Genomic DNA, 144,179 nt, shown 5'->3' on the forward strand with positions numbered 1-144,179 from the left:
GTGCCACAATTTAGTGGCAGCATATATTAACACCAGATATGCACTCTGTCAAGCAGGCACACAGCCAACCAGTCATCCATCCATCCATCGAGTCATTCATTCACCCAGGCAAACAATCAAAGCTTCAGCAAAATCATATCGCAGAGGCAGTCAGCCAGCTAGTCATCCATAGAGGCTGGCAGGATGGCAGGCAGTCGGTGTTTGGCAGTCACTCATCATCTAGCTAAGCAACAAACTGAGACATTGTCTTGATGCGGCATTGATGCCATATGCCGCCATAGGCCTTGTGCCTAGATCTCCATAATTTCTGCTGGTGGTGGTGGTGGTTGCGGGTGACTCTCTGCTGCTTTTCTAAATCAATGTGTCCCACTGCCAGCACGACTGCACTTCTGGGATGCAAAGTTTTATGTCTTTTATGGCAATAATTTTAATGCGCCATTGAAAAAGAAACTTGAAGATCACCAAAGAAGTGATACCACCAGATGAGATTTTTTGTGAAGGGGTGGGAAGGGGAACTATTAAAAACTAGTGCAACAATATGTTCACATCGAATAATTTGTGTTAATTTTGTATTTTTATTATTTGTTGTTGAACTGTGATTTACGATTTTCAATGGTAATCTCGCTGTCAATTGGTATTCTAAGTGTTCGTGGGGCAAATTGAGTTTGACAGCAATAAAAATCGAAAAAAAAACAGAGACATAAAAGGAAAAACAATTAAGGCAAATTAAAATACATTTTCAATGTTTTCTAAGTTGATTTAATGACCTTAATTGTATAACTGAACAAATTGGAATTACCAAATTTGGATATTAGAAAGGGGAGGGAAAGAATTCACCAAAGGCGTGGACTTTTTATAAAAAAAAATTATCATCCACCATAGGCCTTGATTTAAAAGGAAAATTCAAAAGTCGGACGGGCCGACTATATGATAACCTTCACCACTTTGGGTACATACAAGAGATGTTAATATCTACAATATCCTGTAGATAGAACAGACATAGAATCTTTGGAAGACTATTGAGATGGAATCGGGCGAAATTAAATGTGCTACCTAGATAGATTGAGAACCAATTAAAAAAAAATCCGAAACTATATATGTGAGCTATATCTAAAACTATACCGATTTTAATGAAACTTCGCAGACATCAGTCTGGACCTAATTCAGTCCTCCGTGCAAAATTTCGTCCCAATCGGACAAATATTGAGGTTTTGGTGTATCATTCACAAAAAATCGGACGAAATTATATATGGGAGCTATATTTAAATCTGAACCGATTTTAACAATGCTTGGCATATATCAATCTAGACCTAATTCAGTACTCTGTGCAAAATTTTGTCTCAATCGGACAAATATTGGCAGTACGGTGCTCCAGTTTCCATAAAATCGGACGAAACTGTATATGGGAGCTATATCTAAATCTAAACCGATTTCAACAAAATTTCGCATACATAAGTATGGACCCGATTCAATGCGCTGTACAAAATGTTGTCCCAATCGGAAAAATATTGGGAGTTTGGTCTGTAATTTTCACAAATAGGGCGAAACCATATATGTGAGCTATATCTAAATCTTAATCGATTTTAACAAAACTTCGCAGATATCAGTCTGGACCTAATTAAGTACTCTGTGCAAAATTTTGTCCCAATCGGACAAATATTGGATGATTGGTGTATCATTCACAAACAATCGAACGAATAGATATATGGAAGCTATATCTAAATCTGCACCGATTCAAACAAAACTTCGCATACATCGATCTTGACGCGCCAATATGGTCCATTTACATAAAATCGGACGAAATTATATATGGGAGCTATATCTAAATCTGCACCTATTTTCTCCAATTTCAATATGGTTCGTCCTTGGACCAACAAGGCGTCAATATTTTTTTATACCGTACACAACTATGTTTTTTAGGGTATTATAGCTTTGTGCAGCCCCAAGAGTTTGTAACGCCGCGAAATATTGGTCCTAAACCCACCTTTAAGTATACCGATCGTCATATCTCGACTAGCTGAATCGATCTAGACATGTGTGTCCGTCCGTCCGTCAGTCCATTATAAATTGTAAACACGATACAGGCAACAGTTATGGACCAATCTTCACGAAATGTTGCATGTAGGATGGGTTCTGGCCAATAACGACCCCTAATATTTTGGGGATGAAATGGACCAAATACTTAATTTTTGTCGGTTTTTCTGTTCGCTCCAGAGGTCGCACTTATGGCCCAAACATCGTGAATTTTTGCATGGAGAAGGGGATCGGGCCAAAGAATAAGCATGCCTGTATTGATAAAGATCGGTCAATATTTAGCGGGTCAAATGGACCTTGACTTTTGTGTGAGAAATTACAAAATTTTTATTCTATAGCGAATATATTTACTCCTGAGGGACATATACCCGAGAAGTTGATAGAGGAGTAGTTGACCTTTAAAATGATACGAATTCTATTGTCAGATGTGCTCATAATAAGGTAAATGAGACTATGTGCATAGTATTACTATTACTCCATTAGAGGACGGAAATGTCGCGCTGATCGCTTTGAAATTGTAAAAGAAAGTTCCGATTATGGTTAAGGACGACGCCTATAGTTTTCGGTGAAGTTGAGATTTCATTCAGGGGGTGCAATGAATTTTGTCATCCATTAGAGGACGGAAATGTCGCGCTGATCGCTTTGAAATTGTAAAAGAAAGTTCCGATTATGGTTAAGGACGACGCCTATAGTTTTCGGTGAAGTTGAGATTTCATTCAGGGGGTGCAATGAATTTTGTCAGATTTTCTAGTCGCTCTAGAGGCAATTATTATATGCAGATCATCGCATGTTTTACAAGGTGAAGGAGCGGCTGTTTAGATGATGATCGGTCAATAATCCGAGGTTCAAATCAACCAAGGCATAAAGTGACAAGTTTTTTTTATTTTATGGCGTAAAAATTCACTTCAAGAAAAATAATGGAAAATATGCCGGGGTTAGAAAGTTGAGCTGTTGACCTATAATCGATCAAGAGGGTGTAAATATCACGAAATATTATCCAGTTTCGGAATATAGAACCGCAGAAAGTTAGAGTTTCGTGGTAGTTATGTAGGATATCATGTGGTCGGCCCCGTCCGACTATACTGCTCCGCTCACTGGTTTAATATATTTTTTTTCAAGTATTCACAAGGAGTCGAATTTTTTAAAATATATTTTTTCAAGTATTCACAAGGCGTGGATTTTTTTTTTTGTTATTTTTTTTACTTTCAAAATAAATATAAAATTGCACATTTTGCATTTGCCATGATAAAAATTGCCAACCCATCAATCAACCATGAATGCAAAAAATATCCCACATTTTTCAGATGCCATAAACAACATCCGCATGCCTTTTGAAAAAAAACAACAACAACAGCAAAGAAAATATTTGTACTTAGAAAAATTGAGAAATGCGAAATTTATTTTCGTTCTGCATATGAGCTATATATTGTGTTCTGGCCCACATTTGAGAAACAACAAAAAAAATCATTGGAAATTGCTTACAAATAAATATTTAATTTTTTAAAAATAATACAAATATTTATTTTATGGTATTTTGCGAACAAAATTGATGAAATTTTGTAAAAACAAAAAATACAATTTTTTTTGAATTTTTTGAAAAAAATATTGATCCCATAATATTATTTTAAATGGCCTTTTATTAATATTTTACGAATCTCCTTCAAAAAAATGGAAAAATAAAATAATTGTCCCATTAACACATGTTTTTGTGTTTGTTGCCAAAAAACCGCTGCATACTTTTAGGCGTTGCCACACATTCATTTATCATTTGCTTCCCTATTGGAATTGTTTTGTATTTTATTATGACAATGTAATCACTTTATCAATTAATTAATAATATTTTTTCCTATTTCTAATATCTTGCACTGGTCGCCGTCGTCATCACCTCAGTGGGAGTGTATCGACACACGGAAGTGAACATTTAATAAATGAATAATTCCAACTGACAATATTCGATGACAAAGTATTTGCCACGACGTCGTCTTGTGCATTTCAAATATGACGCGCGGTATTCGATTACAACGAGATGTCGCCTTGATATCAAATTGCAAAGAAAAAATAAAAATGGGGCGTGTACACACACATTTCAGCATTCATTTCATATCGTGATAGACATCAATTTTTATTTTCATACAACAGAAATAAAAATATTTCTCATGATTTTCAGACATTTAGTAATGTGTATTTTTTCAATATCTTACAATCGTATTGAATTTTTATAAGAAAAAAAACTATTATCTTAAATTCTGAATTACAAAATGCAAACTCAAATTGTTTTCCAACATTTCGTGTCTCGCATTCGAATATATTTGCCTCTATATACCCTGCTAGCCATTGATTTAATTGCGCTACATTGTAATAAAAATAAATTGTATTGCCAGTTTTCCAATCAAAATTCAATAAATCGATTAATTAACAACAATTTACGGTTTATAGCTGTGTTATAGTTTCCCTAGCTCTAGCACAGAGAGAGAGAGAGAGAGAGAAAGGGAGGGAAGACAGGGAAATACTGAATTTTTAATTTGGTACAACAAAATTATTTTAATGAAAATTGGTGTCAATGTGTTCGATTAAAAAACATGTATTTGGTGTTTAATGAAAATTTATTAAAAAGCCAGAAATTTATTTTTTTATGGTCCACAATTGGCGTGGAGTTTTTAAAAAAAATATTTCTGGTGATTTACAAAAGGCGTGGATTTTAAAAAAAAATATTTTTTTGTTGTCCTCAATAGGCGTGGATTGTTATACCCTTCACCACATTGTAGTACAGGGAGGGTATTATGTCTTTGTGTCTTTTGTCTTTTGTTACAAACATATGTAACAGGCAAAAGGAAACGAGATAGACACATGGTCCCTTTTGAGAATATGCATTGAATCACTTTCTGTGTCGATTTATGTATGTCTGTCCGTCCATTCGTCTGTAGATGTTAAATTGTAAAAAAAAGTAGATATCGCATTTATGATACGATTTGAATGAAATTTGGCATAGGTTACTTACTTGGCCCAAGGACAAACCCCATTGAAATTCAAGAAAATCGGTTCAGATTTAGATATAGGTCCCAAATATATTTTCGTCCGATTTAATGTAAATGGTGTACCAAAGTCCCTGTATATCTTTCGATTTACACTAAATTTGGCACAGCGTACGGAATTAAGTCTACAGTGATGTGTGCTAAGTTTCGTGAAAATCGGTTCAGATTTCGATATAGCTCTTATATATATTTTCGTCCGATTTAAGGTAAATGGGTCACCAAAGTCCCTAAATATCTTTCGATGTGCACGAAATTTGGTACAGCGTAATGAATTAGGTCTAGATGATGTGTGTCAAGTTTCCTGAAAATCGGTTCAGATTTAGATATAGCTCCCATAAGGTAAATGGGGCACCAAAGTACCTACATATATTTCGATTTGCACGAAATTTGGCACAGCGTACGGAATTAAGTCTAGAGTGATGTGTGTTAACTTTTGTAAACATCGGTTCTGATTTAGATAAAGCTCCCATATATATTTTTGTCCGATTTAAGTTAAATGGTGCACCAAAGTCCCTATATATCTTTCGATTTGAACGAAATTAGCACAGCATACTGAATTAGGTCTAGAACGATGTTTGTTAAATTTCATGAAAATCGGTTCAGATTTAGATATAGCTCCCACATATATTTTCGTCCGATTTAAGGTAAATGGTGAACCAAAGTACCTATATATCATTAGATTTGCACGAAATTTGGCATAGAGTACTGAATAAAGTCTAGAATGATGTGTGTTAAATATGATGAAAATCGGTTCAGATTTCGAAATAGCTTGCATATATAGTTTCGTCCGATTTAAGGTAAATGGTGCATCAAAGTGCCTATATATCATTCGATTTGCACGAAATTTAGCATTGAGTACGGAATTAGATCCAGAATGATGTGTGCTATGTTTCGTGAAAATCGAACGAAAATATATATAGCTCCCATATATATTTTCGTCCGATTTTATAGAAATGGTGCACCAAAGTCCCTATATATCTTTCCATTTGCACGAAATTTGGAATAGAGTACTGAATTAAGTGCAGAATGATCAGGGTCGAGTTTCGTAAAAATCGGTTCAGATTTAGATATAACTCCCATATATAGATTCGTCCGATTTTATGTAAATGGTGCATCAAACTTCCAATATTTTTCAGATTAAGACAAAATGTTGCACAGCGTACCAGATTAGGTCCAGTTTGATGTGCGTGAAGTTTTGTTGAAATCGGTTCAGATTTAGATTTATTTCTCCCATATATAGGTTATCCGATTATATGCAAGTGGTGCACCAAACTCCCAATATTTGTCCGATGGAGACAACATTTTGCACAGCCTATTAATTTAGGTCCTGTTTCATATTTATGAAGTTTTGTTCAGATTTAGATATATCTCCCATATATATTTTCGTCCGATTTTAGTCGATATTGTATATATTAGAATCGCTTGTATGTATCCAATATGGTGAAGGGTATCATATAGTCGGCTCCGTCCGACTTTTGGCCTCTTGTAGACCTCCTTTGTGAGGTCTACAAGAGGCGTAGAGTTTTTAAAACGTACTTTTGGATGTATAGAAGGAATGGAAGGTGTGATATTAAAAAGAGAAAAAATCTATTTTTCTTAATAGGTACCAAATCTCTTCACAAAAAAATTATGAATATAGATAAATTTTTTTCGGGTTGCCCCCAAATAAGGGTACCCCCAATTTTCGGTTTTTTGGGGTTCTTGAGCGCAAACCGAATTCGCTGCAATTTGGTACTTTGTAGTAGTATATGGTAACAAATCTCCCTACTAAAAATTATTAATATTCGCACGCTTTTTGGAGTAGTCCCCATATAATCCCCTTTTTATATTAAAATAGTTATCTGACTTGTTCCGCGTTTTGGGTTTGGGTCTAAGACTCTGTTGTAATCATTTCACCTGCGGAGGATAGAACGTAAGTTTCGATAATGTACTATATATGAACTAAAGCCCGGATTTAGGCCTAGACCTAGCCCCTGTGTGGGACGTACCAGAAGGAGTGGACCGATATTCCCACCTTCGAACTTCAACAAAGTTTGGAATAAATAATAATATAGGCATAGTTTGGATGAAATCAAAATTTTCTGAAATGGATTTGGTCAAAAAAACGTGGGGTCTAGAACCAATATTTCGACGAGGCACATTTTCACTGTATCAAAGTGTATATACCCTCATTAACCATAAGGCTGAGGGTATAAATATCCATTAAAAAATTGCTGAAATTAGTATTTGGTGTACATTATGGTTTACATAATCAGTTTGTATATAAAAGCAATAATAAAAATTAAATAAAGAAATAATATAAAACATTATCTTCCCTATAATTTAAATTATACTATTAATCATAAACGTTTTCTTTATTCTTGCTTTCTTTTAGTGTCCCATTTAATATTTTTTTTATTACTGTCATATGTTTGCCAAAAAACCCCCAAAAACAACAACTACCAAAAAATATATTTTTAGCAATGATAGCATCCTCGCGTTTATGTGACTTCTTTAATGGGCGAAACGAAAAAAAAATCTCTTAAAGTAAATAAAAGTAAAGTGTAATTAAATAGAAATTATCGCAAAACAGACAAAAAATATTAAGGAAGACGAAGAAAGTCCAAAAAGTATATAAATAATATGACAAAAGAATTTATTTAATTTTATGGCGATGAAGAGGAATAAACAAAATTAAATACAGATACAATGTTGTGGGAAGGAAATTTGTGGTGTCAGAAATATTCAATTAGCAATGTAAGGCAAAATGTGCTGCATACTTTTAGGAGAGTTATATATCAGGGGGCTATCAGCTGATTGTTTCTAAGAGTGGTCGTAGCCTCTGAATTCAAGAACTAATGTGATCGATTTTAGATCCACTTCTACGTTGACGTTGAATATATGAAAAATCACCCCAAATTCCCCTAAAAATTAAATCCAATCAACTCACTAGAATTCTTTAACCAATAATTAATATTTGCTTTGACTCGATATTGATTTGAGATATGTATATCATGGTGTCTCCTCTAACACTCAATTATTTTTGCGTTTATTAACAATGTAAGGCAAAATCTGCGGCATACTTTTAGGAGAGTTATATATCAGGGGCTATCAGCTGATTGTTTCTTAAAATAGTCGTAGCCTCTAAACTCATAATCGTATGTGATCGATTTTAAATACGTTTCTACTTTGATAATTTCTATATGAAAAATCACTACAAATTTCCCTAACAAATTAAACCAAATCAACTCACTAGATTTCATTAACACATAATTAATATTTGCTTTGACTCGATATTGACTTGAGATATTTATCATGGCGAGTTCATGGTGTCTCCTCTAACACTCAATTATTATTGCGTTTATTTCGGCCACTTGGTCGGCTGGTGGCACATTGTTATCACGCATTTTATTCACACGCCTATAAATTATAACAACTGGGTAGACACCAAAAGTCATAAGTCTTTGAAAGGCATAGCTAGCTAGCCAAGCGACCAATCCCAAACCACGATATCCCGCCGCCACGAAACATCACATTTCATTTAACACATGCTGATTTGTTGGAAGTTCACGCCTCGCAAAACCAAATCACGAGAAATGAAATATTTGAAAGACATTTTAATAAGCCAATGACTTTGGCGTTTGAATATTTCTTTGCGATCCGCACATAAGTCATAACTCAGCGTAGATAGAGAGAAAAAAAATGAAATTATTAAATAGCATCCAAAAAATAAGTTAAGCATTAAATCGGAAATCACAAAAAAAACAATCAATGACCCAAACTGACCTAAGACAATAAATAATTTTTTTGGTTCGACAAAACTACACACACACACAAATTCCAATGTCTAAGAAAAAAAAGAAATAAAAAATGAACAAAGAATTTGTAGCAATTTTTTTCTCAGAAGAAAAATGCAGAGAGCTAAAATCAGAGGGGGATATGTATGGGATGTATGTAGGGATAAGGTGTAAATTACAAAAATATTCCCCAGCTGTAGAATAAAAATCAACACATTTTCGGATCCCGCTGCTTTTTGATATACAGACAACAGATTTCCTTGATGGTATAGCCATTGTTGCGCTCAGATGTTTTAATGACGGGAGAAGGAATATTTCTTGAATTGTTCGTCCATGATTTTGCCACAAATGAAAAGGATGTAAAAAATTTGTCTCATTATAATATTTATTTTGAGTCTTTGAATATTATTAAAATCGATCAGCTGATACCATGCACCTGAAAGTATGCAACACACTTTGTGTTGCTCCAATATTTCTGAATGTAAACATGAAAGTAAGTAAAATTCAAAAGTCGGACGGAGTCGACTATACGATACCCTTCACCATTTTGGATACATACAAGTGATTCTAATAAATATACAATATCGACTAAAATCGGACGAAACTATATATTGGAGGTATATCTAAATCTGAACCGATTTCAACAAAACTTCATAAATATGAAACATGACCTAATTTAGTAGGCTGTGCAAAATGTAGTCTCAATCGGACAATTATTGAGAGTTTGGTGCACCACTTGCATATAATCGGATAACCTCTATATAGGGGAGAAATATATCTAAAACTGAACCGATTTCATCAAAGCTTCACGCACATCAAACTGGACCTAATCTAGTACGCTGTACAAAATTTTGTCTCAATCTGAATAATATTGGAAGTTTGGTGCACCATTTACCTAAAATCGGACAAAAATATATATGGGAGCTGTATCTAATCTGAACCGATTTTCAGGAAACTTAACACACACCATTCTAGACTCAATTAGTACGCTATGTCAAATTTCGTACAAATCGAAAGATATATAGCGACTTTGGTGCACCATTTACCTTAAATCGGACAAAAATATATATAGGAGCTATATCTAACTCTGAACCGACTTTCACGAATTTTATCACACATCATTCTAGACTGAATTCAATACCCTATGCCAAATTTCATGCAAATCGAAAGATATATAGGGACTTTGGTGTAGCATTTACCTTAAATCGGACGAAAATATATATGCGAGCTATATCTAAATGTGCACCGATTTTTGCCAAATAATAGGGTTCGTCCTTGGGCCAAATAAGTGACCTATGCCAAATTTCATCCAATTCGAATCATAAATGCGACCTGCACTTTGTTTACAATTTAACATGGACGGACGGACATCCGTAAATCGACTTAGAAAGTGATTCTATGCATATTCTCAAAAGGAACCATGTGTCTATTTCGTTTCCTTTTGCCTGTTACAAACATATGCACAAAGACATTATACCCTGTACCACAGTGTGGTAAAGGGTATCACAAAAAATAATTTTTAAAAAAGCTCTTTAAATCCACGCCTATGGTTAATCGCAAAAAATATTTTTTTTTTTAAATCCACGTCTATTGATATGTATAAACCTCCAAAAATAATTTTTAAAAAAATGTTATAAAATTCTGAAATATTCCTGACTTCTAATATTTCCTTAAAATCTATTATCTTAAATTCCAAACAAAAGGATAATTAGCAAAAAACGACAACAACAACAACAATTTGAAATTATAATAAGCTTAAAGCCAACGAACAAACAGAAACCTTGACTGGCTCTCCCTAACAATGTAAACGAACCCGCTGCATGTGCCTTCGAACCTTAACTTTTTGGTGTTCGTTTTCTTCTTCATCATCATGGCAAATATTTATTAAATATTTTCCCAGAATCTGTTATATTATGTCATGTCGACATAGATACTTATGTTGAGTGTATGTATGTGTGTGTATGTTCTCCAAAAAATAACAACAACAACAAATTTAAACACTTCTGTTTAGCGATACTGAGCAATGTTGTTGTTAGTCTTGTTCCTCTATATATTTTTTGGGAATAGGCCACACTTGAAATGTTTAACCCATAAAGGGCTTAAATAGAAATTGCATGAAGGACTTAGACAAAATATTTTTTCAAGGTCCCAAATAGTTGGAGATTTTTTAAAAAATATTTTTGAGGTCCACAATAGGAGGTCTCCAAAATTTTTTGAGCTCTGCCGTGGATTTTTTAAAAAATTTTTTAGGCATCTACCATAGGCTTTGAGCTCCCTTATTTTGTTGATCCTATCCGTATCTGGCTCTTCCTCATGGTCCATATTTGTGTTAATCTCTTCTTAGGGTTAATCGTTTTATCTCTTTATTTTTGGCGAATATGTTTATCTTTCTCCGAAAAGATTTAAATATTTCAAATATTTGCCCAAGAACTCATAAATTTCAAGTATGTGCTCATGAAAAAAATCTTGGTTTCTAGGTTATCTATGAACATAAATTCCATACCCTTTCCCTTACCCACTCTCCCCCTTTTCCCCTTCCCTTAACAACACCGCCACCAAAAAAATTGCCAACATAAAAACATAAACACAAAAGTCAAAAGACAATAAAAATAATAATAATAAATACGCTTGCTGTGTATAGACCCCGAAAAAAAAAATTAGAAAAAAATAATTAAGAAGAGGCAGCAGCAGAACATGAAAACGGAAACACGTTCACACCATTAAAAACAAAAAAGAAATGTTTTTGGAAACGATTTAAATAATTTCCAGCTAAGCATTAAAACTGAAAATAAAGGATTCCCAGAAAACAAAAAATTATTTGTCTCTTTTGGAGCATTGAGCAGGTTGGCAGGCCTTCGAAGTAGACTGATTTCTGTCGGTGACACTCAAACTCACAAACTAATAAAAATAGGTTAATTTAATGAATTTCCTGGGAAATCCATTAAAAAGTCATTAACAACAACAAAAACAACAATAAAAAAAATTTATGAAAAAGGTAAGGACAAGAATTAAGCCATTTTTTGGTAACCAGTTGAGAATTAGGTAGATATCCTGCAGTGGGGATTATAGAAAGGAAAATAATTCACAATAAAATAAAACGGAGAGTTGATAAAAATATGGAAATGAAATCAAAATTTATAATTAGGACCAAAGTAATGATTTAGGACCGAAATAAATATTAGGCAAGAAGAAGAAGAACAGAGAATGACTAGGCGTGGATTTAAGAAGAAAATATTTTAGAAGACGTGAATTTTTAAAGAATATTTTTTTGAAGACTTTAGACAACATGGATTAAAAAAAAATGAAAGACTTTGGAGGCAAGGATTTAAAAAAAATATCTTTTCGAATATTTTGGAAGACGTTGATTTAAAAAAAATTTTCGATAACTTCAGAAGGCGTAGATTTTTAAAGAATATTTTTTTTTTTTGAAGACTATAGAAGCCTTTAGAAGGCTATGATTTTTAAAGAATATCTTCTTCGAAGCCTTTAGAAAGCGTGGATTTTTAAAGAATATATTTTTCGAAGCCTTTAGAAGGAGTGGATTTTTAAAAATTTATTTATTTTTTTTTTTTTTTTTTGAAGACTTTAGACGACGTGGATTTAAAAAAATTCCAAGACTTTGGAGGCAAAGATTTAAAAAAAAATATATTTTCGAATACTTTAGAAGGCGTGGAATTAAAAAAATATTTTTCGATAACTTCAGCAGGCGAGAGATTTTTAAAGAATTTTTTTTTGAGGACTATAGAAGCCTTTAGAAGGCGTAGATATTTAAAGATTTTTTTCGAAGTGTGAATTTTGAAAGAATATCTTTTTCAAAGGATTTTTAAAGAATATCTTTTTTGAATCCTATGGAAGGCGTTCATTTTTAAAGAATATATTTTTCGAAGCCTTTAGAAAGCGTGGATTTTTAAAGAATATCTTTTTCAAAGCCTTTAGAAGGCGTAGATTTTTATACCCTTCACCACACTATGGTACAGGGTATTATGTCTTTGTGCATATGTTTGTAACAGGCAAAAGGAAACGAGATAGACACATGGTTCCTTTTGAGAATATGCAAAGAATCACTTTTTGAATCGATTTATGCATGTCCGTCCGTCCGTTCGCCCGTCTGTCCATGTTAAATTGTAAACAAAGTACAGGTCGCATTTAATATTCGAATTGGATGAAATTTGACATAAGTCACTTATTTGGCCCAAAGACGAACCATATTGAAATTGAAAACAAATCGCTTCAGATTTAGATATAGCTCCCATATATATTTTCGTCCGATTTGAGGTAAATGCAGCACCAAAGTTCCTAAATATCTTTCGATTCGCACGAAATTTGGCACAGAGTACTGAACTAACTCTAGAATGATGTGTGCTAAGTTTCATGAAAATCGGTTCAGATTTAGATATAGCTCCCATATATATTTTCGTCCGATTTAAGGCAAATGTTGCACAAAAATCCCTATATATCTTTCGATTTGCACGAAATTTGGCATAGCGTACTGACCTAAAAGTAGAATGATTTTTGTTAAGTTTCGTGAAAATCGGTTCAGATTTAGATATAGTTCCCATATATATTCGTCCGATTTAAGGTTAATGGTGCACCAATGTCCCTATATATCATTCGATTTGCACGAAATTAGGTACAGCATAATGAATTAGGTCGGAAATGATGTGTCGTAAGTTTCCTGAAAATCGGTTGAAATTTAGATATAGCTCCCATATATATTTTCGTCCGATTTGAGGTAAATGCAGCACCAAAGTTCCTAAATATCTTTCGATTTGCTCAAAATTTGCTACAGCGTACTGGATTAAGACAAGAATGACGTGTCCTAAGTTTCATGAAAATCGGTTCAGATTTGGATATAGCTCCCATATATATTTTCGTCCGATTTAAGGTAAATGGTGCACCAAAGTCCCTGAAAATCATTCGATTTGCTCGAAAATTGGCACAGCGTTTTGAATAGAGAGTAGAGTGATGTGGGTTAAGTTTCGTGAAAATCGATTGAGAAATAGATATAGTTACCATAGGCGTGAATTTTTATACCCTACACAACTATGTTGTCAGGGTATTATAGCTTTGTGCAGTCCCAAGAGTTTGTAACGCCGCGAAATATTGGTCCTAGACCAACCTTTAATCGATCTAGACGTGTGTATCCGTCCATCTGTCTATTATAATTTGTAAACACGATACAGGCCACAGTTATGGACCAATCTTCACAAAATTTTGCATGTAGGGTGAGTTCTGCCCGTTTGTTTTTTGTAAAGATCGATTAATATTTAGGGGATGAAATGGACCAAATACTTAATTTTTGTCAGTTTTTCTGGTCGCTCCAGAGGTCGCAATTATGGCCCAAACATGGCGATTTGTAACATGGAAAACGGGATCGGGCCAAAGAATAAGCATGCCTATTTTGATAAAGATCGGTCAAAATTTAGCGTGAAAAATTACAAAATTTGTATTCTATGGCGTATATGTTTGCCCTGAAAGGACATAGACCCGAGAAGTTGATAGTATATCTAAGAAGAGTGGTTGACCTTTAAATTGATACCAATTATATTGTCGGATGTGCTCAGATATGTGAGTTATACATAATAAGGTAAATGTGACTATGTGCAAGGATGTTCCGATTATGGTCAAGGACGACGCCTATAGTTTTCGGTGAAGTTGAGATTTCATTCAGGGGGTGCAATGAACGGAAAACTTTAATTTTGACAGATTTTCTAGTCAATTAGTCAGAGGCAATTATTATATGCAGATCATCGCATATTTTACAAAGTGAAGGGGATGTGACCAAATACTTAGAGCGGCTGTTTGGACGATGATATTCAGAGGGTCAAATCAACCAAAACCTAAAGTGACCAGTTTTTTATTTTATGGCGTAAAAATTCACTTCAAGAAAAAAAATGGAAAATATGCCAGGGTTAGAAAGTGGAGCTGTTGGCCTATAACCGATCAAGAGTGTGCAAATATCACAAAATATTGCCCAGTTTTAGAATAAAGAACCGCAGAAAGTTAGAGTTCCGTTGTAGTTGTGTAGGGTATCATATGGTCGGCCCCGTCCGACTATACTGCTCTGCTCACTGGTGTATATTTTTACTTAAATATTCATCTTCATCATTTATCACATATCAAAATTCCTTACCAATGATTTATCAGAATAAATGTTGTTGTTTTTTTACATCTATCAATCTATCATTGCAAACAATTTAATTTATGGCAATTAAATTAATTTTAAAATTGACCAACCACTACAAAAAAATAAAAAAAACATAGAATCCAAATAAACCTCAACTCAATATTCATTCATATTTTTATTTATTTTTTTATTTCATTTCCAGGCTACCGCTGAGTGTCATTGATCGACGAAAGGAGAAATTTAGGCAGTACAAAGTGCAGAACAACAGCATTAGAACAACCCCAACAACAACAACATTTGAATATTAAGAACCCAAGAAAGGAATTTTTCAACACTCCAGATTTTTTTCAGTTTTCTTTCCCATTTTTGACAAATCAATTTTCGACAAAATATAAATTTACCAATCAATTAATTGTTTTAAATTAAAACGCCACAGCAACATATCAAACAAAAAAAAAACAAAATTGTTGAATTCCCAAATCAAACAAATCACTTCAAATGAGAAATCACAACAAAGGCAACAACAAAGTATCACAACAATAAATAAGCACATATTTGTTTAACCTAAAAAAAAATAACCAAAAATAAATAAATAAATAAATTGAAAATCAAAATACCAACGTATCGATTTCAAAACTTCAAACTATCAAAAAAAATACCAAAATAAATTGAAAAAGTGAACAAGGTCATTTTAATAAATCTCAACAAATAAAAAATTATTATCACAAGTGTTGAAAATGAAATTCCAAATTTAAAAAAAAAAATAGTTTCTTAAAAAAAATTTTGTGAAAATAGTGAAAAAAAATTAATTAAAGAAAAATATTTACCTTTAAAATTGTAGTTGTGAAAAAAAAAACATAACCTCAAAATGCTGCCTAAATCGATATACACCTCGTGCTGTTTGCTGATATTGTCACTCACAGGCTATGCAGTTCTAGTAGAAGCAGGTAAGTTCGTATTACTGCTCAGGCACAACACAATACCCTTTAATACATTTTTTAATAATATTTTTTTAAATCAAATTAGTCGTAGATTTTTAAAAAATTATGTTTTGAGGTCCAGCATATCTACCATAGGCGTGGATTTTTATACCCTACACAACTATGTTGTCAGGGTATTACAGTTTTGTGCAGCCCCAAGAGTTTTTAACGCCACGAAATATTGGTCCTAGGCCCACCTTTAAGTATACCGATCGTCATATCTCGACTATCTGAGTCGATCTAGACATGTGTGTCCGTCCGTCTGTCCATTATAATTTGTAAACACGATACAGGCCACAGTTATGGACCAATCTTCACGAAATTCTGCATGTAGGATGTGTTCGGCCCAATGAAGACCCCTATTGTTTTTTGTAAAGATCTGTTAATATTTAGGGGATGAAATGGATCAAAAACATTATTTTTGTCTGATTTTCTAGTCGCTCCAGAGGCCGCAATTATGGCCCAAATTTGCATGGAGAAGGCCGACCTTTAAGTATACCGATCGTCAAATCTCGACTAGCTGAGTCGATCTAGACACAGATGTCCGTTCGTCCGTCTGTCCATTATAATTTGTAAACACGATACAGGCCACAGTTATGGACCAATCTTCACGAAATTCTGCATGTAGGATGGGTTCTGGCCAATGAAGATAAAGATCGGTTGGTAAAGATCGGTTAATATTTAGGTTGAAATGGACCAAATACTTAATTTTTGTCCGTTTTTCTGGTCGCTCCAGTGGCCGCAATTATGGTCCGAACATTGAAATTTTTACATAGAGAAGGGGATCGGGCCAAAGAATAAGCATGCCTGTTTTGATAAAGGTTTGTCAATATTTAGCGGGTCAAATGGACCCTGACTTTTGTGTGAAAAATTAAAAAAATTATATTCTATAGCGTATAGATTTACCCCTGAAGGACAAAGACCCGAGAAGTTGAAGTAGTATATCCAAGAGGAGTGGTTGACCTTTAAATTGATACCAATAATATTGTCGTATGTTCTCGAATGTGGGAGTTACATTTAAATATTTTCAGGTGCTTATGTATTCAGATATTATTTAGTAAATCATTATCACACTAGCGGGCGGAAATATAGCGCTGGTCGCTATTAAATTCTCCATGAGGTTCCAGTTATGATCAAGGACAGCGCATATTATTTTCCGTTATGATCAGATAATAATTTTGGGATGAAGTGGACCGAAAACTTAATTTGTTGTGTGTTTTTGTTTTTCAAGTCGATCTATAGGCCACAATTATAAGCCGAACATCACAACACAACTAACGGTAAAGGGAATATGGACAAGTAATTAGAAGGGTTGTACTGAATATTAGTAATATTCGGAAAATATGTCAGTGTAAGGAAGAGGTTCTCATGACCTCTAATCGGAAAAAATGGTGCAAATATCACGAAATATTGTCCATGCTTGGAATAAACATCCGCAGAAAGTTAGAATTCCGTGGTAGTTGTGTAGGGTATCATATGGTCGACACCGTCCGACTATACTGCTCCGCTCACTGGTTTATTATTATTATTTTTTTTAAATAATATTTCTTAATCAAATTAGTCGTAGATTTTAAACAAAAAATATATGTTTTGAGGTCCACCATATCTACAATAGGCGTGAATTTTTTAAAAAATATTTCTTGAGCTCTACAATAGACCTGGATTTTTATACCCTTCACCACACACTGTGGTACAGGGTATTATGTCTTTGTGCATATGTTTGTCACAGGCAAAAGGAAACGAGATAGACACATGATTCCTTTTGAGAATATGCATAGAATCAATTTCTAAGTCGATTTATACACCTCCGTCCGTCCGTCCATCCGTCCTTCTGTCCATCTGTTGGTGTTAAATTGTAAACAAAGTACAGGTCGCATTTATGATCCGATTTGGATGAAATTTGGCATAGGTCACTTATTTGGCCCAAGGACGAACCCTATTGAAATTGGGGACAATCGCTTTAGATTTCGATATATCTCCCATATAAATTTTTATCCGATTTTATGTGAATGCTACACCAAAGTCCCTATATATCATTCCATTTTTCACGAAATTCGGCATAGTGTACTGCATTGAGTCTAGAATGATGAGTGCAAAGTTTCGTGAAAATCGGTTCAGATTTAAATATAGCACCAAAGTCCCCAAATATCTTTCGATTTGCACGAAATTTGACAAAGCGTACTGAACTAAGCCAATAATGATGTGTGCTAAGTTTAGGGAAATCGGTTGAAATTTACATATAGCTCCCATATATAGTTTCGTCCGATTTAAGGTAAATGGTGCACCAAAGTCCGCATATATCATTCGATTTGCACGAAATGTGGCATAGCGTATTGAATCGAGTCTAGAATGATGTGTGTTACGTTTCGAGAAAATTGGCTCAGATTTAGATATTACTTACTTACTTAGCTGACTTGTTACAGAACGGTTGTTCCATATGCCGAGCTTAAAAACGATTTCCAAGCGCGTCGGTCTTGTGCGCAAATCCACCAATTTGGAAGACCACGTTCCAAGATATTGTTTTCTACTTGGTCTTTCCATCTAATTCGTGGCCTTCCCCTTCTAAAGGAACCATCAGTAGGCTCGTTTTTACATGCCTATTGAGCTGGGGCATTCACATTCATCCACACAACATGGCCTAGCCACCGTAGTCGCTGCAGCTCAATACGACTAACTATGTCGATGTTCGCGTATTAATTGTAGAGTTCGTGGTTCATTCGACGGCAACATTCGCCGTCAACGCAGATCGGCCCATAGATCTTTCGGAGAATTTTTCTCTCAAACACTCCAAGAGCTGCCTCATCTGCTTGCGTAAGTACCCATGCTTCATATCCGTATAACAGCACGGGTAGTATCAGCGTCTTGTAGAGTGTGAGTTTGGTCCTGCGGGAGGTAGCCTTGCTTTTGAGTTATTTGCTCAGACCATAGTAGCATTGGTTGGCCATAACAATCCTTCTCCGAATTTCAAAACTGATGTCATTCGTTTTATTTATTGCGGTACCAAGGTGTATAGAATCTTTAAATACCTCAAAGCTGTAGGTCTCAAGTTCCACAGTTGGTCCGAGTCTACTGGACGTCTTGCGCGTTGATACCATCAGCTTGGTCTTTTCGCCGTTTACTGCCCGACCCACTTTGGCAGGCTCCTTCTCAATTTGTTCAAAGGTGGCTGTTACCGCTCGCAATGTTCAACCCATTATGTCGATGTCATCGGTGGCGTAGGCGAGTAACATGTGTTGTTTGGTGTACAGAGTGTCATTCGTGTTCACTTTTGCCTTTCGTATGACCTTTTTCAGCAGGATGTTAAAAAGGTCACACGACAAACTGTCACCTTGTCTGAATCCTCGTTCGGTATTGAAGGGCTCCGAGAGGTCCTTTCCTACTTTAACTGCTGATCTTGTGCCACTTAAAGTAATCCAGCATAGCCGTATTAATTTTGCAGGAATGCCGAACGTAGACATGGCTTTAAACACCTCTGAACGGATAGGGCTGTCGAATGCGGCTTTATAGTCTACAAATAGGTGCTATGTGTCGATGTGTTTTTCGTGGGTCTTTTCCAGGATTTGGCGCAGAGCGAAAATCTGGTCAATGGTGGATTTGCCAGGTCTGAAGCCGCATTGGTATGGTCCAATGATGTCATTGACCATTAGCTTCAATCGTTCACACAGCACACTGGATAGCACATTATATGCGATGGGAAGGAGACCTTTTCCTCTATAGTTGGCACGTATCGTCTTGTCTCCTTTTTTGTGCACCGGACACAGGATGCTGAGGTTCCAATTGCATTGGGCATGCATTCATCTAGCCAAATTGTACTTATCAGCTGGTGCATGCTCCTGACCAGCATCTGACCACCAGTCTTGAATAGTTCGGCTGGTAACCCATCGGCTCCTGCTGCTTTGTTGTTCTTGAGCCGATTAATTGTTTTTATGATCTCATCTTGGCTAGGAGGTATACACTCTATACCATCATCTCTTATTGGTTCTGGGGTATCTTCTTCAACACCACTATTTGATACTATAAGCTTTTCAAAATTCTCCTTCCAGATCCTCAACACGCTTTTTAAGATATAGCTCCCATATATATTTTCGTCTTTCGATTTACACGAAATTTGGCATAGCGTTCATTAGACCTCCAAATGCACTTCCTGTTGAATTAGTAATAATTGACCTATTTTTTTCCCGTTTGTCTGAAAGTGAAAGATTCTCAAGTGCCTTAAATTGTTTTGTTATGGATATAGATTCACTTGAAAATAAATATTTTTGACAGAACTGTGTCAAAAAGGCAAACTACAATTTTTGTTGCCGAAAACCTCTTGAAAATTGGCCGTACAATGCATTTCAGATGCATTGTTGAATGGAAATCATCAACATCGAAAAAATGCAATTTTATTTGTGCGAAACAAAATTTGGAATATTTTTTCAAGGAAGACATTGAAGAATTATGGCTAAACAAAAATTTTCGTTGAATTCAAAACACTTGAGAATTTTCGCCATTAAAAAATCATTCATTCAATTGTTTGTTTCATTTTTTTTTTTTTTTTTTTTTTGTATTTTGGTATATTTTCCCCTGGACTATAAATAAACAAATGATTCAGAGAAATGACCCAAATTAAAATTTCTATAAATTTGTGTTACTTATTTTTGCACATTGTGTGGATTTTCTTGATCGGATTATTTGTTCGATTTTTTGGGGATTTCCAGGCCAATGAATTTTTTGGCAGGAAAATACCTGCACATGATTTTTGCATAAATTTTTCTCAGCCAATTAAAAACCGGTAAGGAAAGTAGTAAAGTCGGACGGGGCCGACTATATGATACCCTTCACCACTGTGGGTATATTAAACAGATGAATCCTAACAGACGTCGCATTATTGAAGAACCATTAACATGAAATTAAACATGTCATTCTGCAACCTATACTAAATTTTGGTCAGGTATAGAGTTGCTTCTTACGATGGGACAAAATAATGTAAATAAATTTAAAGCGAAATATCGAAATATAGGTTACACTTATTTCAGTATGGTTTTTGCATTCGGCCACATTTTGAGTTCTTTATTTACTTATAAATCCAAATTTACTTATAAATTCAAAATCGCACGAAAATATATATGGGAGCTATATCTAAATCTGAACCGATTTTCACGAAATTTTACACACATCGTCCTAGACTTAATTCCGTACGCTATGCCAAATTTCGTGCAAATCTAACGATATATAGGGACTTTGGTGCAATATTTACCTAAAATCGGACGAAAATATGTATGGGAGCTATATCTAAACCTGAACCGATTTTCAGGAAATTTAACACACATCATTCTGGACCTAATTCAGTACGTTATGCCAAATTTCGTGCATCGAAAGATATATAGCGACTTTGGTGCACCATTTACATGAAATTGGACGAAACTATATATGGGAGCTATATCTAAATCTGGACCGATTTTCTCGAAACTTGGCAGACATCTCTCTAGGCTTAATTCAGTACGTTATGCCAAATTTCGTACAAATCGAAAGATATATAGGGACTTTGGTGCACTATTTACATGAAATCGGACGAAACTATATATGGAAGCTATATCTAAATCTGGACCGATTTTCACGAAACTTGGCAGACATAATTCTAGACCTAAATGATTAGGCTGTACCAAATTTCGTGCAAATCGAAAGATATATAGGGACTGTTTACATTAAATCGGTTAAATATATATATGGGAGCTATATCTAAATCTGAACCGATTTTCCCAATTTCAATAGGGTTCGTCCTTGGGCCGAATAAGTGACCTATGCCAAATTTCATCAAATTCGGATCATAAATGCGACCTGTACTTTGTTTACAATTTAACATGCACAGACAGACAGACGGACGGACATGCATAAATCGACTTAGAAAGTGATTCTATGCATATTCTCAAAAGGAACCATGTGTCTATCTCGTTTCCTTTTGCCTGTTACAAACATATGCACAAAGACATAATACCCTGTACCACAGTGTGTGGTGAAGGATATAAAAAAAAAAAAATAATTGCCATGATTTTTATAGGTAATGAAGAGAAACAGAAAATATCAGAATAATCACGAAATTATCTCTTAATTCTTGGAAAAAATTTGCACTTTTTTTAAAATAGCCGAACATCGTTAATCCCCAACAACAATTTAATTAACAAAAATCTCTACCATAAAAATGGTACAAAATATTGCCTTGAATTTTGGGTTGTTGGCAAAGAAATAAAAATTTCGTACATTAAATTCCAGGTAAAGCACTAAAGCCTACATACATATCGGTGTACATACATCCATATATGCCAAAAAAAAACCGACCAACAACCGACACACAACAAAAACTACATAAATAATGCGTTATAATTTCGTCAAGCATTAATGGTAAAAGCAAATGTTTATTACCATAACAAAATAAACAAACCGAGAGAGAGAAAAAATAAAAAAAAACGAATAAGCAAAAAACAACGAACACTGAAAACAAACAGAATTCAATTTAATAGGCCATGGTCAAAGGTTCAGTAACAGACGAACAACAACAACAACGGCTACAACCCACAAAACACATCTGGACACACATGAAAAAAAAAATAATCGGGCTACGCAAAATTCACGTAAACACCGGTGCGTCACCCAGCTAACCTGCCCAGCAGGGCAAGGTGTGTAATAGGTGTTGCCACACATCATTTCATGAATGACCCACAAACACACAAACACGGCTGGTTGAATGTGTTGAAAGTAAATCAAGACAAAGGAATGACAAACAATCTCGCATAAGGATAGGCCTCTGTGGAAAAAGGCTATCGGATTTAAATAGGCCATCCCTAGGAAATACTGTCGGGAGGGAATTAAGTTATTTTAGGACCACGAAAAAAAAATATTTTTAAAAATCTTTGTTATTTGAATTTTGCCTTGTAAGGGCAGTGATCATTTGAAAGTAATTTTAAGTGGTTATTTATACTCTTTCGAGTCGAGCTTGATGATCTAAGTTTTGCAATGAGAAGGAAAGCCAAGAGAAGAACCTACGTACCCACCATTATGCGACGCGTTTCGCCGTTGGTTAAGCGGCTCATCAGGCATATTGGGCTATGTGGCTTTACAAATGTCGTACGTTGATAACTTGTATTTATTCCGCCCTGATGCGAAACTTGCATATGCGAATTAAATTCAAATTTGTCAAAGTTCGACATTTGTCTTCATTCTAGGAACAGTCCTTTTCAAAGCAGATTTTTGTTAACCAGTAAAGAAAGTAGTAAAGTCGGACTGGGCCGACTATATGACACCCTTCACCACTTTGGGTATATTGTACATATGTATCCTTAAAATTGTATGCCAATGTTCCCTCGAAGGATATATTTATATCATTCTGCAATCGATGATAAATTTAATTTCAATCGGGCAGATTTAGAGTCGTCTGCGTACCATGCGACAAATTTATGGAATATGATTTATACCAAAATTGATACACACTATTCGGTACGCCGCAATGTTAAAAATATAATTTCAATCAGATACCCCTTCGAAATACCTATGGAAGCTATGGCTGCATATGCACCAATTTCAACAAACCCCTATAACCTCATTCAAGTCACAATTTGATACTTTGTGCAAAATTTCGTGGTAATCGGACAAACATTAGGAGTTTGGTGCAGCATTTATGTAAAATCGGACGAAAATATATATGGGAGCTATATCTAAATCTAAACCGATTTTCAGGAATCGTCTTTCTAGGCTTAATTCAGTACGCTGTGCCAAATTTCGTGCAAATCCAAAGATATTTAGGAACTTTGGTGCCCCATTTACCTTAAATCGGACGAAAATATATAGGGGAGCTATATCTAAATCTGAACGGATCTTCATGCGACTTAACACCCATCTTTCTAGACTCAATTCAGTACGCTGTGCCAAATTTCATGCAAATCGAATGATATTTAGGGACTTTGGTGCAGCATTTACCTTAAATCGGACGAAACTATATATGGGAGCTATATCTAAATCTGAACCGATTTTCAAGAAACTTAGCACACATCATTCTAGATTTAATTCAATACGCTATGCCAAATTTCGTGCAAATCGAAGAACCTATAGGGTCTTTTGTAGACCATTTACCTTAAATCGGACGAAAATATATATGGGAGCTATATATAAATCTGAACCGTTTTTCACGAAACTTAACACACATCCTTCTAGACTTAATTCAGCACGCTGTGCCAAATTTCGTGCAAATTGAAAGATATTTAAGGTAGAGACTTTGGTGCACCATTTACATAGAATCGGACAAAACTATATATGGGAGCTATATCTAAATCTGAACGGATCGTCACGAAACTTAGCACGCATCTTTCTACACTTAATTCAGTATGCTGTGGCAAATTTCGTGCAAATCGAATGATATTTAGGGTCTTTGGTGCACCATTTACCTTAAATCGGACGAAAATATATATGGGAACAATATCTACATCTGAACCGATTTTCTCCAATTTCAGTAGGGTTTGTCCTTAGGCCAAATAAATGATAAATTTCATCCAAATCAGATCATAAATGCGACCTGTACTTTGTTTACAATTTAATATGGACAGACGGACGGACATGCATAAATAGACTTAGAAAGTGATTCTATGGATATTCTCAAAAGGAACCATGTGTCTATATCGATTATTTTTGCCTGTTACAAACATATGCACAAAGACATAATACCCTGTACCACTGTGTGGTGAAGGGTATAAAAAATCCACTCCTCTGGTAAAGCTCAAAAAATAATTTAAACCAGTGAGCCGAGCAGTATAGTCGGACGATACCCTACACAACTACAACGGAGCTCTAACTTTCTGCGGAGGTTTATTCCGAGCCTGGGCAATATTTCTGGTCAACAGCACATCTTCCGTACACTGACATATTTTCCGAATATTTCTATTATTCAGTACAGCCCTTCTAATTACTTGTCCAGATTGCCTTCACAGTGGGTGGTATGGTGATTTCCGGCTTATAACTGTGGCCTAAAGATCGATTCAAAAAATACAAAAAACAAAATAAGTTTTCGGTCCGCTTCATTCCAAAATTATTATCTGATCATCACAGAAAATTATCCGCACTGTCCTTGACCATAACTGGAACCCCATGGAAAATTTCAAATCCATCAGCGCTATATTCCCGCCCTCTTGTGTGTGGTAATGGGTAACTAAAAATATCTGAATACGTAAGCATCTGTAAATATTTAAGTGTAACTTCCACATCCTAGAACATACGACAATATAATTGATATCAATTTATTGGTCAACCTCTTATCTTGTATATATTACCAACTTCTCGGGTTTCTGTTCTTTAGGAGTAAATATATACGCCATAGAATACAAATTTTGTCATTTTTCACTCAAAAGTCAGGTTCCATTTGACCCGCTAAATATTCCACGCCTACTGTAGAGCACAAAAATTAATTTTTAAAAATATACGCCTAAGACGGAGTTCAAGAAACACTTTTTAAAAGGCCACAAAAAAAAATATTTTTTTTTTAAATTCCAGATCTATTGTAGACCTCAAAAATAAATTATTGAAAATGATAAACTTATTGTGGATACTTGGTGCGTATGATTGCCGTCAACACTCATTCGCTCCAATGTTCCGAAATAATAAAAATCTTAATTTTTTTGGTATTTTGTCTAACAAAATAAAGGTTTTTCGTCCTGAATTAAATTCTCTACCAAATGGCCTACCATTTTTCTTCATTCAAAATCATATCCCATACAATTTTTTTCTCTCTAAAAAAGTAGTTCCATTTACAAAAACCTCTTATGTCCAATAGTTTATTTCACACATCTTGCTAATAATTAACATTTTAATAAAATTGCTTACAATTAATTTGTTAATAACTTAATTGAATTTATTGTTATTATTACTTGCGGCATATCGAAAACTTTGTAAGCCAGTCTGCGAACAAGTTATGCATAGAAATATATAAATTATAATCTCTCTTGATAATTTATCGTAGTAGCTAATTGAAACAACTTTAGAAATATATAAAAAAAAATAAATGTCATATGGCAGATAAATTGTCTTAATGGCCAGGCCAACAAAACCTGTCCGACAGCAATCTATGTAAGATTACGCACATTAAGTTGGAGGTGGCGAGGAGGAGGAAAGTTTGGATTTCTTCTACACTGGAGGGGTTTAAAAAGGTTTTCGAATTAAAAAAAAATAATTTCCAAGGTTCTTTGAGGTCCATATAATTCTTATGTACCCCTCCATAAATATTTATTTTTTGAAAGGGATACCTACCCTAGCTGTCAGCTTAAACAAAATTCATTGAAATAAATACCTATCATTCCGCACAAATCATTTAAAATATCACCTCTGAGTGAAAAAATCCATGTAATCCATTTAGAAAACAAACTGAAATCCCATCGAAAAAAACCAAAATGAAAACAAAAATCGTTTTTTGAGAAATGACAAATACGCGGCCGAACATAAACAAAATCGAAAAAAAAACGAAAACATAGCATAAACCTTAAGAAAACAAGGCAAGATTTGTTTTGTTTCTGTTCTCCCACAACAAAGTGATTGGGATTTTTTGAAGCAAAAAAAAATCCGTCAAAAACATCAGACATTCGCATGGCCACAAGCTGACAAAAAAAAAACATTCACTACACGAAACCTACAAAGGCAAAAAATCCGCAACGACGACAATAAACGTGTACAAGACCAAAAACCCAAAACGTCTGACAAGTTCAAAAACAATCAATCATTCCTAGAAAACTGAACAGAGATCTCTGCTCTGCTCGTTCACTGTTATGGCATGGTGACTGCCGCCTGCGGGGTAGAGCTAGCTATCCAATGCCATAAGCATATTTTTTGTACTGGACATTGCAGTTGCTTGTCACCCATTATGATGAGGAGGAGGCGAGGTTTTGTGGTGAGGGTGTTGGAACTTCGAAAAAAATGGTAGTAGGAAATAAATAAGATTTTTTTTACAGAGAATCACAAATAAAAATATTGAATATCCATGACAAGCAGACAACAATACGGACAAGTGTGTGGTACGAAAAACATATGTTTTTTTATTCGCTGAAATCCATACCACAAAGATCGCTTGCGAATTCGATGATTATACAATTATTATGGAAACGATATTAGAGTATGGATTTCAAATTTATTTTAAAGTCGACTATGGGTAAATTTTTTCCTTACTTTTTCAAGGTTCAACATAGACTTAGTTTTTTTTTAAATTTTTCAGGTATGTTCAACATAGTAGTGGGTTTTTTAAATTATTTTTTCCTGGTTCACAATTACTATTAGATTTAAAAAAATGTTTTTTAAGCGTCATAACCATATTTAGTTTATTTCGGAACATTGGAGCGAATGAGTGGTGACAGTAGTCATACGCACGATGTCCACAAGTATTTTTTTGCTGATTTTTAAAGCTCAACGCAGATGTGGACGTGGATTTTTTAAAAATTATTTTTTGGTGGTCTTTAATAGGAGTGGATTAATAAAAAAAGTGTTTTTGCTTACCTTCAATAAGCGTGGATTAACAAAAAATTATTTGTAGAGGTCCAGAATGGACTAGAATGGACGTGGATTTTTTAAAAATGTTTTTTTAATCTCCATCTTATTATTTTTAGAGGTTCAGAAAAGAGTGGTTTTTTAAAGAAATATGTTTTTGGACTATAGGTTTAGATTTTTTCAAAATTATTTTTTTAAACTCCATACATTTTTTGAGCTCCAACATAGACGTGGATTCGTTAAAAATTATTTTTTTAGCTCCAATTTAGGCGTGGATTTGTGAGAAATTATTTTTGAGCTCCAATTTAGACGTGGCTTTATTACAAATGTTTTTCCAGGTCTATCTAAGGCGTGGATTTTTATACCCTTCACCACACTGCGGTACATGGTATTATGTCTTTGTACATATGTTTGTAACTGACAAAAGGATACTAGATAGACACATGGTTCTTTTTGAGAATATGCATAGAATCACTTTCTGAGTCGATTTATGCATGTCGGTATGTAGATATTAAATTGTAAACAAAGTACCGGTCGCATTTATGATCCAATTTGGATGAAATTTGGCACAAGTCACTTATTTGGCCCAAGGACGTACCCTATTGAAATTGGTGAAAATCAGTTCAGATTTAGATATAGCTCCCATAAATATTTTCGTCCGATATAGGCACCAAAGTCCTTATATATCCTTCGATTTGCACGAAATTTGGCATAGAGTATTGAATTAGGTCTAGATATAGCTCCCACATATATTTTCGTCCGATTTTATGTAAATGGTACACTAAAGTCCGTATATATCCTTCGATTTGCACGAAATTTGTCACAGCGTAATGAATTAGGTCCAGAATGATGTGTGTTAAGTTTCATGAAAATCGGCTCAGATTTAGATATAGTTTCTATATGCGGCGTCTGTTAGGATTCATCTGTTGAATATACCCAAAGTGGTGAAGGATATCATATAGTCGGCCCCGACTTTACTACTTTCCTTACCTGGTTTTAAATTATACTTATTTAAGAATATTAGGGCGAATGAGTGTTGACAATAGTTATACGCACCAATGTCCGAAAGCAAATTATCACATATTTTGTCTCCACATTTTTTATAAAACCCTACCTTTATCGAAAAACTTACCATATACTCTACCATGTAGTAGTCCCTTTATAAGATGCCGAACAAATTGTCCTAAACATATGCCACATTTAAATCGTTCTCCTAAAGGAATACAATGCAATTATTAGTTACTCACCAAATTGCCCATTAATTTCCCATTTATTGCCGGGAATTTATGACATGAATTGATATGTTATAAACTACCACTTTAAAAATCAATTGTAGCCCCCAATTTCACTCAGAAAATATTATAAATTCTTCATAATTTCATAAATATTGAATATTTTAAGTTTGGACTTCATTGCGTATGAGTGTTATTAATTATTGGCATATTCACCAAATTTCCTCATAACTCTGGTAAATATTAATAGTTTTCGAAAATTTAAATTGCTACTAAAAGTAGACATTTGTAGCTAAATATTTAGGATATAATTTGAATTTTAGTAAATCATTAACATACTTAAAAAAAGCTAAACTTTTGGAATTTTTTTCTAAATATTTAAATTTCTATTTTCCATAAGGTTACATATCGCTTTTTATTATTATTTCTTTGAAAAAATTTTTAAATTTCTATGTGATCGTTTACATTTTGCCATTATGTATTTTGTTTTTCTTCCAAAATGTACAGCTGTTCCTCAAAATGTTGGTGTGCAATGGACAAGTTTAAGTTCATTAGACGCAACAACGAAATTACATACACGCCAATCTATTGTATCCACCCAATTCCATTCATAAAATATTATAAATTCCTCATAATTCCACAAATATTGAATATTTTAATTTTGGACAGCATTGCGTATGAGTGTTATTAATTATTGACATATTTCACAAATTTCTTCATAACTCGGGTAAATATTAATATTTTTCGAATATTTAAATGGCTACTAAAAGTAGACATTTGCAGCTAAAAACTGAAATTATAATTTGAATGTTACTAAATCATTAACATACTTAAAAAAAGCTAAAATTTTGGAATTTTTTTCAAAATATTTAAAACTCTATTTTCCATAAGGTTAAATATATATTTTGATTATTATTTTTTTACAAAAAATGTCTAAAATTATTTGAGATCGTTTACATTTAGCCAATATTTATTTTGTTTTTCTTCCAAAATTTACAGCTGTGGCCATTGCAAGGTCGAACTAAGAACATAAAAAAATAATTTTATATTGTTTATAATTTTTTTTTTTCTCTAAAATAAAAATATTTCTTATTCATCAAAATGTTGGTGTGCAATGGACAAGTTTAAGTTCATTAGAACGCAAAAATGAAAATACATACTCACCAATCTATTGTAGCCCCCAAATTCCATTGATAAAATATTACAAATTCTTCATAATTCCAGAGATATTGAATATTTTAATTTTGGACACCACTGCGTATGAGTGTTATTAATTATTGGCATATTTTACAAATTTCCTCATATCTCTGGTAAATATAAATATTTTTCGAATATTTAAATGGCTACTAAAAGTAGACATTTGTAGCTAAATATAAATATTATAAGTGGCATTTTTGGGAAAGCTTAAAACCCGTCAAAAAAGCTTAACTTTTGAAAGTTTTTTTTCTAACTATTTTAATTTCTATTTTCCATAAGGTTAAATATAAATTTTGATTATTATTTCTTTGAAAAAATCTTTGAATTTGTATATGATCGTTTACATTTTGCAAATATTTATTTAGTTTTTCTCCCAAAATTTACAGCTGTGGCCATTGCAAGGTCGAACTAAGAACAGAAAAAAAATAATTTTTATATTGTTTATATTTTTTTCTCATTTCGAAAATAAAAATATGTCTTATTCATCAAAATTTTGGTGTGCAATGGACAAGTTTAAGTTCATTAGAACGCAAAAACGAAAATACATACACACCATATATATATAAATCTCTTTTGGCCAAAAAGGCTATGAGATGCGAACAGAACGAAAAGCGTGTCAATGTGCATATCATAAATAGCTGCTGAGGCTGCTATATATTTTTTCAAACATTTTTAGTCAAACATCACGTCTACAAACATGAAGATATAAAACACACTTAATTACATACATATAGATATGCGTTTAGATGAAAAATTTTGTTTTGTAGCCAAAGCAAGAAACCCACACATGAAAACATTTTTTTTTTATTTATTTTTGAAAAAGTTATGACGAAAGCCGAAAAATTTCTGCTGCAGATAAATTTTTTTCATGTGAGGAATTTTATCTGCACACCAAAAAAAAAAAATTATAAAATAAAGATAAAAATATTTTTTTCATAATTTTTTGTTCGCCATAATGTTTGTATAATTAACCCGATGTGATAAAATTCGCTTTGGTTCTTTATGAAAATTTGCTATCATCGCTTTTATGGCTACTGGAATTTTTTCGTCGATGATTTTTTTCTGCTTAGCTTGTTAATAAACCATGTAAATATTTCTTTTTCTCTATATAACTATAATTAACATCAACACCTAAAGGCATTACACAAAATATTAGTTAATGGTGGGGCATATATTTTATATCACATATATAATCTTGTATATCTGAATGCCAACAATTTCCACTCCGAACCTATCATTAACACATTAGTCCAGCTGATGATGGTTGTCGCCGATTACGGTTCTCTTAATTAAAGTCATCAATTTTAGTTTGTTGTTGTTTCTGTTTTTTTTTTCTTTTTTTTTATGGTGGTTTCTCTTTTGACAATCTGCACATAACTAATTTCCATAAATCTTCTTTTATATATTTTTTGCTGGATTGCTTGTTTTGGATGGGCTTCTTCGGCAGAGGTTGGCCAATTTTTTATTATTTTTTGCCAAAATTTAAAATCAAGCTGGTTTTTTTGTATAAAAAAAGATTTATTATATTATTATTAATAAATCATCAAACACAAGTTAAAAAAATGTCTGAAAGATATGACCGCTAACTTGCGAATTTATTAGAATGATAATTAAACACTTAACGGTTTATTTTGCTAATCGATTATAAATTATTAAATCGATTATTATCCGATTTTATGTAAATGGGGCACCAAAGTCCCTATATATCCTTCGATTTACATGAAATTTGGTATAGCGTACTGAATAGAGTCTAGAATGATGTGTGGTAACTTTCATGAAAATCGGTTCAGATTTCGACATAGCTCAAATATATATTTTCGTCCGATTTTAGGTAAATAGTGTACCAAAGTCCCTATATATCCTTCGACTTGCACGAAATTTGGCAGAGCGTACTGAATAAAGCCTAGAATGATGTGTGTTAAATTTCGTAAAAATCGGTTCAGATTTACATATAGCTCCCATATATATTTATTTTCGTCCGATTTAATGTAAATGGTGCACAAAAGTCCCTATATATCTTTCGATTTGAACGAAATTTGGCACAGAATTCAGTAAAGAACGATGTGTGTTAAATTTCGTGAAAATTGGTTCAGATTTCGATATAGCTCCTGTATATATTTTCGTACGATTTAAAATAAATGGTGCACCAAAGTCACTAAATATCTTTCGATTTGCACGAAATTTGGCATGGCATATTGAATTAGGCTTAGAATGACGTGTGCTAAGTTTCGTGAAAATCGGTTCAGATTTAGATGTAGCTCCCATAGATATCTTCGTCCGATTTAAGGTAAATTGTGTGCCAAAGTCCCTATATATCATTCGATTTGCACGAAATTTGGCACAGCGTACTGAATTAGGCCTAGAATGATGTGTGCAAAGTTTCGTAAAAATCTGTTCAGATTTAAATAGAGCTCCCATACATAGCTTCGCCCGATTTTAGGTAAATACTGCACCAAAGTCCCTGAAAATCAGTCGATTTGCACAAAATTTGGTATAGCCTACTAAAATAAATATAGAATGATGTTTGCCAAGTTTCCTGGAAATCGGTTCAGATTTCGATATAGCTCCCATATATATATTTTCGTCCGATTTAAGGTAAATGGTGCACCAAAGTCTCTGAAAAACATTTGATTTGCACGGAAGTTGTCATAGCGTACTAAATAAAGTCTAGAATGATGTGTGCAAAGATTCGTGAAAATCGGTTCAGATTTAGCTATAGCTACCATACATATTTTCGTCAGATTTTATATAAATGGGGCACCTAAGTCCCTATATATCATTCGATTTGCACGGAATTTGTCACGGCGTACCGAATTAAATGTTGAATGATATATGCTAAGTTTCGTGAAAATTGGTTCAGATTTAGATATAATATATATTTCGACCGATATAGCTCCCATATATATTTTCATCCGATTTTATGTAAATAGTGCACCAAAGTCCCTATATATCTTTCGATTTGCACGAAATTTGGCAGAGCGTAATAAATTAGGTAGAGAATGATATGTATTAAGTTTCCTGAAATTCGGGTCAGATTTAAATATAGCTCCCACATATAGCTTCGTACGATTTTAAGTAAATAGTCCACCAAATTCCCTATATATCTTTCGACGAAATTTGGCACAGCGTAATGAATTAGGATGTTAGGATTCATCTGTTGAATATACCCAAAGTGGTGAAGGGTATCATATAGTCGGCCCCGCCCGACTTTACTACTTTCCTTACTGGTGTTGTTTTTTTTTTCGAGGTTTACTATATGCGTGGATTTTGGAGGTCCATATTAGGCATGGACATTTGTCTGAAATCATTTTTTGAGGTTCATTTAAGGCGTGGATTTCTTTTTCTGAAATTATTGTTTAAGACCATTTTAGGTGTGGATTTTTTCTGAAATTATTTTTTGAGGTCCATCTTAGGCGTGCATTTCTTTAAACTATTTTTTGGGTCCCATCATAGGCGTGGATTTTTTTAAAGAATTATTTTTTAAGGCCTGTCATTCTTCTGCCCATCACCTTAGTTACCAACCACCAGCCTAGCCTATGATTCATAAAAACATAACGTGTTAAAAAAAATAATTTTATTGCAAATTATACCGGTTCCATTTGATGTTTTTATCCCCAACTTAAAGGCATGATGGCAAAAAACAAAACACATCACAAAAATGAATGGCTTTCGAACCTCCATTTCGAAGTGAGAATTAATTTTCAGCTATTTATTATTGGCAAAGGCAATTTATGTTCAAAGCCGCGAACAATAAACAGCAGCGCTAATAATAGAGAAAAAAACAATCAAATAAAATAAGTATGAAAAGAAAATTTGCATTTGAAAGCTGTTCTAAGCTATAGAAGCTAAGACGTGTTGAGTTTTTTATTTGAATATTTTTTTTCGGTCTGAAAAAAAAAACAGAATTGTTTGAAAAACAAAACATTGTGTCTAAGCCACACAATCTGTCAAAAAGAAATTATTCAACACTTAAAGGTTTTTTGTTGAAAATTGCTCAGATATCTCAGCGAGTGATTTTTTCTGGTGGCGTATTACGCATAAATGGATTGTGGGTCATACATAGGAGGGGTGTGTCAATGTTGTGACTTGGAACAAAAAAATTAAAATAAATAAATGAAAAAATTAAAACAAATAAAATGCATGAAAAATATTAAAATATAGTACGTGGTGGTGAATAATTTATTTCAAAAAAAATTATATAAAAAATTCGAATTTCTTAAATTGAGGGATATAATTATATTAAAAGCAAATATATTAAGATTGGTAATTTTTTATATTTCCTTAAAAATAAAAAATATTTTTTCTTGCAAAAAAAATAAACGTTTTCTTCTGATGAAAAAAAAAATAAATTACAATAATAAAAATAATAAAAAATCGTTATAACCCATAATATTATGCTTATAATATTTTTTGAACCTTATTTCAAAATGGCAATAACAGTAACCCCAGTTTTCTAGCGCTTTGCTTTGTTTGCCCATTAAGGGAAGGTGTTAAAAAACTTCACGCATAAATCTCAAACCTCAAAATTAAAAAAAAAAATAATAATAATAATTATCAACCCACCTCACAGAATACCGCATAATTTTAATTTAGTAAGACATCAACAACAACAACATAAAAGTGTAATAAAATTTATTTTCCAATTTGTTCAAAAAGCGTTATATGGCCAAATCAAAAAACGAACACTCTCGGCTAGCGGCTAAAAACGAAACGTGACTAATTAATTAATTAGCTGGGGAGCAATAAAATACGTTTATAAAGCGGTTAATAAATTATCATGCGTTTTTTATAGCGTAAACTGCAATAAAACCTAAGATGGAGCTCAAAATATAGATTTTAAAAAATGTACGCCTAAGATGGAGCTCAAAAATAGATTTAAAAAAATCCACGCCTTTTGTAGAGCTAAAAAAATGAATTTTAAAAAATCCACGCCTCATATGGACCCCAAAAAAGTAATTTTGAAAAATCCAAGCCGCATATGGACCTCCATAGTCCTTCAAAAATATTCTTAAATGAATACACGCCTCCAAAGCCCGTCAAGAAATGTTCTTTAAATAAATACACGCCTCCAAAGACCTTCAAAAAATATTCTTAAATGAATACACGCCTCCAAAGACCTACAAAAAAATATTCTTTAAATAAATACACGCCTCCAGAGACCTTCAAAAAATATTATTTTAATAATCGCCGCCTCCAAAGACCTCCAAAAATTGTATTTAAAAAATCCCCGCTTTCATACGCTTCAAAAATATTCTCTAAATAACTTACGCCTCCATAGACCTTCAAAAATATTACTTAAAAAAGCCACGCCTTAATATATTTTAAATACATGCTCCATAAGAAATGAAAAACTTTTAGATCCTTGAATAAAATATTTTTTATTTAATTTAACAAATTTTTATTTAATTGTAAAAATATAGTGAAATATGATATAATGTATTTTCTCCAATATTAAAAACGTGAAGCTTAAAATGGTTTTTCTTAGATCTCAATGCGGTCATTTAGCAAAGATATAGATAGACCTTTGAATATTAGCCTAAATATGAAAAAAATATATATTTTATATGTCATACTACTTACTAAAATTATTTAGTTCCAGCTTAATAATCTGTTTGTTTCATCCTGATACCAACGATTTTACCAAACGAAATTTTAGACTTCACTTTGTCTTGAAAAGTCAGCACCTGATGTTTTTTTTTTTTTTTTGATTGCTGAATTTTTCGTTATCATACTATTTATAAAACTTATTTAATCAATGTTTCAAAAACTAGAGGTCTCAAGCTTCAAAATGTTTTTTGTTTCATCCAAATACGATCATTTTTACCAAAGATATGGGTATTTAAATAATAGACTAAACTATAGGCATGGTTTTATTTCCCTATGTGTGTATATTAATGCACAGCATGTATGCGAAAGTGTGTACGAAAAAGGTTTCCGTGTTGTTGCCTCGCCTGCTTTCTATTGGTTTTGCTGTTCCTGTTAAACTCACAACTCCATTTCCCCTTACTCTCTCCCCACAATGCTAACGGAGTAGCCCTTAAATAATGTAAACAAAGACAACATGTGAGAGAGAGAGCGAGAGTAGTACCTTCGTGTCTTCATTGGTGACAGCCGATCGAATGATAGTAACGACGTTGTGATATATACGAAATAATCACACGATTTGTTTCGTTGGTTGGTATAGCAAAGGTAATAACAAAGGTAATAAGAAACATCACACAGCAAGCAATGATAAGACTGCGTTACAACAATAATAACAGAGAGTAGTATGCACTGAGAGCATCTCCACATAGAGGCGAATAAGCAATGCAATAAGAAAAGCATTATATTTGTTTTATTACTATTGTGGAGCGTTAGTTATTGTGAAGAGAGTGGGAAATGTAATGTAAATAAAACGTCGTGTGCTTGTTTCTTCACGAGAGACGACCGATCGTATTACAAAGACGAGGGTGATACAAATAATAACTAATCACATGGTGTGGTTGTTTGTTTGTTACTCTGTTGGTGGTTAGCAAAACATAGTCGGGCATGATTATCATTACAGCAATGATAACAGAGAGACATGTACACACACAAAGGGAGAGAATATCATCACACGGAGTGTTGACTGGCAAATAAGCAATGTAAATAAAATGCATGTTATTTGTTTTGTTGTTGTTTGGGAGAGGAGAGTTACTATGGTGGTTGATGGGGAATGTAATCCAAATAAAGCATCGTGTGCTTGTTTCTTCACGAGAGACGACCGATCGCATAACAAAGACGAGCAAAGGCAGTAACATAACATAGTCGTTCATGATTATCAATGATAACAGAGAGATATATAAACATAGAGAGAGCATCACCACACATAGTGTTGTTAGACCAATAAACAATGCATGCAAAATACCATGTTATTTGTTTTGTTGTTGTTGTTTTTGAGGAGAGGAGAGTTACTATGGGGTTGATGGGGAATGTAATGTAAATGTGGGCTCTGTGAGAGAAGGTGTTGCGAGACAATGGAATAACAATTAAAATTGTGATTTCCTTCTAAAAAATAATTAGGCTATTATTAAATTTTTGATTTCATTGGCCTCAAGAATATTTTTCTTTTACTCGAGTATTAAAAAACAAAGTTATTTAAATGTTATATGTTTTTTTTTTAAATTTCGTTTTAAATTATTATTTTGTTTTAAATTATTTTACACTTAAATCATTCAATTGCGACCTTAAAGAGAATAGTGGCATGCAAACAAAAAATTTAAACTGAAAGTTAACATAAAAAAGCCATTAAAAACCACAAATATTTCACATCAAATTGCCAAGTTGAGCAACAGTAACGACTGAGTTAGCGGGCGGGGTTGGCAGCTGGCTTTAAATCAATTACCCAGACCAGAGTAATTAACGCCTATCACATTTATATGATAAAAAAACAAAAATAAATTAATGTGATTTAGTTTTGATGTTTCAAATCATTTGCCATCATATATCATTTAAATAAATTTCCAGACAGGTGTCTAGTTTATCAGCCAAATGGAATCTTCATATTAAGTGGTAGGTGTTTAGAATGGGGAAATGGTTATTTTTAAAATGGATTTTAAAAATATTTATGTATAAATAAATATTTTTTTTAATTTCCAGGGGGAATTTGTAGAAAAAAATTGGTGGGTGTTGAAAGAATTTTTTTTATTTATAAATAAATTTCGAATTTTATAAATAAATATTATTCAAATTTTTTTCCCACAAAAAAAAAATAAATAAATAAATCTTTAAATTAAGTGGCAGGTGTTTAGAATGGAAATATATATTTATAAATTATTTTTTAATACATATTTTTTCAAATTTGAATTTTTAGATGAATTGGCAGGTGTTGGAAGCAACTTTTTTATATTTATTTATAAATTTTATATTTGTATAAATAAATATTTTTCGCAAAAAGTTAATAAATAAACGACCTTTTTAATAATTTTTTATTATAATTTATTTTTGTTAAAAATATATTTTTACGTTAAAATTTAGATTATGGAAAATTTGTATTTTCTTTCTAAAAAAAATTTGAAATTTTTTTCCAAAACAAAACAAACAAAAAATAGCTATTTATTGACATCTCATAATATATGACGTGTTTTTTATTCCCTGTCCTCAATGACATCAATATTGTGACGTCAAAGCAAATGTATTTTTTGAAAATTTATAAACAAAACGAAATATTTACCAGACGCCCTCGAAATACCCACACATACAAATACACAAAAGTAATCTCAAATAAATCTCATTGATTTCTTAATTTTTATTTTCAAACAAAAAAAAAAATCTGCAACATCTGCATACCAACCGCCACCACCACCACCCAAATTAGCCAGACATTTTATATTTTATTTCAATAATAATTCTTTTTTTGTAGTTTTTGTTTTTAATGTGCTATGATTTCCTTAATGCCTTTGAAAATAAACTACAAACGGCCAATAATAAATTTCGATATTTCATGTTAACACCGTCATAAATTTCGTGTATGCCATCAAAAAAAAACAACAACAACAAGAAACAACAAATAAAAGAAACAGTATGAAATGAAAAGAAAAACAGATCAAAGCAGAATAAATAAAGAAAATCCACCAAAAACCAAACAAAGAAATTTGGTGAATAATTTTCGGCACATGGAGATTTTGGCAAAATTTTTAAATCCAAACACACACATACGTATTTATTTAGAAATAAAATTATATGTGTTTATTAATATGATTTGTACTTCTTTTGTCCGATCTCAATTTTTTCGGATAGAGGCATTTTTCAAACAATTTGAAATGGATTTTCTTTTGTGTCATTTTTTGTTTACAAATGTTTTGAAATAACATACATATGAGAAAAAAAAGAATTTTTGTGTGAGAAAAAAATTAATTTTTTATTAGAAAAGATATCAATATTTTTTAAATTGTATTAAAGACTCTAACTAGCTTGTGTCATAGGTTTTTTATTCTATAATATTAATGGGGTTTTATGGCGTATGAATAATGTCATCACTTATACGCCATAATAAAATTATGTAAATAAAAGGACATTATTTTGACTTGTCCAACCAAAACCAAAGGGTTATTAGGCAGTGTAAATTGTATGCATCATAATTCTTAATAAAAAATATTGAAAAGGAAACAAATATTTACTATAAGAAACTAGAGATTTCCAAATTTCATAATATTTTTGATTTTATCCTAATTTGAATAATAGATCAAATTATGGGCAACATTTTATTGCCTAATGTGTGTTTGTGTCTTATACTGAAATTAAATTATTTTGCATTCACAGAATATAACCTTAGAAAGTGTACATTTTGGATATTATAATTATTACAAAAATTATATAGTTCAAAGATTCAGAAACTACAGATTTTCACCTTCAAAATACTTTTGTTTCATTCCAATACGATTATTTTTACCAAAGTTAGAGGCATTTGAATAATAGACTAAAATATAGGCATTATTTCATTCCCTCATGTATGTTTTTGTGCATTAACATCATGTATGTGTGAGTGTGTGTACAAAAAGGTTTCCCTTTTGCAACATCACCTGCTTATTATTGGTTTCTGTGGCCCATTCAACACACAATTCAATCTCTTCTTATTTTCTCTCACCTTACAATGATAACGGAGAGTACACATCAACTAATGTAAACAAAGCAAATATATGAGAGAGCACGAGTCGTACGTTCGTTTATTTATGAGAGACAGCCGATCGAATAATGAAGACGAGGCCATTACAAATGTTAACTAGTCACACGAACGAAGTCTTTGTTTGTCACTCTGTTGCCGTTTAGCTTAAGCAATAACATCACACAGTACTGATGATAACACGGCATAACACAACAATAATAACAGAGAGCCATACACACACACAGAGGAAGAGCATCATCACACAGAGTGTTGGTAGGCGAATAAGCAATGCATGCACGATAACATGTATTTTGTTTTGTTGATGTTGTGTGGTGAATGGCTGTTATGGAGTCGATGGGGAATGCAATGTAACTGCGTGTCGTCGTTTCTTCATTAAAGACAGCCGATCGTAATAATAAAGACGAGGCAGTTATAAATGTTACCTAAGCACACGATGTGTTTGCTTTGGACGGGCATGATTATCATTAAAGCAGAGATAACAGAGAGCCATATACACACAGAGAGAGCATCATCACACAGAGTGTTGTTAGGCGAATAAGCAATGAATGCACGATAACGTGTGTTTTGTTTTGTTGTTGCCGTGGAGACTGGAGTAGATTGGGAATAAAATGTAAATGGAATGGAATAAAATGTAAAATGCCGTTATATCGTCGTGAGAGTTGGCCGATCAAATAATAAAGACGAGTTCGTCACAATTACTTATTAATCACGCGGTGTGTTTGTGTTATCTTTTAAGCCAAGCAATAACATAACATAAACGGGCATGATTATCGCTACTCAATGATAACAGAGAGCCATCAATGATATAGAGAGTATCATCACACAGAGTGGTGGTATGCATTTTGTTTGGTTCTTGTTGTGGGAAGCATAGTTATTGTGTGGTATATGGGGAATATGATGTAAATATAGAGTCGTGTGGTTGTTTCTTCACGAGAGTTGGCCGATCAAATAACAAAAACGAGGCCGTCACAATTACTAACTAATCACACGGCATGTTTGGTTTGTTACTGGTATTGCCGTAGAATAATAATTTGAAAGTAGATGAGAGTCAAATTTGAGAGATTGATAAAAATAATAAATTGTTGCTGTCACCAAAAAAATGACAAAGTGCTTCAAAAAATTAGCTAACCACACGATTTGTTTGTTTTAGTCATAGACGAGTGGTAATGAAACATTGTCACTTAGCCAGCCATGACTTTCATTTACCACAATGACAAGCGAGGGAAGACGCCAAACAAATATTGAACAAAATTACACAGAGTGGTGATGAAAGATAAAAACAAGCAATAGATTAACCATTTCCTCTATGTGCAATTAAAAAAATATATTTTTGTTTGGGAAACGGAGAATTTGGTGTAATTTTTCTCACTCTATCTCATGAAGTGGGGCTCCCATAAATAATAAGATCGTAATGTAAATATTAAACGACAATTTTTCTTTGTGGTAACCCAATGTGTTGCTTATTATTTTTGAATTTCATTGTCATCGCCTTACACATCAGAAATGGGTGGGAGGTTACCACCCATTTCTGATGTGTTTGGTTTTGGGGGGAGTGGAAAGTATTTATTTGTCATTTCAGTTAAGTGCGTGTGTGCTTGCAGACAAATAATTACTTTTACAAATATGTACGAAAAATTGTCTGCTGAACCAAATCCAAAATCGTGATGTGTTAAATTCTAAATAAATATTTGATTTTTGTTTCGGTGGATGGATGAGGGACATGTTTTATCACCACAAAACAAATTTTGGCTGGGTAAACAAGGAAATTAAAGACATGTTGTAGATGAAAAATAATGTATAGAAACAATTTATTTAATATATGAAAAATATTTAAGAATGATTTTTTTTAATTTTGACCTGAAATCTGTAGTTGTTGAATGCATTTATAGAATTTAACTGTGGCGTATAATTGATGGCGCTATTCATACGCCATAAATATCCAATAATAAACGGAAGCCTTTAAGCCCTGTTTTATTTTCTTCTCTGAATACAGTTAAACATTTCTGAGAATATATAAAAAATAATGTGTATAAATATATCTATAAAATAAAAAGTTATATACACTTTCAAACATATGAATGATTTTTTAATTAAAAAAAATAATTTTTTTGCTATTGCACCCACACAAACTTTGCACAACAATTAAATTATGCTCATTGTATTAATTAATTTAATTATCCACAGTTGCAATATTATGCGAAACAAAACAAAAAAAACATGTTTTTCAAACTGTTTAATTGCTCTAAATAAAATTATAATTTATAATCATTAAATTAACTTTTTCATAAATAACCTCCACAAAAAATCATTACCTCAATATTTCCAAACACACAATATCCCAACACCGCCAAACTCCCCCCATTAATGTGTTAAAGACTTTATAAATTTTTAATTTATTTATTATTATTTAATTTTTTGTTTCGTTTTTTTTAGACAACCAGCAAATAAACTCATTTATAATTATGGCGCCAAAAAAAATTGTGTTTCTACAAAAAAAAAAAAATTGAATCTATAAATATTTTTACTAATGAACTAAAGTGCCGGCAAAATATTTCAAATGAAAAATAATATTGAATTTGGAATGGCCGGCCACAAGAGACTGGCACAAATGGCAATAATAACAATATTAATAAAAACATCGTCATCGCCATCATCATCAGCATTATTATAATTTCATTAAAGAGTTTTTTGGTTGGTGTTGTTTGTGTATTTGGTATTTCTTTTGCCGCATAATTTAATCGTTTATTTCTAAACAAATTAACAATTTGTTTACTTCACACACACACTTCATTCAAATATGTGTTGTTGGTTTTTTGGAGTTCCAATGATAAATGCAATGGAGTGGAATAAGAGGTATTTTCTGTGGTGAAACAAATGCACAGTGTTTGGAGTTTTGAAAAAAAAAATAAACATTTTTAAAAAAGAATATAAAAAATGTTATGATAATAAAAATATTAAAATTTTTAATACCCAAATAAATATAAAAACATAAAAATATTACAATTGTTATTAATTAATTAATTTTTATCATTAAGATTCCAATGAAGAACTCTCATCTCCACGACAAAAACAAAACAATTCGCATACAATTTCGTTTGCATAGATTATTTGCCAAACAACACTATGTGCGATGATGCTATATCTGTGTGTACATGACTCTCTGTTAGCATTACTGTAACAATAATCATGCATTGTTATGTTATTGTCTTAGCTAATCACCAACAGAGTCAAAAAAAAAAAAACAAATGTATGATTAGTTAGTATTTGTATCACCCTCGTCTTTGTTATGCGATCGACTGTCTCTCGTGAACAAAACAACGACACGAAGCTCTATTTGCATTACCTTCCCCATCTAATCCATTATAACTATCCTCTCCACAACAGGAACACAACAAAATGCATGCATTAGTATACCAACACACTGTGTGGTGATGCTCTCTCTCTCTCTCTCTGTGCGTATATGGCTCTCTGTTATCATATATAATAGTCAAGCATGGTTATGTTATCTTATTGTCTTTGCTAATCACCAACCGAGTGGCAAACAAACAACTCCTGTGATTTGTAATAACTTCGTCTTTGATATTTAATCGGTCGTCTCTCGTGAACAAAACAACTGTACGATGCTCTATTTACATTACCTTCCATTAGAACTATTCTCTCCACAACAGGAACAAAGCAAATGCATGTTAACTTGCATGCATTCATTATTGGCCTACCAACACTCTGTGTGATGATGCTCTCTGTGTTTGGCCTCACTGTTATTGTTGTTGTAATGCAGTGTTATCATTACTGCTGTGTGTTGTTATTGGCTTTGGCTAAACGGCCACAGTGTAGCTAAGCAAACAAATCGTGTGATTAGTTAGTATTTGTATCACCCTCGTCTTTGTTATACGATCGACTGTCTCTCGTGATAACACGACCGTACGACTCTCGCTCTCTCACATGTTTGCTTTGTTTACAACAGGTAATGAATACTGCCCGTTAGTGATGGAGGGAGTGTGAATCCAAAGCAAGCCGGTGATATAGCAAAACGAACACATACACACAAACGTATGATGTTATTACACACTACCACACACATAAGGAAATTAAATAAACCGTATATTTTGGTCTATTATTCAAATGGCTATATCTCTGGTAAAAATGGTCGTATTGGAATGAAACAAAAAACATTTTGAAGCTTGAAATCTATAGTTTCTAAAACCAGGAGTGTGAGTGATTTTTATTAAAATTTGTTGTACACAAAATGTTCACTTTTTATGCAACTTTCTGTTTCATACGAGTATAGGTAAATTATTGTAATTTAATATATAGAATGCGCCATAAATACCCATATTAACCGGAAACCTTTTGCTACTCATATATTTTCTATATATAATAGTATATTATAAACATTTTTTATTATTTTTTAATATAGAAAATAATTTGAAAATCATTTGAATTTGTATTTCCTTATTATTATTATTTAATTGTTTAACACACATATTTTTTATTTTAAATTAATTACCTATTGCCTTTAAATTTGAGTGGATTTTCATGTTTCGTAATTAGTCAAGCGTTGACAATTTATTCTATCGTCGTTATAATTTAATACGGAAAAATTTAATTTCATAACAACTTTTTTCTTGCCTCATTATTTAAATTCTCCATCCACTCAACCGTTCATTCAGCTAGCTACACAGTAGCAGCTTTGCAATGCTAATAAACGTTAATTTATTAGTTCACAAATACGAATAGCGCAACATTTTTGCGGTATCTATTTTTAATGTGATGCATATTTTATTTCATTTTTTTTTTCATCATTCAAATGTCATTAAATTAATAATAATATGCGAACAAAACAAAAAAAAAACACATTTTTCCGCATTTCAAAAAACTTTTCACTCGACACTTTTATTTATGTTTGTCCGCATGTTGTGTGCAGCAATGTTGCTTTGTTTCACAACATTTGCATAAAATAATGCAATTAAAATTATTTTCAGTTTTATAATTTTTATGTAAAAATCCAATAATATGATGATGAGGAAAGCAAAAAAAATCCAGTAAGGAAAGTAGTAAAGTCGGACGGGGCCGACTATATGATACCCTTCACCACTATGGGTATATTAAACAGGACTATTAACATGAAATTGGTTGAAATAAAATATGTGATATTTATCTAAATGTGAATCTTCCTAGATCTATTCATAAAGTATGTAAATCGACTTCAAACAAATATAAACATTTCATCCGTTGGGCTATGTCTGTACTTCTAGAAAACGCAAATACGTAATTCTATGCTCAATTTTGTAAGTTGTGCAAAAATGTATGTCAATCTGACTACATGAGGAGTTTGATGCCCAATTTACTTGAAATCTGGCGAAAATATATATGGAAGCTCTATCCAAATATTAAGCGATTTCAAACAAACATGTCACAGGTTAGGTTATAGTAATTTCAGAACGTTTTGTTCCTATCAAGCTATTGGTTCCTTGGTGCGTCAATTACTTAAAATCAATCTATAATAAAATAGAGCTATATCTATATCTGGACCGATTTTCACGAAACAAGGCAGACATCACTCTAGGCTCAATTCAGTACGTTATGCCAAATTTCGTGCAAATCGAAAGATATATTGCGACTTTGGGGCACCATATATTGCGGCTTTGGGCACCATGCCAAATTTCGTGCAAATCGAAGGATACGTTAAATACTTAAAATCAATCTATAATAAAAGGGAGCTATATCTATATGTGGACCGATTTTCACGAAAGAAGGCAGACATCACTCTAGGCTCAATTCAGTACGTTATGCCAAATTTCGTGATCGAAAGATATATTGCGACTTTGGGGCACCATTTACATGAAATCGGACGAAACTATATATGGGAGCTATATATACCGATTTTCTCGAAACTTGGCAGACATCTCTCTAGGCTCATTTCAGTACGTTATGCCAAATTTCGTGCAAATCGAAGGATATATAGGGACTTTGGTCCACCATTTACATGAAATCGGACGAAACTATATATGGGAGCTATATATAAATCTGGACCGATTTTCTCGAAATTTTTTACGTTATGCCAAATTTCGTGCAAATAGAAGGATATATAGGGACTTTTCCACCATTTACATGAAATCGGACGAAACTATATATGGGAGCTATATAGAAATTGTATTTTCTCGAAACTTGGCAGACATCACTCTAGGCTTAATTCATTACGTTATGCCAAATTTCGTGCAAATCAAAAGATATATAGGGATTTTGGGGCACCATTTACATGAAATCGGACGAAACTATATATGGGAGCTATATAGAATTCTGGACCGATTTTCTCAAAACTTGGCAGACATCTCTCTAGGCTCATTTCAGTACGTTATGCCAAATTTCGTGCAAATCGAAGGATATATAGGGACTTTGGTGCACCATATACATGAAATCGGACGAAACTATATATGGGAGCTATATCTAAATCTGAACCGATTTTCTCGAAACTTGGCACACATCATTCTGGACCTAATTCAGTACTCTATGCAAAATTTCGTGCAAATCGAAGGATATAGAAGGACTTTGGTGCCCCATTTACCTTAAATCGGACGAACCTATATATGGGAGCTATATCTAAATCTGAACCGATTTTCTCGAAACTTGGCATACATCGTTCTGCACCTAATTCAGTACTCTATGCCAAATTTCATGCAAATTGAAAGATATAAAGGGACTTTGGTGCACCATTTACCTTAAATCGGACGAAAATATATATGGGAGCTATATCTAAATCTGAACCGATTTTTATGAAATTTTCCACACATCATTCTAGACCTAATTCATTACTTTGTGCCAAATTTCGTGCAAATCGAATGATATATAGGGACCGTTTACATTAAATCGGACGAAAATATATATGGGAGCTATATCTAAATCTGAACCGATTTTTCCCAATTTCAATAGGGTTCGTCCTTGGGCCAAATAAGTGACTTGTGCCAAATTTCATCCAAATCGGATCATAAATGCGACCTGTACTTTGTTTACAATTTAACATCTACAGACGGACAGACGGACGGACGGACGGACATGCATAAATCGACTCAGAAAGTGATTCTATGCATATTCTCAAAAGGAACCATGTGTCTATCTCGTTTCCTTTTGCCTGTTACAAACATATGCACAAAGACATAATACCCTGTACCACAGTGTGGTGAAGGGTATAAAAATGGGAAAAACGATGATAATTAAATTCTCATAGTAATTTGATAGAGTGACAGTTTTTGATTGTAATTTAATAAATTCTAAAAAAATCACAAATAAATGCAATGAATGAGACCATATTTAAAATAAAAATTTTGCAACAAAATTAAAATTATTGAATTAAATTGTGTTTAAAAAATAAAATATAAAACGCATAAATTAAAAATACAAAATTGTAAAATATTTTTAAAACAAATTTCTTTTTCGGATTTTGACAAAAAAATTAAATGAACAATAATAGAGAATGAGAACTTCTTTCCAAATTATACTAATTTCCACAACCCTGATATGTACCCAACTCTTTATTATTATTATTATTTTTTTTTTTCATCCAAAAATTGTTCATTAATTTCCTTGTTTACCCAGCCAAAATTTGTATATTGGTGATAAAACGTATTTTCTCCTCCAGCCATCTACCAAAAAACCCAAATCAAATATTTATTTAGAATTTAACACATCACGAATTTGTTTTTGGTTCAGCAGACAATTATTCGTACATATTTGTAAAAGTAATTATTTGTCTACAAGACACGCACACACTCCCCCCAGAACCAACCAACATCAGAAATGAGTAGGAGGTTAAGTAAGGCAATGACAATGAAATTCAAGAAAATAATAAGCAACACATTTGGTTAACACGAAGAAACATTGTTAAACGACAATATTTACTTAGTGATCTCATTATTTATGGTAGCTACTCCACTTAGCGAAAGAATATATTACTCGAATTTATCCATTTCCAAACACAAAAATTGTTCTTTAATTCTAAATCGAGGAAATGCTTTTACTACGTTTTTGTTTATCTTTCACCACCAATCTGTGTAATTTTGTTCCATATTTGTTTGCCGTCTCTCTCTCTCTCTCTCTCTCTCTCGCGGTTGTCATTGTGGTAATTGTAAAAGTCACGGCTGGCTAAGTGACAATGTTTCTTTACCACTCTTCTAAGACTAAAACAAACAAATCGTGTGGTTAAGTTATGTTTTTAAAGCACTTTGTCATGTGTATTTTTCTGGCAATTTATTATTTCTAGCAATCTCTCAAAGTGGCAATAATTTTCTTACAAATTATTTTTCAATGGTTATAACCTCAATTTATTTACAATCACTAAAAATGCGTCATTTTTACTTTGGACAGAAAAAAGGTTGAAAATAATAAAAATCTATTTAATTTATAATGGAGGAACTCAGTTTGCCTGGTTTCAATATTTATTTCATCACCTCACACTATTTCCATTCACAGAGCCACTCATTTACATTACATTCCCCATCAACTATGTAATAACTCCCCTCCCCTGGCATTTTGTTTGCATTACTCATTCGACTACAAACACTTTGTGTGATGATGCTCTCTCTATATGTACATGGCTCTCTGTTATCATTGCTGTAATAATAATCATGCTCGGCTATGTTATTGCTTTGGCTCAACGGCAATACCAGTAACAAAACAAACACACCGTGTGAATAGTTAGTTTGTAAGTTAGTGTGACCACCTCGTCTTTATTATTCGATCGGCCATGTTTACCTTACATTCTCCTTCTACTCTATTATAACTCTCCCCTTCACAATAAGAACAAATGCATGGTATTTTGTTTGCATTGATTATTCGCCTACCATCACTCTGTGTGATGATGCTCTCTCTGTGTGTATATGGCTCTCTGTTATCATTGCTGTAATGATAATCATGCTCGGCTATGTTATGTTATTGCTTTAGCTAAATAGTCACACGTGTAACAAACAAACACATCGTGTGATTTATTATGGATTGTGACGACCTCGTCGTTATTACTGCATCGGCTGTCTAATATGATGAAACAACGACACGAAGCCATGTTTACATTACATCCCCATCTACTTCATAATAACAACAACATCCACAACAAAAACAAAACAGAATGCATGTTATCGTGCATGTATTGCTTATTTGCCTACCAACTCTCTCTGTCATTATTGTTGTTGTATGCAGGGTTATCATCACTGCTGTGTGATGTTATTGCTTTAGCAAACGGCAACATAGTGACAAACAAAGTCTTCGTGTGACTATGTAACATTTGTAACAGCCTCGTCTTCATTATTCGATCGGGTATCTCTCATAAAGAAACGACCGTACGAATATCGTTCTCTCACATGTTCGCTTTGTTTACAGTAGGTGATGAGTACTCTCCGTTAGCATTGTAGAGTGAGAGATAGTAAGAAGAAAGAGAGTTGTGTGTTTAACGGGCAACGTGCAAACGGAAACATTATTCTTTACACACACTAACAAACACACACATACATCTATATTTGTTTATTATACACTGTAGCGTATTGGGATGAAACAAAAAACATTTTGAAGCCTAGCATCTTAAGTTTTAGAATATTGTAGTTTATTTGCACTGACTTTTATTATAAACAAAATTCGTCGTTATAATAAAATATTTGAATTTGTATGTATTATTCAAATGTTTATAACTTAGATAAAAATGATCGTATTGGAATAAAAAAAATAACGCTTTAAATCTATAGAAATATAAAATAGATTTTAAAATAAAGTCAATAAATTGTGTAATACAAAAAATATATTTTTTGCAGAATTAATGAAAAATGATTTCCTAAAATGTTTCCATGGATAATTGTTTCTGTTGTGGTTTCTATAGCATCACCATTATTAGGAAGTAAAGTAAACAAATCAGCTTTTTTCGGAATTCAATGAAAAATGAATTTTTGAAATGTAGCTAACGATAATTATTTCTGAATTTTTTTTTTTTTTTTTTTTTGTTTTTATTTGTAAATCTTACGATATGAACTACATGATCAATTGTTATTAATAACGCAATATTATTTTTTCATTAAGTTGTCCTAATTTCTTCATCGCCTTATTAATAAACAAATGTGTAACACAATAATTATACAAATATTTTGTAACCGTTGTCCATATGCCTGTGTCGCAATGGGTTTTGTATCCCCTAGACTTTGCTTTCGATTTTTTTTTTCTTTTTTTTTATTTATTTTTGTTTTTTCATTCATTCCTTCATATTAACTCTTTTTTCATTTCTTGTTACCATTTTTTACCATTCTGTTAATTGCCAATGATTATTTGTGTTAAGCTGCTATCCAGCAAATATCTAATCTCAATTGGTGGAGATACCTACATACATATATTGCTATGTTCACAAAGTTATATGTAAGTTTGTACATATAACATAGTTGGAGAAATTCCATAGCATAGCACAGCGTATTTTATTGTATTTGAATTCAGTATTTTTCCTTTACGGAAGCTGCCACCCAATGTTTACGTCCCGAAGCGAAAAGGGTAAACAAAAAAGACTAGTTACAGGGCATGGATGTTGATTGGGTTACAACGACAATTTAATGCCATACAACAATTTTTGGAATTGTATAACTATATAAAAAATATATTTTTAAATACTAATATTTAAAAAAACAGGGACTATAAGAGGTGTAGATTTTTAAAATAAATATTTTTCAGGGACTATAAAAGGCGGGGGTTTTAAAAACTATTATTTTCAGGGACTTTAAAAGACGTAATGATAAAGTGAATATTCCTAAAAATACCCACTAAAGTATCAAAACATATATTATTTTAATAAAATTGATATTGGCAATAATTTAATATAATTTTATTATAATAATCGTTTAGAAATTGTTCCCTTAATTTCCTGAAACTATGCATCTCACTCTTAAAAATAATTTTTAGTTCACATTAATAGCACTATTTTAACCAAAGTTACAGGCAATTGAAATGAAACAATAAATACAGCAATTGTTAAAACAAAAATAAACAAATGAAAAAAACAATTTTTTTAGTGAATTTATTTTTTTAACACAGAGAGACCAGAATAATTAATGATTTTATTTTATTAACAATAAGAGAAATTACCACCATTGAAATACAGAGATACCACTTTAAATTACCCATATAAGCTCTCTTAGATGAGATTCTCACTATCTCTCTCTATTACTTCCTCACCACTAAATACCATTAAGTTTCTAAAATTTTGAAAATTTGTCTAAAACTTTGAAATGAAATTAAACAAATATAACTACCTCTTTAAATTCCCCATATAAGCTCTCTTCCATGAGCCTCTCCATATCTCTCTTTTTCTCTCTCTTACTTCCTCACCCCTAAATACCGTTTAGTTTTTTTCCTCCCCAATATAACATCAATAGCTTAAAACCGAGTCGTCTTCGGTCACCTAAATCTCTTCTCTTCCTCTCTGTGTTGATTTTTGATTTCTTTCCTATTTTGTTTACTTTTAGTTATTTATTTTCTTCGCCTTTTCGATCTCTTCTTCTTCTTTTCTATCATCATCAGCACTTTTTTTCTTTATTTTTTGTTTGTCTATTTTCTTTCGACCATTCAGGTTGATTGACATTTTAATTGTTTGTTATGTCAGTCAGTCAGTAAATGCTGGTGTTGTTGTTGTGTCGGTGCGTGTTTGTCAAAGCTCTTTCGATTATTGCTGTCCGTTTGCCGTTTACTGCTGCTGCTGCTGATATTCCAATGAGAAATACGTGATTGAAAGCAAACATTCATTCAGTCCGTCAATTCATAGATGTTGCTAATTAATCACACACTGAGTTTGTACGAGAGTGGTGGGGAAGGGAGGAGGTGAGAGCAATACCGTAAAATAATAATAAAACAGCAACATGAAAGGTTATGCAAATATTGTTTTTGTATTTAGAAAAAGGAGATGATGTTGCTGATGAGATAAATCACACACAGCAATCACACACATACACAAGTCTCAATTGGCAAAGGGAAGATAAAAGTGCTGTTACAAAGAGACTGTTGTGAGAACGATATTAGAGAGTGAGAAGAGACACAGTTAGACGGTAACAGTTAGGCTCAGTGGTACATGTTATATTTTTTGTGCAGAAAATGGCATGCCCTTATGAATGGTCAAAGAGAAGAGTTATTTATCACACACACAACATTGCATTGTTGTTGTGAGGGAGAGGCATATTATTGCAGGTTCGGGCAGAGAATAACAAATTTGCGTTGCGTTGTACATGTGTTTGTGTGTCAATGGATTTTCAGCTGTTTCAATTGAATGTTCATGAGAGAGGGAGAGAGAGAGCACACGTGCGGGGTTTTGCCTGATGTGGTATTATTGAGATGAGTGCGTTATTTATTTTCTGTTGATACTTAAGCAGGTGTTAAGACCTCTCTTTGCAAGAATATCAAAGAGAATAAATGACCCATCACGGCAGCATTTAAAATGTGGGTATTTTGGTGATCTATTACTTTCTTTTGTTAAATTGCAAAATTTTTTTCAATTCCCTGCCAGAAAATTCTCATTTAATTGACTTTAAAAAATTAGCTTAATAGTTGTTCATATAGATTTTTTTTTACTTTGGTCGCAACAGATGTTTAACCTTCACCTAATTTCGAATATAATTTTTTTATTATTTTGTCTGCTCATGACCAACAGCAGCAGCTGGATACCAATTGTTTTCATGTGCAATAATTTTTTTAATTAGATTTCACATTAGCCACGCAATTTTATTTTTTCTGTTTCTTCTGTTTTTTTCCTCATGTGCTGGCCATGTAGCTAATTTTTCTGGTTTTGTTTGGCTTTTTAGAAACAAAATAATAAAAAAAATTGTTAGTGGGTGTAAATAGAACAACAAATCAAGCATATCTATCTAAAAATGAATGGCTGGCTATTCAGAACACTGCAGATGTTATTAGCAGACAGACAATTTTAAATGGGTCAAAAATAATTTAGTGATCATGGGTAATTTGGTGGAGGTTGGTGGAGGGATGGATGGGTGTTGTGGGTCATATGGGGGATAATGGATGGGATGGGTGGTGGGTCAGTAGGTCATGGAGAAAATCGATTTAAAGGCAATTTTCTGAAGAGATTTTTTCTTTTCTTAACGTCTTAACATGCTTTAAAAATATTTTGACAATTTATTCTTTAAATATTCTAAGTTTAGAAAAATTTTGGAAATTTTTTGTTTAAAAAATTCACAGTTTAGAAACAATTTTGGAAATTTTTTGTTTAAAAAATTCTCAGTTTAGAAACATTTTGGAAATTTTTGTTTATAAAATTCTCAGTTTAAAAAAAAATTGGAAATTTTTTGTTTCAAAAATTTTCACTTTAGAAAAATATTTGTAATTTTTTTTGTTTAAAAAATCGTCAGTTTAGAAAAATTTTGAATATTTTTAAAAAATTTAAAAAATGGAATTTGTTTCATTAAAAAAGTCCAAGTCTTAAAATGCTTTAAATGTTCAAATAATTTTCAAAGCTCAATTAAATTTTCAAATTATCACACATGGCACCCTCTTAGTTGAATTCTGGTCCCCAACATTAATTTTGCCTTTTGTGAGCAATTAATTAAAAACAAAATCAAAGTTTGCTATCCATACAATCTTCAAAACTTTTACCAATAACATTTTGGGGGAGAAAATAATTAATTCGATTTAAATGAATCTGTAAAAAATGGGGTTATGTTAATTGGAAATGCTTTACGTCGTTCGGAGGGAGATACAAATCAAATACATACTTTGTGTTATATGAAATAAATTACAATTATTGGAATTTGTATCAATTTCCACGAAATGTGTGTCAGGGGATATTTGAAAGTTGTGTGTGTGTAAATTTGTCGTAAAAAATCTTTTAAAAATCTACGTCTTCTGGGTGTCCTGAAAAAAATTTTTTTTTTAAATCTACGCCTTCTGGGTGTCCTCCAAAAAAATATTTTAAAAATCTACGCCTTCTGGATGTCCTCCAAAAAAATATTTTAAAAATCTTCGCCTTCTGGGTGTCCTCCAAAAAAATATTTTAAAAATCTACGCCTTCTGGGTGTCCTCCAAAAAAATATTTTCAAAAACCTACGCCTTCTGGGTGTCCTCCAAAAAAATATTTTAAAAATCTACGCCTTCTGGGTGTCCTCCAAAAAAAAAAAAATATTTTTCAAAAAAATATTTTAAAAATCTACGCCTTTTGGGCCTTCAAAAAAATATTTTAAAAATCTACGCCTTTTGGGCCTTCAAAAAAATATTTTAAAAATCTACGCCTTCTGGTTGTCCAAAAAAAATTTAAAAATCTACGCCTTCTGGGTGTCCTCCAAAAAAAATATTTTAAAAATCTACGCCTTCTGTGTGTCCTCAAAAAATGTATTTTAAAAATCTACGCCTTCTGGGTGTCCTCCAAAAAAATATTTTAAAAATCTACGCCTTCTGGGTGTCCTAAAAAAAAATTATTTTAAAAATCTTGCCTTCTGGGGGGTCCTCAAAAGATGTATTTTAAAAATCTACGCCTTCTGGGTGTCCTAAAAAAAATTATTTTAAAAATCTTGCCTTCTGGGGGGTCCTCAAAAAATTTATTTTAAAAATCTACGCCTTATGTGGATCCATAAAAATTAATTTCAAATTCAAAACTTATTTTTTTTTTTATTTTATTGTTATTGATTTATTTTCGTTTTTTTATTCCATTTCAAACAATCTCCAATATTCATTTCTCTTGTCTAATTTCTTGTAATTGTTTGAAATTAAAAAAGAAAAACATGTTGGAACACGATATTCATATGTGTTTTGTGTCACTCACGCAGATTTGAAATCATTTATCAAAAAAAGCACGCGGATATCTATGTCTTTTGGCTTCTTTGTACTAAAATTCCGCGAGAGGAACTGCGGAGGAGGAGGTGTGGTGGCGAATGTTTGCCACACAATGTTGTATTGTTTGAGGTTTTTTTCTTTGATGTTTGATTTTTATCATGCTTTCAGTTTTGTAGTTTTTTTTTTAATTTTTTGGATCAAGGCCTTAAGGCCAGATATTTTTTTTTCTGTTCGTAGGCCTATTTTACTTTGTGATTTGCAATTTTCAATGAATAATGGTCGTGGGTTTCTTTTGAATTTTTTTGGGAGTTTTACGTAGACATAATGACCACCACAACGATTCGTGTCTTTGGTTGGTGGTTTTTTGTCCAGTCATTTTGGGTTTCTTGATTGTTTTGTCTTCTTTGTGGGTAGGCTCATTTTTGAGTTGTATTGTGTATTATTTTGGTTTGATTGTTTTGTCAGCCACTGCGGTCACAGTCACAAGGGTACTTGAATCACGAGTGTGTGTTTTGATGGCTATGACTGAAGTACTTAAAGTGGGCGATGTTAAAAAAAAATAATTAGAGTAAATAATTTTTTTTCTAAAGTGAAAGTACACCTTTCAAAATCCACGCCTTCAGAACAGAAATATTCTTTAACCAGTAAGGAAAGTTCAAAAGTCGGACAGGGCCGATTATATGATAGCCTTCACCATATTGGATACATACAATAGGTGCTAATATATACAATATCCAATATACCAAAAATCGGACGATGCTATATATGGGAGCTATATCCAAATTTGAACCGATTTTCACAAAACTCCGTATCCATCAATGTGGGCCTATTTCAGTACACTTTGCAAAATTTTATTTCAATCGGACAAAATTGCGAGTTTGGTGCTCCATTTACCTAAAATGGGACGAAACTACATATGGGAGCTATATCTAAATCTGAACCGATATCAACAAAACATCGCACACATCAAACTGGACTTAATCTAGCACACTGTGCAAAATTTTTTTTCAGTCGGACAAAAATTGCGAGTTTGGTGCACAATTTGCCTAAAATCGGACGAAACTATATATGGGAGCTATATCTAAATCTGAACCGATATCAACAAAACTTCGCAGGAAAATTCTTCAAAAATCCAGCTCTTCAGAATCCAACAGAATCCATTAAAAAAAATCAAAATAGTCTTCCAAAAATATTCTTTAAAAAAATCCACGCCTTCTGAAGCCTCCCAAAAAATATTCTTTAAAAAAATCCACGCCTTCTGAAGCCTCCCAAAAAATATTCTTTAAAAAAATCCACGCCTTCTGAAGCCTCCCAAAAAATATTCCTTAAAAAATCCACGCCTCCCGAAGCCTCTGAAAAAATATTCTTCAAAAAATCCACGCCTTCTGAAGCCTCTGAAAAAATATTCTTCAAAAAATCCACGCCTTCTGAAGCCTCTGAAAAAATATTCTTTAAAGAATCCACGCCTTCGGAAGCCTCTGGAAAAATATTCTTTAAAAAATCCACGCCTTTTGTTGGCTTCTGAAAAAATATTCTTTAAAGAATCCACGCCTTCGGAAGCCTCTGAAAAAATATTCTTTAAAAAATCCACGCCTTTTGTTGGCCTCTGAAAAAATATTCTTTAAAAAATCCACGCCTATTGTTGGCCTCTGAAAAAATATTCTTTAAAAAATCCACGCCTTTTGAAGCCTCTGAAAAAATATTCTTTAAAAAAATCCACGCCTTCTGAAGCCTCCCAAAAAATATTCCTTAAAAAATCCACGCCTCCCGAAGCCTCTGAAAAAATATTCTTCAAAAAATCCACGCCTTCTGAAGCCTCTGAAAAAATATTCTTCAAAAAATCCACGCCTTCTGAAGCCTCTGAAAAAATATTCTTTAAAGAATCCACGCCTTCGGAAGCCTCTGGAAAAATATTCTTTAAAAAATCCACGCCTTTTGTTGGCTTCTGAAAAAATATTCTTTAAAGAATCCACGCCTTCGGAAGCCTCTGAAAAAATATTCTTTAAAAAATCCACGCCTTTTGTTGGCCTCTGAAAAAATATTCTTTAAAAAATCCACGCCTTAGGTGGCTGGGCCTCTGAAAAAATATTCTTTAAAAAATCCACGCTTTAGGTGGCTGGGCCTCTGAAAAAATATTCTTTAAAAAATCCACGCCTTCTGAAGCCTGAAAAAATATTCTTTAAAAAATCCACGCCTTCTGAAGCCTCCCAAAAAATATTCTTTAAAAAATCCACACCTTCTGAAGCCTCTGAAAAAATATTCCTTAAAAAACCCACGCCTTCTGAAAAAATATTCTTCAAAAAAATCCACGCCTTCTGAAGCCTCCCAAAAAATATTCTTTAAAAAAATCCACGCCTTCTGAAGCCTCCCAAAAAATATTCCTTAAAAAATCCACGCCTCCCAAAGCCTCTGAAAAAATATTCTTCAAAAAATCCACGCCTTCTGAAGCCTCTGAAAAAATATTCTTCAAAAAATCCACGCCTTCTGAAGCCTCTGAAAAAATATTCTTTAAAGAATCCACGCCTTCGGAAGCCTCTGGAAAAATATTCTTTAAAAAATCCACGCCTTTTGTTGGCTTCTGAAAAAATATTCTTTAAAAAATCCACGCCTTTTGTTGGCCTCTGAAAAAATATTCTTTAAAAAATCCACGCCTATTGTTGGCCTCTGAAAAAATATTCTTTAAAAAATCCACGCCTTTTGAAGCCTCTGAAAAAATATTCTTTAAAAAAATCCACGCCTTCTGAAGCCTCCCAAAAAATATTCTTTAAAAAATCCACGCCTTCTGAAGCCTCCCAAAAAATATTCTTTAAAAAATCCACACCTTCTGAAGCCTCTGAAAAAATATTCTTTAAAAAAATCCACGCCTTCTGAAGCCTCCCAAAAAATATTCCTTAAAAAATCCACGCCTCCCGAAGCCTCTGAAAAAATATTCTTCAAAAAATCCACGCCTTCTGAAGCCTCTGAAAAAATATTCTTCAAAAAATCCACGCCTTCTGAAGCCTCTGAAAAAATATTCTTTAAAGAATCCACGCCTTCGGAAGCCTCTGGAAAAATATTCTTTAAAAAATCCACGCCTTTTGTTGGCTTCTGAAAAAATATTCTTTAAAGAATCCACGCCTTCGGAAGCCTCTGAAAAAATATTCTTTAAAAAATCCACGCCTTTTGTTGGCCTCTGAAAAAATATTCTTTAAAAAATCCACGCCTATTGTTGGCCTCTGAAAAAATATTCTTTAAAAAATCCACGCCTTTTGAAGCCTCTGAAAAAATATTCTTTAAAAAAATCCACGCCTTCTGAAGCCTCCCAAAAAATATTCCTTAAAAAATCCACGCCTCCCGAAGCCTCTGAAAAAATATTCTTCAAAAAATCCACGCCTTCTGAAGCCTCTGAAAAAATATTCTTCAAAAAATCCACGCCTTCTGAAGCCTCTGAAAAAATATTCTTTAAAGAATCCACGCCTTCGGAAGCCTCTGGAAAAATATTTTTTAAAAAATCCACGCCTTTTGTTGGCTTCTGAAAAAATATTCTTTAAAGAATCCACGCCTTCGGAAGCCTCTGAAAAAATATTCTTTAAAAAATCCACGCCTTTTGTTGGCCTCTGAAAAAATATTCTTTAAAAAATCCACGCCTTATGGCTGGCCTCTGAAAAAATATTCTTTAAAAAATCCACGCCTTTTGAAGCCTCTGAAAAAATATTCTTTAAAAAAATCCACGCCTTCTGAAGCCTCCCAAAAAATATTCTTTAAAAAATCCACGCCTTCTGAAGCCTCCCAAAAAATATTCTTTAAAAAATCCACACCTTCTGAAGCCTCTGAAAAAATATTCCTTAAAAAACCCACGCCTTCTGAAAAAATATTCTTCAAAAAAATCCACGCCTTCTGAAGCCTCCCAAAAAATATTCTTTAAAAAAATCCACGCCTTCTGAAGCCTCCCAAAAAATATTCCTTAAAAAATCCACGCCTCCCAAAGCCTCTGAAAAAATATTCTTCAAAAAATCCACGCCTTCTGAAGCCTCTGAAAAAATATTCTTCAAAAAATCCACGCCTTCTGAAGCCTCTGAAAAAATATTCTTTAAAGAATCCACGCCTTCGGAAGCCTCTGGAAAAATATTCTTTAAAAAATCCACGCCTTTTGTTGGCTTCTGAAAAAATATTCTTTAAAAAATCCACGCCTTTTGTTGGCCTCTGAAAAAATATTCTTTAAAAAATCCACGCCTATTGTTGGCCTCTGAAAAAATATTCTTTAAAAAATCCACGCCTTTTGAAGCCTCTGAAAAAATATTCTTTAAAAAAATCCACGCCTTCTGAAGCCTCCCAAAAAATATTCTTTAAAAAATCCACGCCTTCTGAAGCCTCCCAAAAAATATTCTTTAAAAAATCCACACCTTCTGAAGCCTCTGAAAAAATATTCCTTAAAAAACCCACGCCTTCTGAAAAAATATTCTTCAAAAAACCCACGCCTTCTGAAAAAATATTCTTCAAAAAAATCCACGCCTTCTGAAGCCTCCCAAAAAATATTCTTTAAAAAATCCACGCCTTCTGAAGCCTCCCAAAAAATATCCTTTAAAAAATCCACGCATTCTGAAGCCTTTGAAAAAATATTCTTTAAAAAAATCCACGCCTATTGTTGGCCTCTGAAAAAATATTCTTTAAAAAATCCACGCCTTCTGAAGCCTATAAAAAAATAATCTTTAAAAAATCCATGCCTTTTAAAGCCTCCCAAAAAATATTCTTTAAAAAATACACCCCTTATTAAAGTCTCCCAAAAATATTAAAACAATCGTGCGTTATTAGACTTTATTTGGCCTCCCATTTTTTCTTTTAATCCACGCCTTTTGAAGCCTCTGAAAAAAATATTCATTAACAAATCCACGCCTCATTAAAATCTCCGAAAAATATTGATTACATTTATTGTGTATGTTCCCTCTCACTCCTCTCCACTCTCGTAAATGTTAGTTAGCTTGTTAAACATCATTGCCAACATGTGTGTTCACATGTCTGATTACAATGTTGATGGCTGGTTAGTACCAACTAACCACACACTAACAAATTCCAATCAAATATCTTCTCTCTCTCTCTTTCCAATTAGAAAAGGCAATCACATCATCAAATTAATAATAACAGTAACCTGTCTCTCTGACCTCTCTCTCACAGAGCAGCTAATTAGCTCTTTTTTCAAAGGGGAGATTCAATAATTCCCAGCTCTTTAACGGAACAAATTCCAGCTGATAAGACTCTATTTGACGGATGATGGCAACATAGTAGCCACAATGTTCCCGTAGCCAGAGTGATGATGATATGAACAGATTATTTAATTTCTATTTAAAATTCCAAAGATGTTGGTATTGTTGTTGTTCTGAATATTGCCACTAGTGTTGATGTTGTTGTTCTTATTGTCATTGTTGTAATTTGTGCTCTGGCTGCCAGTGTTATTAATGGCCCGTGAACAAATAGTTCTGTTGTTATTTAATTTACGTTTCAATTTGTTGCTGTTGTTGTGTTTCGGATTTGGTGACTGTGTGCCCCCGAGCCCCCAACACACAACCAAACACACTCTCACTCCTTATAACGAGGGGAGATTAATGGCTGGTGAATATGAGCTGTGAGCTAGAAGAAAATCGTTTAAATCTACAGTAGCTAACACAGCCCGTCAGGCCGATCATTGTCATGCCATGTCATGCCTCTGTGTGTATTAAGTACCGTTTAGGTGCCGCCGCACTGTCCACTCTGTGTGAGTGTGGAAAATCTGTACGATGACAAGCGGCACACTTCAAAGCCCATTGAAGTATTTAAAACAAATGCTGATAAGTAGTAGCTGATTTGGGAGAGGGGGTAGAGAGGGGGAATCAAACAATTTAAATGGCAGGGAGAATCTCTGAAATGGTGGTCAAAGGTTTTCCATACAAAATACTAAAGTTTTTTTTTTTTTTGAAATAGAATTGATTCAAAATATTTTTTCTTATTGTTGTTGTTGTTGCAATTTATGTTTTAATTAAAAAAATAGAATGAAATCTACACATCATTGCTGAATAGCCTGTCATCTATAAAAATAGATTTCTTTTTTTGGGTGAATGAAAGCCACAAATCGTATCAATGACAGCGGCTAGTTGTTAGTCATAAATTTTTTTAGAGCACCAAAAAAAGCAACAGCAAATTTGTTGAACACACAATTTAATTTCCTGACATTAGCAAATGGTTTTTATGTATGGGCTGACACTTCCTGGGGAAATTATCTGAAATTATTGTTAACGGAATTTGAAATTGAAAATTAATTTGGGATTTTTTAAAGAATTTTTTTTCAGATTTAAATTAGGCGGGGATATTTAAAACAAAATATTTTTTAGGGCCCAAAACAAGACGTGGATTTTTTAAAACATATTTTTGGGAGGCTTCAGAAGGCGTGGATTTTTAAAGAATGTTTTTCTGGGTGGCTTCAGAAGGCATGGGTTATTTAAAAAAAATTTTTTATAGAATAAAAAAAATTTGGGGTTACCAATACCAGGTTAGTTTTTTTAAAGAGGTCCCATTAAGATTCGGATTTTTAAAACATATTATTCTGGATCCCTTTAGGATGCGGATTTTTAAATTAAAAGTGTATTGTTTGGGTCCAAACCCAGGCTTGCATTTTTGAAGCATATATTTCGGGGTCCCATTATGATGCGGATTTTTAAAACATATTTTTTGGGATCGCACATATGTGCGGATTTTAAAAATAAAAGTATTATGTTTGGGTCCAAATCCAGGCGTGGATTTTTAAATCATATCTTTTGGGGTCCCTATTTAAGCGTATTTTTTTAAGCGTATCTGTTGGGGGTCCTATTAAGGCCTGGATTTTTTAAAGCTGATTTTTAGGGGTACCATTTGGGTCCTACTAAGGCGTGGATTTTTTAAAGCTGATTTTTAGGCGTGGATTTTAAAGACTATTTTTTAAGGGTACCATTTGAGTTCTATTAAGGCGTCGATTTTTTAAAGCTGATTTTTTGGGGTACCATTTGGGTCCTATTAAGGCGTGGATTTTTTAAAGCATATCTTTTGGGGTCCTATTAAGGCGTGGATTTTTTAAAGCATATCTTTTGGGGGTCCCATTAAGGCGTGGATTTTTTAAAGCATATCTTTTGGGGGTCCCATTAAGGCGTGGATTTTTTAAAGCATATCTTTTGGGGGTCCCATTAAGGCGTGGATTTTTTAAAACATATCTTTTGGGGGTCCCATTAAGGCGTGGATTTTTTAAAGCATATCTTTTGGGGTCCTATTAAGGCGTGGATTTTTTAAAGCATATCTTTTGGAGGTTCCATTAAGGCGTGGATTTTTTAAAGCATATCTTTTGGGGGTCCCATTAAGGCGTGGATTTTTTAAAGCATATCTTTTGGGGGTCCCATTAAGGCGTGGATTTTTTAAAGCATATCTTTTGGGGGTCCCATTAAGGCGTGGATTTTTTAAAGCATATCTTTTGGGGGTCCCATTAAGGCGTGGATTTTTTAAAGCATATCTTTTGGGGGTCCCATTAAGGCGTGGATTTTTTAAAGCATATCTTTTGGGGGTCCCATTAAGGCGTGGATTTTTTAAAGCATATCTTTTGGGGGTCCCATTAAGGCGTGGATTTTTTAAAGCATATCTTTTGGGGGTCCCATTAAGGCGTGGATTTTTTAAAGCATATCTTTTGGGGGTCCCATTAAGGCGTGGATTTTTTAAAGCATATCTTTTGGGGGTCCCATTAAGGCGTGGATTTTTTAAAGCATATCTTTTGGGGGTCCCATTAAGGCGTGGATTTTTTAAAGCATATCTTTTGGGGTGAATTTTTAAAGCGAGGATTTTTTAAAGCATATATTTTGGGGTCCTAGTACGGCGTAGATTGTTTAAAGCAGATTTTTAGGGGTACTATTAAAGCGTGGATTTTATAGAACATTTTTTTGGGGTCCTATTAAGGCGTGGATTTTATAAAGCTTATTTTTGGGAGGCTTATGAATGTGAGGATTTTTAAAAGCATATTTTTAGGGACGCTTCTTTAGGTTAGTATTTTTAAAATCATATTTTTAAGGAGGCTTCTTAAAATGAGGATTTTTGAAAACATATTTTTAGGAACACTTCTTAAGGTGAGTATTTTTAGAAACATATTATTAGGGAGGTTTCTTATGGTTACGATTTTATGATCCGATTTGCGTGAAATTTGGCATAGGTCACTTATTTATCCCAAGGACGAACCCTATTGAAATTGGGAAAAATCGGTTCAGATTTAGATATAGCTTCCATAAATATTTTCGTCCGATTTAATGTAAATGGTGCACCAAAGTCCCTATATATATCTCGATGTGCACGAAATTTGGCACAGCGTAATGAATTAGGTTTAGAACGATGTGTGTTATGTTTTGTGAAAATCGGTCCAGATTTAGATATAACTCCCATATATATTTTCGTCCGATTTAATGTAAATGGTGCACCAAAGTCCCTTAATATCGTTCGATTTGAACGAAATTTGGCACAGCGTAATGAATTAGGTCTAGAATGATGTGTGGTAAGATTCCTGAAAATCGGTTGAGATTTAGATATAGCTTCTATATCTGACCAAATGAAAAGTTTAGTATCGCTTGCAGAATGACATGTTTATGGATCCAATTCCATTTTACTGGTCCTTTAAAAATGTGGCGTCTGTTAGTGGTGAAGGGTATCACATAGTCGGCCCGTCTGACTTTACTACTTTCCTTACTGGTTTTCCTCTAACAACTTGTTCCGCAAGTCAATAAAGTAAGAACATCAGCAATAAAATAACTTCAGTCTTACAATTTTTTTTATTACCCAACTGGCAGTAAATTAAATCAGCAGCACCACCAAGCAAATAGAATAAAAAACACGAACAGTAACACCAACAACAACAACAACTACTCCAGCAGTCAGAATGCCAATAAATAAACACCTTGGCTGGTGGCTGACTGGTTGCAATCATTACAGAAAAAGGGAGGGGGTATGGAAGCTCCAACAGGAAGATAATTTAAGCAGACATCAGACAAGCAAATTCCTCTCAAATAAACCTACCTCTTTAAAATTACAACAAAACCAACAACTGCAAATGTTGTCCATACAATAACAACAAAAACAACCGATTCATTCTTTTTCAATATCAATTCGTTGCATTCTTATTCTTGTTCTTATTTTTATTCTTTTTCTCATTTCCTTTCATTACAGGTTTGTATTTCCAAAAAAAAAACACTCCAACGAGAAAGTAATACCAACCATCCAACCTCCTCAGTGCTCAGGTAACACAAGAAGCTTATAACCAAAAAAAAAAAAATAAATAAATAAAATTGATGGCGGGAAAATATTGCCACAGATGTTGGAACAGCCAACCAACAACCAAACCAACATCTAACCAATCGACCATCCAGCCAACTTCTTTGCTCTGCCAGCAGAAGAGGTGTCATGTTGCAACAAACCAAATGAATTTTGATAAAACCAACACCAACTGGGAGAATGAACGAAAGAAAGAAAAAAACTGGAAGAAGAAGCAAAAAACAGTAACGCTTGAAAACAGAAGAAGTATTACTTCTTAAGCTCATTTAATTACAGTTTTATCGCGCTTAATTACGAGTTTTTTGATTATAGTTCACTTCGTTTGCGTGATGTTATAGAGCTGCCTTGCCTGGCAGCCTGGGTTAGCAGCCAATAAAGAGGTTTTCTCTCTTGAAAATCGAGTTTTCTTTATGGGCATAACCTTGAGAACAGTGGTTAAAGATGGCTAAAAAGCAATTTTATGATTAAAAATATAAAATTTATTATATTCAGCTAGCTGAATTGCATAAACCTGCATAATTATTGCTATTCTGCTAGCTAAATTGGCTAAAAATCTAATATTTTACATACTCAGCTAGCTGAATTGAGTTTTTTCACAATTTTATTACAATTCAGCTAGCTGAATATGATAAATTTTAAATTTTTAAGCAAATCAGCTTGCTGAATTAGTGTAATGTGACATTTTGGTGTCATTCAGCTAGCTAATTATCAATAATTTAGCATTTTAATGCAATTTAGCTAGCTGAATAAGATAAAAATTGAATATTTAAGGAATTCACCTAGCTGAATGTGAAATTTTCTGAACTTTGAAATATTTCAGTTAGCTGAAAATGTATGTTTTCGAATTTTTGTGTAATTCAGCTAGCTTAATAAGGACAATTTTGAATTTTTATGTAATTCAGCAATCTAAAAACAATCATTTAGAATTTTATGCAATTCAGCTTAATGAATTTGTGTAATTTGTGCATATTGATGCTATTCAGCTAGCTGAATGTGAATAATTTCGCATCTTGAGGTATTTCAAATAGCTGAATATGTTAAAGTTTGAATATTTAAGGAATTCAGCTAGCTGACTACTAAATATACAAAATTGTCAAGTAATTCAGCTAGCTAAATATGAATATTTTGTCGTTTTATGTAATTCAGCTAGACACATTTCAGTAGTTTAGTATTTCCATGCAATTCAGCTAACTAAATATGAATAATTTTGCATTTGTATTCAATTCAGCTAGATGAATATGTTTAATTTGCAAATTTTCCTATAATTCAGCTAGCTGAATATCAATAATTTTGCATTTAGAGGTAATTCAAATAGCTGAATATGTTCAATTTTGAATTCTTAAGGAATTCAGTTAACTGATTATTAAATATTTTGACTTTTCAAGTAATTCAGCTAGCTGAATATGAATATTTTTGACTTTTTATGTAATTCAGCTATATAAATTTAAGTAGTTTAGTATTTTCATGCAATTCAGCTAAGTAAATATGAATATTTTGCAGTATTACTCAATTCAGCTAGCTGAATATGTTTAATTGGCAACTTTTCCTATAATTCAGCTAGCTGAATATCAATAATTTTGCATTTTGAGGGAATTCAGATAGCTGGAAGTGTTAAATTTCCAATATTTAAAGAATTCAGCAAGTTGAATTTTAAATATTCTGAATTTTAAAGTAATTCAGCCTGCTTAATATGAATAATTTCGACATTTAGCCAGCTGAATATACATAAAATTGTGTTTTAAAATAATTCAGTTGGAGAAATATGTATAATTTTGAGTTCATATGTAATTCAGCTAGGTAATTATTAACGTATTTGAAACATTTTTGGAATTCAGCTAGCTGATTATGGGTTTTTCTGCAAAATATTACAATGCAGCTAGCTAAATATACACATTTGAGGAAAATGGGACTATTCAGCTAAAAAATTGTGAACATTTTTACAATCTAGGTGAATGAATATTAAAAGTTTGTTACATAACTTTGCTGAATATAATTAAAATTGCGTTTTTATGCAATTCAGCTAGTGAAGTTTCTATAATTTTAAGTTTATATGTTTATATGTATATATCAGCTAGCAATTCAGCCATCTAGATATTAAAATTCATCAAATAGTTGCAATTCCTCTAGCTGAATATGTTCAAATTTCCAAATTATTTTAATTCAGCTAGCTGAATATACACAGTTGCTAAAAATATTACAATTCAGCTAGCTGAATATACACATCTGTGAAAAATATTATAATTCAGCTACACATTTTTAAGAAAATTTTACAAATCAGCTGCCTGAATATGGAACTTTTTGGGAAAATATAACAATTCAGTTGGCTGAATAACTAATTTGTCTGATTTTGCTAGCTGTATATGTAAAATTTTGCAAAATATTGTAATTCAGCTAGCTGAATAATGAAATTTTGGGGGAAATATGACAATTCAGCTAGCTGAATATGTAAAATTTTGCAAATTTTTACAATTCAGCTAGCTGAATATACACATTTTTGAAATATATCACAATTCTGCTAGCTGAATATGGAAATTATTGGAAAATATAAAAATTTAGCCAGCTGAATATCTATTTTTTTGTGATTTCGCTAGCTGTATATGTAAAATATTGCAATTCAGATAGCTGAATAAACACATTTTGGAGAAATTTTACAAATCAGCTCGCTGAATGTGAAAAATCCAGCTAGCTGAATATAATTTTTTTGACAATTTCTTCCATTCAGCTAGCTGAATATGGAAATTTTTGAAAATTTCCGCAATTCAGCTACCTCAGTATAATATTTTTTGACAATTTTTGCAATTCAGCTCCTTTTTTCCACTGTCCTCATAGCTTCTTCTAAGTTCTTTTGAGGTCACAGCACAGTCATCTAAATTTTTAGTTCTAAATGTTATCCGCATTTTGTTTTTTTTTTCTTTTCCGACTTATGTTGCGGCTTCTTAATTTGATTCTCAGCAAATCCAATCGAACGTGCGAGTGAGTCTCGGTGTGTGTGTGTTCGCTGTTAAAATTTAATGTTAGCGATTTTCTTTAACACTACATTTTAAATTCCAATTTGCCCTACCTCGTCCTCCAGCTACTCCTCGCTCATCCCACCAATCATTAAATTTATTACTAGACGAAAAGCAATCTTCGGCTCACACGCAACTCCGCATAGAAGCTGAGCCAACGACCTGGGAAAATTAAATGTAAAACGATAGCGGCGGATAATGTTAATACGCAAACATCAGCCAGCTACTATTATGAACTAGGTAGGTCGGTCGGTAGATAGGAAGGCAATGAATGCAATGCAACTGCTACTACCTTTACCCGTCACGATCTGCTGTGGTGGTCCAGCTGCAGACTGCAGCTAACTATCAAGTTAATGGCGGAGTGGTGTGGGGAGTTTGGTTGAAAACATTTCTCTTCTTGATGGTTAACCTAAACGCCGTTTTAAATTTCAAATTGTGGGCCAAATTACAACTAACCTAAGATGAAGCAGAAGAGGGCCACAATCCACACGACGCAGTCCGTCCACATCTATGTAAGAAAAATAAGGCGGCAACAAAAGGGAGGCGGAGGTTTCCCCTTTTTGGGATAACTTACAATTACTAAATTGGTTTAAGAAGCACCAACTGTCTGGCATTCGCAGAACCCCATCTGTGTGCCTCAACTCAGGGCACATCTGCGTGTGTGCGTGTGTTTCATGGCCCCATCGGTGGCCTTATTGTGGTGCATCGGTGTTGCATCGATAACTGCTAATGCAACCTTAGAAGCAGCAGTACTAGTTGGGAATTGTATTGAGGATTTATAACTAGTATTACCTTTAGTCCTCTCGACTAACTATGTGTGTGCCTGTCTGTGCTTGCAGATAATATGCGGCGTTTTATCTATTGGCCTGTCTCCTCCTCCCAGGCAGGAGAATTTGTTCATACTTACTAGCTGTAATTTCCAGTGGAACATCATCATGCTATGTGGCATGGTAAATTACTACGAAACATCAGCATAAGTTATCAATTTTTAAAAGGTAATTTACTGGGGATATATAGCCTCCGCCATGCCTCCCATCTTTGGCATCTAGGGTATCCATGATTTATAACAATAATACACTAGGAGAAATATGTAATCGGGAAAGGTTAAAAGGTAATAATTTCAGTTATATATCAGATTTTTAGCTAACTGAATGAATGTCACTATTTGGAAAATTTTATAAAAATTAGTTTGCTGAATAAAAACAATTCTGCATTTTTATGCAATTCAGCTAGCTGAATATGAATATTTATGCATTTTGATACAATTCAGCTAGCTAGAAATGAATAATGTAACATTTTTATGCAATTCAGCTAGCTGAATATGAAAATATAAGTATTTTTATACAATTCAGCTAGCTGAATATGAATAATTTTGTATCTTTATGCAATTCAGCTAGCTGAATATGAAAATTTGTGCATTTTTATGCAATTCAGCTAGCTAAATATTAAAAATTTAGCATTTTTATGCAATTCAGCTAGTTGAATATGAATATTTATGCATTTTTATACAATTTAGCTAGCTGAATATGAATAATTTTAAATTTTTATGCAATTCAGCTAGATGAATATGAAAATTTAAGCATTTTTATGCAATTCGGCTAGCTAAATACAAATAATTATTCATCTTTATGCAATTCAGCTAGCTATTTATCAAGCATTTAGCATTCTTATGCAATTCAGCTAGCTAAATATGAAAATATTTGCAATTTTAAGCAATTCAGCTATCTGAATATGACTAATTTTGCATTTTTATGCAATTCAGCTAGCTGAATATAAAAAATTTTGAATTTTTATACAATTCCGCTTGTTGAATATTAATAATTTTGTAATTTTATGCAATTCAGCCAGCTGAATATGACAATTTTTGGGTCTTTATGCAACTCCGCTAGCTGAATATGAATATTTTTACATTTTTATACAATTCGGCTATCTGAATATGATTAATATTGTATTTTTTGTGTAATTCAACTAGTTGAATATGAATAAATTTGGAAATGTATGTAATTCATCATGCTGAATATGAATAATTTTGCATATTTACATAATTTAGCTAACTTAATTTGAATAAATATACATTTTTATTCAATTCAGCCAGCTGAATATGAAATATGTTGCATTTTTCTGCAATTCAGCTAGCTGGATATCAGTAATTTTGCTTTTTTATAGAATTAAGCTACCTTATTTTTTATAAATATCAATTTTTATGCAATTCAGCTAACTGAATATGAAAAATTTTGTCATTGTAAATAATTTTGAGTAATAAAAATTGATATAAAACTATATTCAGCTAGCTGAATTAAGGGTTTCATCAAATTTTTCTAATTTTAAGTAATAAAAATTGTAGGAAAACTATATTCAGCTAGCTGAATTAATGAATTATTAGCTGAATTAAAGTTTAAGTCACACTTGTTAAATTTCAAATAATGAAACTTGATGTAAATCCTTATTCAGCTAACTGAATTAAAGTTCTGTCATATTTTTCAAAGTTTGAGTAATGAAAATTGTTGGAAAACTAAATTCAGCTAGCTGAATTGATTCTTTTGTTAGCTGAATTAAAGTTTTTGTCACATTTGTTAAATTTCGTATAACAAAAATTTATATTAGACTATATTCAGCTAGCTGAATTGCTGATTTTGTGAGCTGAATTAGATTTTTTGTCATGTCTGTTAAACTTCGAGTAGTGAAAATTTATATAAAGCGGTATTTAGCTAGCTGAACTAACGTTTTTGCCATATATTTCAAATGTTGAGTAATGCAAATTGTAGGAAACTATATTCAGCTTGCTGAATTGATGATGTTGCCAGCTGAATTAGATTTTTAGTTACATTTGTTAAATTTTGAATAATGAAAAATGATATAAGACCATATTCAGCTAGCTGAATTGATAATTTTGTCTGCTGAATTCAAGTTTTAGTCACATTTATTAAATTTTGAATAATGAAAATGTATATAAAACAGTATTCAGCTAGCAAAAAAATAAGTTTTCCCAATTTTTATTAACTTTTTTTTATTTTTGTTTTGAATAAAAAATATTTTTTTCGATTAAAACAAATTGCTGAATTTCTTTAAAAATCCCTTTTTATTTCTCTCTGTGTATTAAAGGTATAAATTTACTTCACATACTAACTGTGGGATAGTTATGGAAACATTGTAAGTGGATACCTTAACTCTCTCTCCCTCGCACACTCTTTATGTGTGTGCCCCAGTGTGTGTGTGATTGTGCTAAGGTAATCATTGAGTGAATTAACTTGGCGTTTGGCAAATAAATTCAATAACTGTCAGCTGATATCTATGGGAACGGGAATTTTTTTTTGTATTCTGCAAATTGTTGCATTTTTTAGCAGCAAAAAAAAAATAATAAAAAAATCAGGGCATTATTTTTAAGGAGAAAATAAGAAGGGAAAAATCAAAAGGGAATATTGATATAATTTTAATGGGATTTAATTTATTTTTTAATCCTTATGAGCATTAGGATCCCTTTGGAAGTCAAAATTCGAACTTACTCCTTACTGAGAGAAGAAAATCCATTTATTTTAGTCACCGAAAATATTTATTTAATTTAATTTTCTAAGCCAATTGTCCCCTTTCTAAAGGAAAATACCATTTAATACCATAATCATTATTTTTCATTTTCCAAAATCCTTTTAAGATTTGACAGCAATTGTTGAGTAGAACATTTTTTTTCTATTTTATTTTCTATTCTTGAAATAATGAATTGCATTTGGTTAAGATCATTTATTTAGTTATGGTTTGGAACAGCATTTCAAATTGAATTGGCCAAGCATCACAGAGAAAGAGAGAGATATGAAGAGAGAGGGTGTGTGTGTCTGCTTGACCTGCAGCAAACAATGGTTGCCTGATGTGAAGGACATAAGAACACAATGTGCGCTTGAGTGTGTGTGTGTGCATATTTATGCTTGATCAAGTAAAGTGCGAAAAATCATTTTTCAGCATCAAAACACATCTCTCTCCCTTTGAAACTCTCTCCCCTCCCCGCTATCACTCTCCCACTTTTCCTTTTAATAGTTCCACTCTTAAACAGTTAATGTCCTTCCCTTCATTTCAATTCTCATCGTTGAAGTTGACTATAAAACTAATGATTCTTTGTTTGTTTTTTTTTGTTTGTTCGGAACAAATTGGTTAAAAGGACATTTCATTGTTTGGCTTGGCTTCAGCTTTCATTCTTCCTCGGATTGTTGTTGCAGTGGCATTTTAATGGAAATTTTGTTTTTTTTTCTCCTTTCTAAACGATGATAGAAAATTATATAAATGTTTTTCTTACGTCCACTTTTAACCCCAAAAATTCTGAGATTTTTCTTCTTCGGTAATTAAAATTGATTATTCTTTGTGATATTCTCCTTCTTTTGAAAGAGGGGGGTACAAGGACTTTTGATGTCCTTGCGTTGTGATATGAAATTATTTAAAAAAAGGGGGAAAATTCAAATTTTAATAGAAGTCAAAATAATGACCACTAAAATGCACTGATATTATTCTGATTTCGAAATTACAGAAGTTTCTTCATTTTAATGGAGACATTTGGAGGTCCTTCAGAGTGTCACAGGATAATATAATGCAGGGATAAATTATTCAAACAACATTTTTATTCACAAAAACTTAAATTTTGAAATATATATGTATATATATATACATATATATATATTTTTTTAATTTCAAAGAAATCCGTATCTGTTCCCAGATTATAGAGAATCACTTCTATTTCGAAGGTACTCGAGAGAGAAAAAAATTGTCTCTCTTAATTCACTCCTAATCAAAGCATCTTATAAAGCTACTTCTGATACCAAAATAATGCCTGGAATGGTAGCCCCCTAATTATTAAATTGTTCGGATTTATTACAGTGGTCGACACATTTTGAAACACCGGTGTTATTTCATTGGAAAAATAAAGCCAGAAAGTAACTCGAGGCCAAGGGCATTAGTCGCAAGATATTATAATGATTTATTTTTTAAAATCATTAAATCGGTTTTTAATCCTTGTTCTTGTTGATCCTGAAAAAAAATATCAGCCCATAAAGAAAACAACAAATCCTCTGATGCTTAGCAATAATTTCTATAGAAACAATGCTCAGACCCTAAAGAAGCCTCATGTCCTCGAGGACATTAGTTTCGGTATATTTTTTATGCTGTTTTTACATCCATGTTGATTTTTACATTCCCAGGCAATGGAGGACAGCTGATAAACATAAAGAAAAAAAAAAATCTCTTGGTAACATAAAATAATTTCTCTAGAAACATTTTCCGACCCTATAGAATCCTCACGTCCTTTTGTACATACCTCATTGAGGGAGAATTACATAAATAGACAAATTCTCAGGCTCAAATGAAAACTTTGTTCGCTAAAATAAAAAAATCACAGACTTTGAAGATGATTTTTTTCTATACAAAAATGCTTTCCACAATTTCCGAAAAAAATCCAATCATTTTCACTACAACCGACCTGTCTATTGGCATGAAAGACCTTTGCAAACCACCAGAAATTTTTCAGACTTTGAAGAAAACATTTTCTCTGACACTAATGAATCATTTCTAAAGAAACATCCGCAGACCCTAAATAATCCCTAGGTGAGGCGAGCACATTAGTTTCTGGATATTTTTATACCTTACACAACTGTGTTGTCAGGGTGTTATTGTTTTGTGCAGCTCCAAGAAATATTGGTCCTAGACCCACCTTTAACTATACCGATCGTCACTTCTCAACTAGCTGAGTCGATCCAGACATGTGTGTCCATTATAATTTGTAAATACGATACAGGCCACAGTTATGGACCAATCTTCACGAAATTTTGCATGTAGGATGGGTTCTAGCCAATTAAGACTACTTTTTTGGTAAGGATCGGTTAATATTTGGAAGATAAAATGGACCAAAAACTTTATTTTTGTCGGTTTTTCTGATCGCACCAGAGGCCGCAATTATGGCCTGAATTTCATGGGGAGGGGGATCGGGCCAAAGAATAATGATGCCTACATCGATAAAATCGGTCAATATTTAGCGGGTCAAATGGATACAGACTTTTGTGTGAAAAATTACAAAATTTGGATTATATGGCGTATACATTTACTCCTGAAGGACATAGACCCGAGAAGTTGATAATATATCCCAGAGGAGCGGTACTCGGATGTGCGACATACACTTAAATATTTACAGGTGCTTACATATTCATATATTACTTAGTAACCCATTACCGCACTAGAGGGCGAAAATATAGCTCTGATCGCTTTGAAATTTTCCATGAGGATCCAGGTATGGTCGAAGACAACGCCTATAATTTTCGGTGATGATCAGATAATAATACTGGGATGAAGTGGGCCGAAAACTTTTTTTCGAGTCGATCTGTAGGCCACAATTGAAAGCCGAACATCACAACACAACCCACGATAAAGAGAATCTGGACAAGTAATTAGAAGAGCTTTACTGATTATTAGTAATAGTTGTTGACCTCTAGTCGGTCAAGAGGGTCCAAATATCGCGTAATATTACCCAAGTTCAGAATGTAGTGCCACAGAAAGTTAGATTTTCGTGGAAGTTGTATCGGTCCCGTACGAAATAAAAATGTTCTGGAATATTTTTCCCTAAAAAAAATTCGAGGGCCTAAACTGTTTTCCATTTAAGAATATATTTTTCAAAATGTTCGGGTTATGATACTCCATAAAGTATTTTTTGTCAAATATTGGTAGTTCCCATAAATCTAGAGTATATAGCCGGTACTTTTTCAATATTTTAATGCTATGCTTCGCTTTTCTTGAAACTCTATGCCCTGCAATTTTGCCTGAATTTTATTTTAACACTTCAATCACCAATTAATTATTTGAATACTGATCTGAGAATAAAAAATCTGCGCATTCAAAATTCAAGCAGTGATGTTCACACACAGCCAATTTAGCATAGATGACATTTTGTCACGCCAGTGATGCTCATAGGCGATAGATGTCATGGTTATTGATTGAAGTGCCTGCTGATGCTGTTTATTTTTCAATTATGAATTTGCATGAGAGGAACCACACATCACCCAACCTCCTCGCCTCTCCCACTTTTCTCTCCAGCCTTTCTCTGGCGTGGAATTTTTCACGTGACATACATTTAAACGGTAAATTAATTTAATGTGTGATGCGTAGCAGCAGCAGCAACATCGTGGCAATGGTATGGAAATATTTTCATTGGAGAATATTTGCAACTATTGATGTGCATACATACGTGCATATGTAAGTATGTATGTGTATAAATGCGTAAGTATGTATGTACCCTGTTCCTTAACTACATGTCTATGCAAATTGATAATATCAACAATTTAGCAAAGTAATGGAGAGAGGGAAAAAAATCAACAACAACAACCACCATCACCAAAGCCTCCATGCGGCACGAAGTCGGGGGGGAGACAGAGGTCCAATACTTTTAACAAACAATTGAAATTTACAACAATTTTGCGGCGGTCGTTTGTCGTTCGCATTGATGCAATAAAAACAATTAACGCTGTGAATGTGTCCGTCCATCCATTCATTCGTACGACGACAGAACAAAATATTCCGCATTCCAATGTTTTGGTGTGATGAAAAGGCAACAACAACGACAACAATGACAACATTCTTTTACTTGCACTTAAGAAGAGAAGAAGAAATCGCGCTTAGTCAGCACACAAGAAAAAAATGACGGTTGAAAATTGTCATTAATGACATGGTAAAGGCGCTGGGTGAAGAGATACCAATCGGACAGGCAGATAGACAGACATACAGACGGATCGACAGCTTTTCAGGCGGCTCAACACTCAACCATTTGATTTCGACACGAATCGCCGTTTTATTTATTTAGCATGCATATTGGGCAAGACAATAGCTCATTAACGAAATCATTAAAAAGTAATTATCTTTCCCCAATCCCAGGCTAGCTGCAAGGGTGGGGAAGGGGGGAGGAGGATAGTCTTACATCATACGAAGTGTGAGCGGCTCTATCAACCGCCAAAGCAAAATCGCAATATGTGTAGGTATTTTGTGAGGCGTTAGATTTTTTTTTTTTTTTTTTGCTATTACAAGATTGAAATGTCCGGCCAGGCCTCTTGTGATATACCTCAACTAAGTTCTGATGGAGTAATAAATTTGCTTCGTGCAAGGTGTATTAATTTTGTATTTGAAAAAAATTGTGGTCGTAATTAAATTTTAAAATAATTAACATAGGCTGTAGAAGGCGCCAGCTATTAAGCGATTGTGATAATAGAACAAAATATTTTAAACAATCGATAAGGTTCGACCTAAGCCATGTGGGCATCTTAAAAAAAAATTTTTTCAAAAAAGTCTACGCCTTGTGGGCTTCTTGAAAAAAAATTATTCAAAAAAACCCACTTCGCAACGTTTAGAAACACTGTATCTTCAGTTGAAAAATTCGCAAAGGACCTCGAAAATACCTATAAAATGAGAGGCTATTGCCAAAAATCTACCGATATATATATATATATAAGTTTAGGGTAGGAAGATTTACCACCTAAATGGAACCACAAAATATACAAATTTTTAGATACATAGGTGTAAGTACCATAAGTAAAATACCTGGGACAGATAACAATTGCTGAGGTTATGAGGATGGATTTTCAACCGAAAAACAAATTTTCTCAGACCCCAAGGATGACTTTTTTCTATAAAACAAACCTCTGATCCATGGAAAGGCCTAAAGGAAAACTGTATACCATACATATGAAATCCTTCGGTCTTAAAAACTATTCCTCAGACATTTAAAGGGGAATCGATTTGTATACCCTACACAACTATGTTGTCAGGGTATTATAGCTTTGTGCAGCCCCAAATGTTTGTAACGCCGCGAAATATTGGTCCTAGACCCACCTTTAAGTATACCGATCGTCATATCTCGACTAGCTGAGTCGATTTAGACATGTGTGTCCGTCCGTCCGTCTGTCCATTATAATTTGTAAACACGATACAGGCCACAGTTTTGGACCAATCTTCACGAAATTTTGCATGTAGGATGGGTTCTGGCCAATGAAGACCCCTATTGTTTTTGGAAAAGATCGGTTAATATTTAGGGGATGAAATGGACCAAATACTAAATTTTTGTCGGTTTTTCTGGTCGCTCCAGAGGCCGCAATTATGGCCCAAACACCGCGAATTTTTGCATGGAGAAGTGGATCGGGCCAGAGAATTAGCATGCATGTTTTGATAAAGATCGGCCAATATTTAGCGGGTCAAATGGACCATGACTTTTGTGTGAAAATGACAAAATTTGTATTCTATGGCATATATATTTACTCCTGGAGGATGTAGACCCCAGGAGTTAATAGCATATCCAAGAGGAGTGGTTGGCCTTTAAATTGATACCAAGTATAGTGATGTGTCTACTCAGATGTGGGAGTTACAGTCAAATATTTACAGGTGCTTACGTATTCAGATATTATTTAGTAACCCATTACCACATTAGAGGGAGAAATATCGCGCTGATGGCTTTGAAATTTTTCATGAAGTTCCAGTTATGGTCAAGAACAACGCCTACAATTTTCGGTGATGATCAGATTAAAATTTTGGGATGAAATGGACCGAAAACATAATTTTGTGTGTGTTTTCGAGTAGAGTATAATCCGAAAATCACAACACAACCCACCGTGAAGGTAATCTGGACAAGTAGTTAGAAGGACTGTACTGAATATTCGAAAAAAGTAAGGAAGAGGTGTTGTTAACCTCTAATCGGACAAGAGGGGGCAAATATCACGAAATATTACTCAGACTCGGAATAAACATCCTCAGAAAGTTAGAGTTCGTGGTAGTTGTGTAGGGTATCGCATGGTCGGCCCCGTCCGACTATACTGCTCCGCTCACTGGTTTAAAAAATATTTTTTAAGGCCCACAATAAGGCGGTATATAAGGCTTCAATAAGGCGTAGATTTTTAAAATAAAGTTTTTTTTCAAGAGGCCCACAAGGCGTACAGTTTTAATATAAATTTTTTCAAGAAGCCCGCAAGGCGTAGATTTTTGAAATAATTTTTTTCAAGAGGCCCACTAGGCGTATGTATACCCTTCACCACACTGTGATACAGGGTATTATGTCTTTGTAACCGGCAAAAATAATCGAGACAGACCCATGGTTCCTTTAGAGAATATGCATAGAATCAAATTCTGAGTCGATTTACGCATGTCCGTCCGACCGTCCGTCTGCCCATGTTAAATTGTAAACAAAGTACAGGTCGCATTTATGATACGAATTGGATAAAATTTGGCACAGCTCATTTGTTTGGCCCAAGGACGTACCCTATTGAAATTGGGAAAAATCGGTTCAGATTTAGATATAGCTCCCATATATATTTTCGTCCGATTTTATGTAAATGGTGCACCAAAGTCCCCATATATCTATCGATTTGCAAGAAATTTGGCATAGCGTAATGAATTAGGTATAGAATGATGTGTGCTAAGTTTCGTGAAAATCGGTTCAGATTTAGATATAGCTCCCATATACAGTTTCCTCCGATTTAATGTATATGGTCAACCAAAGTCCCTATATATCTCTCGATTTGCACGAAATTTGGCAAAGCGTAATGAATTAGGTATAGAATGATGTGTGTTAAGTTTCGTGAAAATCGGTTCAGATTTAGATATGGCTCCCATATATATTTTCGTCCGATTTAAGGTAAATGGTGCACCAAAGTCCCTATATATGTTTCGATTTGTACGAAATTTGGCAAAGCGTAATGAATTAAGTCAAGAATGATGTGTGATAAGTTTCGCGAAAATCGGTCCATATTTAGATATAGCTCCCATGTATATTTTCGTCCGATTTTAGGTAAATGGTGCACCAAAGTCCCTGCAAACCGTTTGAATTGCACGAATTTTGGCGTAGCGTACTGAATTATGTCTAGAATGACGTGTGATAAGTTTCGGGAAAATCGATTCAGATTTCGATTGAGACTTGAATGACATTATTGCTTTTTGTTGAAATTGGTGCAGATGTAGCCATAGCTTCCATATGCATTTCGAACGGGAGTCTAATTGAGTACGCAGATGACTCTAAATCTGCCCAAATACAATTTAATTTAGCATAGGTTGCAGAAAGACATGATAATGTTCCTTCGAGGGAACATTGACATGCAATTGTAAGGATATGTAACATATACCCAAAGTGGTAAGGGTATCATATAGTCGTCCGACTTTACTACTTTCCTTCAAAGATTTTTATAAATATTTTTTCAAGAATTAAGTATTTGTTTTTTTTTTTTTAAAGAAGTCCTCAAGTCGCATATTTTTTAAATAATTTTTCTAATAAGCCCAAGACTCAGATTTTTTAAATATATTTCAAATAACCCACAAGGGGTAGATTTCTTAAATAATCGTTTTCAATAGACCCGCAAGGCGTAGATTTTTTAAATATATATTTTTTCATAAGACGTAGATTTTTTTAAATAACTTTTTGAAGGCATCCATAAGGAATAACCAAATCCACGACAGTAGGAGATTTATTGGCATTAGGTTCAAATCCCATTAAAATAACTTTGCTATCGATCACTGGGTGGCGCTTACAAGTAGCCACTGAGGGTTGGGGTCTCTGCTACAAACATGAATATTTTGTAAAATTTCTCGTCATACTTGTTGTGCATACTTTTAGGCAATGATTTTGTAGACACAGATTTTTAAAGTAATTGTTTTTTGAAGCCCAAAAGGCGTAGATTTTTTAATAACATTTTTCATGAAGCCCCTAAGAAGTAGATTTTAAATAGTTTTTTTCCATGTTAACATCCCATACCACTCATTTCTCCTAGACTTGACTATCAGGATACTCTGTAGCTGGTATTCAATTTCGCCAATTTCCTTTGTAGCTTTCCTTGTTTTTTGACATTTGATTTTTGTCACTGGCTTTCGGTGCACTTTTTTCCTCTTGTTTTGAATGACAATTTTTTTGTTTTCTTTTTTTTTTTGTATCCATCTCTCAGTACCACCAACCGTGTTTTTCCTTTTAAACTATAACTCGCTGTCACTTGTATTGACTTTTGTCAGCGATTATCGTGAATATGGAAATTCATGTTTTTTCATTGTATGATGAAGGTAGATCGCTTGTGTGTGTGGCATAGTTTTCCATTGCGGCTAGTTTGCCGCATGTGGCGGAAAGGCCAATTTCATGCTAAACGTAAGTTCGGCGTTTTTTTTTTACTTTCCCAGCAGTTGACATGGAGGAAAAATGACAAGGAAACCACCGTTAGTTCATAAGTCGGGCAGTTAGTTTGTCATGAAAGATGAAAGGTAGCAAAAGAAGTCCAAGAAGAAGAAGAAAACGGCGAAGCAGAAATCAGAGATACGGAGAGAAGTCGTGGAAATGTTACCGGCGAAAATGTCATCGTCATTCATACATTCACTTTATGGTCGCGGTAAGTGATGTGACCAACTGGCTAACTGGCATTGTGGCCAGCAGTTTAGCTAGCTGGCTGGTTGACTAAATGGCGGGATGGCTGTCGGATCGGCTTGTGCGTTGTTGGCCCTTTCTAAAGCTGCCGCAATTTGTTTTCCTCCTCTTATTCTTCGTGTTCGCTATTAACAATTTATGTTGCTGGCTCTATTGTTTGGCCCGGGTTTAAGTGGTACTCCATGCCATCCCACCAAAACCATTGTTAACATGACATGGCCTGAGGAGCCGTGGAGCTGCATAGGAAGGCAACAGAAAAGAAAGGCTAGAAATTGAGGCGCCTCGTTTTCAATTCAACTGCCATAATTTGATATGTTTTTCTTATTCATATTTTTTTGTTTGCGATTTTTTGACGCAATGTTAGCCAGTTATTGTGACAATGCTTGTCACCATTGTGTTCGAGGAAGCTGCTGCTAAAGCTATTGACTTGGATGGCTGGCTGGCTGCCTGACATTCAGTAATATTAGAAATGTTTGACAATGCGGTTTATTGTAGTGATTGACAGTGATTGCGATTTGCTAAAAGTGCCGCAAATAAATGGGGATGATGTTGATGTTCGAGGGCTTCGTAGTAGGAAAACAATTTGAAGGATAAACAAATTTTAAAGTTAAAAAAATGTATGGAAAAAATTATTTAAAAAAGGCTTGAAAAACACTATTTAAAAAATCAAGGCCCCTAATGAGGCGAATATATTCCACGGAGGCCTTCAGGTCGTCTATAGACTCCACAGCAGCTCGTCTATAGAAGTAGATTTTACTGAAACCTTCAGTATATAGAAATAGACTCTACTGAGTTTCGTCTAAAAAAATGGCTTCAATGTGGCTTTCAGCTCGTCTATAGGCTCCGCTGAGGTCTTCAGCTCTTCTAAAGACTCCTCCGAACACCTTCAAATCAGCTAAGCCCTTCAGCACGAGGCTTTTAAAGCATAGATTTTTTAATGAACACTTTCTATGACAATGCTGAGGAGTGCAGTCATTTTAGGACTTTTTCTAAGGCGTAGATGAATTTCTCGAAGACCAGGACGTGGATTTTCAAAGATTTCATAGACATTTCAGCTCTTTTTTTATAGGTTTACTACCTTCTCAACGTCTCTATATAGACTCCCAGGCCTATCAGCTACGCTATGTCGACAACAGCTGGCTCGTATGAACTTTCAGATCGTCCACTAGCCCCTTAGTTCGTCAAATACCTCCCAACGTCTCTATATAGACTCCCTGGCCTATCAGGTACGCTATGTCGACAACAGCTGGCTCGTATGAACTTTCAGATCATCTAATAGCCTCTTAGTTCGTCAATTTAAAATCACTGTTCACTCAGCTCTTCTATGTAGGCTCCCTAAACCGTCACCTTTTATATAAATATTTATTGGTCCTCAATAAGCCTTCAGGCATGACGTTTTTAAGGAATTTTTTCTAAGGCCAAGACGAGAAAGAATTATCCCAATATTCGGAAGACAATGATGAAAATTTAAGAAGTATTTTTTTAAAGAATTATTTTTGAGGCTATGCAGAGCCCTTTTTGGCGTTGATAACCTAATGATTTTCAATGACTGTGCAGAACCCTTAAGGCGTGGAGTTCTTCGAAAGTTATGCTGAGCCTCCTAAGGGCCTCATTCGCGGTTTTAACGCGATGTTTCTGTACTCTTTAGACCCGGATTTTAAGGAAGTTTGCTGAGCCCTTTATGTGCAGATTTTTGTGAAGCTTCTAAGGCCTGAATTTAAAGAATTTTTCGAGGCCCTATGTCGTTCGATTTTAACGATTTTCTCTGAAGCTGTAAGGCGTCGATTTTTAAGCTTCCAAGGCAGGGGTTTTTAAGGAATTTGTGTGATGCTATTCTAAGCTTCTAAGACCAGGATTTTTAAGACATCATTGTGAAGATAGGCTGAGGGTCTAAGTCTAGTTTTTTAAAGAGGGTCTTATTTTTAAGTATTTGTTAAGGCAATGCTGAGTATCTAAGGGGTGGATTTGTTAGGGTTTTTTAGGTTTTTTAGGTTGTGGATTTTTAGGGTTTTTTGAGAGGCTATGCTGACTCTCTAAGCCGTTGATTTTTAAGGCTTTTTGCTAAGACAATGCTGAGACTCTAAATCAAGATTTTTAAGGAATTTTCTGAGGCTCTAAAGCATCGGTTTTTATAGATTTTATGTGAAGCTATGCTGAGCTTTTACGGCGTGGATTTTAAGAATTTTTTTAAGGCTTTGTTATGCCTTTAAGGCGTGATTTTTATAATTATTTTTTCTGAGTCTATGTTGAGGTCCTAGGGCGTAGTTTTTTTAAGAAATTTGTCTAGGCGTGAATTTTTCTACGGTTATGCCCGTAATGCGTAGATTTTTAAGATTTTATCTAAGGATATGCAGAGCCCTTAAGGCGTGATTATTTAAGAATTTTTCTATGGCTATGAAAGAAAAATGGGTTAATCCAAAAACTTATTTAAAAAATGAATGCCTTATGGGTCCCCTGAGTGAAAAAATTATTTAAAAAATCTAGGCCACGTGGGCTTCATGAAAAAAATATTTAAAAAATCTACGCCTTATCGGCTTCTAGGAAAAATGGACTCCTGAAAAAAATATTTCAAAAATCAAGGCGCGTTATGGGCGCCTTGAAATTAGTTTTTCAAAAATCTACGATTTTTTTAAAGGTAGGCCCATAAAAAGCCTTAAAAAATTATTTTTTTCTTAGCCTACCAAAAAATATTTTCTTAATGCAAAAAAAGAAGACTGAAGGGAAAGGAGTTCCCCCTCCCGATTGTAATTTTTTGACAGTAAATCTTAATTTGCTATGTCATTCTGTTTTGACAAATTGTGACATTAATTGCCCAAAAGGCTCACATATTTTTGGTGTTGTCTTTTAGTAATTATCGTAAAAACGACTCAAGACTACGACAAATTACAGCTGTAGTCATCATCAAAAAAAAAAAAAAAAAAAAAAACAAAAACAAAAATATTTTGAAATCATAAAATTCTGCCTTTGTTCTTCCTTAAGTGACTGTCATGATTCGTTTTGTTTCTTTAAATACTTTAATGAATTTTTATTACTTTAAATATTACATTTTAATAAATGTAGGCATTTAAAAATTCTTTAAAACAATCCACGCCTATTGGCCTTATGGTCCTCTATAAAAATTCGTTTAAAAAATCCACGCCTATTGGCCTTATGGTCTTCTATAAAAATTCTTTAAAAAATCCACGCCTATTGGCCTTATGGTCCTCTATAAAAATTCGTTTAAAAATCCACGCCAATTGGCCTTATGGCCCTCTATAAAAATTCGTTTAAAAAATCCACGCCTATTGGCCTTATGGTCCTCTATCAAAAATTCTTTACAAAATTCACGCCTATTGGCCTTATGGTCTTCCATAAAAATTCTTTAAAAAATCCACGCCTAAGGCTCTTGTTGTCCTCTATTAAAATTCTTTAAAAAATCCACGCCTAAGGCTCTTGTGGCCCTCTATAAAAATTCTTTAAAAAATCCACGCCTAAGTCTCTTGTGCTCCTTAATAAAAATTCTTTAAAAAAATCCAATTGTAGACCTCCAATAACCCTTAAGAAAAATTCGAAAAAAGACTCCCCTCTCAGAGCTCGTTTGGTCCTCTATAAAAAATTCTTATCTCTGCCTATCAATTCCATTCATTCATCAAAGTCCAATCCGATTACCTATTAACCGCTTTTTGCATCGGCATGTAATTGGCATTCCACCATCTCTCAACTGGGGGTTGCCTCAATTGATGCTGAGGAGAATGCAGCAAAAAAAAACCTATTCAAGATTTGTATCTTTTTTTTGCCGAACTGCTTAAGAAAATATTTTCTTTTTTGTTGTTGTTGTATTTTTTGTTTGAAATTGTAATCATTGCAAATGTCATAAATTGTTAACCATCTGTCATCTACAAAAGCCAAATGGCCGGTGTGCTCCAGATTGGCATGTGTGTGTGTATGTGTGTCTGCATGTATGCACATTTGTAGGATATGAGCTATTTGCCATTCATCGAATGTGAGCGAGCAGCGGATCTTTTTTGGTGGCGTTTTACAAGTTCGAAAATTTTCATTGCAAATTTATGTTCGCCGATTTTTGTTGTTGTTGGCTTTTTTGTTGTTTCTCATTGTGAAATGGTGTCATCAATTATTTATTTACACTACACTGGCTGGCTGGCTGACTGACTGGCCGATACCATACTGACAAACAACCATCCAGCCAACAACCACAATGTCCGCACATTGTATAAATTTACATTTAATTTTTTTCTCCACATTCGAACCTATTTTTTTTTAATGGTGGAACATGGCAGCATGCCGCCAAATGCTTCCATAATTGTCATTGCTAAATGATTGTGCCGTAGAGATTCTCGATAACAATTTGTGTCAGCTGCTTGTTGTTGTGGCACAACAAAAAAACTAGTCTTCAGTAAAAAACTGAAACCAGCAGAAACTCGACACCATGATTTCATTTTAATTTCATGGAAATCAAAGATTGTCAATCAATGTAAATGTATCGCGGAATGCCTGATGCGGTGTTGATCATCGTCAACAAGGCTTTGAAACTTTACTTGGAGGAAATTTTTCTAATCTCAATCTCTTTTAAATTAATTGATAAATTGCTATGGGGTTTTATTTAATGAAGATGAGGTAATAAATCAATTTGAAAACATTGATGATTATAAAAAAGTAATAGGATGAGAAAACAATTATTTAAAATATCTAGGCCTTATGGGGATCTTGAAAAAAAAAAATATTTAAAACATCTAGGCCTTATGGGAATCTTAAAAAAAAAATAAAAAATCTACGTCTTGTGAGCATCCAAAAAAAAAAAGATTTAAAAAAAATACAAATTGTCGCCTAAGACCATAACAAATCGGCCAATGGGTCCTCTATAAAAACTTTTTTAAAATATCCCTTATTACGTTCTCATGGTCCTTTCCAAAAAATTATTTTAAATATCCTCTCCTAAGGCTCTTGTGGTAAAAACTCTTTAAAATATCTTCTCCTAAAGCTATTGTGGTATTCTATAAAAATTCTTTAAAATATCCTCTCCTAAGGTTCCCATGGTCTCTCCAAAAATTCTTTAAAATATCCTCTCCTAGGGCTATTGTGGTATTCTATAAAAATTCTTTAAAATATCCTCTCCTAAGGCTCTTGTGGTCTTCTATAAAAATTCTTTAAAATATCCTCCCCTAAGGTTCCCATGGTCTCTCCAAAAAATTTTTTTAAAATATCCTCTCCGAAGTTTCCCACGGTCTCTCCAAAATAATTCTTTATAATATCCTCTCCGAAGTTTCCCACGGTCTCTCCAAAATAATTCTTTATAATATCCTCTCCGAAGTTTCCCACGGTCTCTCCATAATTCTTTATAATATCCTCTCCTAAGGTTCCCATGGTCTCTCCAAAATAATTCTTTAAAATATCCTCTCCTAAGGTTCCCATGGTCTCTCCAAAAAATTCTTTAAAAGATCCTCTACTAAGGCTCTTGTGGTCCTCAATAAAAATTCTTTAAAAAATCCACGCCTATTGGCCTTATGGTCCTCTATAAAAATTCTTTAAAAAATCCACGCCTATAGGCCTTATGGTCCTCTATAAAAATTCTTTGAAAAATCCACGCCTATTGGCCTTACGATCCTCTATAAAAATTCTTTGAAAAATCCCCGCCTATTGGCCTTATGGTCCTCTATAAAAGTTGTTTGAAAAATCCACGCCTATTAGCCTTATGCTCCTCTATAAAAAATTCTTTAAAAAATACACGCCTATTGGCCTTATGTTCCTCTATAAAAATGCTTTGAAAAATCCTCGCCTATTGGCCTCATGGTCCTCTATAAAAATTCTTTGAAAAATCCACGCCTATTGGCCTTATAGTCTTCTATAAAAATTCTTTAAAAAATCCACGCATATTGGCCTTATGGTCCTCTATAAAAATTATTTAAAAAATCCACGTCTATTGGCCTTATGGTCCTCTATAAAAATTCTTTAAAAAATCTACGCCTATTGACCTTATGGTCCTCTATAAAAATTCTTTAAAAAATCCACTCCTTGTGAATATATCCCGAAAAAAATGATTTAAAAAATATACACCTTGTGAGCATCCCATGATCCCCACAAGGCACCTTATGGGCTTCATGAAAAAAAAATGTTTTAAGAATCTACGTCTAAAAGTTATTGCCTAAAAGTATGCACAAAAATATGACAAGAAATGTTACCAAATGTTAATGTTTGTAGCATAGACACGAACCCACAGTGGAAAATTGTAGGCGCCACCTTATGATCGATAGCAAAGGTATTTTAATGGGATTTGAACCTAATGCCAAAAAATCTCCTACTGTCGTGGAATTGGTTAATCTACGCACTATGGGCTTCATGAAGAAAAAATATTTAAAAAATCTAAGATTTATGAGTCACTACTACAAAAATTTCTTTTTTAAAAATTTACGCCTAATGGGCTTTATGAAATTAATTATTTAAATAATCTACGCCTAATGGGCTTCATGAAATTAATTATTTAAATCATCTACGCCTTATGGGCTACTCCAAACAAATTATTTAAAAAATCTACGCCGTATGGGCATCATACACCTTATGGTCGTCGTGAAAAAAATTATTTAAAAAAAACTACGCCTTGTAAGCATCCGAAAAAAATATTTTAAAAATCTACGTATAAAAATTATTGCCTAAAAGTATGCACAAAAAATATGACAATCAAACAGTGGCGAATTATAGGCGCCACCCTGTGATCGATAGCAAAGGTATTTTAATTGGATTTGAATCGAATGCCGACGAATCTCCTACTGTCGTAGATTCGGTTAATCTACGCCTTATTGGCTAGTTGAAAAAAATATTTAAAAAATCTACACCTTATGGGCTTCAGGAAAGAATTATTTAAAAAATCTACGCCTTATGGGTTACTTGAAAAATTATTTTAAAAATCTACGTGACGAGAAATGTTACAAAATGTTCATGTTTGTAGCATAGACACGAACCCTCCGTGGCGACTTAAAGCGCCACCCTGTGATCGATAGCAAAGGCATTTTAATGGGATTCGAATCTAATGCCAATAAATCTCCTACTGTCGTAGATTCGGTTACTCCTTATGGATGCCTTCAAAAAAATTATTTATAAAATTCTACGCCTCTGAGGTTGCTAGAAAATATTTTGTTTATTTTTTTATTTTTGTTTTCATTTCTTTTGACTTCCACGAAAGTCTCATATTTATTAAATTCTATCAAATTCGAGACAAACATTCGAATAAGCTGTCCAATTTCAATACAACATTGACACAAGATCATATTTCCAGTTTTTTTTTTTTTTTTTTTTGTATTTTCTGATAAATTTCAAGCTCCCAGACTAAAAGCTCGCGAGAAAAAAACACGCTGCATACGGTTTAATGTAAATAAAACGCTTACAACTGTTTGCCATATTTTTCCTAGACATTTTATTTAACGGCTGAGGCTGCCACTACTGCAGCAGCTTCGTGATATTGAGATGGTCATGACGACCATGCTGAACTGACCACCACTCAATGGTGCTAGTTTTTTTAGTTATTCCTTGACACTGCGCTGTCGTGTATTTTTTCGAGAAATTGAATACAAATCGAAAATTTAATACAGCTGGTTGGATGTTTGGTTGGTCCGTTGGTATGATGGCTTGGTTGGCTGTTTGTCTGTGACCGGATGAATGTCTGAATGTTAGTTAGTCGTGGTGAATAGAGGAGGAAAAAAATGTAAATATACAAAAAAATTGAAAATGTCACTGTTCAATGTTTGTTAATGAAATTGATATGTTATGGTCAGGGTTAGACGGCTGGTTGGCTGGCTGGCTTGGATGATGTGGACTTCGTGGTTAGGTGGTTGGCTGGTCGGCTGAATGGATAGCTGTTAGATTGTTTGGTTAATCCACAATCAAACAAAAACCCAACCGGCAACTATTTACCCAGAGAAAAGCAATGGCTTTTTGCAATGACATTTATGACAGCTAGCGGATATTAAAAATAATGGATAGGACATGAGAATATAACAGAGCAGGAAAATGGATATTTGTTGAAAAAATTTTCAAGTTCCCTCCATTCTAAGTATATCTCCTAAATAAATATGCAAATTTTGGTATTGTCTTAAAAAATTAGCGATAATTTTTTCCTAGCCTCCTGGGTAGAAAACAAGAATTTTCCTGCCATAGATTTTAATCAAATAAGTCATTAAATATTTTTTTCGTGTTGTTTTTTTGTCAAATATTTATTTTTTTCATTTCATATTGTCCTTGTAATAAATTTAATTTTTTTCTTCTCGATGTCCATAAATTTCCTTTTTCTGCCTCAACTCCCACAAGACATTGCCTTGTCAAAATCTTTTATTTTGGCTTATGACAAATGAGCTTTGTGTAACGTCTGTTCGTCCGTTTGTTTGTTGTTTGCTTTATGGCACCGCACCACCACCACCACAGCTAGAACAACAAAAAGGTAGGCAAAAAAGTGAACGTTTTTCCACCTGCCAATAAATCACAGCGAAGCAAAAAACCACAAAGTTTTCTATTTGCAGAACCAAAAAAAAAAAAAAAACACAGACCATACAAATACAAATTTGTAATGCTATGCAGATGTAGGTGGGAGTTTTGGGGGAGGAGGAGATACAAGAAGCCAAATATTTTTTGTTGAAAATCAAAAATTAGGTTCGGTGAATCGTGTTTGTTGTATGGTGAGGTACAGGCAATTAATCAAAGGCGTCAGTTTTGTTTATATTTTTAAATATTTTTTTCATAAAGCCAAGAAGGCGTAGATTTTTTAAATAATTTTTTTACGAAGCTCATAAGGCGTAGATTTTTTTAATATTTTTTTCTAGAAACCCATAAGGCGTAGATTCACCGAATCCACGACAGTAGGAGATTTATGGGCATTCGATTCAAATTCAATAAAAATACCTTTGCTATTGATCAATGGGTGGCGCTTACAAGTCGCCACTGATGGTTCGTGTCTATGCTACAAACATGAACATTTTGTAACATTTCTCGTCATCTTTTTTTGTGCATACTTTTAGGCAATAATTTTTAAGACGTAGATTTTTTAAATATTTTTTTAGATGCCCACGAATGCCTGAAATTTATCAGAAAATGAAATATGATCTTGTGTCAATGTTGTATTGAAATTGGACAGCTTATACGAATGTCTGTCTCGAATTTGATAGAATTTAATAAAAAACTTCTGGAATCAAACAGAAATGAAAAAAACAAAATATTTCCTAGCAACCTCAGGGATGTAGGATTTTTAAATAATTTTTCAAAGAGCCCATAAAGAGTTGATTTTTTAAATAATTGTTTCAGGAAGTCCATAAGGCGTACATTAACCGAATTCACAACAGTAGGAGATTTATTGGCATTCTGTTCAAATCCCATTAAAATACCTTTGCTATCGATCACAAGGTGGCGCCCACAATTCCCACGTGGTTCGTGTCTATGCTACAAACATGAACGTTTTTTGTGCATACTTTTAGGCGATCATTTTTTTACAGGTACAGGGTATTATGACTTTGTGCATATGTTTGTAACAGGCAAAAGGAAACGAGATAGGCACATAGTTCCTTTTGAGAATATGCATTGAATCACTTTCTGAGTGGATTTATGCATGTCCGTCCATCTGTCTGTCCATGTTAAATTGTAAACAAAGTACAGGTCGCATTTTTGATTCGAATTGGATGAAATTTGGCTCAAGTCACTTCTTTGGCCCAAGGACAAAACCTATAGAAATTGGGAAAAATCGGTTCAGATTTAGATATAGCTCCCATATATAGTTTCGCCCGATTTTAGGTAAGTGGTACACTAAAAGTCCCAAAATAGCTTTCTATTTGCACGAAATTTGGCACAACGTACTGAATTAAGCCTGAAATGATGTGTGCGAAGTTTCGTGAAAATCGGTTCAGATTTAGATATAGCTTCCATATATATTTTCGTTCGATTTAAGGTAAATGGTGCACTAAATTCTCTGAAAATCATTCGATTTGCACGAAATTTGTTATAGCGTACTGAATTAAGGCTGGAATGACGTGTGCTAAGTTTTGTGAAAATCGGTTCAGATTTAGATATAGCTCCCATATATATTTTCGTCCAATGTAATGAAAATGGTGCACCAAAGTCTCTTAATATCTTTCGATTTGCAGGAAATTTGGTATAGGGAACTTAATTAGGTCCAGAATGATGTGTGTTAAGTTTCGTGAAAATCGGGTCAGATTTAGATATAGCTCCCATATATAGTTTCGTCCGATTTAAGGTAAATGGTGCCCCAAAGTCCCTAAATATCTTTCGATTTGCACGAAATTTGGCACAGCGTACTGATTTAGGTCCAGAATGATGTGTACTAAGTTTCGTGAAAATCGGTTCGGATTTAGATACAACTCCCGTATTTATTTTCGTCCGATTTAAGGTAAATGGGGCACCAAAGTCCGTATATGTCTTTCGATTTACACGAAATTTGGCATAGAGTACTGAATTAGGTCGAGAATGATGTGCGCTAAGTTTCTTGAAAATCGGTTCGGATTAAGATATAGCTCCCATATATAATTTCGTCCGATTTTATGAAAATTGTGCACCAAAGCCCCTATATAACTTTCCATTTGATTTTCCATTTAGATTTTCTAAATAATTTTTGTTTTATGAAGCCCATAAGTAAACGCTCTTTAAATTTTTTTATGTGTCTCCACATCGGGGATATTTGAAACCTGTGTTTCAAATTATGTCGCCTTACTCATGACATAAATAAATAATTTTTGTTTATTCAGAACTTTAGTTTGAAATTTTAAACCAGAAATAAAAAAAAAATTACAGTAAATAAAAATATGATTTTTGGTGAGCGAGAGCGGTGCCCTTGTCCTGACCGCTTCTCATTGCAAATAAAAACCATCTGTTTACGACCACTCAATTTTCATAAACAACTTCTTCAAGTGTTCCGAACATAAATCCCGGCTAGACATAATTTGTCATCGGAATTTTTTTGCAGAACATAAAAAAGCAAGATCCTTAAATCAAAATAAATAAATTTATTTTTATTTGTTGTGCAAATAAATTTATTTATTTCGCAAAACAAAAAATAAAGTAAAAGCTGCAGACACAACACACACCTCAAGGTTACACCATTGTAATGTCCAGTTTCTTTAACATAAATTATGACACTCGGCTTCTAGGCCAAGTCTAGCGTTGATGGTCAACATCAACCACACCCACGCCACATATAGGAGTAGTACTTGTACAAATGTATGTGCTTCGGTCTGTTTTATGTCTATCTCCCCCACCAACAGACATGCCTTAACATGTCACTTGTTATGCAAAATTTACGCAAAATTGTCAAACGCAAATGACAGAAGTCATCGCCGGCCCCAATGACACATGCTTTCAACTGTTGACAGTTGAGATTGCAGGGCACAAAAAACCATTGACATTTTATGATAGCAATTTTTTTGTGTACTCCCTCGATTTTTTCGCCTTGCTTGGAGGCAGTTTTTTGATGACTTTTATCAGACGGGCAGCCAGCCAGACCGCCATCCAGCCTGCAAGTCAGCTACCGAGGGAATTCGGTATATGTCAAATAAAATAAAATGTATTTAATTGTTTATGTTTGTTGTTGCTTATTCGGCATCTCAGTTTGTCAGAGGAAAGTTAAAAGTGTTTAAATATTTTTTCGAGAAAAAAAAAATCATTTAAAAAATTTACGCCTTATGGGCATCCTGAAAAAATAATTTCAAAACTCTACGCCTTGTGGGCATCCCGAAAGAAATTTTTATAAAACCTCTACTCCTTGTGGGCATCCCGAAAGAAATTCATTTAAAAAATCTACGCCTTGACAGAGGAATGTTAAAAGTGTTTAAATATTTTTTCGAGAAAAAAATCATTTAAAAAATGTACACCTTATGGGCATCCCGAAAAAAGTCATTAAAAAAATTTACGCCTTATGGATAACCCGAAAAAAATCATTTAAAAATTTTACGCCTTATGGGCATCCCGAAAAATATAATTTAAAAAATATACGCCTTTTGGGCATTCCGAAAAAAATCATTTAAAAATATAGGCCTTATTCAAAAATCTACGTCTTATTGGATTAAAAGAAAATCTAAAATATATTCTTGCAAAATCAACACCTTATAAGAGCCTCCCAAAAATATACTTACAAAAGTCTTATTAGAGCCTCCCAAAAATATTCTTACGAAAATTCACCCTTTTTTAGTCTCCCAAAAAATATGCTTAAAAAATTACTCCTTAGTTGAGATCAAAAAATATACACGCCTCATGAGAGCCCGAAAAAATATTCCTCATAAAATTCACGCCTTATTAGAGCCCGAAAAAATATTCCTCATAAAATTCACGCCTTATTAGAGCCCGAAAAAATATTCCTCATAAAATTCACGCCTTATTAGAGCCCGAAAAAATATTCCTCATAAAATTCACGCCTTATTAGAGCCCGAACAAATATTCCTTAAAAAAATTCACGCCCGAATAATAAATCCACGCCTTATAGAAGCCCTGAAAAAATATTCTTTAATAAATCCACGCCTTATAGAAGCCCTGAAAAAATATTCTTTAATAAATCCACGCCTTATAGAAGCCCTGAAAAAATATTCTTTAATAAATCCACGCCTTATAGAAGCCCTGAAAAAATATTCTTTAATAAATCCACGCCTTATAGAAGCCCTGAAAAAATATTCTTTAATAAATCCACGCCTTATAGAAGCCCTGAAAAAATATTCTTTAATAAATCCACGCCTTATAGAAGCCCTGAAAAAATATTCTTTAATAAATCCACGCCTTATAGAAGCCCTGAAAAAATATTCTTTAATAAATCCACGCCTTATAGAAGCCCTGAAAAAATATTCTTTAAAAAATCTACGCCTTGTGGAAGCCCTGAAAAAATATTCTTTAAAAAATCTACGCCTTGTGGAAGCCCTGAAAAAATATTCTTTAAAAAATCTACGCCTTGTGGAAGCCCTGAAAAAATATTCTTTAAAAAACGCCTTATAGAAGCCCTGAAAAAATATTCTTTAAAAAATCTACGCCTTGTGGAAGCCCTGAAAAAATATTCTTTAAAAAATCTACGCCTAGTGGAAGCCCTGAAAAAATATTCTTTAAAAAATCCACGCCTCATAGAAGCCCTGAAAAAATATTCTTTAATAAATCCACGCCTTATAGAAGCCCTGAAAAAATATTCTTTAATAAATCCACGCCTTATAGAAGCCCTGAAAAAATATTCTTTAATAAATCCACGCCTTATAGAAGCCCTGAAAAAATATTCTTTAATAAATCCACGCCTTATAGAAGCCCTGAAAAAATATTCTTTAATAAATCCACGCCTTATAGAAGCCCTGAAAAAATATTCTTTAATAAATCCACGCCTTATAGAAGCCCTGAAAAAATATTCTTTAAAAAATCCACGCCTTATAGAAGCCCTGAAAAAATATTCTTTAATAAATCCACGCCTTATAGAAGCCCTGAAAAAATATTCTTTAATAAATCCACGCCTTATAGAAGCCCTGAAAAAATATTCTTTAATAAATCCACGCCTTATAGAAGCCCTGAAAAAATATTCTTTAATAAATCCACGCCTTATAGAAGCCCTGAAAAAATATTCTTTAATAAATCCACGCCTTATAGAAGCCCTGAAAAAATATTCTTTAATAAATCCACGCCTTATAGAAGCCCTGAAAAAATATTCTTTAATAAATCCACGCCTTATAGAAGCCCTGAAAAAATATTCTTTAATAAATCCACGCCTCAGATAGACCCTGAAAAAATATTCTTTAATAAATCCACGCCTCAGATAGAGCCTGAAAAAATATTCTTTAATAAACCCACGCCTCTGTAGATCCCTGAAAAAATATTCTTTAATAAATCCACGCCTTATAGAAGCCCTGAAAAAATATTCTTTAATAACGCCTTCTCATTAGAGCTTCCAAAAAATATTCTTTAAAATCTCCAGGCCTTAAAAAACCTCTCACAGATATTCTTAAAAAATACACGCATTTGAAAGCTCCCAAAAATATTCTGAACCAAATCCACATCAGTAGGGGATTTATGGGCATTCGATTCAAATACCATAAAAATGTCTTTGCTATCGATCACAGGGTGGCACCTACTATTCTCACCTGATGGTTTGTGTCTAATCTATTTTGTGCTATCCCTTGTCATATTTTTGTGCATACTTTTAGGCAACAATTTTATTGGATTATGTTTGTACATAAACCAAATACTTCTTATTATTGATTGCAGCATACTTCGATATATAATAAGGCGTGGAATTTTTAAAGTAGATTTTTTCCGGACTATAATAAGGCGTGGACTTTTTAAAGTAGATTTTTCAGGGCTATAATAAGGCGTGGACTTTTTAAAGTAGATTTTTCCGGGCTATAATAAGGCGTGGACTTTTTAAAGTAGATTTTTTCCGGACTATAATAAGGCGTGGACTTTTTAAAGTAGATTTTTTCCGGACTATAATAAGGCGTGGACTTTTTAAAGTAGATTTTTTCCGGACTACAATAAGAAGTGAACTTTTAAAAAATATTTTCTTCGAAGCTCTCTAGGGTCAGCATTTTTAAAAACATATTCTTTAAAAACTCCAGGCCTTAAAAAACTCTTACAAAAATACACGCCTCACGTCAGCTTCCAAAAATATTCTGAAGCAAATCCACGACAGTAGGGGATTTATTGGCATTCAATTCAAATACCATAAAAATGTCTATGCTATCGATCACTGGGTGGCACCTACAATTCAGCACTGCCGGGTCGTGTCTAAGCTACAAGCACGAACATTTTGTGCTATTCCTTGTCATATTTTTGTGCATACTTTTAGGCAACAATTTAATAGAATTATATTTTACTCCTTATTATTGATTGCAGCGTACTTCATTATTTTCAGTTCTCTTTGTAAAAATTTAAATAGAGTTTTTTTACAATTGTCTCCCCCTACAAATAATAGGAAAATAATATCTCCCTGTTAGAAAAATTTTAACAAAACTTCTTTGTATTTCATTGAATGTCAAACAAGATACTTCTAACACCTCTTTTTTATTTTCTGAACATTTAAAGTCCTTGCTACAAGCTTAAGTGCCTGTCCATTTCTTGCAACAAAGAAAAAACTTTTCTTTTATAATTTTCTTTTTTGTGCAGAAAAAGCTTAACAAACTTTTGACCTTATTTAAAACATAATATGAGAATATATATTTTTAAATTGAAAACTTATAGTTTTTCCACTTAAAATTCGTAAAATTCTAACAAGAAGCACCCTCACATTCAAAGAAGTTGTTCCATGCTCCTTCTGACACATTTAAGAGTGTTGGGAAAATATAAATATATTTTAATATAAATAGTATTTTTAAGTAATTTTAATTAATAAAGTTTTTTCTTTGCAATAACAATAAGAAAAAAGGTAGATAGTGAGAGACTGAAGGAAACAAAAAATAGAGTTTGGAGGGACAGGACTACCAGCAAAAATGTCGTCGAAGTGTAGTAGCATGAGACAGCAGCAAATAATAAAACACCATAATGACAAACAGGCAACAGTTTTGGAACTTTTTTACTCTCCAACATATGATGGTGGGTATATTAGGTTTATTATTTGAAACATAAGGTAAATGGACTAAGTCCTATTCTTTGTTGAATAGACAGGACATCCTACAGGACTAAAAAACATTTGAGGAATAGAAACGGAAGTTCTACTTTATCTTGCCTAAAAGTATGCATCACACATAATAACTTTGCTTCAGTTCGCCACATATTGGATCGAGTCTTCTTATTTATAATTTAAGCGATCTATAATCCCTCATTAGAAACTATGGGTTCTGATTTTTGAGATATACTTGTTACAAAGATCTAATTTTTAAAAATTGTTGTCTCAAACAAATATTTATCCTGACTCTATTTTTTCCCAATAAATATTCTTGTCCACAACTCCTAACCTCTAACACTATTTGACATTTTTCCATTCGGAATCACCAAGGACGAATTAACTGTCATTTATGTTGCAAACCTCCTTCTGCTAAGTTGTTGTACAATTTTGCGTCACTTATTCACACATAAGTGTTGTAAATAAAATTAAGTTTTCTTTCCTTATTTACACAAAGCTTTTTCTCGTCTCTAAAAAAGTCATTAAAGAAACTGCATTGGGACAAGTTTTCAATGCTTGCAGAAAGAAAAAAACCCACGAAACTCAGAAGTCTTTAGTTGCATGGGGAGAATTTTTAATAAAGGAGAAAGATATTTAGTTCTTGATGTTTATATTATCTTACAATCAGGGGCGGGATTTAGTGGGAGGAAAACATTTTTTCAATGTCTAATAAGGTGCGGATTTCATAAGATATTTCCTCCTAGGTTTTTCGCAGTCTGGATTTTTTGAAGAATATCTTTTCGGTCTCTATTAAGGTGTGGATTTTTTAAAGCAGACTTTTTAAAATATTTTTTCCGGGCTATAATAAGGCGTGGACTTTTTAAAGCAGATTTTCTCCGGGCTATAATAAGGCGTGGACATTTAAGGCTGATTTTTTTCGGGTTATAATAAGGCGTGGACTTTTTAAAGTGGATTTGGACTTTTTAAAGTAGATTTTCCCGGGCTATTATCAGGCGTGGACTTTTTAAAGTGGATTTGGACTTTTTAAAGTAGATTTTCCCGGGCTATTATCAGGCGTGGACTTTTCAAAGTAGATTTTGCGGGCTATAATAAGGCGTGGACTTGTGAAAGAACATTTTTTTGGGCTCTAATGAGGCGTGGACTTTTTAAAATAGATTTTCCGGGCTATCATAAGGCGTATACATCTTAAAGCAGTTTTTCCGGGCTATAATAAGGCGTGGAGTTTTTAACGTATATTTTTTTCGGGCTATAATAGAATTTTCTGGGCTGTAAGCCGTGGACTTTTTAAAGTAGGTTTTTCCTGGCTATTATCATGCCTGGACTTTTTAAAGTAGATTTTTTCGGGCTTTCTAAAGTAGATTTTTTCGGGCTATAATAAGGGGTGGACTTTTTAAAGTAGATTTTTTCGGGCTTTAATAAGGCGTGGACTGTTTAAAAACATTTTTTGGGTCTAACAGAACGAGGACTTTTAAACAATATTTTCTTCGTATCTCTCTATTTTACAAGACCCTTTAAGGTCCGCACTTCTTTAATAAAATTTTTGGAGGCTTGGATATTTTTCATAATATTTTTATTGTCAGGATTTTTTTTAATTTTTTTGAGGCTTTTCAACGCATAGATTTTTAATCAATACTTTTCAAACGGCGTGAGTAGGTCATTTATGGGCAATCGATTAAAATCATATCCATTAAAATGGTATTTCACTGTAGCCACTGTATGGCGCTGTTCATGTATGTAGTATAGTCCCAAACCACCGATTGTGAATTATAAGGTGCTACCCAGTGATCGATAGCAAAGGTTTAAGGTAGTTGAAATAACCGCTAAATGGCGATGTTCGTGTTTTTAGCATAGACACTAACCAACAGTGGCGATGTGTAGGTGATACCCTGTGATTCATTGGACTCTAATATGCCGCTAAATGGCGATGTTCGTGTTAGTAATATAGACACTAACCGTCAATGGTGATTTGTAGGTGTTACCCTGTGATTCATCGGACCCTATTAAGGTTAATTAAGGCGTGGATTTTTAAATAATATTTTTTGGGAAGCCGGAGGCGTTGATTTTTTAAAGAATATTTTTTGGGAAGCCTGGAGGCGTGATTTTTTAAGGAACATTTTTGGGAAAGCCGGGAGGTGTTGATTTTTAAAATAGTATTTCTTGGGAAGACCGGAAGCGTTGATTTTTAAAATAATATTTTTGGGAAGTCACAAAGTTGTGGATTTTGAAAATTTCCAGTCTCTAATAAGGCGCGAAATTTAAAAAGACTATTTTTTTCAAGACCACAAAAGGCGTGGAATTTTAAAAAGGATATTTTTTCAAGACCACAAAAGGCGTGGATTTTTAAAAGACGATTTTTTTCAAGACCACAAAAGGCGTGGATTTTTAAAAGACGATTTTTTAAGACCACAAAAGGCGTGGATTTTTAAAAGCCGATATTTTCAAGACCACAAAAGCCGTGGATTTTTAAAAGACAACTTTTTAAGACCACAAAAGGCGTGGATTTTTAAAAGACGATATTTTCAAGACCACAAAAGGCGTGGATTTTTAAAAGACAACTTTTTAAGACCACAAAAGGCGTGGATTTTTAAAAGACGATTTTTTCAAGACCACAAAAGGCGTGGATTTTTAAAAGACGATTTTTTTCAAGACCACAAAAGGCGTGGATTTTTAAAAGACGATTTTTTCAAGACCACAAAAGGTGTGGATTTTTAAAAGACGATTTTTTCAAGACCACAAAAGGCGTGGATTTTTAAAAGACGATTTTTGGCACGGCCATAGAATGCCTGTTAAGGCGCGGATTTTTAAAAGAATATTTTTTGCAAGGCCACAAAATGCCTGATAAAGCGCGGATTTTTAAAATAATATTTTTAAAGGCCATAGAATATCTGTTAAGGCGCGAATTTTTAAAAGAATATTTGTTTTCAAGGCCATAGAAGGCCTGTTAAGTCGCAGATTTTTAGAAGAATATTTCTTGGGAGGAAAATATATATGAAATAAATGATCAACTTACCTGGTGGTTAAAATTATAACAACATGATCCTTTTCGTGTGTGTAGCGTCGACACGAAGCGCCTGTGACTTGTGATCAATAGCGAAGGCACAAACTCGAATAACACCATCTAGTGGCAATTTAAATCACTATATAATTTAATATGATTTAATTGGAATGCCCATAATTCACCTACTCACATCTTATTTGGCCTTAAAAAATATTGTTTAAAAATTGCTTAGGAAGGGATTTTTTGTTTTTTTTTCTAAAAATTTCGGAGCTTATTGAGTCGCGAATTTTTGATGTGTAAAATTAAAAGACATTTTTTTTTTTTGAGACAAATTTCTCCCCCATTTACCCACGCCCTTGGTTTCATCTTTTTGTTAATGGTTACCAAATATCTTTTGTTAATGATGAACAAGATGAAGACGTAGTAGAAAGTAAATTACATTATCCTGCCAGGGACATGAGCTTCGCTAAAGGTCATCACCATCGTCATTATCATGGACATCATGGCATGGCTTTCTGGTAAAGTTAACAGTACACACTCACACAAAGATAACCCAAAATGAAAAGAAAGTGTCAGCAACACACTGGGGACAAAGAGAGAGTAAAAACCAAGAAACTAGAATTTTTCTTTGTGTTGCACATCAGGACAACAAGATCAAAAGGATGTTAGCTGGAAAATTTTCCTTCAAGATTGTCATAAAAAAGGGAGTTATTCTTCGTCTTATTTGTCTGTAAAGTGTAATAAATGAATGAAGAAAACGTTGATGAGGTCCTTTCTTGTGCGTTGAATACTTTTTCTGGTGGGTCATCAATGATAAGAGAAAGAAACTGCAAGAGGATTTAATAAAGGATTTTTTGTCAGGGTATCAAAGGATTTTTTGGGTGATAAGAAAATTAATTTTATTTTAAAATTAAAAAGAAAAACTCATAACTATGAGATGAATTAGAAAATTGTGGTGCATAGTTTTAGGCTAATGAAATTGCGATGTATTTATTTAAAGGAATCAAAAGGATTAAAACTCAAAACTACCTCTAAATTAGTTTTAAAAATACCATTTAAAAATTATAATATTTTTTATCTCCCTCTGAACATTCACATAATTATTTTTATAATTTCTTTTTAATTCCATAAACATATTTTATCTTCTTCTTCTCTGAACATGAAGTTTCACAAACAGCAAACTTATATTCCTCGTTTAATTCTTTTGCTTAATCCTTTTTGTTAACATTTGCCACTTTTGTATGCATCTTTAGTTAAATATTCAATAGCTTATGACTCCTTTTCCTCGTACTCACTCCCCTCTCTCTCTCCCTCTTCCTCACTCTCTCGTTATCTGTGTATAAAACAATTAAAAATTCATACAGGAAAACATTTTCCACTTTCCCCCCATCATATCCTGTTAGTTTTTTTCTTGTTTGTGTTATATGGAAGATGGTTAAAAACTTTGTCGATTTTTTTCTCTCTATTCTCCTCCCTCTCTTCATCGCTGTATTTGCTCTACAAAAGTTTGTTAAACAAATATCTTTAACAATTAATTGTTGTATATATTATTTTTCTGACTCTCCCGTAGATCACACTACAGGTGGTAAATGGGAATATTTTTTAAATAAGATTTTGAAATTCGATAAAAATGAAAACATATTTCAAAAACACACAAATTTCCATAAGAGCCATGGTCTTTGCTACATTGTGATGCATACTTTTAGGCAAGTTAAATAAATTGAAATTAATTAAAAAACTTTTGATACGAATATTATTTCAAAGAATTTAGAAAAAAATCCTTCCTAGGGAATTTTTAAATAATATTAATGAGACGTAAGTAGGTGAATTACGGGCATTCGATTAAAATCGTATCAATTTATCTTGTGGTTCAAATTGTGACTAAATAGCTATCTTAGTTTTTGCAGTGTAGCCACGAACCACCGGCAGCAATTTAGCGGCAATTTGTTCTACTATGTAATTCGATATGATTTTAATCGATTGCCCATAAATACCCTACTCACATCTTATTTGGTACGGATTATGGATATTTTGTAAACATTAATGAGGTGAGGATTTTTAAGGAATCTTTTTTTAGACTTCAGTTTTTAAAGAATATTTTTCGAGGCCAAATAAGGCTTTGTATTTTTAAATATTTTTTTTAATTCCAAATAAGAAGAATATTTCTCCAACACCAATTTTGGTTTCATAATATATTTTTATATCCTAATGAGGCGTAGATTTTTTAAATATTTTTTTAAGCCCTACTGAGGCGTAGACTTTTTAAAGAATATTTTTTTAAGCCCTACTGAGGCGTAGACTTTTTAAAGAATATTTTTTTAAGCCCTACTGAGGCGTAGATTTTTTAAAGATTTTTTTTTTAAACTCTACTGAGGCGTAGGTTTGTTAACGAATATTTTTCCAAGGCCTGAAAAGGCGTAAATTTTTAAAAATATTTGTTAAGCCCTACTGAGGCGTAAATTTTTTAAAGAATATTTTTTTAAGCCCTACTGAGGCGTAGATTTCTTGAAGAATATTTTTTTATGCCCTACTGAGGCGTAGATTTCTTGAAGAATATTTTTTTATGCCCTACTGAGGCGTAGATTTCTTGAAGAATATTTTTTTATGCCTACTGAGGTTTGGAGGCGTGGATTTATGAAATTAATTTTTTCATGACCTATTGAGGCGTGGATTTTTAAAGAAATATTTCTAATGCCTATAGAGGCGTGGACATTTTAAAGAAATATTTTTAATGCCTGTAGAGGCGTGGATTTTTTTCATATAATTTTTTTTCAGGTGTTCTATTGACTCCACTGAGGCCTTCAGCTCATTTACAGACTTCATTGAGGCCTACAGCTGGTTTATATGCTGCGTGAAGGCCCTATGCTCGTTCTTAGACACTACTGAGGCTTTCAGATTGTTTGTAGACTCCACTGAGATCTTAAGCATGTCTGTAGACTCCACTGAAACCTTCAGCGCGCTACCATAGAGTCTTTCAGAAAATTTTCTAAGGTCAAGGCGGGTAGAAATTTTCTCAGATACTAAGACGTTGGTTTTTAATGAATTTTTCTGCGGCTATTCGGAGGATTTTAGGTGTGGATTTTTTAGGAATTTTTGTGAGGCTATTTTGAGGCACAATGTCGTGGTTTTAAAACGATTTTTTCTAGGTGTGGATTTTTGTTGTGAGGCTATTTTGAGGCACAATGTCGTGGTTTTAAATCGATTTTGTCTGAGGTAATTTTGAGATTTTTTGCTAGACTGATGCGGATTTGTATGGAGTCTTTCTACGACAATACTGAGCTTCTCATTCGTGAATTTTTGTGAGGCTATTCGGAGGCTCTTTGGTGAGTTTTTTATGATTTTTGATGATATTCTGAGACCGTGGTTTTTATGAAATTTTCTGAGAAATTTAAGGAATTTTTCTGCTGAACCCTTAATGCGTGGACTATTGGGACATTTTTCTAAGTCTATGCTGAAAATCTATGGTGTGGATTTTTACGGAAATTCTCTAAGACTATGCTGGGCTTCTAAGGCGTGGATTTTTCAAGAATTTCTGTGAGACTATGTTGATATTCCACGGTGTGTTTTTTAAGAAATTTTAGTGAAACTATGATGATACTTTAAGGCGTAGACTTATAGGGAATTTTTCTAGGGGTTTTCTAAGCGTCTAAGGTGTGATTTTGTCTGGGACTATGTTGAGGTCCTAGGGCGTCGTTTTTAAGGAATTTGTCTAAGGCCATGCTAAGGCTATAAGGCGTGGATTTTTAAGGAATTTTTCTAAGGTTACGCTGAGCCTCTAAGGTGTGGATTTTTAAGACATTTTTCTAGGACTATGCTAGGCTTCTGAGGTGTGAATTTTTCCTTTTGCCCAGGATTTTTTCTGGGACTATGTTGAGGTCCTAGGGTATGGGTTTTAAGCAATTTTCTAATGCCATGCTGAGGCTCTATGGCGTGGATTTTTAAGGAATTTTTCTAAGGCGATGCTGAGGGTCTAAGGCGTGGATTTTTAAGGAATTTTTCTAAGGCCATGCTGAGGCTCTAAGGCGTGGATTTTTAGGGAATTTTTCTAAGGTTATGCTGGGGCTCTAAGGCGAGGATTTTTAGGGAATTTTTCTAAGGCCATGCTGGGGCTCTAAGGCGTGGATTTTTAGGGAATTTTTCTAAGGTTATGCTGGGGCTCTAAGGCGAGGATTTTTAAGGAATTTTTCTAAGGCCATGCTGGGGCCCTAAGGCGTGGATTTTTAGGGAATTTTTCTAAGGCCATGCTGAGGCTCTAAGGCTATGGAGGGGATTTTTAAGGAATTTTTCTAAGGTCATTCTGAGGCTCTAAGGCGTGGATTTTTAAGGAATTTTTCTAAGGTCATGCTCTAAGGCCATGCTGAGGCTCTAAGGCGTGAATTTTTAAGGAATTTTTCTAAGGTCATGCTGAGGCTCTAAGGTGTGGATTTTTAAGGAATTTTTCTAAGGTCATGCTCTAAGGCCATGCTGAGGCTCTAAGGCTTGGCTTTTTAAAGAATTTTTCTAAGGCCATGCTGAGGCTCTAAGGCGTGGATTTTTAAGGAATTTTATTAAGGTTATTTTGAGTCTCTAAGTTGGATTTTTTAAAGATTTTAATATGCTTAGGTGTGGAAATTTTAAAGGATTTTTTCTTAGACTACATTTAGGACCTTCTGAGACTATGCTAAGGCTGTGCCAAACACATTAGACATGATTTTTTTATGAAAACCTCCTATATTTTTTATCGCTTCTTCTATGCTAAGGCTCGAAGGCGTGGTTTTTATGAGCCTTAGAGGCTTTTGGATGAGTTTTTTTTCGATTTTTTTAAGGCCAAGGCTTGGAAATTATTAATAATTTTTTCTAAGGCCTTGCTGAGCGCTTATTTTTTCATAAATGCCTCTTTGAGTGTAGGGTATAATTTTTCCGATCCCATGCCTTATCGCCAACCCATTTTATTTAATATTGGAATTAAATAACTTTTTTAAATAATTAAATATTGTTGTATAGTTTTTTATTGTTGTTGCTGTGGGCTAATTATTTGTTCGCAAAGTTGTTATTTTGTTCTTGCAATTAATAAATTTATTTATTTAAAACAATTTATTGCATTTGTTGTGTGCCACTTCAAGAAGAAGAGAGATAGATTGAGGCTTGTAAAGAAATAAAACTTTCACAATTATGGCAATTGAGGACTAACAAGGCTCCAGAGAACCCATTTGTCGTTGTTGTCGGATTTTTTTTTGTATTTGTATTAAAATTAATTAATTCTGACAACAAAGACAACAACCAGAACAATGCATTTTGAAAAAAGCTGTCTAAGAAAAGTTGTTAAGTGAGAATTAGCCAGTGGTCTGTGTTAGGCCGTTAGCCTAACATTTATTCACCCAGCTGTCGGTGCGGGAGAACTTTGGAAGCTTGTATTGTTTAGTTGTTGAAATTAATTACACCTCGTCGTTATTTTTTATTCTTCTTCTTTGTAATTGTGTGAAGAGGCTGTTGGCGGCATAATTTTGGTGGTTAAAAATCTTGGGAAATTTATTTTTTAGTTGGAAATCAACAAACCACAAACTCACTCCCGACTGAAGAAGAGAAGTTTACAGAAAATGTCTAAATTTTGAGGTTACATTTGGTAGAACATAAATTACGTTATTTTTGTTGTGGTTGTTGTTGTTCTACACAACGGCTGGCTTTAACAAGCTATCATTATCCTCGAGATTCCCTAACTAATTTCTAAAGAAGTTTTGCAGAATTATCAATTACAGCAAAAAAAAAATCAGAAAGGAGGAAAAGGGCAGGAGGAAAGCAGAGAGTGGTATGGAGGATGAAGAAGCTACACATAACTTCTTTAAGTGTTAAATAAATTTTCTTTATAGCACTCTAACCAATACTAGACATAAAAACAACGCCATCCTCATTATCATCTCCGCCATCCACAGCAGCAGCCGCTCCACCAGTTTGATGCCTCTAATAATAAAACTTTGTTTTTCCAATTCCATAATGAAAATATGTTTCAATTTTACCCAAAAGGAATATTTCCATAGGTGGTGGTTAGGAGACATGCCGAGAGAGCCAAAAAAATTATCATCATCAACACTGACTCTTTAAGCCTCCTTGTTGGACCATTAACTTCGGTCCCGAACAACAATAATTCAATTAATTATTACGCCTCCCCGAAAAAGAAACAACAGCGGCAAATTTGAAGGAAGCTGAGGAAAAAAAGAAAACTTTTCATTTTCTTCGTCCATAAGGTCTTTGCCAAGACAACCACAAAAAGTTAAAAAAAAAAAAAACTTTTTCATTTTATCTCAAAGAGGTAGAGAGACAACTGGGCCCAGTACACTACGTGTTCGACTGCTACTTCTTCTTTTTTATTTTTGGTTTTCATAATGCAATAAAATGTTGTTGCCGAGGAAACTACCACGAAAAAATAAAATACGCAGTAGCGAAAAAAGAGGAAAAAGTTTCTAAACATTTTTGGGGGAGGACCAGAAAAAGGCAAGGGAAGTATGGGAAGGAAGGGGAAAAAAACCTGAAAAATCTAAAAAAAAATCGCATTCTCTGGGACTTTAAAAATCCACGTCTTAGAACCTCTGAAAAAATCTCTAAGAATCCACGTCATAGGACCTCATCATAGCCTCAGAAAAAAATCCTCAGAATCCACCACTTAAAACCTCAGCATAGCCTAAAAAATCCTTCAAATCTACCCCTTACATCATCAGAAAAGCTCTTTAAAAATCCACGTCAGAAGCTCATAATAGCTTCATAAATATTGCATAGAAATCCAACCCTTAGAGCCTCAGCGTAGCCTTGGAAAAATTCCTTAAACATCAACATCTTAAAGTTTCCAAAATATTCCTTCAAAATTCACTCCTAAGAGCCTCAGAGAAAAATACTTCAAAATCCACTCCTTGGAGCCTAAAAAAAATTTGTTTGAACATCACTCCTAGGATCCTCCGAAAAAAATCATTCCTTAGAGCCTCAGAAAAAAAATCCTAAAAAGCCTCAAAAAAATCTTTAAGAATTCACGTCTTCGAGCCTCAGTATATTCGCAGAACCACTCCTTGGAGCCTCAAAAAATCCTTGAACTTCACTCCTAGGATCCTCAGAAAAAAATCCTTGAAAATCCACTCCTTAGAGCCGCAGAAAAAATCCTTAAAAGCCTCAACAAAATCTTTAAGAATTCACGTCTTCGAGCCTCAGTATATTCGCAGAACCACTCCATGGAACCTCAGCATGGCCTTCGAAAAATTCCTTAAAATCTACGCCTTAGAGTCTCCTTTAAAAACGCCACGCCTTAGAGTCTCCTTTAAAAACTCCACGCCTTAGAGTCTCCTTTAAAAACACCACGCCTTAGAGTCTCCTTTAAAAACGTCACGCCTTAGAGTCTCCTTTAAAAACTCCACGCCTTAGAGTCTCCTTTAAAAACTCCATGCCTTAGAGTCTCCTTTAAAAACTCCACGCCTTGGCATGGCCTTAGAAAAATTCACGCCATAGGGTCTCAGCATGACTTTTAAAAAATTCCTTAAAAATCCACGCCTTAGAGTCTCAGCATGGCCTTAGAAAAATTCCTTAAAAATCCACGCCTTAGAACCTCAGCATGGCCTTAGAAAAAATATAGCCTTAGAGTCTCAACATGGCCTCAGGAAAATTCCTTAAAAATCCACGCCTTAGAACCTCAGCATGGCTTTAGAAAAATTACTTAAAAATCCACTCTTTAGAGCCTCAGAAAAATTCAGCAAAAATCAACACCATCGAGACTCAAATAAGCCTCTGAAAAATTACTAAAAATTCACGATTTAGAATCTCAGCATAGCCTTAGAAAAATTTCCTAAAATTTCCTAGCATCAGAAAATTTCCTTAAAAATCCACACCTTTAAACCTCAGTAAAAATCCTCAGCATAGTCGCAGAAAATTGCTTACAAATCCAGGTCTGAAGGGCTCAGTATAGTTTCAGAAAAATGTCTTTAAACTCCATACCTAAAAGCCTCAGCATTGCCTTAAAAGCCTTAACAATCCAGGCTCGAAAGGCTTAGACTCAGAAAATCCACGTCATAGAGCATCAGTGTAGCCTTAGAAGAATTCCTAACAAAAAGGCCTGAAGACCTTAAAATAGCCTCAGAAAAAATTCTTTAAAAATCCACGCCTTAAAACCTCAACATTGCTTCAAACAAATTTCTTAAGGATTCAGGCATAAATAGTTCAGGACAGCCTCTAAAAATCCACGCCTTAGAGCCCGAGCTAGCCTCAGATTTTCTTCAGAGGATTTTTGAAGGAATTTTTCTAAGGTCAGGGCTTGGATTTTTCCAAAAATTTTATCTAAGGCCCAAGGCGTGGATTTTTCAAAGAATTTTTCTGAAGCTATGCTGAGGTTCTAATGCGTCAATTTTTAAGGAATTTTTCTAAGGCCATGCTGAGACTCTGAGGCGTGGATTTTTAAAGGATTTTTTCTAAGGCCCATGGCGTGGATTTTTCAAAGAATTTTTTCTAAGGCCCAAGGCGTGGATTTTTCAAAGAATTTTTTCTAAGGCCCAAGGCGTGGATTTTTTAAAGAATTTTTTCTAAGGCCCAAGGCGTGGATTTTTCAAAGAATTTTTCTAAGGCCCAAGGCGTGGAGTTTTTAAAGGAATTTTTCTAAGGCCCAAGGCCTGGAGTTTTGAAAGGAATTTTTCTAAGGCCATTCCTGGGAATGTTTATTTTTTTCTTTCTCCCCAATTTTCATACCTCCCTCATTCCGCATACTTTTCCAACATTACAATTTCTCGCGACCAGCTGTTACCACCACATTATTGTTGAAGTTTTTCTTTTTTTTTGGAGAAAAAATTGCCTGCAAAAACTTCGTTAGTAACAGACTTTTTAATTGATGACCTCCAGGCAAATCATATGCAATGAATTATGCCAACTTTTATTTGGTGGGCAGGTCTGGCAGAAACAAAAAAACCAACAACAACTACAAAACTTTAACGAGTGGGTTTAATTTTGGGAATGGATTGAATTTTTCAAATGCTACTTTCCTTTTGGAAAGGAATAATTGGAAGGACGAATGGGAAATGGAAGGGGTTAATGGGGAGATATTTTTTAGTTTTGGAAGGTAGATATGGATTCACAGAAGATTTACACCAAAATTAGACCTTCAGATTTCTAGATTTTCAAGGCTATACCTCGATACCTTGATTTTTTTAAAATCATTTTTAACCTTTTTTACTAAGTTCTTCTAAGGCTGTGCTGAGCCCGTAAAACCTGGATATTTTTAAATAATAAATTATTTTGTGAGATGTGGATTTTTCTAAGCCTTAAGCCTCGGAATTTTTAAGACATATTTCAAAGGCAAACGTATGGGATTTTTAAGTAACTTATCAGCAGACATTGATTCCTTAGTACCAGAAATTCTCTTCACATTTTTAAATATTTTTGGTAGTTTTTTTTTATTTGATTTGAATTGAAGTGTTTCTTCACACACTCTTTAATATCTTCATTACTTTCAAAACACTCATTTTTGAAACTAATTATTTCGAAATTTCAACATCTATGTTAATGACAAAAATGCCATCCAAAAATCTTCTTCTGCACTCAACACAAAAAATTCAAATTATATTCAAAACACAAAAGTGATAACAAATCAATAGCCTGAGTGGTGGTGTTAATGATGATGTTGCAGTTTCATTCATTGTGAAGAGGGGTTGTGTTATGTTGTTAAATTTCGAAAGACACTTTTAAGAAACAGAAAATTACTTAAAAAAAACATTAACACAATGGCCTGCTTCAATATCCATTTGATAAGCCAGAAATTGGCTAAAATGTTCGGACCCTAAGGGATTGTTAATTGTTTTGTTGCCCGACGCTTCAATTGTTTCCCCATGTGTCGTCTGCATTATAGATGGAATGGAATGGAAAACACTTTGAAAAATTGTAAAAAATGTCATTCGGTTTTTGTTGTCTTCTTTGTCGTGTTTTAGCACTTCGAAATGGATAAAATTAAAACAGAGAAAGTGTTTTTTAATAGACAAATGGAGAAGAAGAGAAATGGCACTTTGAAAATAACAGCTGTGGGAAATTAAAAGAGCAGTAGACTTTGATGAAAAATTTAAGTCTTGGGCCATAGAAAAAATCGTTTATAAACTTCAGGCATCGAGGCTTAGAAAATTCATTTAAAAACTACACGCTATGAGACATAGAAAAAATCATTTAAAACATATAAACCTTGGCCATAGAAAAATTCCCTTAAAATCTACACGCCTTAACCTTAGAAAAATTCCTTAAAAAACTCCACGCCTTGGCCTTAGAAAAATTCCTTTAAAAAATCCACGCCTTGGCCTTAGAAAAATTCCTTTAAAAAATCCACGCCTTGGCCTTAGAAAAATTCCTTTAAAAACTCGAAGCCTTGGCCTTAGAAAAGTTGCTTAAAAATTTACGCCTTGGCATTAGAGAAATTCCTTTAAATTTTTCACGCCTTGGTCTTAGAGAAATTCCTTTAATAACTCTGCGTCTTGGTCGTTAGAAAAGCCTCGAAAAATCCTAATAAATTCACCTCTTAGATGACCAGCATAGCCGTGGGAATTTTTTTTTAATTCACACCTCATAGGCTCAACATAGCCTAAGAGAAATTATGTAAAAAATTCACTACTTCGAGGCCCAGCATAGCCATAAAAAATCCATGTCCTAGTGGTACAGCCACCTTAAAAATCAATGTCTCAGAAAATAATTTGAAAAATCCCTAAATATGCTTTAAAATTCACGCCTTGCGGCTAAGAATTTCTAAGCCTTAAGGAGTTTTTAAAGGAATTTGTCTCGGGTCAGGGCCAGGAGTTCTTAAGGATTTTTTGGAAGGTCAGGGCATGGTGTTCTTAAAGAATTTTTCAAAGGTCAAGGCCATAAAAAACTCCATCCATCCAAATTGAAAAATCCCTTAAAAACCGAAGCCTGAGAGGCTCAGAATATCCTTGGAAAATTCCTTTAAAATTCACGCCCTTAAAAAGACACGACTTCTAGCCTCAGCATAGTCCTAGAAATATTACACCTTCGAGGCTCAGCTTAGCCTTAGAAAAATTCCTTAAAAATCCAAGCCTTAGAGTCTCAACATAGCCTCAGAAAAATTCCTTAAAAATCCACGCCTCAGAAAAATTCTTCAAACTTCCACGCCTTAGTCTCAGCATAGCCTCAGAAAAATTCTTCAAACATCCACGCCTTAGAGTCTCAGCATAGCCTCAGAAAAATTCTTCAAACATCCATGCTTAGAGCCTCAGCGTTGCCTCAGAAAAATTCCTTAAAAATCCACGCCTTAGAGTCTCAGCATAGCCTCAGAAAAATTCCTTAAATCCACGACTTAGAGTCTCAGCATAGCCTCAGAAAAATTCCTTAAAAATCCAAGGCTTAGAGTCTCAGTATAGCCTCAGAAAAATTCTTTAAAAGTCCACGCCTTAGAGCCTTAATATAGCCTTAGCAAAATTCCTTAAAAACACGACTTACAGCCTCAGCATAGCTCTAAATAAATTTCCAAAAAAATCCTCGGCAAAGCCGCAGCAAAATTCCTTAAGCATCCACGACATAGAGCCCCAGAACAATTCCTTAGAAATCCACGCCTTAGAGCCTCATCATAGCCTCAAAAAAAAAATTCCTTAAAAATCCAGGACTTTAAGGTTCAGTATAGCCTTGGAAATTTTCTTAAAAATGTACGCCTTTGAGGCTCTGCATAGCCTTAGAAAAATTCTTTAAAAATCTAAAGAATTCTTAAATCCTCTGCTATTATTTTGACCTCTACTGTCATCCTCCGAACAAATATCTTTCAATGATTCCTCAAACGATTTGTTTCCGAATAAAATATAGTAAAACAATCTTCTTATCGCTTCACTGGTTTCCTCGCTCAAATAACATTTTCGCCATAATGACAATTCGCCAGCAACAACAACAACAACGACAGTATCATTCACTTTCCTCAACGAGATTTGGCAGCAAACAAACAACAAAAAAGGGAAAGGGTGATTTTATTACCAAAGTCCATAAATGGTGATGTCTGAACAAGGGACCTCCTAATAGTTTTGTCACTAAAGACCACCAACCGTGGCCAAAGATAAACAACCTGACACTTTGGATGGCTGGCTTGCTAACTCCCTCTACCTCCCTCTATATCTCCCTTCCTTCTATGCCACCACCACCCTGAAAGCCAAACCGTCGAACCATTCCATCTGAATGGCATTCCATCCATCCATCAACAAAATACGCAATACGATCGTATATCTTGCATAATTTGATGCGAAGTGTTAGCCGGGTACCATTATTTGTTGTCGTCGATGTTTGTAGAGCTTTTACTTGCTTTCATTGTCCAGCTATCCCTTTTCACCATCATCATCGTATTTACCTATTGATGAGGCTAATGTTTCCAAACGATTGTGATGAGGCGATGATGGGAATGCTTTCGCATTTTTTCCACTGAATCCATTGATGGATAGACGGGCGGACGAACGGACAGACGTGACGCTAGTAATGCTCATTAGCATTTTATGACGTTTGCAGACCATTTCCATGATAATGAAAAATGGAAATGGAGCTATTGGAAGAAAACTCATATGCGAGCAAGCGAACGTATGAAATACCTAAAAATGGTCAATGGGTCCATAATAGAAAGGAATTGCGAAATAGAATCGAAATTGGAACCCAGTGAACAAAAACAAAAGCCTTATGACCTAACACTGTCTAGAGGCACAGTGTACTACAAAATTGTTTGAACCATCGACGCCTTGTGAGCATCCCGAAAAACGTCTTTAAAAATCCACGACTTAAAGCCTCAACATAAACTCAGAAAAATTCTTTAAAAATCCACGCCTTAGAGTCTCAGCATAGCCTCAGAAAAATTCATTAAAAATCCGTGACTTAGAGCCTCAGCATAGCCTCAGAAAAATTCATTAAAAATCCGTGACTTAGAGCCTCAGCCTAGCTTCAGAAAAATTCTTTAATAATCCACGCCTTAGAGTCTCAGCATAGCCTCAGGAAAATTCCTTAAAATCCGTGACTTAGAGCCTCAACCTAGCTTCAGAAAAATTCCTTAAAAATCCACGTCTTAGAGTCTTAGCATAGCCTCGGAAAACTCCTTAAAATCCACGACTTAGAGCATCAGCATAGCCTCAGAAAAATTTCTTAAAAAAACACGACTTAGAGGCTCAGCATAGCCTCAAAAATTTTCTTTAAAAATCCACGCCTTAGAGTCTCAGCATAGCCTCAGAAAAATTTTGCAAAACCCACGACTTAGAGCCTCAGCCTAGCCTTAGCTTTGTCTTAGAAAAAATCCTGCAAAACCCACGACTTAGAGCCTCAGAAAAAATCCTACAAAACCCACGACTTAGAGCCTCAGCATAGCCTCAGGAAAATTCCTTAAAAATCCACGCCTTAGAGCCTCAGCATAGCCTCAGAAAAACTTCTTAAAAAAACACGACTTAGAGCCTTAGCATAGCCTCAAAATTTTTCTTTAAAAATCCACGCCTTAGAGTCTCAGCATAGCCTCAGAAAAATTCCTTAAAATCCACGACTTAGCGCATCAGCCTAGCCATAGCTTTGCCTCAGAAAAAATCCTACAAAACCACGACTTAGAGCCTCAGCATAGCCTCAGAAAAATTCCTTAAAAATCCACGCCTTAGAATCTCAACATAGCCTCAGAAAAATTCCTACAAAACCGAAAATGACTTGTGAGCATCCCGAAAAATATGATTTAAAAAATCTACGCCTTGTGAGCATCCCGAAAAATATGATTTAAAAAATCTACGCCTTGTGAGCATCCCGAAAAATATGATTTAAAAAATCTACGCCTTGTGAGCATCCCGAAAAAAATGATTTAAAAAATCTACGCCTTGTGAGCATCCCGAAAAATATGATTTAAAAAATCTACGCCTTGTGAGCATCCCGAAAAAATGATTTAAAAAATCCACGCCTTGTGAGCATCCCGAAAAAATGATTTAAAAAATCTACGCCTTGTGAGCATCCCGAAAAAAATGATTTAAAAAATCTACGCCTTGTGAGCATCCCGAAAAAAATTATTTAAAAAATCTACGCCTTGTGAGCATGATTTAAAAAATCTACGCCTTGTGAGCATCCCGAAAAGAATGATTTAAAAAATCTACGCCTTGTGAGCATCCCGAAAAGAATGATTTAAAAAATCTACGACATGTGAGCATGATTTAAAACATCTACGCCTTGTGAGCATCCCGAAAAGAATGATTTAAAAAATCTACGACATGTGAGCATGATTTAAAACATCTACGCCTTGTGAGCATCCCGAAAAGAATGATTTAAAAAATCTACGCCTTGTGAGCATCCCGAAAAAAATTATTTAAGAAATCTACGCCTTGTGAGCATCCCGAAAAGAATGATTTAAAAAATCTACGCCTTGTGAGCATCCCGAAAAAAATTATTTAAGAAATCTACGCCTTGTGAGCATCCCGAAAAAAATTATTTAAAAAATCTACGCCTTGTGAGCATCCCGAAAAAAATTATTTAAGAAATCTACGCCTTGTGAGCATCCCGAAAAAAATTATTTAAAAAATCTACGCCTTGTGAGCATCCCGAAAAAAATTATTTAAAAAATCTACGCCTTGTGAGCATGATTTAAAAAATCTACGCCTTGTGAGCATCCCGAAAAGAATGATTTAAAAAATCTACGCCTTGTGAGCATCCCGAAAAGAATGATTTAAAAAATCTACGACATGTGAGCATGATTTAAAAAATCTACGCCTTGTGAGCATCCCGAAAAGAATGATTTAAAAAATCTACGCCTTGTGAGCATCCCGAAAAAAATTATTTAAGAAATCTACGCCTTGTGAGCATCCCGAAAAGAATGATTTAAAAAATCTACGCCTTGTGAGCATCTCGAAAAAAATTATTTAAGAAATCTACTCCTTGTGAGAATCCCGAAAAAAATGATTTAAAAAATCTACGCCTTGTGAGCATCCCGCCTTATGGGCTTCATGAACAAATTATTTTTAAAATCTACGTCTAAACAATTATTGCCTAAAAGTATGCACAAAAAATATGACAAGAAATGTTACAAAATGTTCATGTTTGTAGCATAGACACGAACCCGCAGTGGCGAATTGTAGGCGCCACCTTGTGATCGATAGCAAAGGTATTTTAATGGGATTTGAATCGAATGCCGATAAATCTCCTACTTTCGTGGATTCGAATAATCCACGGCTTATGGGCTTTATGAAAAAAAATATTTAAAAAAACTACGCATTATGGTCGTCTTGAAAAAAAATGATTTAAAACATGTTCGCCTTCTGGGCTTCGAATAATCTACGGCCATTTACGCCTTATGGTCCTCTTGAAAAAAATTATTTAAAAAATGTTCGCCTTCTGGGCTTCGAATACGCCTTATGGGCTTCATGAAAAAAAAATGTTCGCCTTCTGGGCTTCGAATACGCCTTATGGTCGCTTCGAATACGCCTTATGGTCGTCTTGAAAAAAATTATTTAAAAAATTTACACCTTATGGTCGTCTTGAAAAAAAAATATCCTTTTAGATCCTTTGAAAAGAATTATTTAAAAAATCTACGACTTATGGTCGTCTTGAAAAAAATTGTTTAAAAAATCTACGTCTAAAAGTTATTGCCTAAAAGTATGCAAAAAATATGACAAGAAATGTTACAAGGTGTTCATGTCTGTAGCAAAGACACGAACCCTCAGTGGCGAATTGTAGGCGCCACCTTATGATCGATAGCCAAGGTATTTTAATGGGATTTGAATCGAATGCCGATAAATCCCCTACTGTCGTGGATTCGGTTAATCTACGCCTTATGGGCTTCAATAAAAAAAATATTTAAAAAATCGCCCTGTGGGCAACCCGAAAAAAAATTATTTGCAAAATCTACACCTATTTGGGAGCTTGAAAAAATCTTTAAAAAAAAATCCACCCTTTTCTTCACTGGGTTATGTTCTCCACTGGATGCTATTTTATGATAAGCTATGCTATACCAATTTGAAATCAATGAATTGTTATAGCATGGCGTAAACGTCACATTACCTCTCTCGCTCTCTTCTGGACCCCCTCATCACGTTAAAGGGTTTTATGAGCCAGAAAAAACAGCTTTTGATCTGATTTTATTGCAAATATTTTCATGGATTGCGAACGCTGGGCCTATTAACTCTGCAGGTGGTCCTCCGTTTTTTTTTTTTTTTTTTTGGAAATGTGATTTTTATTCAGCTGCCATTGTTAAGCTAGACAATGGCCCTGCGACATGTTGGAGCTGCCTGCATTGAAAGCAGCTGGAATTCGGCTGATTGACTGGTTTGGAAAATTTGGATTTTTGTTTTGGGATTTTTTAATTTAAAAGGGCTTTTGAAAATAGATCAGGGGGAATCAATCGATTTTTTTTTCGATATTTGAAAATCTCCTGGGGAGTTTGATTGTTGTTTTGTTATTTCGAATTCCGATTTAGCAATTTTTTAATTAATGTTTTTTGTCTTTTTTTCCAGATTCTCACATCCCCCATTTGTGTGACAATGTCAGATGCCCTCCCCTGTCGGAAATGCATTGCCCCGAGGACAGTGATATCCGTGAACTGATACCCGAACCTTTGATTATGGAAGATGACTTCCATAATACCTCCTATATTGATCCGCTGGATGAGGCCTATGCTTTTTGCTGTTTAAGCCAGAAATGTGTCTGTAAGACGTGTTATATACCCGATTGTGCCAGTGATTCGGAAGTGGTGGTAGAAATCTCTCCCGAAAATATGGATCACCCAGGCCATTGCTGTGGCCAATATGAATGTCATCGTGAACCAAATTGTACTGCGGAAATTAATACCGATAGCTATTGGCTTACCGATTGTCAACGATGCAAATGTCAGGCCGGACAGAAAATCTGTCATCAAATCTGTGATGAAGGTATCAAGAAGACAGGCGGAGCAATTTGTGAATCGAAAAATCTGAATAAATTCTTTGAACATGGTGACACTTGGAAGGATGGTTGTTACGATTGTCGCTGTGTCAATGGTGAGCCACATTGTGTCATTAATTTCTGTAGTGCTGTCGATTGTCCGACACATCGTCAGGTGACATTGAAGGATATGTGTTGCCCCGTCTGTTGGCCTAAAGGTTTTCCCATGCCCAATGGGGATGATGAATATGATGATAATGGTGGTGATTCCGGGCATCACTATGATGATGTTCATGACTACAATGAGGTGGAGGCGAATGTGGAACCGAATTTGGAATTGAAACCGATTGCCGAGGTGGAGAATAGCACCACATCAACAACGACAACAAGTACTACCACAACCACCACGGCTGCTCCAACCACTACCACAGCAGCTCCAAGTAGCTCCACTACCAGCACCTCAACCTCTACAACTACCACCTCAACCTCTACCACCTCCACTACCCCCAAACCCGAAGAAAAGGTCACACAAAGTCCAGTAGAATTATTGAACCAACCCCTAGGTTCTACCACCTCCTCACCCCCTGCCATACCTTGCCCCACAGGAAGCTCTGCCTCCAGCACCACCACCAGCACCACGCCTGGTCCCTGCACCCATCAAGATGCCGCCTCTTACCAAGTCTATCCTCAAGTTGTAGAACTGATGCGCTATAGCCAACATAATGATTTACTCTATACCATCATCGGTTGCCTTTCAGTCCTCGTTGTCGTCTTGGCCGCCTGGAATATCCATTTGAAGGCGAAACAGAGATCATATCGTCCTGTATCAAATTTTGATGATAACTGCAATACAATGTCTAATATTAAGAAAACTAATGATTATGTTTAAGCGGAACCTAATTTTTTCTAAGTTTTAAATATTTTTTTTCATAAGAACAACAAAAAAAACGCAAACGCAGCTAATATTGAAAGAAAAAACATTAATGGGAAATTAGGGGAGATTTTCAGAAGGGTGAGGAGGCGAAGAAAAGAAATTTTGTACAGAGGAGTAAGGGGAGGACACATTTTTTTACTTCAGGGTCTTCAAAGATCTTCTGGAGACCATCTATAGATAGAAGACCTTTTAGAGGCTCTTTGCAGAACCTTTTAGAGTCCTTCTAAATATAGATGATCTCCTAAAGGCCTTCTATAGATAGCAGACTTTCTGCATGACTTCTATTGATAGTAGATCTTCTAGAAAACCTACTAAAGACCTTCTACAGATAGAAACATTGTAGAGGCCCTATACAGACAGAAGACCTGTACAGGTAGAACGACTTCTAGTAATATTTTATTAATCGGAGACCTTCGGAATGCCTTCCTGAGACAGTATATTAATGTGAGATCTTCGAAATGCCCTTCAGAGGCCTTCTGCAGATAGAAGACATTTTAGAAGCCTTACAAAGATAACAGACTCTCTAGAGGTCATGTAGAGATAGAAGACCGTTAAAGAACCATATGGAGGCCTTCACGACTAAAAAACATCTATGGGTCTTCTTTTCATAATAGGACCTATAGTAGGTTTTGTATAGGTCACCTTGAAAGAGGTGTCCACATTAGAAGTTTTTGAATGTATCCTTTAGAAGTTATCCTACGGCCTTTTGCAGAAAGAAGATCTCTTAGAGGTCTTGTAAAAAATACAAAAATACCTTCTTTTTTATCTTTTACAGATTATATATCTTCAGGGTGCCTTCACACATAGAAAACCGTATATGTCTTCTTTGCATTGCAGGTCATATAGAGGGCTTCCTATAGACCCACTTGAAAGAGAACGTATTTTAAATTTCAGAACGTATTTTAAATTTATTGTAGGGCTTCCTTATATGAGGTCATTTTTAGGATTCCCTATATTGTATAGGGGTCCCTTAGGAAAATTCTACTATATGATTTATATAACTCCTATATGTATATATATATATGGACTTATATATGTCCCTTACAAAACTTCTTCGATAGGTCCCTTAGAGAATACATCTAAAGGTCCCCTATAGATGGCCTTGTGTATGTGTCTTACAATGGAAATTTTCTGCCATAATATATTTTTTTCTCTAAGAACCCGATGTTATGGCCACTTCACTTGAAAAACTGAGGCAAAGACCTTAACAGTACCGAAAAACTTTCAGAACCCCTAATATAAAGCTATAGTTCTTCCAGGAGGTCTTATATCCTCTAAACACCCTAAATGAATTATTAAAGCCACTCCGCATAGAAAATGAGTCCTTCGAAATACCTAAAAATAAGTCGAACCTTGATTATGGCCTACGAACTGCCACTCCGGTTAGAAAATGAGGCTACACCCTTCAAAATAGCAAAATTTCGAGGAACCTTTAATATGACGAAACTTTGCTGTTTTCTTTGGCTCTGTGGAAATTATGGGAGCCTATTCCAAAATTGGGCTTTATATTCAAAATATTCACCCATGAGGTTATTTTTGCTATGCAAACCCAAAAATGTCAAATGCTTATTACTTCCGTCTGAATATGCGACCAAGATCCCAGAAAAAAATATCTGAAAATTGGTTTAATAACCCGACCATAAAATGTTTAACAGATTTTTTTTCATATGTCTTTCATGATCTTAAAAATCGAAATGTTAAACCAACCGACACTTCGTTAGAAAAAGACACACAGGTTCCTTAAAATATCAAAATTATCAGAAACGGAACCTTATATGAAACTTCAATTCAAATTTAATTATAAATTTCAGCCTAGAGGTCTTTTCCCCACTGATAACTCGAAAAATCCCAAAATACAACCACTTTGATCGGAAAAAGCGATCAAGACCCCACAAAAATGTCTAAAAATTGCTTGAGTCCCGCCAAAAAGGGTAACATTTTGAAAAGATTCTTTCCTGAGGTATTTCAGGCTCCAACAAAGCGAAATATTATATTATATAGAACCTTTAAAAAGTGCGAAAAATCCGATAAAGTCCCTTATATGGGGCAAAACAAGGATACACCCTTGAAAAACTGTCAGCAATATAAAGTTCCTAGTTACAGAATTTTGGGTGAAAATGCGGTCAGGACCTTCAAAGTGCCCAAAATTGGAAGGGACCTTTACAAAACGTGGACCGATTCAATGCCAAACATCCTAAGAATTTTTCTCAATGTCCGAACAAATTTGCAAAGCTCTATGTTAAAGTTCCCGAGGTCTTTTGTAATTTTAACAGGTAGATAGGAGTTCGAAATGGAATTGTACTAGGGTCAGGATTATACCGTATGAGGTCTCCGAATATTTTAAAGGTGTTTCCAATTGATTGAATAATTGATTATATATGTACCCTCCCTTTGTCGTATGCCACTTCTGAAAGTATTCCCCATTTCTGTATTTTTTTGCAAATAATATTAAGTTGTATAGTTTTATAAATACCGTTAATAATTATTTTTTTTAAATAATTTTATTTTTTTCTGTTCTGTTATCATTGAAATATACATTCTTGTTGTTTTTTATTTCCTGTTTCTTAATATTACTGTTTTACACCCTGCCTTTTATTTCCTATTTAGCGCTGAGGATCTCAAAAAAATACGATGAAATTAAAATTAAAAACAAATTAAATATTTTTTTCCAAAAACCACAAAAAACATGTAATAAATAAAATTAAATACTTACATAAATTAAAATTAAAACTAAATTTAAAAAAAAAAATATTTTAGATCCCCTAATTTATATAAAGAAAGTATTCAATTAAAAATATCATATATAAATTATAGTTAACACAATATTGGATTAAGTTTTAAATTTAAATAATACCCCATCCCCAGAGAGAAGAAAGAGATAGCACGATAAGTAAACTCAAAAATAAAATGGGTATTTAATGTGTGCCACGGTTGAGCCTCAAATCCAAATTTTATGTATATTTTTCAAAGCAAAAAAATCCTTTTATTCCATTCCTATTTTTTTTAATATTCAATAATAAATACTGTAATTTACTGGAAAATGTTATGCGAAAATTGAGCAACAATTTAAATTAAATTAAAAAAATAATAAATTAATTAAAAGATTAAAACAAATTTTACAAAATCCTGTAATAAAAAAAATCAAAACATAAACCTCTGGTAATATAAGCTTTCTTTATATTGATACAATAATATAACTATTATTATTTATGTGATATCTATTGTTAAGTGAAAAAAGAAGCAAAAAATACTTTATTTCAAATAATAATAATAATAAAAATACTTTTATTTGTTTTTTTTTAAATATGTAAACAAAATACATTTTAAAATTGTATTACTAAACATTAGTTTAAATTAAAAAAAATTGACTAAACTAAAATTTTATTTTTAATAATATTATATAGAAATGCATATATAATTTAAAAATATAATTTAAAAATATTGTTATAGATTTTTTTCAATAATCGAAAAAATTAAGTATTTACAACAACTAACTATTAATCGAATGCATTGGCGTTACAATGCACGTATACGATTATCTGTTGTCTATATATTTATAGTTATAATAGTTATAATAAATATTCGGATACAATTAAATAAACCTATAATTTTCTTCTTAAAATTTGAACAAGGAAAACTTTTTTTTTTTTAATTTTAAAAATACACAACGAAAACTTATTATTACTGTATATGCATAATAAATTAAGATACAAAATAAAATTCAATAAATAAATAAAAATAAATCATAATAATATTTAAAATAAAAAATATATATTTTCATTTTGTTGGTTAACAAAAATTATAAGTATTTTTTTAGTAGCAAACAATGACGAGGATTTAAAAAATAAAGGATCGGATATGGGCCTGGATTTTAAAAAACATGTTTTCAAGTTTCTACAATAGGCGTGGATTTTTATTTTTCAAGGATCCTTAAACATTAACTTTTTTAATGTCCTACCAAAGGCGTGGATTTTTTAAAAATATATTTTAAGGTCCTAACAAAAGCATGGAGGTCTGAAAATATTTTTAAAGGTCCTGCCAAAGGCCTGGATGTCAAAAAAAAAAATTTTTAAGTTCCTAACAAAAGTGTGGAGGCCAAAAATTATTTTTTTTAAGATCCTGCCAAAGGCGTGAAGGCAAAAAAATATTTTTAAGGTCCTGCCAAAGGCGTGGATGTCAAGAAATATTTTTTACGGTCCTGCCAAAAGCCTGCAAGCCAAAAAATATTTTTTTAAGGTCCTGCCAAAGGTGTGGAGGTCAATAAATATTTTCTAATGATCCTTTAACCGACAGGGATTGTTTAAAAATGTTTTTAAAGTCCGAAGGAATGGATTATTAGAAAATATTGTTATACCCTACACAACTATGTTGTCAGGTTGTATTATAGCTTTGTGCAGCCTAAAGAGTTTGTAAAGCCGCGAAATATTGGTCCTAGACTCACCATTACTACACCGATTGTTATATCTAAACTAGCTGAGTCGATCTAGACATGTGTGTACGTCCGTCTGTCTGTCCATAATAATTTGTAAACACGATACAGGCCACATTTATGGACCAATCTTCACGAAATTTTGCATGTAGGATGGGTTCTGGCAAATGAAGACCCCTATTGTTTTTGGTAAAGATCGGTTAATATTTTGGGGATGAAATTGAACAAATACATTAATTTTGTCTGATTTTCTGGTTGCTCCAGAGGCCGCAATTATGACCCAAACATCCCGAATTTTTAAATGGAGAAGGGGATCAGACCAAAGAATATGCATGCCTGTTTCGATAAAGGTTTGTCATTATTTAAGTATACCGATCGTCATATCTCAGCTAGCTGAGTCGATCTAGACATGTGTGTGTGTCCGTCCGTCTGTCCATTATAATTTGTAAACACGATACAGGCCACAGTTTTGAACCAATCTTCACGAAATTTTGCATGTCGGATGGGTTCTACCCAATGAAGAATCCTATTGTTTTTGGTAAAGATCGGTTAATATTTAGGAGATTAAATGAATCTAAAACTTAATTTTTGTCAGATTTTCTGGTCGATTTAGAGGCCGGAATTATGGCCCAAAACTTCGCGAATTTTTACATGGAATCGCCTTCTTCATGTAATCCATGGGCCAAAAAAATAAGCATGCCTGTTTTGATAAAGATCGGTCAATATTTAGCGGGTCAAAATTTGTATTATGTAGCACATATACTTAATCCTGAAGGACATAGACCCGAGATGTTGACAATATATCCAAGAGGATTGGTTGGTCTTTAAATTGATATTGTCGTATGTACTCGGATGTGGGATTTATATGTAAATATTTACAGGTACATACGTATTCAGATATTATTTAGTAATCCATTACCACACTGGAAGGCGGAAATATAGCACAGATGACTTTTAAATGTTCCATAAGGTTCCAGTTATGGTCGTATTTCGATGATGATCAGATAATAATTTTGGGATGAAGTGGACCGACGAAAATTTATTTTTTTTTTTTTTTTTTTTTTTTTGAGTCGATTTATAGGCCACAATTGAAAGTCGAACATCACAACACAACCTACAGAATCTGGACAAATAATTAGAAGAGCTGTACTGAATATTAGTGATATTTCTTGACCTCTAGACCGGCCAAGAGGGCGCAAATATCGCAATTTTTTTTAAAAGGACCCTTTTCTAGGCGTGGATTTTTTAAAGGACCCTTTTCTAGGCGTGGATTATTTTTAAAGGACCCTTTTCTAGGCGTAGATTTTTTTAAAGGACCCTTTTCTAGGCGTGGATATTTTTAAAGGACCCTTTCTAGGCGTGCATTTTTTAAAGGACCCTTTTCTGGGCGTGCATTTTTTAAAGGGCCCTTTTCTATGCGTGGATTTGTTAAAGGACCCTTTTCTAGGCTTGGATTATTTAACGGACCTTTTCCTAGGCGTGGATTTTTTAAAAATATTTTTTTAAGTTCCACCAAAGGCGTGGATGTTTAAAAAATATGTTTACATACAGACTGTGTTCGACCTACGACCTAAAAGTATGCTATAATTTTATTTACAAAAACCCATCAGCCAATGCGGAAGAAAAATTGCCGCTTTTTTAAAAACCATTTTTGTGTGTGTTTTTCATTTTCAGGTAACAGGTGCCCAGCACTGAACAGTAGGGCGTATTACGGAACATGATTGAATTCAAATGCAAATAACTCAGAGACTACTTAACCGATTTTTATAAAATTTGCAGCAATGGTTAGAGGGAATTATAAAGTTTTATTCCACATTGACAAAACATATATAAATTAATGTTAGGTAAGCGGAAATTAGCATTATGTGTAAGTTCAAAGATTTTTAAATTATCAACTAGTGTTTTGCTAAATGTGAACACAGCTTTGTTCGATTTAAACGAAAATTTTTGCACAGCTTATTGAATTGAGTCTAAAATGATGTCGTATTTTGTTATACCTACTTTTAATCCAAAAATGGGATCTATATGGCATTGGTAGGATCGGTATGATGGAATTTTCTATTTGTATGCAAATTAGGGATAATTGATACAGACATCGATGTAGGTTACACTACTAATTCCTTGTATATACCGTCAGTGGTACATATACCCTCTATAGAGTATATACCCTCTATATAGTCGACCCTATCCAAAGAATACAAATTTTGTCATTTTTCACACAAAAGTCAGGGTTCATTTGACCCGCTAAATATTGACCGGTCTTTATCAAAACAGGTATGCTTATTCTTTGGCCCGATCCCCTTCTCCGTGCAAAAATTCGCGGTGTTTGGGCCATAATTGCGGCCTCAGGAGCAACCAGAAAAACCTACAAAAATAAAGTTTTTGGTCCATTTCATCCCCTAAATATTAACCGATCTTTTCCAAAAACAATCGGGGTCTTCATTGGCCAGAACCCATTCTACATGCAACATTTCGTGAAGATTGGTCTGGCCTGTATCGTGTTTACAAATTATAATGGACAGACGGACGGACGGACACACATGTCTAGATCGACTTAGCTAGTCGAGATATGACGATCGATATACTTAAAGGTGGGTCTAGGACCAATATTTCGCGGCGTTACAAACTTTTGGAGCTGCACAAAGCTATAATACCCTGACAACATAGTTGTGTAGGGTATAAAAATCAACGCGTTTGGTAGTAGCTTAAAAAATCTACGCCTTTGATAGGACCTGAAAAAAATGCACGACTATAGTAGACACTTAAAAAAAATATTTTATTAAAAAAATCTATTTTTTTAAATTATTTTCGCATTTTTCAGGTTTTTTCTTGTAGAAATAATTAATTTTAAATCTTTGACGTAACGAAGACGATTTTCTTCCGTATGATGACAACAGAAAACGATCGACAAATCCGTTGAAAATATGGCAGGCCCAGCCCACCTATAACGATAATTATATCTTTTGAAATTATACTGTTCTCGCAATCACCAAAAATCTACAAGGAAGGATTGCAGCAATACAATAGAGGCCAAAAACACCAGTGTACAGTGTACCAAAAACACCAGTGTATGTATGTATTTTTACAAAGAAAATTTAATAAAAATAAAAGAAATACTTTACTAAAAAACACTGTTTGTTTTTATTTACGGCTATAAATACGTAAGTATACATACATACGGTAAGTATACATACATACCTCTCCATACGCGCCCCACACATATTTAAGTGATGACGTCACAATTTTATTTTTTCCCCTGGGCATTGTGCCTGTTTTTGGATAAATTTCGCAAAATTACCAGGCGCCCAGAAAAAACAGAAAGTAGCCCGCCAAAAAAATATAGAAAAAATTTGCATCTGGCAATGCCGTGCTAAGAAATTTGCAAAAATTTTTGCATACTTTTAGGCGCTCGATTTTTTGCGCGCGGGTAGAGTTTTGCCAGACCAAAGTTTTTTTTTATTTTATTTTTTTTGCGGCAACTTACTATTTTTTCTGGGCGCCTGGTATTTTTGTGAAATTTGCCCAATAATGCACCACATTCTTGGGTTTTGTTTTTTTTTTTGGGAGACAACCAGGATAGACTTATGGCGTTACTGGTTTACAAATAAACTCACATTGAGAACCCCCACTAACAGATTTTTTTAGACTTCCACAAATGAATAAAAAGTCATTATAGGTATTTGTTTTTAAATCAGTTTATTTGTTTTATTTTATCATTAAAATATCAATTATGCACATAAATAAGAAATTAACTAAATACTTAATTTACTTAATAGTATTTATAATTAATACAATAGTAGTGTCCGGGAAAGAATGATGAACGAAGAAGTCAGGCAGACAGGCTTACAATTTGAAGTGGGTAGGCATTTTTCTTTCGGAACAGAAACAGGTGGTTAGAAAAATCAACTGTGGGCTTTCAACTCCGTAACATGACCCAGGATTGAAATTCGGAGCAAATAATTTTGGGGCTCATATCAGGAAATAGATTTCAAAAAATTCAACATAACTGCTTTAGTCCTGGAAGAATAATAATTTTTGTGAAAATTAACTGAATAAAATATTTTTTTGAGGTCCTACCACAGGCTAGGATTTTTTAAAAATACGTTTAGGGACACGTCCCAAAATATCTTTCGATTTGCACGAAATTTGACACAGTGTACTGAATTAAGCTTAAATGATGTGCCCATATATATCTTCATCCGATTTAAACCAAATGGTCCACCAAAGTCCCTAAATATCTTTCGATTTGCACGAAATTTGGCATAGTGTACTAAATTGAGTCTAGAATGATGTGTGTTAAGTTTCCTGAAAATCGGCTCAGTTTTAGATACAGCTCCCATATATATTTTCGTCCGATTTAATTAAATGGTGCACCAATGTCCCTATATATCTTTCGATTTGCACGAACTTTGGCACTGCGTGCTGAATTAAGCCTAGAAATATGTGTGTTAAGTATCGTGAAAATCGGTTCAGATTTAGATATAGCTCCCATATATATTTTCGTCCGATTTAATGTAAATGGTGCACCAAAGTCCGAATATATTTTTTGATTTGCACGAAATTTGTCATAGCGTACCGAATTGAGTTTACAATAACGTGAAGATCCGTTCAGATTTAGATATAGCTCCCATATATATTTTCGTCCGATTTTACATAAATGGTGTACTAAACTCCTAATATTTGTCCGATTAACACGTAAAATTTTGCACAACGTATAGAATTAAGACTTGAATGACGATATTGGTTTTGTTAAAATTGGTGAAGGTGCAGCCGTAGCTTTCATATGTATTTCGAACGAGTGCCTGATTGAGATTAAATTTAAACAGATAATATTTTGGGATAAAGTGGACCAAGCTCAGAAGTAGAACCACAGAAATTTAGATTTTGTGGAAGTTGTGTAGGGTATCATATGGTCGGCCCCATCCGACTATACTGCTCCGCTCAATGGTTTTATTTTATTTTTAACGTCCTACCGAAGTCTTGGGTTTTTATACCCTACACAACTATGTTGTCAGGGTATTATAGCTTTGTGAAGACCCAAAAGTTTGTAACGCCGCGAAATATTGGTTCTACACCCACCTTTAAGTATACCGTTCGTCATATATCGACTAGCTGAGTCGATCTGTGTGTCCGTCCGTCCGACATGTGTGTCCGTCCGTACGTCTGTCCATTATAATTTGTAAACAGGATACAGGCCACAGTTATGGACCAATTTTCACGAAATTTTGCATGTAGGATGGGGTCTGGCCAATGAAGACACCTATTGTTTTTGGAAAAGATCGGTTAATATTTAGGGGATAAAATGGACCAAAAACTTTATTTTTGTCTGATTTTCTGGTCGCTTCATAGGCCACAATTAGGACCCTAATCTCGCGAAATTTTATATTGAGAAGGGGATCGGGCCGAAGAATAAACATGCCTGTTTCGATAAAGATCTGTCAATATTTAGATGGTCAAATGAACCCAGACTTTTGTGTGAATAATTACAAAATGTGTATTCTATGGGGTATATATTTGCACCTGAAGGTCCTTAACCGAGAAGTTGATAGTATGTTCAAGAGGAGTGGTTGACCTTTAAATTGATACCAATTATATTGTCGTATGTACTCGGATGCGGGACTTACACATAAATATTTACAGGTGCTTACGTATTCATATATTATTTAGTAACCAATTACCACACTAGAGGGCGGAAATATAGCGCTGATCGCTTTGAAATTTTCCATGAGGTTCAAGTTATGGTCACCGACATCGCCTATAAATTTCGGTGATGATCAGATAATAATTTAGGGATGAAGTGGACCGAAAACTTTTTTTTGAGCTTTTTTCGAGTCGATCTATAGGCCAAAATTGAAATCCGAACATCACAACACAACCCACGGCGAAGGAAATCTGGACAAGTATTTAGAAGGGCTGTACTGAAAATTAATAATATTCGGAAAATATGTCAGTGTAAGAAAGAGTTGATTTTGACCTCTAATCGGGCAAGAGGGTGCAACTATCATGAAATATTACCCAGGCTCAGAATACAAATCAGCAGAAAGTTAGAGATCCATAGTAGTTGTGTAGCGTAGCATATGGTCGGCCCCGTCCGACTATACTGCTCCGCTCACTGGTTTAAAAATATGATTAAGGTTCCACCAAAGGTTTGGATTTTCAAAGACATTTTTAAGGTCCTACAAAGGTGGTGGGTTTTTTAAAAACACTTTCTTAGGTCCTACCAAAGAAGTGGATTTTTTAGAGTATATTTTTTCAAACTTCCAATATCCAAATCTCAAATGTTTACTATTCTCAGAACAATTTAGACATAACAAATAATTTACAATGAAAAGTTAACGGCAATCTTTTCACTACAACAAAAACCCCTGAATAACCACAACAACAACATTCCCTCATAAAGACTAAACATAAAATTGTTCTCTAATCTTCAAGGTGTATTGTTTTGATTTTTGTTCTATGGTCTCCCACACTCCCAACATAACTCACTTAAGGATTCCCTCGTTCCTCGTGCAAAGGCAAACAAAGAAGCTTTTGGCATTGGCTTCGTTTTTTAAATCTATGATCGTTAGCGTTTTGGTGATGATGCGATATGTCTTGTTTATTCTGTTATTGTTGTTGTTTGTTAGAGGAAAGCTTTAGGGGAATTTCGGTACAACTAAACAGCCTGCCTGCCTGCCTGCCATCCATCCGTCCACATCCACTTCATTTGGCAGGAGGCCAACCAAACAACAACTGAGGATTAACTCTGGAGAATATAAACGGAGTTTATGAAGTATTGTTTGTAACAAAAACGACAACAATAACATCAACATTCTAGCCTAGATGCCAGATTATTTTTTTGTTTTGGGTAAACGGTATTTTGTTGCATCTTGACTCTTGGCTTGGCAGTTGAAGGTATATCAGCCATAGGAGAGCCTCCTCAGTTATTTAGCCGCACCTGGTTTCTTTAGAATTTAATGTTTTATTTTTTTTCCTGCCTAAGAAAATGTGTGTTTGCTTGTGTGTGCGTCATTTCCTTTGAGTTGTGGTTGTGTGGTTTTCTTCCCCAAAAAGAGATTTTATGTTATTGATATCAAAATTACAGCAATGAACTGAAAAGAAAGAAAATAGCTGTTGTTCTGTTATGTTTTAAAGGCACAAGAAGGCGGCGAACATTATTTATGAAAGATTACGAAATGAGGGCTTCGAAGATAATGATGGTATTTAGAGTAAGCATTTACATTCCAAAAAAAATCTTTTTTGAAAAATTTAGAAAATCAATAAATTTAAATACCAGTCGGACGGGATCGACCATATGATACTCTACACAACATTCACGAAAACATAACCCTCTGTAGTTCTATATTCTGAGCTTGGGCAATATTTCGCGATATTTGCACCCTCTTGACCTACTAGACTAAACTAATATTCAGCACTATACAGCCCTTCTAATTACTTGTCCATATTCCCTTCACCGTGGATTGAGTTGTGATGTTCGGCTTTCAATTGTGACCTATAGATCGATTAAAAAAAAAAAAATCTCAAAAAATTAAGTTTTCGGTCCACCTCATTCAAATATTATTATCTGATCATCACCGAAAATGAGAGGCGTTGTCCTTAACCATACCTGGGTCCTATGTCCTTCAGGATTTAGTATATACGCTATGGAATACAAATTTGTTCATTTTTCACACAAAAGTCAGGGTCCATTTCACCCTGACTTTTGGTGGCGCTGTACGTCTGTGTAGCGTTTACACAAACCATTATTGATAAATTGTCTGAAATACGTGGTAATCTAATTAGATTTTAAATGGTCTCACGTATTTTCCCTACTGCAGAATATTGAAATATTATTCTTTGCAAAAAACCACGCTTCTTATAGATTTTGAAAAATATTTTGAATTTTTTTTTTCATTATTCCCACGTCATATGACGATTGGAAATATATTATTTAATGATAAGCTTCGGAGGACTTTTAAAAAAATAAACTGTAAAAAATCCATCCAGAAGTGTGTTCAAAATCGGGTTAAATTACAGAGTTAAATTCAGACAAGAAATGGCTAGAAAATGCTGCTTGCATTTGTCCTCAAAACACCAGTAAAAAAACTACGATGTAATTTGACCTGATTTTGAATTCTTTCCCGTATTTGCCCTACTTGTCAGGCAAGGAAAAAATAATCTGTAATCAAATTTACGCTTATGATAACCTTTGAATTGTTTAATAGTTTTTAATACACACTTGTGACATAGGGGAAAGCCTTCCGAATCGGATCAAATGATATTGTAGTCCATACCATTATCGCCAGATGGAGCTGAAGCGTTTTCGTACTGTCGACACAAACCATTAGTGATGAATTGTCTGAACTAAAATCTAATTTAATCCGATTCTGCATGCCCTCCCATATTTTCCCTACTATTGAGAAGATATTCTTCAAACAAATACAATCTTCTTGAAATCTTAAACATTTTTGCACCTGTGATAACGAATGGAAAACTAGTCATTAAAATATCCAAATTTGTAGGTATGATGAATTTTGGGAAAAAATATTAATTCCTGAAAATATTGCTCTACTACTGTTGGACTAGGTAAAATATGGGAAATCGTTTAAGGAGTAGGTCAAATACGGGAGAGTGTTCAAAATCGGATCAAATTACGTCGAAGTTTAGGCAATTGCCGTATGCTGGCGATTTTTATGCTTGTAGCATAGGCATGCATCATCGAAATGACTGAATGCAGAAATGACGATTGGCTCAGACCTTCTGATTTGGCGGATGGGGAGAGTAGGCGGTATAGCACTATCCTTCGGGAGTGTGTTGTTGATAGGTGGAGCACAAGGTGGACGAACAGTGACAAAAGAAGGGTGACGTACGAATTTATTCGTGACGCAACGTTCGTAGTGGACCGGCCAGACTTTCGCTTCGGCTTAAGTACTGGTTTCTTACTGACGGGGCATGGTTCTCTTAATGCGTTTCTGCATAAAAGAGGCCTGTCCCAAACGGATTTATATGGGTACGAGATGACTGAGGACTGAAAGCATATACTGACGGAATGATGTTACTATGATGACATTAGAGATTTAGCAAGTATGGGTATATCGAATGGAGGAGAGGGGTGGGATTTCAGTAGGGCTCTTGAAGACGATCGGACCTTTAGTTGTTTAAGTAGTTTTGCTCGTGAAGCATTTAGGAGAAGGACGGTATTTAGTGGAGGAGGTCCTCGCACATAGCCCCCTTGCAGTTGGGTTTGGTCGGTTGCACCGGGTGGCGGTGGGTGTTGGTGTTGGTGACTGTTGGTGGTGGCGTGCTGCCTGCGGCTGTTTTGCATCGTGGGTGGTTCGCGGTTTTTACTCCACGAGGTTCACTTGGCTTGTGGATGTTGTGTAGGCTGTCCGTGAGGGCAGTTTCGTTGATTGTTTGTTTGTGATGTCCGATGTTGCAGTCCTTGGACCCCGTGAGGACAGCATGTTAATTGTTTGTGTTGTGTGTATTTGTTCAACGTCGCCACTGCCTGTGGCAAGGTCTTCCTTGTCACTTGCGATTTTTTGCTGCCGTTATTTATATTGTTTTGGGATACCAGCCCGGACTTGTGTCGTACTTGGAGAGGCTTCGGACTCGAGCCTGAGCGGAGGTTTTCCGTACCGCGTGTGTCAGGTCCCCCTAGATCTGTTGATCCAGCCCGACAGTTTGTGTGGTCCCCTGGGGAGCTTCGCGGGGGTTGTAGTTTCGCCCCTCACCAAGGGGGAGAGTATGCCTTCTGCTTGCTCTTCAAGATATGTAAAATAATATAAATTTTTTAAATATAGCATTAAAAAAATCAAGTAATCCTCAAAATATTTTCTTCGAATCATTTTCGAAACCATTGAACATGTCATAAATGTAATGTATGCCACATGTCCTTTATGTGTGTTCTTGTTTTTTATATCTGTTGTCTTCTGCATTATCATCAAACGTGATATGTCTCAAGAATAAAAAAAAGAACAACAACAAAGGAATGCAATAAACTCAAGTAGTCATTACTTACAAGCAATTTCTGTAATCGTTTTTCTTGTGTTATGATCTGAACACGACAAATATTTTTATCTTCATTACTTTCGTTTTGGCTTTCTTATTGTCCTTGTGCAGGAGAAGAAGGACACCAAAAATATAAAAAAACAACAAAACACCGTAACTTCATATGAGTAAGTAAGTAAAGTACCAGTCCTTAATAAACGCAAAAGGTTATATGACAAAGGAATGTCATTTGTGTGTTATTGTATTCTACAGGATTACACACAGACACACATATCTTTTGTCGTTTTTCTTTTTTTTTACTGTACATTCTAATGTTCGCATAAACCTTTAATATGGCCAGTACAAGAAGAACATTATATTCTATGTCAGGCAGTCGGTTGGTCAGCCACCCAGGCAGACTAACAGACAGTTTGTACTTTTTTATGGGTGTACGATGGATTCTTGCGTGTCAACATTCTCTTAAAAACTCCCACTCCATAAAGTATCACACACATAGACACACTCACAAATATAAAATATGACAAGAATAAAACAAAGGAAAACACCAAAGGGATGTGTGAAAAGCTCCTCTCCCCTTACCCACCTTTTCCACACATTGTCTGCTCTCCATAAACAACACTTGTCCTACTTGAGGCACTATTTTGTTTTGTGTGTTCGCCATTTGGCTGATAGTGTGGTCTATCGTCTTTTGCCTTTCGGTTTTTACGATATCCTTCATTATTATTATCATCGTCGGACGAGAGCTCTTTAATGAGGTCTGTGAGTGTATTCTTGTGTGTTGCAACTTAAATTTTATCGTTACTATTTAATGGCATATTTCAAGGAGTCAATCCATGTAGCTGTCTCCGTTGTTGTTGTTGATGTTTTTGCTGTTGTTGTTGTTCTATTGGCTATCAGCGACACTTTAAGGGTCCATTAACAAATGATTTGTCGCAGCAATACTCGCTTTTTATGAACCTAAAGAGATTTGCTCAAAAATTTACTGAAGGAAGTGATGGGGAATGATCGAATTGATAGCTAGGACAACAGTTAATAGGTTATACTTGGCACAGTGGGGAGATAAAGGAAACAAGTTCAATAAAAAATCCAGCCTATTTTAGGATGAAAAATATTTTTAAGAGCTCGAAATGTTTTTAAACCATAAGGAAAGTAGTTAAGTCGGACTGGGCTCCACAAAATATTTTTAGGAAAAATTTGTGCAAATCGAAAGATATATAGAAACCAGTTACATTAAATCGGACGAAAATATATAAGCTATATCTAAATCTGAAACGATTTTCACGAAATTTAACACACATCTTCAGACTTAATTCAGTACCCCATACCAAAATTCGTGCAAATCGAAAGATATATAGGCTCTTTGATACACCATTTACCTAAAATCGGGCGAAACTATATATGGGAGCTATATCCAAATCTGGACGTATTTTCACGAAACTTAACACACATCATTCTGCACCATATTCATTACGCTGTGCCAAATTTCGTGCAAATCGAAAGTTATATAGGAACTTTGATGCACTAGTTACCCAAAATCGGACGAAAATATGTATGGGAGCTATATCTAAATATGAACCGATTTTCACGAAACTTAACACACATCATTCTAGACCTAATTCAATACGCTATGCCAAAATTCGTGCAAATAAAAAGATTTCCAGGGACTTTAATGGACTATTCACCTAAAATCGGGCGAAACTATATATGGGAGCTATATCTAGGTCTGAACCGATTTGCATCAAACTAAGCACACTTTATTAAAGACGCAATTCTGTACTCTGTGCCAAGTTTGGTGCACATGGAATGATATATAGGGACTTTTGTGCACCATTTACCTTAAATCGGAAGAAAATATATATGGGAGTTATATCTAAATCTGAACCGATTTTCACTAAATTTAACACACATCTTTCTAGACTTAATTGAGTACGCTATGGCAAATTTCGTGCAAATCGAATGATTTTCCGAGACTTTGGTGCACCAATTACCTTAAATCGGATGAAAATATATATGGCACCTACATCTAAATCTGAACCGATTTCCGCGAAACTTAGCACATCATTCTAGACTTAATTCAGTTCGCTATGCCAAATTTCGTGCAAATCGAAAGATATATAGGGATTTTGGTACACCATTTACCTTAAATCGGACGAAAATATATATGGGAGCTATATCTAAATCTGAACCGATTTTTCCCAATTTCAATAGGGTTCGTCCTTGGGCCAAATAAATAACCTATGCCAAATTTCGTCCAAATCGGATCATAAATGCGACCTGTACTTCGTTTACAATTTAACATAGACAGACGGACATGGCTAAATCGACTCAGAAAGTGATTCTATGCATATTCTCAAAAGGAACCATGGGTCTATCTCGATTATTTTTGCCTGTTACAAACATATGCACAAAGACATATTACCTCGTACCACAGTGTGGTGAAGGGTATAAATACGCCTTGGATAATCCTCAAAGAATATTTAAAAAAATTCATGCCTATTTTAGGAGCTTGAAAAAATATTTTTAAAAAATCCACGCCTATTTTAGGAGCTTGAAAAAATATTTTTAAAAAATCCACGCCTATTTTAGGAGCTTGAAAAAATATTTTTAAAAAATCCACGCCTATTTTAGGAGCTTGAAAAAATATTTTTAAAAAATCCACGCCTATTTTAGGAGCTTGAAAAAATATTTTTAAAAAATCCACGCCTATTTTAGGAGCTTGAAAAAATATTTTTAAAAAATCCACGCCTATTTTAGGAGCTTGAAAAAATATTTTTACAAAATCCACGCCTATTTTAGGAGCTTGAAAAAATATTTTTAAAAAATCCACGCCTATTTTAGGAGCTTGAAAAAATATTTTTAAAAAATCCACGCCTATTTTAGGAGCTTGAAAAAATATTTTTAAAAAATCCACGCCTATTTTAGGAGCTTGAAAAAATATTTTTACAAAATCCACGCCTATTTTAGGAGCTTGAAAAATATTTTTAAAAAATCCACGCCTATTTTAGGAGCTTGAAAAAATATTTTTAAAAAATCCACGCCTATTTTAGGAGCTTGAAAAAATATTTTTAAAAAATCCACGCCTATTTTAGGAGCTTGAAAAAATATTTTTAAAAAATCCACGCCTATTTTAGGAGCTTGAAAAAATATTTTTAAAAAATCCACGCCTATTTTAGGAGCTTGAAAAAATATTTTTAAAAAATCCACGCCTATTTTAGGAGCTTGAAAAAATATTTTTAAAAAATCCACGCCTATTTTAGGAGCTTGAAAAAATATTTTTAAAAAATCCACGCCTATTTTAGGAGCTTGAAAAAATATTTTTAAAAAATCCACGCCTATTTTAGGAGCTTGAAAAAATATTTTTAAAAAATCCATGCCTATTTTAGGAGCTTGAAAAAATATTTTTAAAAAATCCATGCCTATTTTAGGAGCTTGAAAAAATATTTTTAAAAAATCCACGCCTATTTTAGGAGCTTGAAAAATTATTTTTAAAAATCCACGCCTATTTTAGGAGCTTGAAAAAATATTTTTAAAAAATCCATGCCTATTTTAGGAGCTTGAAAAAATATTTTTAAAAAATCCACGCCTATTTTAGGAGCTTGACGCGCCTTAAAAAATATTTCTAAAAAATCCACGCCTTAATAAAAACCTTGACAGAAATATTTCGAAAAATCCACTCCTACTATTTTCAAAAATATCTACGCTTTTGATTACATTTGAAAAATTAGGCTTCTGTTGGAGTAGGAGAAATTCAGGAGAGTGTTTGAAATAGGAACAAAATTCATCGTAGTTCGGACAATTGCTGCTAGCTGGCGCACTGCGTCTTCATAGCATAGACACGAACCATCTATGGTGAATTGTCTGAACAGCAATGCAATTTGAATTGATTTTGAACGATCTCCCGTATTTCCCCTACTTGTAGGACATTGAAGAATATTCTTGCAGCAAATCCTTGAAATAAATGTTTTTGAAAACTTGAAAAATATTTTTTTGATACCTACGCATGCGATAACATTTTAGATCATGATGTAAAAAAATATGCTTCTGCTATGGAGTAGTGGATACACAGCAGAGTGTTTAAAATCGAATTAAATGCCATAGTAGATTAGAATTTCCGATAGATGACGTTCTGCACTTCGAGGTAATTTAATACGATTTTCAAAACTCTCCCGCATATCACCAACTTGTTAGGCATTGGACAAAAATACTCTTTAAATATTTACGTTTCTGTAAAATATTGGAAAATAATTTTATAAAAAATTCAGCAATCTTTGAGGCATTTAAAAGTATTCTAAAAAATTGAAATTTTTTGCTTCTGTTGGAGTAGTGGAAAAACAGCAGAGTGTTTAAAATCGAATCGAAAAGCTATAGTAGATTAGAATTTCCGATAGATGGCGTTATCCATGTGTGTAGCATAGGCACGAACCATTAGTGTTGACTTTTCTGCACTTCGAGGAAATTTAATACGATTATCAACACTCTCCCGCATTTCACCTACTTGTTAGGCATTGTATAAAAATAATCTTTAAATATTTGCATTTTTTGTAAAATATTGGAAAATAATTTTATAAAAAATTCAGCAATCTTTGAGTCATTTAAAAATATTAAAAAATCCGCACTTTTTTGCTTCTGTTGGAGTAGTGGAAACACAGCAGCGTGTTTAAAACTCAATTAAATGCCATAGTATATAGTAGAATTTCCGATAGATGGCGTTATCCATGTGTGTAGCATAGGCACAAACCATTAGTGTTGAATTTTCTGCACTTCGAGGTAATTTAATCCGATTTTCAACACTCTCCCGCATTTCACCTACGTGTTAGGCATTGTATAAGAATACTTTTGTCTGTAAAAATATTGGAAAATAATTTTATAAAAAAAATTTGAGTATTTAAAAAAATTTGCCATTTTTTTGAGACATTGAAAATTATTATTAAAAAAACTATTTACCCTAATATTGGTCTTAAAATTGTTTTCTCAATAAAAATCCATTCTTCTATGCTCTATTAAAAAAATTCTTATTTATATCCTTTATATCGTCCTTGCCCCACAATTATAATTACCACATTCAATATGTGGTCGTTCAATTTTATTACACATTTTGTTAAACAACCCAAGCAACTAATAATAATGATAGGAATTTTACAATAACCATTATTTGAAAATTATTATCAGTCCATATTGTCCTGGGGAACAAAAACAACCGCATTCGTTTTAAAGATAGTCATTAATCACTTTCCACCATTTACCAAATGAGTCCACCATTGAAGTTCTCTGCATTGGGAAATGGGTGGTTTTAATGGCGTGTAGACAAAATGAACTTCGGATGATAGTTAATTTGACTTGAAAATATAATTTATTACTCAAATTCTTTTATAATATTGCCAACCGAGGGAGTGTAGGGAGAGGTGTAATTTTTATTATCCCCCCAAAAAAATAATAATGGGAAAGTTTTCAAAAGAACAATACAAAAAAAGGAAAATTATTGCCTCGAATTGTTATCCTTTGAATTTCGTTTTCAGTTTTATGAACAAACTTTCAATACTTTTGTGAATAAATTTTAATGAATGTCTCTCTGTGTGTGTGTGTCTGTGCATATTAATTAAGCCATAAATATTCCGCATTCAAACTCCAATTAGGCAACAATATGTAATGGATTTATTTTTATTACTGCCACTCTCCCTCTCTCTATCTGGCGATAATTCACACAATATTTAAATGCAGAACCAATTTTTATTATTCTATCCTAGATAGGCTTTGTAGCAGCTGTATCTAGGTGACTACTAGTCACCATCACCACTGTCGTGTTGTAGCACATATAAAATATTAACACGTTGTGACATAAATACGTGCAATATTCATAAATCGAAATTATGAATTAATTAACTGCAAAGGTGTGGAAATGAAATCAGAATTGACAAAATTACATTTTTGTGGTTATTAACATTGACAGAACGTAGCGGAACGGTTATGGAATTGTAGAATTGTTACACATACATTGAGGGGCATAAAATCGAATTATGTCAATATTATTAATTTAAATTGCGAATTGTTTTTATTTGCAATAAATTATTATTTTTATGTACAGCAGCATCGTAAACTACTTACATTTTACAGGCGTTGATTTAAACACGTAATAATTCCAGGGTCATAAAAAGCATTGATATTTAAAAATAGTATGTCAATAAATCTCAAAGTTCATTCCCAGTGTGTTTTTTCTCAATACTCTTAAAGTAGGGAAAATATGGGAGAGATTTCAAAATTGTATTAAATTGCATCGTAGTTCAGTTAAATTGACCACAGGTAGTTTATACCTAAACTATAAACATGAACAGCGTCATCTTGAGACAATCGTCTGAACTATGATTTAATTTGATTGGATTTTGAACGCTTTCCCATGTTTACCCTACTCCTATAGAAGCGTAACTGTTTCGAGTATGAATGTTTTTGATTTTCTTAAAATTAATTATTATCACAAAAGAGGATTTGTTTCAAAAACACTACACTATATTTATAGGTGATATAAGGGAGAACATTTAGCATCGGATTATATAACATCGTAGTGCAGACACTTCCCACTGGCAATTTATCACGTTGGCAATTTATCACGAACTTAAAGAGTGGGGAGCTTTTAAATGTTTCAAAGTCCGAAAGAAGACTAAGTTTTTTTAGAATTAAAGATTTCTTAATAAGGTCTTAATTATCAAATATTTTTCAAAGAAGCGGACTTATTTAAAGAGTATTTATATACGATCCTAAGGAAGGGTAAAAAAACAAGTGAAAAATCGTTAAGTTCGGCCGGGCCGAACTCATATAACTATTTTAATATAAACCAGTAAGGAAAGTAGAAAAGTCGGACGGGGCCGACAATATGATACCCTTCAATACTTTGGGCATATTCAACAGATGAATCCTAACAGACGCCGCATTTTTAAAGGACCACTAAAATGAAATTGGATACATAAATATGTCATTCTGCAACTATAGAAGTTATATCTAAATCTGAACCGATCAAAATTTTTGTTGACATAATTCGAATCTACACTGATTAAGGAATGTCTCTACAAAATTTCAAGTGAAAATCTTAAGAACTCTTGAAGATATATCCGATTTATTGTGTCCGCATCAAGTGACGGCTGAAGGGCTTCTCAAACTTTAAACGCGTTTTTCTCTAAACATTTCTTGCGAATGGCGGGCACGATAACTCAAAAACTAATAATCCAATCGGTTCCAAATTTTGCAACGTTTCTCTGGGAGTGTATAGCTCTCGTATGAACTAGGATAAAGCCAATCGGTGAAGATCTTCCTTATTTTTTAACTTGGTTTTTGGTCAAAAATCGGCAATTTTCCAAAAATATTTTTTCAAAGGTCCACCATTTTTTTAATTTTAGAGCGAAGTCAATAATCCTAGTTCATACGAGAGCCAGACATGTACTCTTTCTAACACCGTTGGAATTTTCGGATTCCGATGTTCCAGTGAGGAGTTATCATGCCCGCCATCAAAAATAAGGACTTTTTTTAATTACAAAAAACAACAACAAAACAATAACAAAATTTTGTTGTAAATTATTTTTCTTCTCTTTTAAATCTTCAATTGTATATGTGTAAAGTTACAAACCTTAACAAGCATTGGTATTGATTTACCAGCCCATTGAAAATCTTGAAAAAATAAAATCGATAATGGGGGGGGGGGGGTCCCTTAAGACCTAATTTATTACGATATGCTAAATTTCCTGCAAATCAAAAGATATTTAGGGACTTTGGTATACCATTTACAATAAATCGGACGGAAATATATATGTGATCTATATCTAAATCTGGGCCAATTTTCAGGAAACTTAACACACATCATTCTAGAACAAATTCACCAAATTTCGTTCAAATCGAAAGATATATGTGGACTTTGGTGCACTATTTACCTAAAATCGGACTGAAATATATATGGGAGCTATATCTAAATCTGAACTGATTTTCACGAAACTTAGCACACATCACTCTAGGCTTAATTCAGTAGGCTATGGCAAATTTCGTGCAAATCCAACGATATATAGGGACTTCAGCGAACCATTTACTATAAATCGGACGAAAATATATATGGGATCTATATCGAAATCTGAACCGATTTTCAGAAAACTCAACACACATCATTCTAGACCTAATTCATTACGCTGTGCCAAATTTCGTGCAAATCGATGGATATATAGGGACTTTGGTGGACCATTTATATAAAGTCGGACGAACATATATATGGGAGCTATATCTAAATCTGGACCCTCTAGTGTGGGAATGGGTTACTAAATAGTATACTCTCACATCCGAGTACATACGACAATATAATTGGTATCAATTTAAAGGTTAACCACGCCTCTTGGATATACTATCAATTTTTGGGGTCTATGTCCTTCAGGGATAAATATATACGCTATAAAAAAGTAAGGACCCATTTGACCCGCTTAATATTGACCGATATTTATCAAAACAGGTATGCTTATTTTTGGCCCGATCCCCTTCTCCATGTAAAAATTCGCTATGTTTGGACCAGACAAAAATAAAGTTTTGGTCAATTTTATCCCCTAAATATTAACCGATCTTTAACAAAAACAATAGGTGTTTTCATTGGCCTGTATCGTGTTTGCAAATTATAATGGACAGATGAACGGACGGACGGACACACATGTCTAGATCGACTCAGCTAATCGAGATATGACGATCGGTATACTTAAAGGTGGGTCTAGGACCAATATTTCACTGCGTTTCAAACTTTTGGAGCTGCACAAAGCTATACCCTGAGTTGTGTATAAAAATTCATGTCCTGTATACATCCTAAAAAATATATATATGTATATATTTTTTTTATATCCACTTCTTGTTGAGATCCCCAAACTATTTTTTTTTTTTTTTAATCCACGCATTGTGGGGTTGACCTGACAATATTTCTTTAAAAAATTAACGCCCTTTGCAGATTCTCCAAGTAATTTGTCAAAAATATTGCTTATGCCATCTGTAACTGTGTTGGTGTGTGTGTGTTACAGAGCTTTGCTGCTGCAGTATTTTCGCCGCATTTCATGCACACCAAATTAGCTGTGACAATTTTTTTTTTTTTTTTTTTTTTTGATATGATTGTCATTGTTGCTGTTGTTTTGTTTTTCCATATAACACAATTAACAACAACTACAACACCGCAAAAATTAAAACAAACAGAAAACGAAACGCAGAAAAAAACGACAACACTCAGCGTAACTTTAATGAAATGAAATTACGTCTCCGGTATGCGATTTGAATTTTTAATTAAAAAACAAGCGATGTTTATTCAACTTTAAAACATGGGAACCAAAACAGATTCGAGTGTGTTTTGGTTTCGGATTTTGTTAATGTTTTTTTTTTCTTCTGCGGTTTTTGTCATTTTATATAGATGTGTGTGAGTCTGTTTGAGTGTGGCCACACACTGTTTGTTTGGGTGGTTCGGTTTGGTTCGCATCGGTTCTGTACGTGGTGTTAATACCAACACGTTGTGACGCTTAATGCCGGTGGTAGTCTTTTGAAATTGAAAACCCAACCAAGAATAAATGCGAATTCAAATAAAGAAAAGCCTATTTAACCAAAAACGTTCTGTGGGTGGGGGTGTGAGTGTGTGACTACATGTTTTGTCGGTTATTAGCCATATTTATATAGTGTTAATATTTTGTTGTTGTTGTTGTATTTTTTCGCCAATACCCAACTCATTTGTTCGATTGGCTATTTATCAGTGCAATTATCACGTTTGCCGGGATGGCATCGTATGCCATGGCAAATATGAATAATTTGCCAATAAATAAAAACAAGCAATGGGATGAAATAAAAAAACAGGATCGCTTAAATGGATTAATACAGTTCAATAACGATGTGATCAGAAAATATAAAATTGGAACCAAGCGAATTAAACAGCAAAAATGCAGGTAAATCTACAGACACATATTTACATAAATTTTAAAAACAAATTAAAAGTTTGCAAAATGTTTTTTGGAAATTTCCCTTTGCATAAATTTCAATCCTGTCATTTGTTTTTTCGAAGAAATTTTTTCATGTATTGTCACCTCCACCATCACACCATGTCCAAGAGGTTTCTTCCATTAAAATCAAATCATTGCAACGTCAATCAAGATCCATAAATTCATCAAAACTTCAATAAATTCGTAAGTGACAATCGAATAAAGGAATGCCAAAAAATGCTGGGTAATTGTCAAACGAGGAAAAGAAACACACACCCACACACACAACATTTTTGATTTCCATACACCAATGCATGGAAAAGGTTTGTTGACCTGAGTGGAAGGAGGATGAATTTAAATGATATATGAAAATTTGTGAATTAAAACAAGTAAAAAAGCGTTAAGTTCGGCCGGGCCGAACTTTGGATACCCTCCACCATAAAAATACTGACCATTTTTTGAAATGAAAACATAGGGAAAATACATATAACGATAATTCTTCCAATCGATTGCTGTAAACCAAATAGAAAATTCAGCAATTTCAATGAGGGTTTTCCTAAAATCTCAAAACCCTAAAATTTTGACATATATTATTAACGCATGGTATGGTGAAACATGTGTATAAAATCCTGAAAATATTCCAATTTCGAGGGCAATATTATATATGAGGCATACTTAAGCGGGACCAATATTGACAACATTGTGTAGGAATTAGCAACTACTTGGTGTTTTCATTATATAAGGGGTTAGGCCTAATTAAGGCCGATGCAGCTCAAGTTCCGAGCAAATATTTTAGTTTTGAATTCCAATACCGTCCATCACGCTAAATATTAAATAGGTAGGATGTTTTATATAGGACCTGGTCCTAAATGCGGGTCAATATAGTTAATTCTCAAACCTCACGTTTTAGTTTTTAGGTCAAGATAAAAATGATTACAACATATGGCTAAATCGACTAAATCGTTTTAGAATTCCATACTATGTGAACTGAAAATTTCGTCTGCCGAATAACCCCCCTACTATGGTGGAATACAGCTACATGGGATAACCCCAACACCCGCAAAACATCAGCTAACTATTTTAAAATAAAAAAAGGGGGTTATAAGGGGACTACCCCTAAAAGGGGGTGAATATTAATAATTTTTGGTAGGGAGATTTGTTACCATATACGACTACAAAATACCAAATTTCAGCGAAATCGGTTGAAAAACGCGCTCAAGAACCCCAAAATACCGCAAAATTGGGGGTACCCTTATATGGGGGCTACCAGAAAAAGTGGACCTATATTTATAATTTTTTGTGGAGATATTAAGTACCCAATAAGAACCCTATGTAGCAAATTTCAGCGAATTCGGTTGAAAACCGCGCTCAAGAACCCCAAAATACCGAAAATTTGGGGGTACCCTTATATGGGAGCTATGCCTAAACGTGGACCGATAAAGCCCATCTTCGAACTTGACCTGCCTGCAGACAAAAGACGACTCTATGCAAAATTTTGGCGATCTATCTCCATTCGTTTAGACGCTAGAGTGATTACAACAGACAGACGGACAGACGGACAGACGGACAGACGGACAGACGGACATGGCTATATCGTCATAGAATTTTACGCTGATCAAGAATATATATACTTTATAGGGTCGGAAATGATTATTTCGATGCGTTACAAACGGAAAAACAAAACTAATATACCCTCCATACTATGGTGGAGGGTATAAAAAGGGGGTTATAAGGGGACTACCCCTAAAAGGGGGTGAATATTAATAATTTTTGGTAGGGAGATTTGTTACCATATACGACTACAAAATACCAAATTTCAGCGAAATCGGTTGAAAAACGCGCTCAAGAACCCCAAAATACCGCAAAATTGGGGGTACCCTTATATGGGGGCTACCAGAAAAAGTGGACCTATATTTATAATTTTTTGTGGAGATATTAAGTACCCAATAAGAACCCTATGTAGCAAATTTCAGCGAATTCGGTTGAAAACCGCGCTCAAGAACCCCAAAATACCGAAAATTTGGGGGTACCCTTATATGGGAGCTATGCCTAAACGTGGACCGATAAAGCCCATCTTCGAACTTGACCTGCCTGCAGACAAAAGACGACTCTATGCAAAATTTTGGCGATCTATCTCCATTCGTTTAGACGCTAGAGTGATTACAACAGACAGACGGACAGACGGACAGACGGACATGGCTATATCGTCATAGAATTTTACGCTGATCAAGAATATATATACTTTATAGGGTCGGAAATGATTATTTCGATGCGTTACAAACGGAAAAACAAAACTAATATACCCTCCATACTATGGTGGAGGGTATAAAAAGGGGGTTATAAGGGGACTACCCCTAAAAGGGGGTGAATATTAATAATTTTTGGTAGGGAGATTTGTTACCATATACGACTACAAAATACCAAATTTCAGCGAAATCGGTTGAAAAACGCGCTCAAGAACCCCAAAATACCGCAAAATTGGGGGTACCCTTATATGGGGGCTACCAGAAAAAGTGGACCTATATTTATAATTTTTTGTGGAGATATTAAGTACCCAATAAGAACCCTATGTAGCAAATTTCAGCGAATTCGGTTGAAAACCGCGCTCAAGAACCCCAAAATACCGAAAATTTGGGGGTACCCTTATATGGGAGCTATGCCTAAACGTGGACCGATAAAGCCCATCTTCGAACTTGACCTGCCTGCAGACAAAAGACGACTCTATGCAAAATTTTGGCGATCTATCTCCATTCGTTTAGACGCTAGAGTGATTACAACAGACAGACGGACAGACGGACAGACGGACATGGCTATATCGTCATAGAATTTTACGCTGATCAAGAATATATATACTTTATAGGGTCGGAAATGATTATTTCGATGCGTTACAAACGGAAAAACAAAACTAATATACCCTCCATACTATGGTGGAGGGTATAAAAAGGGGGTTATAAGGGGACTACCCCTAAAAGGGGGTGAATATTAATAATTTTTGGTAGGGAGATTTGTTACCATATACGACTACAAAATACCAAATTTCAGCGAAATCGGTTGAAAAACGCGCTCAAGAACCCCAAAATACCGCAAAATTGGGGGTACCCTTATATGGGGGCTACCAGAAAAAGTGGACCTATATTTATAATTTTTTGTGGAGATATTAAGTACCCAATAAGAACCCTATGTAGCAAATTTCAGCGAATTCGGTTGAAAACCGCGCTCAAGAACCCCAAAATACCGAAAATTTGGGGGTACCCTTATATGGGAGCTATGCCTAAACGTGGACCGATAAAGCCCATCTTCGAACTTGACCTGCCTGCAGACAAAAGACGACTCTATGCAAAATTTTGGCGATCTATCTCCATTCGTTTAGACGCTAGAGTGATTACAACAGACAGACGGACAGACAGACAGACAGACGGACAGACGGACAGACGGACAGACGGACAGACGGACATGGCTATATCGTCATAGAATTTTACGCTGATCAAGAATATATATACTTTATAGGGTCGGAAATGATTATTTCGATGCGTTACAAACGGAAAAACAAAACTAATATACCCTCCATACTATGGTGGAGGGTATAAAAAGGGGGTTATATAGGGACTACCCCAAAAAGGGGGTACATATTAATAATTTTTTGTAGGGAAATTTGTTACCATATACGACTACAAAATACCAAATTTCAGGGAATTCGGTTGAAAAACGTGCTCAAGAACTTCAAAATAGCGAAAATTTGGGGGTACCCTTATATGGGGGCTACCGGAAAAAGTGGACCTATATTTATAATTTTTAGTGGGGAAATTTGGTACCCTATAAAAACCAAATGTACCAAATTTCAGCGAATTTGGTTGAAAACCGCGCTCAAGATCCTTAAAATACCGAAAATTGGGGGGTACCCTATATGGGGGCTACCCGAAAAAATTGACCTATATTTATAATTTTTCGTATAGAGATTTGCTACCCAATAAGAACTCAAAGTACCGAATTTCAGCGAATTCGGTCGAAAAATGCGATCAAACCCCCCAAAATACCTCAAAATTGGGGGTACCCTTATATGGGGGCTATCCGAAAATATGGACCCATATTTATAATTTTCAGTGGAAAGATTTGCTACCCAATAAGAACTCAATATACCAAATTTGAGCGAATTCAGTTGAAAAACGCGCTCAAGAACCTCAAAATACCGAAAATTGGGGGGTACCCTTATATGGGAGCTATGCCTAAACGTGGACCGATGAAGCCCATCTTCGAACTTGACCTGCCTGCAGACAAAAGACGACTCTATGCAAAATTTTGGCGATCTATCTCAATTCGTTTAGACGCTAGAGTGATTACAACAGACAGACGGACAGACAGACAGACAGACGGACAGACGGACAGACGGACAGACGGACATGCTTAGATCGTCATAGAATTTTACGCTGATCAAGAATATATATACTTTATAGGGTCGGAAATGATTATTTCGATGCGT

General features: G+C 34.0%; 1 protein-coding gene across 1 annotated transcript; it reads left to right on the forward strand.

Moving 5' to 3' along the window:
• Nucleotides 1-15,827: 15,827 nt before the first annotated feature.
• LOC133337191 (uncharacterized) lies at nt 15,828-115,276 on the forward strand. Its single transcript, XM_061545450.1, has 2 exons — nt 15,828-15,916; nt 113,982-115,276. Exons 1-2 carry the CDS (start codon nt 15,838-15,840, stop codon nt 115,274-115,276), a joined length of 1,374 nt encoding a protein of 457 aa, XP_061401434.1. The 5' UTR covers nt 15,828-15,837.
• The last annotated feature ends 28,903 nt before the right edge of the window (nt 115,277-144,179 follow it).

The sequence above is a fragment of the Musca vetustissima genome, unplaced genomic scaffold, assembly GCF_032173495.1.
Source record: "Musca vetustissima isolate MV318-11 ecotype Yass unplaced genomic scaffold, APGP_CSIRO_Mvet_v1 utg14290, whole genome shotgun sequence".
Lineage (NCBI taxonomy): Eukaryota > Metazoa > Arthropoda > Insecta > Diptera > Muscidae > Musca > Musca vetustissima.

Excerpts from the sequence above, each read along its gene's own strand:
- LOC133337191 (XM_061545450.1), top strand. The coding sequence starts at position 15,838 with ATGCTGCCTAAATCGATATACACCTCGTGCTGTTTGCTGATATTGTCA. Across the intron at positions 15,917-113,981 it reads TGCAGTTCTAGTAGAAGCAG|ATTCTCACATCCCCCATTTG; the intron begins GTAAGTTCGTAT and ends CTTTTTTTCCAG.